This window comes from Haliotis cracherodii, unplaced genomic scaffold (assembly GCF_022045235.1).
Source record: "Haliotis cracherodii isolate W230 unplaced genomic scaffold, xgHalCrac1.p SCAF_26, whole genome shotgun sequence".
Classification (NCBI taxonomy): Eukaryota; Metazoa; Mollusca; class Gastropoda; order Lepetellida; family Haliotidae; genus Haliotis; species Haliotis cracherodii.
The window spans coordinates 4,120,043-4,245,481 of record NW_027266282.1 but is presented as its reverse complement, the minus strand read 5'-3'; the positions used below and the strand labels follow the sequence as shown (position 1 = coordinate 4,245,481).

General features: G+C 41.4%; 3 protein-coding genes across 4 annotated transcripts; 1 reads left to right on the top strand and 2 right to left on the bottom strand.

Annotated features, from left to right (window-relative positions):
* Positions 1-5,819: 5,819 nt before the first annotated feature.
* LOC139472993 (long-chain fatty acid transport protein 4-like) lies at positions 5,820-36,496 on the top strand. Its single transcript, XM_071255491.1, has 11 exons — positions 5,820-6,247; positions 17,200-17,588; positions 18,127-18,279; positions 18,734-18,803; positions 20,417-20,618; positions 21,064-21,256; positions 21,504-21,647; positions 23,341-23,478; positions 24,634-24,798; positions 25,432-25,578; positions 31,818-36,496. Exons 1-11 carry the CDS (start codon positions 6,009-6,011, stop codon positions 31,973-31,975), a joined length of 1,998 nt encoding a protein of 665 aa, XP_071111592.1. The 5' UTR covers positions 5,820-6,008; the 3' UTR covers positions 31,976-36,496.
* A 1,366-nt stretch (positions 36,497-37,862) lies between these two features.
* Positions 37,863-38,837, bottom strand: LOC139472972 (uncharacterized). The gene has a single exon (XM_071255461.1). The coding sequence runs from the start codon at positions 38,835-38,837 to the stop codon at positions 37,863-37,865; it is 975 nt and encodes a 324-aa protein (XP_071111562.1).
* Positions 38,838-53,205: 14,368 nt separating this feature from the next.
* LOC139473034 (Golgi-associated plant pathogenesis-related protein 1-like) lies at positions 53,206-120,429 on the bottom strand. Of its 2 annotated transcripts, none has more exons than XM_071255549.1 (4): positions 119,898-120,429; positions 67,352-67,513; positions 57,110-57,232; positions 53,206-55,461 (listed from the first exon to the last, which is right to left on the bottom strand). In XM_071255549.1, the coding sequence occupies exons 1-4, from the start codon at positions 119,908-119,910 to the stop codon at positions 55,295-55,297; spliced, it is 465 nt and encodes a 154-aa protein (XP_071111650.1). In that variant the 5' UTR covers positions 119,911-120,429; the 3' UTR covers positions 53,206-55,294. The 2 variants fall into 2 exon arrangements, with proteins under 2 accessions (XP_071111650.1, XP_071111649.1); XM_071255548.1 differs by lacking the exon at positions 119,898-120,429 and adding an exon at positions 96,948-97,160.
* Between the last annotated feature and the right edge of the window lie 5,010 nt (positions 120,430-125,439).

Below are 125,439 nucleotides of genomic sequence, written 5' to 3'. Positions count from 1 at the left end.
CCTTCACTGTTTCATTGAACTAGGCACCAGGAAGAGGTCTTGAGACTCTACCTGTCGTACATTGCTCATTGGAATCATATTCAGCATGGTACATTGAGGATTTCCATTTGCTGAACTGATGCCACTAACCTATTTCCAGGCAGACCATGCTGCATCAGTCTAGGTAAATTAGGCTGGACCTGGACTTTGGTGAAATGAGTAATTTTCACTATGACCTCATAAGTTGCAGCAGTATCATGAGGGGTACCCATGGTTTTTATCCATCCTGGGTTAGGTTTTGTACCACGAGTCTGAGACACATAAAACCACATGTACCCCTTGTGATACTGCTACAGCAAATATATCTTACTGACATGTTATAATCTGACATTATCATCTTCCTGAAACGAGGAAGTTAACTGACTTTATATTGTCCTGTTTACCCCCTTGCCTAACTAGGCTGGAATCATGGAGTTATGGAGGGGTACATGGGGCTTTATGTGTGGTGAGTGGTATAAAACCTAACCAGGGATGCATAGACCACATGTACCCCCCATGATACTGCTACAAGGAATTTATCTTACCGACATGTTTTAATATGACACTGTAAAAGAATTAAAACAAATTCAAAATTGATCGTAAACAGGTGTTCGACCGAGCTGAGGTCAGCTTGTGTTATATCACGTGACTTTCATTGACTCGGGGAAAAAAAACATGTTTTTTTGCTTCAAAGCAGGATATAAGGGATTTATTGGCCTTTCAGAAATCCATGTGTGACCTGTCTTCTTCGTGGCGGGGTATAAGAGATTTATTCCACCTCTCAGAAATCATGTGCAGCTTGTACTCATCATGGCAAGGTATAAGGGATGTATTGTCCCGCTTAGCTATTTTCCCTCCCAGGCAGGATACATAGTATTTTATAAAGGTCACATGAACCAATCAGATCTCATCATTCTGACACGGATGTATAATAATGGGTTATCAATAACTGCTAGATAGATACAATTGCTGGGACCAGCAAGTAGCTTGAGCCTGGTCTCCATTCTGCCAATATCAAAATAACATCTGGTTCACCCTGATAGTTTGTATTTATTGAATTTTCCACTAAATCTGTAGGTCTGTAATTTGTCAGTAAGATCTGGGTAGTCCTATTGTGAAATTGTTCCACGCACTCAGAGACCATATAATAGATGGTCTCTGACGCACTGTATGCAGCTGTTATGAAGTAATATGATCTGTTTTGTTTTGGATACCTTTATATTTTTTTCTGGTAACTTTTGTCATAAAAAGAAGAATTTTAATCATAAACCTCATGTCAATATACAAATCCATTATTTATTTATTTTAATTTTGGAAATAAACTGGTACTGTTTAATGGAAAATAGAAAATGGAAAATTGCTTACTCAGGTAATTACTTATTAATATAAATATATATACAAATGATCAATATTTATAATTGGAATCATAAACCATTATATTAAGTGTCATATTTAATAAAAGCTCTGTTGTAATACTTTTACTTCAAGGGTTTATTAAGTTTGACATTTTTAAAAAGTGTTTTTTATTATTTTATTTTATTGGTATAAGAGTACAAAAAAATTGAATGAAGAACTCAACTGCAATAATTATTACCATGGTTATTCAATAATTCTGACAACTGACAACAAAAATGTATACATCCTTAAAGTTTTGTGTTCTTGTTTGAGTTAAATTGTCCAAAAATCACTAGCGTTTCTACATCATGATGGCCAGTAGTTAACTCCCCTGATTCAGTTTAAGATCTGACATTGTGTGCATGCTCTATATTTAATCTGGTACTAGGCCAGATAAACATGTCTGGGTCAAGCTGAATGTGTACATTATCTGATAAAACACCTACAGCGTCATCATTTATTCCGATCTGCAATGTGTAATGCAGTTTATTCATCCATGGGCTAGCCATAGTGAGCTGAGTATTTGGGTAATCATGGGTTATGAGGTCACGTATCAATCATGATGCTTGTACTGGAGTCATGATACCATGTATATAGAGAAACTGATGATCGTGGGTTCGAAAGCCTAGTTTGCCCTCATTACGTTTCTAGGTTTGTCAGCACCATACTCATGATTGCGGGTTTCACCAAAATTGTAAACGTCTAACACCTGCATCACTTTGGGCTTTGCTCCTGCAATAAGCTGACACGCCGTGGTATAACTGGAATATTGTTAAAAGCGGCGCTAAACCAAACTCACTCACTCACTAATGTCAAACATGTGATAAACTGCAATATTCATATACAATATGTATCAAACAAAAGTATTTGTTTTTGAGCATATACAATGAGAAATAAAATATGTATCGAATGTAGACATTTTCTAGATTTACTGAACTAGTAAATTTCACAATGCAGTGCTGTTTTATCAGTGACATCGTAATTCGGTCAGTCTCATTTAAACCAGATCTGTTACTCCTGTATGATAACTCTACATGTGAAGACCTGACACCACCTCCTCTGTAGTCAGATCTTCATGTAGTGAAATAACTGATTTTAACGGGATTGTGATCATGTTGTCAGACAAAATGTCAGACCTGAAGGGCTTAAAGGTTATGTCAGGCCAATGTGTCTTAGTCAGATACCTAGATGGATCAGTCAATGAATAAGATGGCTACATATGGCCAGACTTACTGTTCTTTATCAGGAGATAGTGTTGCTGAATATACATAAACTGTGATGGTTCTATGTGTTTTAGCGTATCTGTGATAAATTTGCTGTGATTTTTTTATTGTTTTGTATACACTGAAGTTTGTTGGAATGGATATTTATATAACCAGCATTATTTATTTAAGCTTGTTTCATAGCTTAATTTTGTAAATACCTTACTTTGAATTAAAATAAGTGGTATTGCAATGTTGTCTTGTTTTGAATGAAAGAAATGATCATTTGAATGAGGTCTTGCAAGAACCAGCACCTCAAATTGGTCTAGGGCATGGATGGCCCAGAGACTATGGCAGCACAAGTTGCTATGCAGAGTTGCATCCCTTCGCCATGTCAGAATCTGCTGGTCGTGCGTTTGACTCTGTGATTTACTCCTATTAGGACACTTGGTCAGCAGAACATCTACAATCTGTGTCCCTCATCTTCAATCATCCAGCATATCATATCTCCATTCCATTATGATAAATACCCAGACCCACTCACCCCCAAATCTTAATTTTGAGTCCAGTTTGAATGACCATGACATGACACAAACAATAGTCATCCAATCAAATTACATGATACAGGTTACAGGAACTCTGTATCAGGAAAGTGAAAATATCACTCATACTCAACACATTGACATTTAGAACTCAAATACAACTTGGAATGCCTGGTAGCATACAGACTTCCCGCCTGGCTTAATACTCAAGAAGTCTTCTGAGTGTAGTAAAACTATATATTTGAAATATATCAAGGGATCTTGACGGAGGCTACTATTTTGAATGTAGATCTACGCCGAACTCTTGTTAAAAGAGTCATTTTATTGGTTGTTGAGGTCAAGCTCTTCAGTGACTGAAATTCTAAGCCAGGTTCGTGACACAGGAGATGGATGTGATGACAAAGTGACCATATACTGATGGTCTCTGTATGATATCCCTTCCACAACGAAGTACTGGTGGTGAATAGGTCCAGGGTAGGTACTGGCATAGCAGAATGGAATGGAAACAATAAGACCCTGGATCATCGAGGATGGTGTCACTTTGGACTACCTAGACCTGTGGTTAGTCACATGATAATATTGTTTAATGGCAAACATTATCTAGACCTCAATGGTTACATAAGTGACAAATGGTCACATTTCTTTGTGACAGTGCACACATTCCTTCTGACTTTATATGTTTGCATAAAGATAAAACTTAAGTCAACTTCAGTGTATGCATGACCAGATCGGTTTATACATGTATCTAAACACGTTTTGACAGGAGTAGTTTCCCCATCGGACATTTTGCAGCTATCTCTTGAGATCAACAGCAAGTACCCGGGTAGGGTCGGTAAATGGGGGGGGGGGGGGGGGGTTGGGTATCTTGGTAGAAAATATGGACTCGTCCCACCCAAACCTAGGGTTACCTGATCCCTTATCTATTTATCCTTTCTTATCAGCTGTTCTGTCATTAATCGTAATAAGAATAGCATTTTATCCTCTCATTTAATAATATACATCCACAAAATAAAAAAATAAAAATACTAAAATTCCTATATTTAAGGTAATTCAGACTTGAGTTGAATTCCTTTTGTAATATATTCTCTAGGGTCTGGACTTTCATTACCATGATCACTGTTTGTTTAAAACCGCACTCAGCAATATACCAGCTATATGTCAACGATCTGTGAATAATCAAGTCTGGACCAGACAATCCAGTGAATGACATCATGTGCATCAATTTACGCAATTGGGATGACTTGCATCAACCAAGTCAGCGAGCCTGACCACCCGATCGCGTTTGTGGCCTCTTACGACAAGCATAGTCCCCTTTTACGGCAAGCGTGGGTTGCTGAAGACCTATTCTAACCAGGATCTTCACGGGTCTGGACAATTTGAACACAGAACAGTTATGCAACGCTGAAGATGTATGTACCAAAAGACAAGTATATTATTGATCATGCGATACACCGATATTACGATGCATCGCGATACTTGACCCACGACACGATATACGATAACCGTGGGCCCATTTATCGATACGCCACGATGCGGAATGCTAATAAAGTAATTTCAAGTACAGTGTTTCCTCGCTATTGTGCCCTTCAATAAAACGCTAACGCAGTAACGCATGGATCCCAAAACTTACTTGCATTTTAAATAAGCTCAGGTTTTACACTGGCAGATGTTTTTCCCCATCTCAAAAAACATTATCAGCTGCAATACTGTATGTGTTGATATAAACTGTTGATAATGTAGGTTACTCCCTGTGACATCAAAGCTTTGGAGCCTAACATGTCCTCCTGTCTATAGTGCCCTAATTGTTACAGTAGCATATCAAAACTGAAATGTAGAACGTTCACGCACTCACGCACTCACGCACGCACACGCACACATTTTGTGTTGGAATCAAACAGCTACAAGGGCTCTAGGGTAGTTAAAACTTTAAAAAATTAACAAAAGAAATGTGAAAATACATATTTACCTCCTGTAATTTTTCCGGACTCGTAGATCACCAGCAACCGATTCTGGTCGTAAATGGTGCCTTAACAGGGTAAGCCAGGTGAACTGGCTGAACGTGTGTCGTACTATGACTGCGTGGATCTTTTCTCACAGTATCAATCAGTATCAAAGTATCTGGTCCAGACTCCATTATTCACAGGTTGCCATAAGAAAGCTGGAATATTGTTGAGAGCGGAGTTTAAATTTCTGATTCTTTTAAGAGTGAGGTTATATAAGAAAGAAAAAATATTATAAAAAGGCTGAAGTCAATTAAGTCAAAGAAAGGCGGTACCATATTTTTCATCACACATGCATGCATGTGAATTTGTATGTTTTAAATTCTTACTTTTTCTTTTAATGAGCAACAGATATATTTCAATTGAATAATCTCATGGAAATGATCACACAATATATTGTCTCCGACAAAACAATATAGATCTATCCTTTGTTTACAATTTAATAATTAATTTTAATTAACCAAATAAGCCTAGGTTTCAAATGTGTTTTGAGTAGCTACGTGTGCTGAAATATATAGTATATCTGTAAACACTTGTAATCTGTTGTGATCAAACAAGCCGTCTAACTGTCACAAGCAGACGATAAATTTCGCGCACCTGCTGATTGGAGTTACCCCCCCCTTTGCTTAGATACGCTTTGATCCACTTCCGGAAAAAACAAACTTGTCCCAGATGCGATTTCTTACTAGCGCTTGATTATAAACATTGTCAGGCTATTGTTTCAACAAGGAAGCTGAATCAACCATGCCGGGTCACGCATGATAATCACGGAAGTCTGAACGCAAATCACGATCGACCTTGTGCTTGCACACGTGTGTCGACTTGGGCAACTTTGGACTTTGGATAGCTTGATGCAGGCGTCACGCTCGGCAGAGTTCTCGTTTGCTCGGAAGCTCAGTTCGGTTGTTCGTGGTCTTACAGGCAGCATGTTGCGGAAATTGGCAGCGTTCCTTGCGCTAGGTGTAACATTGTCTTGTTACGTCGGGTTTAGCTGCTGCATGACCACTGTCATCGTGTTTTCAGTTTATTTATTGACAGGGGGACATAGATTTGCTTTGGTGGTATGCAAGACCATTCGTCGAGATCTGAAGTAAGTTGAAAACTTTTCTCTCATTATAATTTATATCCACATAGATCTGCTTCTTGTAAAGAAAACTAGCACGTTGTTACTTTTGTCTTTTTGCATGGGCTGTACTTGACCTATTCAGAGTATATATAATTGTCTCTTTGAATTCATAAGTTTGAAATATTTTGCTCAATATTTCCATAGCCTATGAAGTATAGCAAAGACGTATATAGATTGTATACATCTTTGATTATAGCCAATAAAATATTGAGCAAAATATTTAATAATTGTATAGGCCTGCATCATTTTGAAACTTAGCCCTACTCCCTGTTATCAAAGTATGTTAAGTCAACTATTTTGTGTCATATTACAGCGGTAGAAACAAACATTTTTAGTCCACTGGTCCTTATTATGATAGCATATAGCAAGAGGTGTAAAAATGGCAAATTTTGACTAGTCCTTATCATGCCTTAACTAGTGGGCACTTTGGCAAGGACTACAGGACTAGTGCCAATTTCTAACACTGCATTATAGGCTTACTCTTTTATATAACCAAAACTGAATTCATATTAAGAACAATATTAGACATAGATCTAGTTAAAATTGATGATATCAGTTAATATGACATTGAGTTAAAATTTAACTTCACATTGGCAATATTTATGCCATATGGCATGTGTGGGGACAGGTCAAAATAAGACATCATCTATTGAGCTTATTAAGTGAATTTCAACATATTCAGTGTCATTTTCTTTCAGTATGAAAGAATGTTTTGTATGCCATTAGGTAAAAAAATACAAAGTTGAATGAAAGGATTAAAGTTCGCAAAAACAGGCAAATATTACGAATATAGAATGAATGTTACAAATAACGGTCATTGTTTACATACAAATAATGAATTCAAAATACAAAACGATACCAATGAACAACTTGCAAATGAAAGATGTCATATGTTTGGTCTCTTTAAAAGACAGATGTCTAAACAGATTTCCTGTCTCATGTTTCAATAACAAGACACACCTAAGCATACTAAAGTGAACATGTATGTTCAATGGATATGATGTATTAATTAACTAATAATTGGTATCAATTTGTAAGCATGGAAAGTATCTGGGTCTTTGATTTCAGTTCATAAGTTAGGTGTGCAGACCTGCATCTGATATCCTGCTGAGATACGTAATTACACATGTGGCCCTGCACGGCAGCACAGTTCAGTATTACCAACCTGGGGTTAGGGTTGAAACAATACATCAGTGCATGTTCAGTTTTCAAGCGAGGATACAATACACAATACAAGATGATACACTTGTTAAAATACATATTCCAGTGATATGAAACTGGAGTCTGTAAATATTTGAGTCTGGATCAGACAATCCAGTGATGGACAGAATGAGCATCGATCCACGCAATTGGGATACGGACCAGACAATCCCATGATTGACATCAATCTAAGCAACGGGGTTGCCATGACATGCATCAACCAAGTCGGCGAGTCTGACCACCTGATCGCGCTAGTCATGTCTTATGACAAGCATAGTCGCCTTTTATGGAAAGCATGGGTTGCTGAAGACCTATTCTACCTGGAATCTTAACTGGTAACCATGATCCCTCGGAACTACTGACCTATCTGTGAGAGAAGTATCCCTTCATCACTTCCTTCCAATAATATTCCTTTTATCAAAAGTGAACTCTAAATGAGTACCATATTCATTACCGATTTCTCCCAGTGTTGTTTTGCTGAGGTGGCATTTTAGCTATAACCATACTTGTTACAATACTATTGTGATACTGATATTGCAATAACAGATTAACTTTCCCTTCAGATAAGTTTGACCTCGGCCACTTCATCATGTTCACACCAAAAGACGATTAAAGATGGTATTTGTTGTTACCCTGCCTGGTGCTCGACATTAGCCGAGTCAGTATTCTTTGTCTGAATGGGGTATTCATGTTATCTCAGTGGGCTATCTCTGTAAAATCAGCATTAGTCCGGATTACACACACACACATGTGCATGCACATCGCTATATAAGTTCAGTAGTCTTGGACGCGACATTAAACCCCATTTCACCGCACCTCATGCTCCAATGAACTCGCACAAAGTGCATCAAAGTCAGTTCTTATAATTTATTAATTTCCTGTTTGGTACCTTAAGAGTGTATGCACAATTTCATTTGTTAAATGAGACCTCACATTTACACTGACAGCCATATACAAACCAACTGTATCACAGAAAGAAATATGTTGTCAAAACAAGAAATGGAATCAGCGTAACCTACATCACATGTATATACCGTCCCTGCCCAAAACTTTTGCAGTGTTAGAAATTGGCTCTAGTTTTGTAGGCTGGAAGTCCCAGACTCGATCATAGCACCACTCCGTGTCCGAAATAACCGCCTGCCTGCTTGTGCCTGGCAACTTTTCTGTCAGGCTGCATGAAATTTTTCTCCACCTGTCTGGCAGATAATTTAAAGACTACACACGTATTCAGTTTTATTCAGATTTTTTATAGTCATTATCTGGACTGTCTGTCTGTCAGTATTTCATTTCCAGAGCATAACTTGAAAACTTTCATAACTTGAAAACTGTGAAAGATTTTCATCCAAACTTGGTACATGTATATGAGTCATTTTCAAAATTTGTGAGATTTTTGGTGCCTCTGAATTTAAAAAAACAAATATTTCTTTTCCTTGATTTTGGTTCATTAATACCAAAACAACATGTTTTAGAGTTAAGGTAGAGAGTTTGCAATCTTAATGAATCCTAATATTGCTTTTGTAGACTTTTAAAAACGAAATATGGAAATTACAAGTCACTACTGTTACATGTTGTAAAGTAAGGATTTTTTTAAAAATTGTTATTTGAACTGGGCTTTTTAGTGATAATATCATTTTCTGTGAAGAGTTGTACACAGAAAAGTCAAAAGAAACCAAATTGAAGAAAATATTAAAAAAAATATGGTAAGCTTTGGTTTGTCAATTTACATTTTGATAAAATTTTAAGTTATGACACAAGTCTTCTTGTACTAAAACATTGTTTGTTCTGGCAGATTTCTTTCAGAACATACAGTTACATGCTTATTTATTAGATAATAACAGATAAAACAAAAAACAAAAGGACAATAATAATTATTTTCTATAATTTAGGCCAATAACAGTAGTGACATTACATGTAACAGTAGTGACAAGCATAACAGTAGTGACTTTTTGCTGAAAGAGGAGATTTTATATGACTTCCACTTTGAATGAAAAAACCTGTCTCACTGGTTAACATGTCGGTTTTAAGACGAAAAACATTTTCAAAACAAATGTTGTTGTAGAAGAATGTTGAGAATTTGGTAACTCACAAAAAAAGCACATTAACATTATTGACATGGGACTTTCCATCTTCCCCCTTCATCCAGAGCTGAAGATATCTCTTGAACATCCTGCTTCGTGGATTTGTTGGGATTCACTGGTGTCATAGGTGTTTCCAAACTGTCCATAGGTGAAGATGTCTCTTGAACATCCTGCATCATTGATTTGTTGTGATTCACTGGTGTCATAGGTGATCCCAAACTGTCCAGAGGTGAAGATGTCTCTTGAACATCCTGCATCATGGATTTGTTGGGATTCACTGGTGTCATAGGTGTCTCCAAACTGTCCAGAAGTGAAGATGTCTCTTGAACATCCTGCATCATGGATTTGTTGGGATTCACTGGTGTCATAGGTGTTTCCAAATTGTCTCTAATCACTTGTGTCATAGGTGCAAAACTGTCCAGAGATGAATATGCTTCTGGAGTGCCATCTCTCCTTTTGCCTGTTATGCCTTTGGTGTTCCACTGCATTCATACCCATCTTTGATTCTTTGCACTGAAAAAGCCAAATATATGATTGAAAACATAACATTTAAAGAAAATTTCACAACCCTAGTCACTACAGTTGCAAAAACATGTGTTAGATGAATGGAGAAACTATGTTGACAATTACATCAAAGCCACCAGTCTTCTGAAATATTACAAGGAAAACATAAACAATATTCAAAGACTTCAACCGGAATAAATTGGGTTTCAAGATACCTTATCACTAATCTTACAGTAATCTATGTCACTACTGAAAACATAAACCTATTTGTAACCAGTTGGTCAAAACCCTTATAACCTTTGTCACTACTGTTACAGAACCACTTAACTAATGATATTGGAGAAAATATGTCTACAAATATTTCAGTTCAAGTCAATTTTATAAAACTTAAAGAGGTATGTTTTAAACACATATTAAAATTAAGAAACACTAAGTTACAACATATTCTTTCAAATTGTAAAATCCCTAGTCACTACTGTTACAATTCAGTGTCACCACTGTTACAACATATGCACTTCAAGTAAAACTGTTGGTAATTCAATGAAATCGGTATCAGTTTTTGTGAAACAGTTTTTAATGAGAAATGCACTTTGAAAGTAATTCTCTGCAATTGTAAAACTTAATCTCCAAAACCATTTTCATACAACATTAAATCAGTTGTCACTACTGTTACATTTTGTGTCCCCACTGTTACAAAGCAACTAAAACAGCTATGTCAATCAGTTCAAGCAAATCTGTGAAGCAATGTCAAGCTTACATATATTATTGTTTCAAAACAGCTATGAAAATTAGCTAACACTTTTATCAATGCACTTTTGTCAAAATTTGTTACAATCGCTAAAACTCTAGTCAATACTGTTACAATTAAGTGTCCCTACTGTTACAAGTATTTAAAATACTCATTACTATTGCAATGTTGCACAGTAACAGGAAGTAGTTTAAGCAGTCAGCTAGGGGGACGCCATTTATTTGAACTATTTAATTCTGATAACAGTAGTGACATGTAACCTTGTGACAAGCATAAAAATGGAAATAAGTCCTATATTTTTCATTCAAAAATATTTAAATAATTTGTTATACTTAATCTAAGAACATCTTTAAAGATATATGCAAAAATGTCTGACAAAAACTAATTTTGGATTAAAAATTGAATATCATGAAGTTGGGCCATCATGATTGTGACAAGTTAAAATGGGCAAAATTTGACCCTTCAAAGTCATTTTTTGGAGCTTAACTATAATTTATAGCTATTTTGTTTATTGTAGTATGTGCAGACATATATAAGATACAAATTAAGATTAAAACACATTTTTAGAATAACATAATTAATGAGATACTAACATATAACAATAAATCTTACAAATTTTGGAAATGACTCATATACCACAGAGCATTTGAGTTTTTACTCTAGGGTTTCGATTTTAATTGGGTTATTACATTTTTCATTGGGTAACTAATATGTTTTCACTCATCTTTTCATCGCTCTATTGGGTTTTTCCTAAGATTAGTGAACATTTTAAGATTTAGAAAAATTGAAGTAATGTTTTAGATGTATATAACTGTTCTAAATATATAAGCCTGACTTGGAAAGTAATTAACTCGTAATTGTGCTTCGGAAATTAGCTCCTTTGTACACATGCTGAAAAAGCTTCATTGGGTATTTACTCATGCTGTTTTTATACATTTGAGTTTTTCATTTAATGCATGCGTTTCTGTACGCAAGTTGATTGACAGTAATTGGGTTTTGAATATTTTTGGGGGTGTTTCAGGCAAATACACTGCTTATCTGTAGCTCTGTAACAAGGGGCTGAAGTGGTGCCTTTTGCTATTGTGGGGCGCTGGGTAGATTTGTCATCTTCTGATGACACTTGTTATTCTCTAGTACATGTAGTTGTTTGCATTATTTCAACCAAATCAAGGCATGATTTGTCTCATTTGTTTTGTGATTTTTATCCCCCACCACAAAGTGGAAGGGCGATATAGGAATGGGTGATGTCCGCCTGTCCATCCGTCACGTCACGTTTCTGGAGCAGAACTAAAAAAACCATAAAAGATATCTTAACCTTACTTGGCACATACATAGGTCTAGTGGTGAACTGGTGCCTTTTGATAGATTGTGATATTTTTCAAGTTGCCATGGCAACGACTTTGAGACTGAAAATGGTGGTAGTGCTCATGTCCGGAGCAGATCTTGAAAACCGTACAATATTTCTCGCTTTGCACACAACCAGACATGTCATATTGGCGGGGTATATTTTATACTTGTTCCATATGTATAATATCTGAATGTGGGCAGGTAACTTTGAAGATGGGCAGCCAACATTTATGGCTCACCTGTCCCTTCTATGTCCCTCCTATTGAACAATCAGATTCCATCTCTCATATCACTGGCATTTGCTTTAAAAACATGGCAGTACCCAGCCTAGACGATCTGATCAATAATCAAGATCTATATAGTAATAAAAAAAAGGTCTTACCTTGCAAAGGCCATCAAATCACTTGAGCACCTTGGTGAAAAACATGAAAAATATCTGTCGAGGCTCAGTTGGCCAAACACGTATTTTGCAAATCCTGCATTCAACTGAATTCTGTTGTTTACGAACCGGATGTCTATGCATAGGACTCTGAAATTAAAGTCTAGTTCGGCAAGGGTGGAAAATTGACTTTTTTGAGTCAGTTGACTCACTTGACTCGGGAAGATGATACCGGATAAGTTTTACTGTCCCGAATTTACTGATAATCCGAACCACTGTCTAAACCAGATTAAACTTACGGTCCCACGCCTGTCCAGTTTGGACAGGTTTCACTCGATGTACATCATGTATATATTTGAGGAATTTGAAAGTGAAACATATTACGTTTTTTATATTAAATAATTAATGTAGTATATTGATGCCGAGTTTGCAATAGATCATGTCGAGGTTCAGTTGGCCAAACACGTATTTTGCAAATCCTGCAGTCAACTGAATTCTGTTGTTTACGAACCGGATGTCTATGCATAGGACTCTGAAATTAAAGTCTAGTTCGGCAAGGGTGGAAAATTGACTTTTTTGAGTCAGTTGACTCACTTGACTCGGGAAGATGATACCGGATAAGTTTTACTGTCCCGAATTTACTGATAATCCGAACCACTGTCTAAACCAGATTAAACTTACGGTCCCACGCCTGTCCAGTTTGGACAGGTTTCACTCGATGTACATCATGTATATATTTGAGGAATTTGAAAGTGAAACATATTACGTTTTTTATATTAAATAATTAATGTAGTATATTGATGCCGAGTTTGCAATAGATCATGGCAGTGGTATGAGATGTGGAATAACAACTATGCATGGTACCATCACCTTCCTTGCCCTCTACCGCAGGTCAGTGGGGGTCACTGGGTGGTCACTGGTCAGTGTATTTAGGCATGGAGTTGTTGTGTAACATCATAATATAGCCTGCAGAGACCCGGGGGGGGGGGGGAGGGGCTGGATTAGTGAAATCTTACCGTGACCTTGACAGAATGTAAGTCACAGCAGGGCTTGCTCCAGCTCAAGTACCTGGTGTGTTCTTAATGTTTGAGCCCTGTTTTTGTCAGTGCTGAAGCAAGTTTATTATCCCCCACAATAATAATAGGAGGGGGGGTACCCGGGTATATGGAATGGGTGCCACTGTTTGTATGTCTGTCACGTTTCATTTCCAGAGCATAACTCAGAAACTTTTTAATATTTTATTTTGAAACATTGCATATGTATCAAACACATGCTGAACTGGTGCCTTTTTCTGTTACCTTGGCAACAAGTTGGACCTAACCCAAATACAGGTTACTTTCATTACCAGGGCGTAACTTAAGAACCAGTTGGGAAGCAGTGTTCATTCCTAGATCATATATCCATAATTTTATTTATATTAATGATAGCGCTGTTTTCTTTTTAATCAGTCTAATTCTAAATAATTTTGAATAGACTTTGTGCACTGGCGATTAGATGCCTTCCTCTAAGAGTGTGGATTGGAAGTAGCCAATGCATTTCAAGTCCACGGAAGGACTATATACAGCTCCAGGAACGGTACCAGACCACTAACACTACAGATGACCGACCACGTAGTGGAAGGCCTAGGGTCACCACCCGACGTCAGGATTGTCAGATTGTGCGACAGCATCTTCATGATCGCTTTGTTACTGCTGCGGAAACTGCTCGACAGACCATGGAGACACACCAGCGACACATAGTATGGACACCATGTGTCGTCGATTGACGAGCAGACACCTCCATTGTCACAGGCCACACCGAGGACCCATTCTGACGCCTGGACCGTCTTCAGTGGGCAACACAACACCAGCACTGGCACCACCAGTAGTGGAGAAGAGTTCTCTTCTCAGATGAGAGTCGTTACTGTATCTCAACAGCAGATGGCAGAGAGAGATGCTTGTGTTGTTGAGAGAGACTCGTGGGGTGGTCCGAGCATCATGGTGTGGGGTGGAATTGGTCTTGCACAGAGGGTCGGCCCTGTGGTCTTCCAGAACATCGGTCCAGGGAGAGGCAATGGTGTCACAGCAGCTCGGTACATTGATAAAGTCTTGAGACCACACACCATACCTCATTTGCTACATCTCCGCAATCACGAGTTTCAGCATCATAATGCCTGTGCCCACACCGCGAGAGCAATAAGAGACTGCCTCCAGCAGAATGGCATCAGAACCATGCAGTGGATTGCCCCCAGCCCCGATTTAAATCCCATTGAGCACATGTGGGACGAGATTCAAAGACGTCTGAATGACGTCCGACCAAGGCCGACAACTGCAGCTGAACTGCATCAGGCGTTCCTCAGAGTGTGGGCTCAAGTGCCTATGGCCTTCATCAACCGCCTCTTTCCATTCCATGTATTGACGTTGCACGGCAGTCATCAATGCACATAGCGGACACACGAGATACTGACTTGTGATGCCATTTTCTCAGGGACTAGTGTTGTGTTTCACTTTAAGAACATTCGACACTTTAATTTTAACCTTGATGATCAGTTTTGCCAAGTTTCATCTTTTTAATATGTCTCAAAGTATGTTTACAGTGTTTGGACAAATAAGGTTTCTAATATATCTATCCATGGTGATGTTTCATTTGCAGTATATGTCAAATAATTTATGTTGTTATTCTTTCACTGAATATCATAAATAATACATCAACTGCTGACTTGTTACTGTAATCGTGAATAAATATTCGTATTCGTTACCCTATATTCATGACATCAGTCGTATTCACCTCATAGTGTATTCGTTGCACCCCTAGATAGGACTCCATCCAAAAAAGTACTAAAATTTTTACAAATTGCATATGTTTTAAAGAACTTGTTGGGATATTATCTGTTGAATTAAACTCTGTAGTTAGACATAAATAAGAAGTAAAATAGGATGCCTCATGTACAGGATGGTTCCATCTATATGACATTAAGTCACCTCCTCCATATAACAAGCATAGGTTGGTGTTCCATTTTCAGATTAAGAATTTGATGATAAGAGCTGTTATGTATGGACTGTAGATCACCTAAAACTGTTAATCCAGATTTTTTATCCAACATGAATGTATTTAACTGCTTCCAGTTTTGAAAAGCTGGATATGTTTCAGTCATAACCATGGTAACCAGGCTGCATTGGTATGAATCTAGTTCCCGGACATTGTGATATAATCAGATTAAGGGGAGTAATATTTGCAGTCTTGCATGATATATTTACATGTTGAGAGTGTAACAGGTTTACAGAATAACAACCAATCTATAACCTGGATAAGAAATAACAGATTTACTGCATCCAGCTGAGTTAATGGTGTAATATGTAAGCCTTCTGTAAGGGGACTTACACTTTTCATTCATGGAGACCAACGTCATGAGATGGTAACAATTATATAACATGTTAAATGTTTGTTTCTATGCCATCTGTAGTATCAGGAAAATGACAAAATTACGAAGGCTTGCGCCAACAATTTTGGGAAATTGACTGCAATGCAATTGTTTGGGATATTTCTTAGAGCAAAGAGTTTTTGTCAAGCAATAAACTCAAACATGGTTGATGCTGTTTCTGTTTATCATGTTTATGACTGACTGATATTTGTTCTAATACTAGAAACCATGGTAACAGTTTAGCTGTTTTAGCAAGAGTAAGTTTAAGTGTTGACCTTTGTTGCTGATGCTGTCCCATGCAGTGATCATTGAAGCCATCAGCAACATCCAACATCCCACATGCCATGTTGCCATATGCCACTATTCTGCCAATTACCATGTTTTCTGATATGTCATGACGATCAGTGTGAAATCTGATAAGATGTATGTGCAGCCTGTGCAATGATGTATGTGCAGTGTGTTGTCATGTATTAACTGTTTTTCTCACCTGACTGAAAGTCAAATGAGCTTATGTCATGGCAGGATGTCTGTCCATTGCTAACATCTTTTACATCTTCTCTGAAACTACAAGGCCTGTCAGCCTATGCAGCTAAAACGGTGTTAATGATGCCAGCCTGGGGCTCCATAAACAGGTCTGACAGAGCATCAAGCCAACTTGAAACATGGCTGCTACGTCAGCCATATTTAGAAACCCATTAACTGCTATTATGGACATGATGGGGCCAAACATTTTCTTCCATTTTTTGCAATATTATGAACTTGAACCTTGCTTGAACCATTAAACATGTTAAACAACAAACAAGCAAACTATCTCCTGATTATATTATGCTTGAAATTTGGCTGAGTTTGGTGTGATATCTCAAACCCTATGCTCCTTGCGGCTAAAGTCATTAAGAGATAGCCAGAGGCCATGGAGAGCAGAGTTAGGTTCTCCTGCCTATCTGCCAAACTATGAATCTTACAGAGTCTTGAGTTGAAGAAGTTGTTCCTTCATAACACTACAGTACCTAACCATATGAGAAGCTGGTCAATTTTATGGGCTCACATGAAAGGTGAAGAGAATCACAACATTTATTTTCACATAAAGCTAATGAAATAAAAGTAATTGTTTTGCTGGCATAGACATCCGTGCATCACTTTAGATCCTGCATGTCAGTCATTTTCATTGCCAATCCAAGAAATATTGATCAAATTTCCCACAATTCTGTTTTTCACAATGTGGTTTTCATGCATTCAGATGGAGCTTTCCTTATATTTCAGAGGCCTGTTTGTGCTCATGAAGTTAACCTTAGGTGTGAGGTATTATCTCAGGAAGAATGCAACTGTTCCAGCTCTATTCCAAAACAATGTCAAGAAGCATCCCAACAAAGCTTGTTTCATTTATGAAGACAAAACTTGGACGTTCGAGGATGTGGAAAAATATTCCAATTCAGTGGCAAACTTTTTCCACGAGGCAGGATACCGAAAAGGAGATGTTGTGTCAATCTTCATGGAAAGCCGTCCTGAGTATGTCTGTTTCTGGCTGGGCCTATCAAAGATTGGCGTTGTTGGCGCGCTCATAAACTTCAATCAAAGAGACAAGGCTTTTGCCCACAGTTTGAATGTGTCACAGTCCAAAGGACTGATATTTGGAGGGGAACTATCACAAGGTAAGGGGCTGATGATGCTGTTAACATGAAATTGGAAGATGAAGCAGGCTCGATTTAAGGAACTCTAAATCTACAAATGAGTGAGAAAAGCATTTGGAGTAGCATATTTGACTTCTGTATATTGAAAAGAAATGGGCAGTTCCAAATGGAAAAGAAGAAAAACAGTGCCATGGTTTAGATATTTGCTATTGTTTCAGTCACATCCTATCAATGACATCAGAATTAAATGTGGTTTCATTTCCGTCAAGTAAAACTGCCTGTACAATGCTTCCCTTGCTAGCAAGTTTGAGAATGAACACAAATAGGTTTTAGAAAGCTGACATCTCATTGGCTCATGAACCCAGGCATCTTTCATTTTGATTGGGTGGTCAAAGTTTTATCAGGGTTCGCCTGACACGACCTCAAATTGGAGGGGTCATCTGTTCTTGACAGAGAGTATTTGAGATCTGATTTTCTGAGTTAAATGTTAGGTATGTGATTTTGTGGACATATCTCATGATGAGGTCTCTGCTGTAGGTGTGTCTTTGTTTCATTGCAGCGGTGAAGGATGTACTCCCACTGCTGGAGAATAACCTGTCTTTGTACAGCAGCGGTAGCCTAGCAACAAATGACATCACACCCATCAACCTTGATCAGATGCTTCAGAAAAGTCCAACATATCCTCCCCACTATACCCAGGGGTCTTTTAGAGGTGGGTGTTTAGTTTAGTTGTTTGGTTGTGTAACACCACACTCAGCCATATTCCAGCTGACAGCGGTCTGAAAAAAAAATCATGCCTGGACCAGACAATCCAGTGATTGACAAGATGAGCATCGATCTAAGCAATTGGGATACGATGACATGCATCAACCAAGTCAGCGAGCCTGACCACCCAATCGAGTAAGCCGCCTCTTACGACAAGCATAATCGCTTTTACGGCAAGCATGGGTTGCTTAAGACCTATTCTACCCCGGATCTTCGTGGGTCGATTGTTTGTAGTAGGATGGGTGGGAATGAAAGAGAGATGATTAAATTGGATTTATCATGGCCAAAGCCGAGTGCCAATAAGGACCCTACAGGGACCACATGGTATTTTTTCGTAAACGATAAGTACCTCGAGGTAAGCAAGTGATTTGTGTTAACAGAGTTTCACTGTACATTTTCAGATAAGTTATTCTACGTGTACACCTCCGGAACCACCGGCCTACCAAAGGCTGCCATCGTCACCCACACCAGGTGAGCTGCACTTTACCATCATGTCACAACTGTCCAGTAGGGACCTTCTTTATCCTTGCATTTCATTCATGGGAAAGGGAGTATGTCCCACTCGTCTAAGGCACAGAGATTCATTGTTTAGAGTTGCCAGAATCAGATGATTGTGGGTTTGAATTCAAGGCTTGCTTTGATTATAAATCTTGGTTTGTCAGCACAGTATCCATGCTTGTGGGTAAACGTCTCATGTGTACATCACTAGGGGCTTTCCTCCCACATTAAACTGACATGCCCCAATACACCGCACTCACTCATCATCATGCGTGGAGAAATGTCCGACCAATGGGTAAAATGCCACTTTCAATATGGCTGTGATGGTTTGCTAGCCTAAACTTTGTTTACAGGCCACCATGGTATAGTCAGAATATTGCTGACTGTAGTGTCAAACAACATTCATTCACCTGGATTTAAGATCAATTCATATTTTGGGGGGCATTCACTATTGGTCAGGAAATCACTATTGCGATAACTATTGATATTGAAGGAAATTATTGCGATAACTATTGATATTGCAAGCAACTATTGCAATAAATATCGATAGTTTTCAGTGTATCATTTTAGATGGATTTTAGAGTTGAATTAAACCTTGGAACTGAGGTTTCCTTTGAATGTGATAATCATAACAACAAATAAAAAGTAAAGTTTGAGATCTGACTGATTTGTTTTTTCTTTACCCTAATAATTTAAGAAAAAGAAACTTCAACATTACCATGTGTCAATTACTACCACTCATGATCAAAAGAAAAACAAATTTGAACAGCATTGCATGTATTTTATTGATATGGTAAATACAATCGAAACTATTGATATTCCTAACTGAAATTGATACTATTGATCGGAAACTGATTTAACAATTGATTTATTGACTTTAAGTGCTTACCACTAGCAATATATCAATATTTCCATTTATCGTGACACCCCTAGCATTCATTGTTTGTCATTTACAATGTTCTGGGGATTTTTTCAATTAATGTAACTATGCAGAAGAAAATGCCATTTGTCTCAAGTTGCTTTACGTCGCTTCTAGCAATATTCCATCATTGTATGCAGCATTATACAATATCCACTCAGCAACGCACCCAAACAGTAATGGTATATTATCTGATAGAACATGTGGATTTAATTCTGAAGTCCATCCAGAAGCCACACTCATCAGTGTTGGCAGAGGCACACCTCCAGGCATCACACTTCTCCATTTCTGGTGGACCGCCTTCGTGGTCTAGTGGTAGAGCGTCCGCACTGAGAGCGGAAGGTCGGGGGTTTGATCTCCGTCCTCGTCACACCAAAAGATGTTAAATGATTGTACTTGTTACCCAGCCTAGCACTCGCATTAAGGGGCTAAAACAAGGACTGGTCAGCTCAGAGTCAGTATACTGTGTCTGAGTGGGGTATTCATGTTTATCTGCGGCATGGTATCTCAGTGGGCTAGCACTATAAAACCAGCATTGGTCTGGACTAGAATAAGCAGCCACACACACACACACACGCACATCGCTATATAAGTGCTGTAATCTTGGACGCGACGTTAAACCCCATCTCACCTCACATCAGGTCACCTCGGGTCACTTCCATTTCAGGTTTTACTACATGTCCACCGCCATCCGCCATTTCTTCAGCATCAGCTCCAGTGATGTACTTTATGATACACTGCCCCTGTACCACACGGCAGGGGGAATTCTGGGAATTGGACAGGCGTTTATAGGTGGCGTTACTGTTGTCATACGCAGGAAGTTCTCTGCCAGTCAGTTCTGGAGTGACTGCACCAAATACAACTGTACAGTAAGTTCTTTCTGTCTCAGAACTGGTCACATGTAATAATGCAGGGGGATCTAGTCATCATCTGGTCTGTCTGTCCAACCGTCTGTATTTCGTTTAAGTTGAAAGAGCATAACTTACAAAACGTGAAAGATTTTTCGTCTAAACTTGGTACATGTGTTAACCAGGGGCTGGCGTGGTGCCTTTTGCTTTTATGGGGGCGTTTTTTGGAACAAACAATCAGGAATATTAATGATAACTCATTGTTTAAAGATATAAACAATTACTACATATCTATTCTTTGTGGTGGAATTTCAATGGCTGTGTGTAAATGTTATATTGGAAATGTAAAAAGTGCTAACTGAAAACTGAACCACCCTGGTTAGACAAACCAACGACTTGTAGATACTTTTGGGTCAGTGATAAACTTCAGTAAGCAAGTGTTGAGATGAATGATCTTTTGTTTCAGATTGCTCAGTATATTGGTGAAATCTGTCGCTACTTGCTTCTCCAACCATTCCGTCCAGAGGAGACTCAGCACCGAGTTCGTCTGATGTATGGCAATGGACTCCGACCTCAGATATGGGATGACTTTCAGAAGAGGTTTGGGGTCAAGGTTATGGGGGAGTTTTATGGCGCCACAGAGGGCAACTGTAATATAGGTGAGACTCAAAGTGTTATCAAAGACAGTATCTGATGGGGAGCATGTCAGTAGTTTTGTCCTGAACATTTGTGTACAAAATTACATTTGAGTCTATTCTTTATAGAAGCCAGCTTTGTGGTTTAAAGTGGCATAAAACGTTTTATATCACTTTCTGTGTCATGCAAATGGTAGATACATTACTATCCTCTTGTTAGGGAGAGAATGATGGTGGCCTTCTTTCTGAAATGTCCTTATGTTTATTTCAGTCAATTTTGAAAACAAAGTTGGAGCTGTTGGCTTCACAACCCGCATTGCCCCTTTCTTGTACCCAGTAACTCTGATCCGCGTAGATGAGGACAGCGGGGAGCCGTTGAGGGACAGACATGGGATGTGTGTACATGCCCAGCCAGGTGAGTCTGTCTGACACAGGATGTATAAACATGCCCAGCCAGGTGAGTCTGTCTGACACGGAATGCTTGTACATGCTCAGCCAGGTGAGTCCATCTGACACAGGATGTGTGTACATGCTCAGCCAGGTGAGTCTGTCTGACACAGGATGTAGAATCATGCTTGGCCAGGTGAGTCTGTCTGACACAGGATGTGTGTACATGCCCACCTAGGTGAGTCTGTCTGACACGGGATGTGTGTACATGCCCACCTAGGTGAGTCTGTCTGACTCGGGATGTGTGTACATGCTCAGCCAGGTGAGTCTGTCTGACTCGGGATGTGTGTACATGCTCAGCCAGGTGAGTCTGTCTGACTCGGGATGTGTGTACATGCCCAGCCAGGTGAGTCTGTCCGACACAGGATGTGTGTACATGCTCAGCCAGGTGAGTCTGTCCGACACAGGATGTGTGTACATGCCCAGCCAGGTGAGTCTGTCTGACACAGGATGTGTGTACATGCTCAGCCAGGTGAGTCTGTCTGACACAGGATGTGTGTACATGCTCAGCCAGGTGAGTCTGTCTGACACAGGATGTGTGTACATGCTCAGCCAGGTGAGTCTGTCTGACACAGGATGTGTGTACATGCTCAGCCAGGTGAGTCTGTCTGACATGGGATGTGTGTACATGCTCGGCCAGGTGAGTCTGTCTGACACAGGATGTGTATACATGCCCAGCCAGGTGAGTCTGACTGACACGGGATGTGTATACATGCTCAGCCAGGTGAGTCTGTCTGACACAGGATGTGTATACATGCTCAGCCAGGTGAATCTGACTGACACAGGATGTGTGTACATGCTCAGCCAGGTGAGTCTGTCTGACACAGGATGTGTATACATGCTCAGCCAGGTGAGTTCATCTGACGCAGGATGTGTGTACATGCTCAGCCAGGTGAGTCTGTCTGACACAGGATGTGTGTACATGCTCAGCCAGGTGAGTCTGTCTGACACGGGATGTGTGTACATGCTCAGCCAGGTGAGTCTGTCTGACACAGGATGTGTATACATGCTCAGCCAGGTGAGTCTGTCCGACACAGGATGTGTGTACATGCTCAGCCAGGTGAGTCTGACTGACACAGGATGTGTGTACATGCTCAGCCAGGTGAGTCTGTCTGACACGGAATGCTTGTACATGCTCAGCCAGGTGAGTCCATCTGACACAGGATGTGTGTACATGCTCAGCCAGGTGAGTCTGTCTGACACAGGATGTAGAATCATGCTTGGCCAGGTGAGTCTGTCTGACACAGGATGTGTGTACATGCCCACCTAGGTGAGTCTGTCTGACACGGGATGTGTGTACATGCCCACCTAGGTGAGTCTGTCTGACTCGGGATGTGTGTACATGCTCAGCCAGGTGAGTCTGTCCGACACAGGATGTGTGTACATGCTCAGCCAGGTGAGTCTGTCTGACACAGGATGTTTGTACATGCCCAGCCAGGTGAGTCTGACTGACACAGGATGTGTGTACATGCTCAGCCAGGTGAGTCTGTCTGACACGGAATGCGTATACATGCTCAGCCAGGTGAGTCTGTCTGACACAGGATGCGTATACATGCTCAGCCAGGTGAGTCTGTCTGACATGGGATGTGTGTACATGCTCGGCCAGGTGAGTCCGACAAGGATGTTCAGCATGTGGATACATTTTTTTGTTTTTGTTTCAGGTGAGACTGGAGAGTTGGTGGGGAAGATCGTAAAGGGCAACCCGCTGCGAGAGTTTGACGGCTACGTCAACAAGAAGGCATCTGAGAAGAAGATTGTCGAGAACGTGTTTAGGAAGGGAGACACAGCATTCCTTACTGGTCAGTAGTCTGGCTGTGGAATCATAGTTATTACAAGATGAAGTTCCATAAAATCACTTGAACAAATGAACTCAACAAGTAGCACACAAAGTTTATGCTGTTAACAGTAGTTATCAGTACATGTGTACGAAAATATTATTTCAGTTTCATATCCAATATGAATCTGAAACTAAAAATATTCAATTCTGCATATTCTGTTATGCAGTTTCATGTAATCTGATCTTCTTGCTAATTGTCATGCAAGTTTTTTGCTATCTCAGACCTTGTTGTAACCAGTCCTTTGCTATCTCAGACCTTGTTGTAACCAGTCCCTTGCTATCTCAGACCTTGTTGTAACCAGTCCCTTGCTATCTCAGACCTTGTTGTAACCAGTCCCTTGCTATTACAGACCTTGTTGTAACCAGTCCCTTGCTATTACAGACCTTGTTGTAACCAGTCCCTTGCTATCTTAGACCTTGTTGTAACCAGTCCCTTGCTATCTTAGACCGTGTTGTAACCAGTCCCTTGCTATCTCAGACCTTGTTGTAAGCAGTCCCTTGCTATCTCAGACCTTGTTGTAACCAGTCTCTTGCTATTACAGACCTTGCTATCTCAGACCTTGATGTAGCCAGTCCCTTGCTATTACAGACCTTGTTGTAGCCAGTCCCTTGCTATTACAGACCTTGCTATCTCAGACCTTGATGTAGCCAGTCCCTTGCTATTACAGACCTTGTTGTAACCGGTCTTTGCTATCGTAGACCTTGTTGTAACCAGTCCCTTGCTATAACAGACCTTGTTGTAACCGGTCCTTTGCTATCTAAGACCTTGATATAACCAGTCCCTTGCTATCTCAGATCTTGTTGTAACCAGTCCCTTGCTATTACAGACCTTGTTGTAACCAGTCCCTTGCTATTACAGACCTTGTTGTAACCAGTCCCTTGCTATTACAGACCTTGTTGTAACCAGTTTCTTGTAATCTCAGATTTTGTAACCAGACTTTCTCAGATCTTGTTATAGCTAGCTACTTTCTCTGTCAGACTACTGCATGTGACATGACCCTAGATACAATGCTTGCACATTATTGAACCATTCTCTATCAGGAAATACATGAAATATGTCCTACTCATCAACGCTGTGGTTGAGGTCAGTTTTACATACAGACTTTCTTGTTTGCAGGAGATGTGTTGATGATGGATGATTTGGGATACATGTATTTCCGTGACCGAACAGGAGACACGTTCAGATGGAAAGGAGAGAATGTGTCCACATCAGAAGTAGAAGGCACCATCAGCAACGTCCTTAAACTGCAGGACGCCGTCGCTTACGGTGTGGAAGTCCCAGGTACTGTCCTCGCCGGATCAGGTATACTCCTTGTCAGTTGATGAAACAGAGGTGGAATTCATATTTCTATTTTGGTGTCTCTGCCATGATGTACCTGGAAAAAGTGCTTATTGTAGACGAAAACCTTACTCATCTCACTCCAATACTTTTGTATTACCTTGGGTTTCATTCTTTACATAATTGAGTTATATCTTTACACTGCCATTACTAACGAGGGAAGGCGTCATGACCAAGCACACCAGTGACTGAAACTATGAACAACAATCCACCTCATTGGTCACGGTGAGGCAAAAGGGGTACACAAAGTACGTGATCTGGACTACTAGTTGTCAGACTTCCAAGTCTTGGTGGCTGAGTGGGTTGGGTCACTGGCGATTAGGTGCCTTACTCTGAGATTGTGGGTTCCAATCCAGGATGGGACTCCACCGAAAAGGATTAGAATTTGTATTTTACTGAGAAAATGCAATCCCAAATATAACATATGATACATATGACCCCTTTCTAAAAGACATTGTCTGTTCATATCTTTGTGGTAGCTATTGAGACAAATACGAAACTGAGTATTATCACTGCTGACTCTCTCCATGATGTGCCATGGGTGACAGCCTGGTATCTGTGAGTTGTGTTGTGTAGGGTACGAAGGTCGTGCAGGAATGGCTGCCATTGTGGATGAGACGAACTCCATCGACCTGGCTGACCTGAACCAGGCCCTGCAGCGGTCCCTGCCCCCATACGCCCGGCCGGTCTTCATCCGACTGACCAAGGAGGTGGACACTACAGGTAGGCACCCCACTGAAGTAACGACACTGATGGCAGTCTCACCAAGGGGGCTTTGTATTAGGGGGTGTATATCAGCAGGGACGGAACTGGCACCAGCCCGCTAGCCAGAGGTCTTCAGTCAGCTTGTCTGATGTTGATCCCGAAGGATGGAGGGGAGCAGGGAGACTCCAGACATGTTATCACTGGTTTAGGTTTATACTGTAGCATTGTAATATTGTTAATACAGCAATATTCCAGCTATAGCTGGGCTAGGATCAGGAGTACAGGGCTAAGGTCAGGACTACAGGGCTAAGATCAGAAGTACTGGGCTGAGGTCAGGACTACAGGGCTAAGATCAGAAGTACTGGGCTGAGGTCAGGACTACAGGGCTAAGGTCAGAAGTACTGGGCTGAGGTCAGGACTACAGGGCTAAGGTCAGGACTACAGGGCTAAGGTCAGGACTACAGGGCTAAGATCAGGACTACAGGGCTAAGATCAGGACTACAGGGCTAAGGTCAGGACTACAGGGCTAAGGTCAGGACTACAGGGCTAAGATCAGAAGTACTGGGCTGAGATCAGGACTACAGGGCTAAGGTCAGGACTACAGGGCTAAGATCAGGACTACAGGGCTAAGGTCAGGACTACAGGGCTAAGGTCAGGACTACAGGGCTAAGATCAGAAGTACTGGGCTGAGATCAGGACTACAGGGCTAAGGTCAGGACTACAGGGCTAAGATCAGAAGTACTGGGCTGAGATCAGGGCCCGGGATCATGAAACTAACTTAAGATCATATTTTGTCTTAACTCTTAAGATTTAGACTTAAGATCAAATTTTGTCTTAAATCGGGGATCACGAAGCTCAATCACTGAGAATATCTTAAGCCTAAGACAAAATTTGATCTTAAATCCTAAGACTGCCCCTGAGTAGACTTAAGACAAAATTTGTAGGAAGAAAGATGGCGGAGGCTGTTCGCCTCATACGTCGCCTAGGGGCTAAACAGGACAAAATAGCAAATCATCGGACATTTCGAGACCGATTCAACCCTCTTGATCTGTACAACGACGAAGAGCTCTTTGAGAGATATAGATTTCGTCGTCCTACCATTTTTTTCATCGTTGGTCTAACCGGTGATGAACTTGCATAGATTCTACCCAACTCCGCGTTTCCACAGTCTCCCACCTATTATTCAAGTTTTGTTATTCCTTCAGTTTTTTGCTATTTGGGCTTTTCACCTTCAGTTGCTCAGTCGCTTTGTGTCAGCCATATTGGATAGTGTTTACAAAATCACGTTATACGTACACCGGTAATGAGACGCAAATACCATCACGTATTTTTCAAAATCAGCTGCGATACCTATATCCTTGAATTCCTAATACATTTTAGAATCAAATGCCAAATGGTCTTTGTCACCAATACAAATTGTCTAGATGTAATGAAGCAAAATAAATGAGTCGTGAAAACGAACGCTGAAAAAAGTGCACTTGTTGGAAATGTAAACAAAGCCATTCGTCTATTCGTTGAGTACATTGGCTCAGCATTTTCAGAATATACACGGGAAGAGAATCGTAGGGAGAATTAGGGAATATATACATTGCAATGATTTGATATTTCCTGAACTTTAATAAGTTCCTGTCCAGTGTGACGCCATGACTGACGCAAAATCACGCACAACGACAACGGTATTTATCAGTATTTATCGGAATTTCCGTTGGTTTCAATGAAAAATATAACAACAAATAACAGTACACAGATTGTCAGAATGGGTCTGATTACTTACATGTCACATTTATGTATATACGAACCCTGAATCAACGAAAGTCCCCTTGTAAAATCCCGCGTACTGTTGACAGTCAACACGTCATTTTGTAAAAGTCGGTCACCGGTAGTGATGTCATACGTCAACATATGTTGTACATATTAGGTAATTTCTTTGAGGTGAATGAAAGTACACACGATCATTGTGTCCTAGCAGGCTATTTACAGTTTCAATTATGATGTAGATCGTGCATGTCTTGTGTACATTTTTTCACACATTCAATTTCACTTTGGATATTAATCAATGTTCAATATGATATCATAAGTAGATATAGGCCACAACATGTATGAACCTTTAATAATATCCTGTTTGTTTGAACAATGTTTACAAATGAAATTGATAAGTTTATAGTGTCGTATACGATACTTCTTTATTTTGGACAAGTGATACTAGATGAAATGTAAATGCAACTGCAACATGTATGTATTTCTAGGGAGTGTAATAGTCAATATTATAAGTTCATATAAACAGTGTCCACGAATAGCTGTATAACTAAACTGAAGATATAACTTAAAGAAAATTGATATATTTTTTTTCGTTAAAATGTATGCACACATTTCTTAAAGAATTGTCCTTGTCTTGGAATTTTTTTTATGCCGTTTGATATACAGAACAGTGATATCTAACGATTCGCCAGGTGCGCGTTGGTCACAATTAAACGACTTATGAATTATTTCTCTTGTTTTGCATTATATAATCAATGGGTTCATCCTTTATCAAATATTGTGACCACAAGATATTAAACTGTTTACTATATTTCTACACGAATTGTAAAAAGTTTTAAAATATAACCCGTGCCATGTACCCCGTTGGTGGACGATTATCCTAATACGATTATCCTGTTAATTCTATACCAAGAGAGCTTTCTTCGCATCTTTTATGGTATAATTTTTAGACAAGATGATGAGAAATAATTACATAATAATGAACAAATACATGTCCAATATTGAAAAATAATTTTGTTTGGTTTGAAATACTTTTTCAGTACTTGATTACGTAAAATTGATGCCAAACAGGTGCGTGTCTTGTCCAATTAAGATACACTGTACATTATCGAATTGTTTATCTATTCCAGACATTATTTACATGGTAAACGCAGTCTTTTTATGTTGTGTCGAAAAAGCGTCAAATTCCGTTTTAAACACATGGACTTTTTCCATATCATGAACGAAAATTAGGGGAGATATGTATCAATCAAAAAACCAGAGTCGTCTTTCTCCGAGGTTATGAAAGACAAACAAGCAGCCATGACGTCAAATAGAATTGTGTCATTTTCTTAGTAATTAATTACATTTGATGATATACTGCAAGTGATCCAGTTAGATAGGTGCAACATTAGTCAAATTACACTTGCACAATCAGGAGAATGTTGGAATCTAAGGACTAATTTATGGTTTACATAGGGCCATCCATTTCGCTATCACTCATTTTTTATGAAGTTTAATTTCATCATTTCTGATGGTTTTTTATGCCTAAACGTATACAGTTTCAATATCGATATTTGTGTTGGAATAGTTTGGTTCCTCGTGAACAAAACACCACGAAAATACACTGTCCTTACCCACAGCTAATTCTCACCAAGTGACCCTAGTTACAATAAACTAGTGCTAAGCATAGCGTAGTTATGCCCCCTTTCCTTTGAACGTGTGTAACCTCTCTGTCGCCTTTTGACGTCATAGCGGTAAATCCGTTTTCGTCATTTACGGCAGGCTATTTTTTGCATTGAATTTATGTCGTTATACATACTCATTTAGCTCCATTTGATATATATTTATGTCGTTCAAATATTAGGCAGTATTTTGTTCGCTCACAGTTTCGGTAAAGCTGCTAAATATTTTTTTTTGTCGCACAGTACTTTTATTGGTGTACGCTAAAAAGGGGAGAAATTTCCTGTTTTTCGACGCAGAATAAAGTCTCGGACAAAACTTAGCAGCGTCTTTTTATCAAACCGGTTTAATGTTTACAGTTAAATTTACACCATCAGATAGGAAATTTAATATTCTACATCACTGCGTAATTTTATAGCCAGAGGTAGATCCAGTCCCGGATGAGCGCAATTCTCGCACAACCTTCTCTTTTCCGATCTTAGGATAATGTGCGTCAGAAAAATAACCTCGGCATCCAATGATTACAGTAGTGCGATATTACGTGCGCGCGTCCCTATGGCGACGGTCTTAGACTTAGACTTAGCTAAGATTTTGCTGAGACCGTTTCAAGATCCAGTCTTAGAGCGAATCTTAGCTAAGCAAAATCTTAAAAACTTAAGACAAAATTCGTGCTTAGCAAAATTTGAGCTAAGACCACTTTCATGATCCCGGGCCCTGGACTACAGGGCTAAGGTCAGGACTACAGGGCTAAGATCAGAAGTACTGGGCTGAGATCAGGACTACAGGGCTAAGATCAGGACTACAGGGCTAAGATCAGGACTACAGGGCTAAGATCAGGAGTACAGGGCTAAGATCAGGAGTACTGGGCTAAGATCAGGACTACAGGGCTAAGATCAGGACTACAGGGCTGAGGTCAGGACTACAGGGCTAAGGTCAGGACTACAGGGCTAAGATCAGGAGTACTGGGCTGAGGTCAGGACTACAGGGCTAAGGTCAGGACTACAGGGCTAAGATCAGAAGTACTGGGCTGAGATCAGGAGTACTGGGCTTAGGTCAGGACTACAGGGCTAAGGTCAGGACTACAGGGCTAAGATCAGGAGTACAGGGCTAAGGTCAGGACTACAGGGCTAAGGTCAGGACTACAGGGCTAAGATCAGGAGTACTGGGCTGAGGTCAGGACTACAGGGCTAAGGTCAGGACTACAGGGCTAAGATCAGAAGTACTGGGCTGAGATCAGGAGTACTGGGCTTAGGTCAGGACTACAGGGCTAAGGTCAGGACTACAGGGCTAAGATCAGGACTACAGGGCTAAGGTCAGGACTACAGGGCTAGGATCAGGAGTACAGGGCTAAGGTCAGGACTACAGGGCTAAGATCAGAAGTACTGGGCTAAGATCAGGACTACAGGGCTAGGATCAGGACTACAGGGCTAGGATCAGGACTACAGGGCTAAGGTCAGGACTACAGGGCTAAGATCAGAAGTACTGGGCTAAGATCAGGACTACAGGGCTAAGGTCAGGACTACAGGGCTAAGGTCAGAAGTACTGGGCTAAGGTCAGGACTACAGGGCTAAGGTCAGGACTACAGGGCTAAGGTCAGGACTACAGGGCTAAGATCAGGACTACAGGGCTAGGATCAGAAGTACTGGGCTAAGATCAGGACTACAGGGCTAGGATCAGACGTACTGGGCTGAGATCAGGACTACAGGGCTAAGGTCAGGACTACAGGGCTAAGATCAGGACTACAGGGCTAGGATCAGACGTACTGGGCTGAGATCAGGACTACAGGGCTAAGATCAGGACTACCGGGCTAAGATCAGGGCCCCGTTCCACAAAGCAATCTGAGCGCTACGACTGTCGTAAGTCAGTGTTAAAGAATGGGAGTTACAATCACCTTAGCGCTAAGATCACTTTGTGGAACAGGGCCCAGGACTACAGGGCTAAGATCAGAAGTACTGGGCTGAGATCAGGACTACAGGGCTATGATCAGAAGTACTGGGCTAAGATCAGGACTACAGGGCTAAGATCAGAAGTACTGGGCTAAGATCAGGACTACAGGGCTAAGATCAGAAGTACTGGGCTAAGATCAGAAGTACTGGGCTAAGATCAGGGCCTACTTGCACAAAGCAATCTTAGCGCTAAGATGATTGTAACTCCCATATGTTAACATAGGCTTACAATAGTCTTAGCGCTAAGATCGCTTTGTGCAAGTGGGCCCAGGACTACAGGGCTAAGATCAGGACTACAGGGCTAAGATCAGGAGTACTGGGCTAAGATCAGGACTACAGGGCTAAGATCAGGGCCCCGTTCCACAAAGCCATCTTAGCGCTAAGGTGATCATAACTCCCATACTTTAACACTGGTTTACGACAATCATAGCGCTAAAATCGCTTTGTGGAACGGTGCCCAGGACTACAGGGCTAAGATCAGGAGTACAGGGCTAAGATCAGGAGTACTGGGCTAAGATCAGGACTACAGGGCTAAGATCAGGAGTACAGGGCTAAGATCAGGAGTACTGGGCTAAGATCAGGACCACAGGGCTAAGATCAGGAGTACAGGGCTAAGATCAGGACTACAGGGCTAAGATCAGGACTACAGGGCTAAGATCAGGACTACAGGGCTGAGATCAGGAGTACTGGGCTAAGATCAGGACTACAGGGCTAAGATCAGGAGTACAGGGCTAAGATCAGGACTACAGGGCTAAGATCAGATCAGGACTTGGCATATGTGTGCATTTCACCAAAGTTGCGAACAATCTAAGTGACCTTGGGCTTTCCTTTGTTGCCATGATTCAGCACAAGACATACAAATACATGTACAGTAACTATCTCTATATTCAGGCACCTTCAAGCTGAAGAAGACAGATCTGAGGAAGGAAGGGTACGACCCTAACGGTGTGAAGGACAGACTGTATTACATGAATGCCAAAGCTGGGATGTTTCAGCCCATTACTCAACAAGTCTACAAAGACATCTGTGATACAAAGATCCGATTCTGAGCTGTACCTCTGAGTGTTTGGTTTGGGTGAAACGTCGGACTCTCACCACGTTCCAAGTGCATTAATATTCAACCCCTCTTCATGTTTGTACTGCGCCCCAAATGAAGTATATTTTATAAACAAACTGTTCTCCAATAACTGTGGATATAGACTATATGAGAGCCTAATAATCGTTCTGTTGTTGGTTCTCCATGGGTTATATTCTGTAGTATTTATGGTGTTTATGGTATAGATAGGAGTATTTTTATATGTTTTGTTATGAGTAATATTTTTCATATTCAAGACTAAAGAGTGAAATATCATAACATGTCTTGTAATGAGAATTTGTTGACGTGTATGTTTTAGTCTGAAAGGACAGGTTATGATTTTCAACTGTTCGACGACTTGTCTATTCTCATTTTTGGACAGCCAGGGTGATGGAATGTGTAAGTGTTACCAACACGGATGATTTTCCAACTTCAAGAGATATCTAACTATGATCAAGTCAGTGACCCAAGGTGAATTGTTTACCCTATATTTGTCTACGTCTAAGTACATTATCTTTGGTCAAATTATTGTTTAATTTCAAATACAAATGATTCTTGAAAACCTCTTTTTGACTCTTCTTATTCTCACATACGCAAGTAGTGTTGTAAGTCAAAAACAAGAAAGTGTTGACAGTAAGAATGTCTGGTTACCATTCACAGCACACCCGATAAGATTTGCTCATTTTTTAATTATGAACATACTGGAAGTAAAAAACTCCCTTATCAAACCTTGTCCTTTATTTGAATCTTGTTTGCATGTTTTGGCAATTTCTCGTAATCGTTGAGTTCTCTTATCCTGTTTTCAGTCTACCTCCATTTTATGACTTAGTACTGGTAGATTTAAGAAGTGTGGAAACACATCATGTAGTCTATCAGGCCTAAGATGTATATACAGCCTGTATCAAAATCAGTTATCACAGCTACCATTCCAACAAGATATTTGTAACAATATCATCAACAATTTTATCAAATACAGGCACTTGGTTAAAGTGTGATATATTTATTTGGTTTTTCAATGCAAATATAAAGTAAACTTGTTTCTGAATATTGCCTTGCAAATGTGGAGAACAAGGTAGTGTATAAATAGAGTATTCATCATGAGTGGTTTTAAATATGGGAAATATCAAGAGAGTCTTAGTCGGTATTTGCCGAGCCTGTGGTGAGTTTAATTAATAAACGATGTTTTGTTCTTAGGCATGTAATGTTTTTGCCAGCATTTAGATGAATTGTTTTCAGGAAAATGGTATGTTTTCTCAGGGTTTTTGGTACTCAGTGAAACATTATGTTGTGATGCAGCTGTTTGTTCCGTCATGTTGAGATACTGTATTTGAAATGTATTGTAAGTCTGGTGTTCATGGAAGTTCTACTGTGTTTTCTCTATGTGCTTTCAACATTTAGACCAAATCACCATGTCATTTGTTAATTTTTCGCGTTCAAAGTTAAAAGTGTGTCTGTTGAATTTGCTGACTTAAAAATAAGCTTTAAGATGTTTTAATAAGGATGCGCACACAACCATTGTGATATTTCCATAGCTTTCACCTTGTATGCCTGGAGTTTACAGAGGGTAGAAGTTTCATTGACATTTGTGGGATCAGAACATTTCAGTGACAAATGTTTTTTGTAATGGTATTATGTTATACTCGTATGTGCCATGTTACTTTTTGAACGTGACAAGGAACAAAGTTAATCCAGTTATTTCAGTCAATATGGTTTATAGAGACATTTATGGAAGATCGTTTCTCTGTTTATGTATACATGGATATAATACCTTATTATTCAATAACCAATGACAGAATAATCGGCATAATCATACAATTATTGTACCCCTACCTTAAAGGGCGGGGGATATATAGTTATACAAAGGAATTTCGTCAGTCTGTTTGTCCTTCCTTTCGTCCTTCACAGGACGTTTTTTTTGCGTGACCTACAACTTAAAAACTACTTCATTGTACATTGACTTTTTCAAACTTGAACACTTTTTATACCTATTGGAGATGTGCAGTGCAAAGTTTGATAGTGATATGTGTATTTTCTGAAAACATGTGTTTTTCATGTTGTGAACTTAGAACATATTTTTTATTTCAACATTAGTGCTACCAATGACTTTAAAACTACTCCATGGATTCTTTTCCAATTGCGGGAACACTTTCTATACCAAAAGTTTGATTTCGAAAAGTGTATTTTTCTGAAAAAATATTGTTTTGAACTTAGAAATATGTTGGAGTTGAGGTTGGGGGTATAAGTGAGCCTCCTGCCTTGTTATATATGAAGATAGTCCTGGCCCATGGTCTGAATATGTTACGGGATTGTATACCATACGTTTCTCCATTAGCGACATATCATGTTTTCACCCCGGGCTGATATGGCTCTTCAATGCATTAGGCTAAAAAAAATAATAGTCTTGGTTGTCAGGCACCGCCCACATCGTCACACAGTTATTTCCTTTTACATGCACACTGCTTTACTGCGCATCTCATGTTATGGTCATGGCAGCAATAGGAGTTTGTATGCTTGTTTATATAGGGAGGCCCTTTCCCAGGTTGATGGTACACAACTGTTTATTTGGGAACATACTAGTTTGAGCAAGCAAAAAAACAACAACCGCCTGCCCCCACTCTAATTTCAAAAGTCATTGCCTGAGAACCAATTCTTTTATTTGTTTAAGCCTTATGAATGAAAATCAACATTAGCCCGGGTGCTGGGAAGTCATAGTTACGTCACTTCGTGCATTTTCTGCTTGGTTGATATGGGATAATAGTATTTGACATAAACATTCATTTCATGGAATTCTTGTACCGCAGTACTTCCAATTTCGGTTACATTTGGGGCTCCGCATTCTATCCATTTCTGTCACATTTTTTTCTCTCACACTTTAATCAAATTCATTTTATACCACAACACACTGTTTTGGTTCACTGTAAGGTATCTCAATGTTTTCTGATACTTTCTAGTATTTCTTGCATTTACACGGTTCAAAAATTGGATAGAACACTCTTCCTCGGTTTTGGTTGAAATGTAAAACTAACAATCTGTAAATATTGAAGCAGAGTAGACGGGTCTGTTGCATGCTGCATGGCAAATAATGCAGATGTAACTAGCTTTCAAGCATTATGCAGAATATGAAAATATTTAACAGTTAATTTCACACCATACCTTCATGTGCCGTCATAGCTGAGGTTGACAATTACACATCCTCTGATTTAACGATGTGGGTTCAAACTCTGCTGGCAACACATGTTTTTGGAATAAAATTGAAATTATTCACTCGTCAATAAATGTAAAAAATAAAAAAGACAGTTTATGGATAACAACTTCTTTAATACTGCAAAGTCGACGGTTCGGTATAGATCCTAATACCATTGTCAAGCAAGACAGTCTAATCATGATAATTGTTCAAATCTCATCGTGTACATTTCATTCATGCCAAAAGAAATCCTGTTTATCTCATTACCTTTTATTTTGGTGAATGGAAAGGACCACTCTGTCATATCTAATACATAAATCACAGTCGTATTTGACTTTCTGATGTATATATAAATATTGGACACATGGATATATTGTTATCAAAGTGACATTCTGACAGAATGACTTTCTACCACATTGACATGACGACCAACCATCCCCTCCAGAACCTTTAGGTGATGTGTTACATGTATTAACAACATGATCAGGAAATCAGAGGGTTTAATCCACTTTGAATACATTAAGCTGCTACCATGGTTACACTTGAGGGCTTTAAGAGAGTTACAATATTTCATTTTTGTCAATTGATGCAATAGTTGCATCACTGTATTGCACCCCTGGGTGCCATTGTACAAAATAACCTTAGCGGTACGACTGTTTTAAGTCAATGTTAAGATGTGGGTTGCGATCACCTTAGTTATAAAATTGCTTAGCACGACAGTACACAGGTCTTAGGATATACTCAATCAACACTCCATAATAATAATAAGATCAGGTGGTCAGACTCAGTGACTTAGTTGATTGGGTGTCATGGTACCCCAAGGGCATGGATCCTCTTAATAGCAGTGACTGGATTCTCTCCTCCAGACTTGAGTATTTACAGACCACCATCATACCCAGGGATGAGAGTCTGCCACTGATCCATGATTTTCCTTCAATTTTTGGGAAAACAAATTTGTTAAAATCTGATGGCTTCCCCCATACACACCCTTAAATTATGTACCACGCTCCATTGCAAAGATGTTTAGGCTGGAAAGGAAAATATCTATTCTCATCCCTGTATCGCTGGAATATTGCTGAGTGCAGTCTCAAACAACAAACACATTGATGATAACTTTGGCATCTTCAACAAGTGTACACAGTATGTATAAGCATGTTGTTTGATTTGGGTTGGTTTTGAGTTATTATTTTGCTCACCCTCAAGACAGAGGTGATGTTTATGGTGTGAAAAAGTGCCAGTATGTTGTGTGACTGTATTTATTCAGAAATGATGAATTTATAATCTCTATCAGATGTAGTTCTGTACATTTGTAAATAGAAGGAAATCTATCATTTGCTATGTAATAAATCTGTCTTTATATCTGGGGTGTTTCTTATATCTTTATAACACGGTAAATCTGGAAACTTTTGCACGATTAAATTATTACCAGTGGGTAACAATATCCTATGGATGACTTTTAGGGCCATTTGCTTTTGCTTTTTTTTCTTGAAATTTCTAGATACTAAGCTGAAATTCAAGATACATAGTTGAAATTTGAAGATATATGTTGAAATTTCAACTTAGTATCTTGAATTTCAATAAAAAAATGGAAATGAGATTGCCAAAGATGAAAGTTGCTTTTTTATTTTCTATGAGTAGGAAGCAGTGGGATGAAAAGTTGGCTTAGCTTCAGTGTTTTTAACTACAGATGGATGTAAGGAAGAAAAGATCTGGATGTCAACTTTTGTTATGAGGAACACAACGTTTCGGAGTATATGCTTACTCCTTCAGGTGAATGAATGCTATGAGGCAGAGAGTATATATATGTACATGTAAGGACAAGCTAATAATTACTTAGCTCTGATTACTTAAGTGTTGGCTTCCATTGTCTATTGCTTATCACCTATCAGCGCCAATCATCTGTTGGCTTCCTTTGTTAGCTTGTACCCTTGTTGTTTTCCACCTATTGTTATCTTATTAATTTTGTTGTCCTTACATGTACATATATATGCTCTCTGCCTCATGGCATTCATTCACCTGAAGGAGTAAGCATATACTCCGAAACGTTGTGTTCCTCATAATAAAGAAGTTGACATCCATATATTCTCTTCCTTACGTGAAATACTTCTAAATGCCTTTTAAAGACCTGATACAGATGGATGTGTTGTTGTAGGTGACAAGTAAGGTTGGAGTAGCTGTTTAACTGATAGTTTCTAAAGTAACTCAGTGTTATGTAAGGACATTGAGGTGGCGTGGCAGGTTAGGGAACGTTCTTGACTATTGTCACAATGGGTAATAAGGGAACCAGTCTGTTTCAAGGGCTCTTACATCCACCCACCAAGTACTCCTTGTAGAATATTATTGGACTGTTTATACCCCCAAGTTACGAAACCACACCTGCCTATTTCGACTGTTAATGCCGTTTGTTTCGCAATCAGCAAATGAAGCTTCTGGCCATGGGGCAGTTAGTAGGTAAGACAGGTCAGATACACTTTGTTATAGCTGACTGAAACGGACAACTAGTTATATATGATAAATATACGTAAAAACCTAAAATGAAATTAAAACAAATATATACAAAAACTACAACTAGTTATATATGATAAATATACGTAAAAACCTAAAATGAAATTAAAACAAATATATACAAAAACTACATCGGCCACATACTTCCCTCCATCGAAAAATGACGTCCACATCACTTTACCTTGCCAGTGACAAGATCCAAGATGGCATCAGAAAGTCGGTGCTGCTGTTCTCGGAACAATCCGTCAGCTTGAAGTGAGCTGAGATAGTTGGCTCGCGTACGCCAGTCCCGATCTGCAACTGCAGAGAGAGCAAACTCTCCACTCTTCATCCATTTCGGCTGTGTCCGGGTCCTAGTAGACTGCCGTGGAACGGGAGTGGTTATCTCTGGAGTTGGCTGTTGCTCTCTTTCTTCGTTGTCATTGTCATCGTCATGATCTGTCCCAGTAGCACCATCTTCTTCACGAATCTGCTCAACATGCTGAACAGCATCCTCAGTTGGCTCTTCCTCCCCCTCTGCAATAGAAGTTCCATCTCCTTCAGATACAGTCTCTGATGGTTCCTCTTCAGTTGGCCCATCCACTGGTGTATCAGTGGACACTGAAGCTTGTGGAGGGTGGGCATAATCAACAACAGTATCCTCATCCGATGAATCATCGTCGTTGTTTTCTGTTGTCCTAGCAACTGGTGCTACTGGCAGTGTCCTCTGTCGTTTTGGTTTGGGTATTGGCACACCAAGGCTAGGCATAGAACCAACTGGCAGCAGGAGGTTACGATGCAAAATCCTCTTCCGCCCCTCACCATTTTCCTTACCAACTTCAAAGATTGGTATGGATGGGTTGGGTCGGCGTAGCACGACATAAACATCTTCCTCCCACTTGTCAGCTAACTTATGCCTACCTTCAAAGGCAACGATCTTCACTAAGACCCGGTCTCCTGGCTCTAACATGGCTGCTCTGGCTCTGTGATCATAGTCAATCTTCTGCTTGGATTGTGATTTCATTGCTGCTGTAGTAGCTAGCTCATAGGCTTGTCTGAGGCGATCTTTCAATGACTTGGTGTACTCGGTGGTGGACTTGGTACCTTGTGTCTCTATGTCCAAGCCAAAAGCTAAATCCACAGGTAGTCTAGGGTGTCTCCCGAACATCAAATAGAATGGCGCTGTTGATGTTGATTCGTGGCGGGTACAGTTGTAGGCATGGACGAGTGGTCCAACATGAGCCTTCCAATTCTTCTTCCTGTCCTGATCAAGAGTGCCAAGCATGTCGCATAGGGTACGATTAAATCGCTCACACATCCCATTGCCCATTGGATGGTAAGGTGTTGTGCAGGACTTGTCGATGTTCAATAACTGGCATAACTCTTGCATTATCTTGCTGGTGAAGTTTGCTCCCTGATCCGAGTGAATTCTCTTTGGTAGACCGTAATGAACTATGAAGTTCGAAAAGAAAGTCTCAGCTGTTGTCTTAGCAGTCATGTTCTTGGTTGGGTATGCTTGTGCATAACGAGTAAAGTGATCAGTCACAACCAAAACATGTTCTACTCCTCCTTTTGATGGTTCTAAGGTAAGAAAATCCATGCAAACAAGTTCCAGAGGTTCTGTTGTCTCAATACTTATCAATGGGGCTCTGATGTTGGTTGGTGTTTTTCTCTTCAAACGTCTCTCGCAATTATGCAGGTGAGTTTCAACATCACGAGACATTCCTGGCCAGTAGAATTTATCTCTCAATAGTGACATTGTCCTGTCTCTGCCAGGATGTCCAACGTTGTCATGTAAACTCCTCATAGCCGCAGTGCGACATCTAGATGGAAGAACCAACTGTTCGTGATCAGCTCCATTGACATTGGTGACTCTGTATAAAACTCCTCTTTTGAGCTTGAACTGTTTGTAGCTTTTAAGCAGAGTAGTCATCTCTTGGTCCCGTAGAAACTGAGTTCTGTCTGGTCTTGTCCCATTCCGCAAGTGGTCTATGATCTCCACAAGTAATTGGTCTTTAGCTTGTGTGTGTCTCCAATCCCTGGCATTCTGGTCACATCTGTCACCCGTCAAATCCAGATCTTCATGATCAACAACATCAGCGGATAGACACAAACTTTCCACTAAGTTGGTGATATGTACAGAGTTACAAATGGCTTCAACAGAATCCCTGGAAATCTGTTCCATTTCATCTGTGTTCTTCTCTGGTAGACAGAGCATCAGCATCAGTATTGGCTTTTCCAGGTCAATACTTGAGGCTAAAGTTATAACTGGATAGAGACGCTAGCCATCGATGTCCAGTTGCATCCAGTCGAGCACTTGTTAACACATAGGTCAAAGGGTTGTCGGTGACGACCAAAAAGTCATGTCCATACAAGTAGTCGTGGAACTTCAGGCACAAGAATTCAAGCTTGTGTGCTGAGTAGTTTCTCTCAGATCGGCTTAGTCCTCTACTTGCATAGGCAATGACCCGTGACTTCCCTTCCTGATGTTGATACAGCACTGCACCCAATCCATGACCACTGGCATCTGTGTGTAGTTCAAATGGCTTTGAGTAGTCAGCGTATCCAAGTACTGGTGGGGTGGAGAGACGATTCTTCAGTTCAGTGAAGGCATTCTCCTGATCTTCATCCCATATCCAGTTGACATCTGTGGGTGGTCGTCGTGGTTTCTTTGAAGCAGACTTGGGCATCAGTTCTGATAAAGGTTTCGCTATCTTGGAAAAATCCTTAATAAACTTCCGGTAGTAGCCGGCAAGCCCAAGAAATTTTCTGACTTCTTCTGGTGTGGAAGGTCTAGGCCAGCTCTTGACTTTGTCAAGTTTCTCTGGATCAGCTTCAATTCCCTGTTCAGAGACGATATATCCAACATATCTGACTTTCCTCTTGAAGAACTTACACTTCTTAGCTGCAAGTTTTAAGCCACATTCCTGAAGTCTCCGAAACACAAGCTGTAGTCTCTCAACATGCTCTTCATAGGTTCTGGAAAATATTATCAGGTCATCAAGATATATGAGACATATATTAAGATGTAGACCTTCCAGGCACTGCTCCATAAGGCGTTGATATGTCGCTGGCGCATTTGAGAGTCCAAATGGCATCCGATTATATTCAAAAAATCCAAGAGGTCCTACAGTGAAAGCTGTTCACGATAATCTATACAGATCCTCAGCTGTCCATTGCCTTTGCGAACTAAGACTACATTAGACGCCCAAGGACTGTGAGACTTCCTGATGATTCCAGCTGACAAAAGAATTTGTAGATGGTTCCGGACTTCATCATACATGGATGGTGGTATTCTTCTGTGTCGCTGTTTGAATGGAGTGTCATCAACTAAATCAATCCTGTGATGCACCATGCTACTGTGTCCAATATCCTCATCATGCTTGGAGAATATGTCAGCAAAACGCATAATGACATCAAGTCCTTGTCCTAACTGCTGTCTAGTCAGATCTGTCTTGTCAATCTCCACTTGATCCATTAGATCCTCTGGTTCAACAGGTTGACCAGTGGGAGGCTTCTGTATAGTCACAGGCTGTACTTCACACAACAATGCTCTAAGAGGAATGACAACTGTTCGCATTGTTATGTTGGAGATGTGAACATCAACTGTATCTCGCCTTGAGCTGTCATAAGTGATGAGGGTAGGGGCAATGTCAAGGTCATCTGGTAATGAAGCATGTGCTGTTGGCTGTAACAGAGCACACACTGCTGGGGATGTCATTCCCTCGGTAACCCGTCCTTTAATCTTTATGTTGCTGTTAGGAGGGATGATCAAACTCTTGTCCTCTGTACTCTTTACCAAGCCAAGACAACTTCCATTCCTTATAAGTTCCTTATCACGCAACACTATGGTCCTGTAAGCCAGATACCAAGGAGTGTGTAAGGCGGCTTTCTGGAGAAACCTTTGTCCATGGAGGGTCCTGCAGTCCTCAAGCAAACAGCTCAACACATTAGTTCCAAGAAGGGCTGGAACTCTTGAATTGTATCTTGTATCAGGGACTACCAGTAATAAACAAGATACAGGATCCTCGTCATTGACTCCTCCTGTAATGGACACACCTACTCTCACATATCCAAGATAAGGAAGTTGTTTTCTCCAGCACACTCTATGTCTAAGATACCACAGAGAGGTTCAATAGGAATAGTATGCAAATGTTCCCTGTAAAAAGATTCAGAAATAATTGAAACAGTGGCCCCAGTGTCGAGCAAAGCATTGGCAGGCACACCTTCAATTTCTATGTTGACCTCATTTGCATGACCTATTAACTCATCCGGTACCTTACTTGATGTGGGGTGTCTAAATGAGCCTAGGGGTGACCCCTTCCCATAGGCCTGTCCAAGTTTAAAGGATGCCTTAAGTGGTCCAGTCGAACACGGCAGCCTATAGCAATATGTCCAGGACATCCACATCTGAAGCATGTAGGAGGCTCTCTAAGGCTGGAGTCCTGTCCATGTCTTCGGTATCCTTGTGGCATAGAAGGAGGTACAGGTGCAGGCTGTGGTGGTAGAGGGTGTTGACGTAAAGGCACTTGTTGAGATGGGTATGGTTTCTGGGTAGAGTATCCTGGCTGATTGAAACCACCTGATGTCTGAGTGTCATAAGGACCAGTCTGTTTACTCCCCTTCCAAGAGTTCCAAGATCCTTGAGCACTGGGAGAACGGTATTGCTGGAACACCTGTGCTGAATGTTGATGATGTTCCTTCAACTCTGCTAACTCTGTCTTGATCTCTTTCATCATGGCCTGCAAGTCTAACACTTCCCTCCTCGTAGCAGGTGCAGAAGTTTCAGAGGCAGAAGCCATCTTCACAGTTGCAGACTTCTTGTTCTTCAGCACATCTGACTTTCCACGGTCCAGGTCAAACCCGATCTCCCTCAAGCACAAACGGAGCTCATCAAAATGAGTGATGACATCATATTTGTGGGCAGCTAAACTCTTCAAAGCAGGCTTAAGTCCATCCCACATCTTGCTCCTCAACATATCGTCCTGTTCACTCAAGCTGAGTGGACGCTGTGAAGAAATCTGATAAATGAGATTCTCCAGTCGGCAACCCCATGCAGAGACGTCTTCATTCTCCCCTTGAATGGCACCGTAGAACTCTGACATAAGAGTCTCTCGCCTCCTGAGTGTCCCAAAAGCAGACCTAATATTTGCCAGAAGTTCATCAATATGAGCTTTGTGACCAAGCTTCATGGCAATCAAAGCAGCTTCACCCTTCAATGACTTCCGGATAGCCTGCAAAATAATATCAGGTGTATGTGTTCCCGACTGTAGGATACAATCAACCTCGTATCTCCATAGGTCATATGGAGTATCCTTGCCTGATTCGCCGCTAAAGAAAGGTAATTTAGGGAAATGATGGTAAGTTGCGACAGGAGGCTGTGGTATACCAGTCCCTGACATGGTATTAGGCTTGAATTCAGTCTGTGCAGCCGCTCCAGACTCTAACACAAGTGGACCTTCCTGTTGTGCGACACCTGAAATCCAAGTCTTAAGGTCCTCAGGGGTGTCAACCTTAGGAGACATCCCCATCTTGGCAAAGACTGTAAGTAGGCTCTTCAATTCTTCCTCTTCGAGTTCCATGGTTGAAGAAAGAAATCAGTGAGAATGCTCCGGGAAGACCATGAGTATATCATATACACAAAAACAAATGAATGGATCGTATGAAAGAAGACAAGTCAAATGTGTAAACTGTCAAATCGTGTGAAAGAGAACACAAGTCTGATGTGTAAACCGTCAAACGAACAAAACGGTATATACTACAGTCACATGATGACTTATGTAGTTATGACCACGTGATGTAACTAAATTTGGCAATGTGTATCAGATAGGTAATGCCAAAAAAAAAAGAAGAAAAACTACATGAAGTGAAGAAAAAAAGAAGAAGAAGAAAATACCCAAAAGAAGATATAGCTAGGACGAGATAAATGCAGTTGTTATTATGGGTAATAACAATACACGTGGAAAGAAAACGGTTGCAGTTGGATAACTGACAAGTGAGACTTACTTACCAAATAGGACTAATTCATGTTGGCTAAATGTAGAAACAAAACAGAAATACAAGACAACACAATACGACATAGGTATAGGGAATGTGTTAGTAACAGTGCAGTAAAGTAGTGCTCACTGAGTCTGTCGTCAGGCTGTCAGAACATGAACACTTACATGATTACATTTTAATAAATACCTATTTATGCTTTATTATTTAAAGATTTATTTAACAGAAAAAATGAAAGCAATAAATCACACGCTCATACTCACATAATGATAACTTGGAACTCACTAAACTAATGCAGTATTACAATACTCAGGGTATGTACTTACAGTGATCCACAAACAGCAATGAACACATGAACTAAGAAAACTAAAATAACTAAGAGTAACTAAGAGTAACTAAAGAGTAACTAAGAGTAACTAAAGAGTGACTGACTTGGTTTCAACGCCGTTATTAACAGTATTCAAGTTATATCACAGCGTATCAGCTTAATAAGGGGGGAATAAGTGATGCAGGTCTTAGACGGTTACCACATTGGTGAAACCCAATGACACAGGGACATGGTGCTGACAAACCTAGAAACATAGAAGGGGTAATCCGGATTCAAAACGCTAAGGATAACTAATGGTGATCACCAAGGAATAAGATAAAATAAATAATTGTCAAAGACTACATGATAGCTAATATATCTGGCCAGAAAATATAAAAATATGCAATAACAATACACAACTACTAAAGCTAAATTACACAAGAGTTGAAGAAGTGGGTACCAACATGGCTGGAGCAAAATATATTACAACTACATGTATGACGAAAGCAAGAAAATATTTACACTCAAGGCCTAATATATTGAAAGTATAACAGAGAGAACAATGTACATGTCCTACATGACTGATATCAAATCAGTAACACAGCTTATCATTAGCTTTAAATGCTGTGTTAATATAGCAATAGATCTTTGACAAAAATCAAACAAGTCAAAGATGAAAAATTACATCATATAGATATGAGTAATATATAATTAATCAGAATTTATAAACCTTCAAATGTCTTTAGAATTCAGTTTATGTAGAAAAACTGTCACAGTATGCGATACAGCATATGACACATGGTCATGACTGAACATCAAGCCATTACACAAGTAACTCCCAAATACCGTAGAGCACATGATGAGTGGACGAACTGACAGACCCGGTCCCTCCAAGAATGAATGGGTGCACATCCCACATAGTGGCTCACACAAGCATCCTTCTGCAAGATCCTCACTGGGGGCTCCATTTTGTAGCAGTTTAGTGTATGTCTTTTTAGAGCGAACAAACACATACTACGGGGTTGAGGTCTTTATTGCGATGCGTTGAGTGTGATAAGGATCTATATATCATACACCCTGAAACACATAATTACACAATAAATACTAAGTTAAACATTATCATTAATGCTAGATACATAGCATAGGCTTATTACAAGTAAATATTTACATATATCAGTCATCCATTAAACATAAGATAGACTTAACCTTAAACGATTAGTAATATACATGATCAACAATACCGACATTCAAGGGAGATAACGCCTTGACTCTCTTTTGACTATAATATATACACATAACGCTTACACATTCTGCATCAACATATACAATACTTTAAGACAGAAATTAATGACATGATCTTACATTAAATGTGGTCATCACAATTAGATTACATTGTAAGTCTTAGACAAATATAAATAACACAATGCATACCCTGTGAGTGATACAAGGGTGTGGATCCAACTGCCACACGTATGGCAACACCATAGATTATCTGAATAAACAATACATAGACTAAAACACTATTTAACATTAAATAAATTGAACAAAGTAATACACACGTTTCATTGATAAAGTATGGGTGTTTAGCTTATCTTAAGCAGATTTAAATATTTAGACATAATCAACATTTAGGTTACATTAAATACATTTAGTTTACTTCATATAACACTTTAAACATACTGTATTATTTAAATACAACATGGGATAGAGATTATAACCATTTAACTCACCTGATTTAATATTGTCTCTTTACACTTTGCTGGTCTGAGCAGTTCTGTCAGTTTATGTGCTGAGAGAGTATGCAGTGTAATCAAAGCATGCAGTTTAACAATAGGTGTTAGCTTGGCCAATCAGCAAATGAAGCTTCTGGCCATGGGGCAGTTAGTAGGTAAGACAGGTCAGATACACTTTGTTATAGCTGACTGAAACGGACAACTAGTTATATATGATAAATATACGTAAAAACCTAAAATGAAATTAAAACAAATATATACAAAAACTACATCGGCCACATTAATAACAGGAAACAAGCATGAGTCCAACGTTTTATCTGTGGTACCCTCACAATCTATTTAGATTTAAACGCAGATACTCACTCTTGGAGGTTTTCTGTCATTTACATTCGGACATGGTTATCAACGTTACCAAATACGACAAACAACAAAAAGAAGAATTAGGAACAGTATACACTTATATCTTTGTATATGGCTGTAATTCCCTTATATATCTTATCCTTTCTTCGTCTTTACCTCTTTGTATAATCGTAATACGTCTGAAAATATTCTCGGGTCTGACGTCCAACCCTTCGTTCACATTTGACCGCAATTCGTACTTCTTAATTGGACCTTTTAGCATTTCATCTGCATTCATGGAGCCATTTGTACATAATATTCCCCACCCCTTCTTCCCGAGGCAAGGGAGTTATGCTGGAATTCCCGAGTTTGGGCTGCACTAACATCTATGCATAGTCCAAACAACATCGTGTAACAAAATCAACATCTGGTTCGTAAACAGATTTCGACCGATTGGAGGATTTGCAAAGCATATGTACCGTCAACTTGGCACCAACAGATTGATATTATCCAAATCTTTTCATGTTTCGGTCAAGATACTCATGTGATTTGATTCACTTCGCGAAGTAAGACCCGTTTTATCACAATATAGAATTTCATCAGATCGTCTTGATTCGGCTCCACCATTTTGTCTGAAGCAAATGCAAGTTATATGAGAGGTGGAATCTGATTGGTCAATAGGAGGGTCATAACTCATATCATACCCAATGGGAGTTACCATCGAGCCCAGAAATTCCAGCCTAATTCGGCATGGGTGGAAACCAGACTTTTACAGTCAGTTAACTTTGCCCCGGGAAGATGGTTACTGAACACAGGTGGAGGCCTTTGGGTGACACATCTGTTAACGCTGAAATTCTTTCAAGACAAACAGTGGCTCTGAAGACTCTGGATGCCTCTTTAAAGTATGACTATTGTGTTTAAAGTTAATACAGGATTTGCCTAACATTTGTGTTTTATAAAGAAGATATTCAGCCGTCAAGAACATATTGTCTAGGACATGACAGATCCGGATGTAAACATGCCAAACCTGAACGGACGTACTTCCGACTTTGGTTTGGCTGTACTTCATGATCAGCATCCGGGTGATGTCGGCAAACAGCGTCGTTGTATTCCTCGTCGTGAGGACTTGAAGTATTCAATCCCCACGATGGCTGTTTGTGACTTCATATAATTTCTCATATTAGTGTTTACGCGCCCTCTTGCTTATTCTGAGACCATGAAGACTTTGTCCTTCTGCATACACTTTTATGTTGGGCCAGATTTGTTTGTTTGTTTTTTGTTTAACGCCGCACGCAGCAATATTCCAGCTATATGACGGCGGTCTGTAAATAATCGAGCCTGGAACAGACAATCCAGTGATTGAGATCATGAGCATCGATCCACGCAATTGTGATACGATGACATGCATCAACCAAGTCAGCGAGCCTGACCACCTGATCCCGTTCGTCGCTTCTGTTTGTGTGCTCTCGTTGAGTACGTTTGGAGTTATCGTGTTTTGTTACTGGAGTATCATCGCCAAAGTTTATCGTCGCCTACCGGAGTCTCTCGGTACAGAGTTTGTCCAAACCCTGACTTGTATTGATATCCCCCGACGGCACTGTTGCCTCCTGGTGTCTTCTGTGGATCTTGTGTGTCTTAAGGCCGCACTCATCAATAGTCCAGCTATATGACTTGCATCAAACAAGTCAGCGAGTCTGACCACCCGACCCCTTAAGTCGCCTCTTACGACAAGCAGTCACCTTTTGGGACAAGCATGAGTTGCTGAAGAGCTATTCTAACCCGGATCTTCACGGGTCGACCTTGAGGTGGCACAAGAACATACATCAGTGGTTTATTCACATTTGGTGTTGTGGTGTTTACTAACAGTAATCATGTGTTAATTTATACTGCCCCCTACCGGTCGTTTCGTGAAGCTATGACCTCTCTTCTGCACGCCTACTACGGATAGAACCGCAGGACGGAGATGTTAAATGTTTTTCCTTTGTGAGATTAAACGTCTCACGGTGACGTCCAAATTTTCTTCCCGTTTGACGTTATTTCTTGAGTTGATGTACATGAACATTGAGATGGTGTGCGGACCACCCGGTCCATGAAGCCACCTGACACGGCGAGCATAGGTTGCTGGGGACCTTTTCTAACCAGGAATGACCACGGGGAGACAGATACGTGAATGTTAAGATCATCGAGGGATTGTAGGCCATTTAACGAGGGTATCCGGCACATGAATATTTCGATTAACTTAAAATAGTGAGTGAATCGAGTGAGTTCACGTTATTGAACCTTTAGCCAGCGATGTTCAAGCTGTAAAACGCTTTTAAAGAGCCCATGTTTCTCGTAAGAGGCGACTAACGGGATCGGGTGGTAAGGCTTGCTGACTGGGTTGATGCATGTCATCGTATCCCGATTGCGTAGATCGATGCTCATGATGTTAATAACCGAATTGTCTATCCAGTCTCAATTATTTACAGACTGCCTTCACAAAGCTGGAATATTGCTGAGTGCGGCGTTAAACAACACACATAACAATTTTTGCGTCATGTTAGAGATTTTACGAACGCTTTAGTAACAATAAAGAATGTGGTAAAACGAAGCAATATTCTTGTTATGTCACGACGACCTGTATGTAGTTGACTGGGCCAGGCAAACCAGCGGTTGATATTATGAGCACCTATCAACCAAGTCATCGAGACTAACCACCCGATCCGTCATAGTCACCTTGAACGACAAGTATAACGTTCCCGGGACTGGTGGGGACCAATTCTATCCCGGAAAACCTCTACTTAGTGAAAAAGAATAAGGAGTATTTGTTTCAAAGTTGCTTTATCAAAACTAAGCTGACGTTCTACTGTTCTTGTTTTTAATGAATATAAGCATGACCATTCATTTGTGCGAATTTAGCAATTACAGGAAGCGCTCGTTAATCTCCAACAATCATTCAGTCAGAGAAATATCCATTTTCCTTGAGACTATCATCAATCTCATGAAAATCAGATCTTAGTTCTCGCAACCGCTAAACAAAGATCTGAAGACATCCCATTAGGTGTCACGTCAGAACGACCTTTCATCCGACCAATCAGAGCGTCGCTTACCAAATTATGAAAGTGACAGTCGGAATGTGATTTTTAATCATGCAACCTCGAAAACGTTAACACGAGTTATTCCGAACGATATTTACGGATTTAACGACTGAATCCATACAATCTAGACCATGTAGTAGCCATGCCAGAATTTTCTTTTGTTCAGGTCTCAAATTTGTAATCGAGAGTTTGTCAAAATATGTTTCGAAGCGTATTCGTTAAGCACGAGAAAGCTGCCTTCTGATTGGTCATTCCATTGTTCGGTCAAAGTTCGCGCAAGGTCGGTCTGACGTGACCCGTAATGGGATATCCTCAGATCTTTGTTCAGCAGTAGCGAGAACTAAAATCTGATTTTAATGAGATTGGACCATCATCGAGTTTTGATGACGTGGTTACAATCCGGCTGATGTTCGAGAGTCTGTATTGAACAGTGTGTGCAGTGTGTTATCGCTAGCAAAATGCATATTTCACTCCTACTCTCTTCGGGGAAGCAGATTTCTGTAAAACACCACATTTGATCGTTTTGATGAGGTTTCACCATGCAACGGCAAAGTGAAAATGACAGATGGCGAGCCATGGGAATTCTGGAATCCAGTACCTCGCAGCGTGATGTCGCAAGTCATTTCAACAACGAGAGGAACGCCACATGCCATTTATGGCGACGTGATTAACCACCACCACCACGTCAGGTGCCTTCCCCGTATTGGCCGCCTCCCGGGAACCACTCATCGGCAAGACATATGCATTAGACCTACGCATCTTCAACACAGGTTCCAGACAGCAACTCTCTCATCCGACCCGTGAAAGATCCGGGTTAGAATAGGTCTCCAGCAACCCATGCTTGTCGTAACAGGCGACTATGCTTGTCGTGAGAGGCGACTAACGGGTTCGGATGGTCAGGCTCGGTGACTTTGTTGATGCATGGCATCGTTTCCGAATTGCGTAGACCGATGCTCAGGACGTCCATGATTGTCTCGTCCAGACGTGATTATTTACAGACCCCCGTCATATAGCAGGAATATTGCGGAGCGTGGCGTTAAACAACAAACAAACAAACAAAAACAAACAAACAAACATATAGATTGGAACTACGCATCTTCAACACAGGTTCCAGACAGCAAATCACAGTCCGTACCATACCGGGCAACAGAGACGTATCTGCGGGAACAGTCCTGGTGATGTCTACGCATCTAGGGCATCCGTGCGAGGCGTCCAGCCATAAGGCTAATCCTGACGGCAGAACGTCAACGTCTCCATCCCCAGTGATGCAGACAACACCTACGGTAGACAGCACGTCAGGGGGGAAGGATCATCTCAACTGACGAGTTGTATTACAGCAGGACACGTGTTTACAGGCGTCGAGATTCTTGAAGGCGATCGCTCTGGATAGAGTGGCGTTATGATTAGGAATGGAATAACCGCTCCAGGAAGGTTCAAATGATTGTGATTGATGGGAATTTAATTTACCAGGATGAGATTTTGCAAACGACAATTTTACCGTTTTTGCAAAAGCCCTGGAATAACATTGCAGCACAATAACGCCACAATAATGTTGGAGCTGTGCAGCAGTATCTGAACAATGTTACTGTGTTACCCTGGCCTGCAAAATGTCCTGTCATCAATCGAACATACCTAGCATGGAACTCGCAGGAACTATCTTACCATTCCTTAGATGTGGGAGTGGAGGATGTCAGACACAAGGTGGATACACACCCTACTGCCGGTGTGGTGTTTGTTTGTTTGACGCCGCACTCAGCAAAGTTCCAGCCATATGACGGCAGTCTGTATATAATCGTGTCTGACAATCCAGTGATTGATCACTAGCATCCATCTACGCAATTAGGGTGACATGCATCAACCAAGTCAACGAGCCTGACTACCCAATCCCGTTAGTCGCCTCTTACAACAAGCAGTCACCTTTTACAGCAAACACTTGCTGAAGAGCTGGGGGCACGGGTGGCCCAGTCGTCTAAGGCGCCGCGATTCGCTGTGCAGAGTTGCGTCCCTTGGGCACGCCAGACACCTATGATTGTGGGTTCGAATCCTGGTTCGCCCCAATTATGTTTCTAGGTTTGTCAGCACCATACCCGTGCTCGTGGGTTTCACCGAAGCGGTAAACGTCTGAGACCTGCATCACTTCGGGCTTTCCTCCCACATTAAGCTGACACGCCGCGATATAACCGGAATAATGTTAAAAGCGGCGTTAAAACCAACTCACTCACTGCTGAAGAGCTATTCTAACCCGGATCTTCACGGGTCATCCTTTAGGTGGGGCAAGAACATATATCAGTGGTTTGTTCACATTTGATGTTGCGGTGTCTACTTATAGTTGGCATGTGTTAATTAATACTGCCCCCTACCAGCCGTTTCGTGAAGCTCTGGCCTCTCTTCTGCCACGACTAATGTGCGGATGGAACCTTTTACGGAACAGTCGCCTTTTACGGCAAACATGGGTTAACGTTGCTGAAGATACAGGTCCCCGTGTAGCTCCCTCTATGGACTGCTGCTTGTTATCCTACCTTCAGACGTTGTTCTCTAATTTCAACCACGTCAGTAAATACATGTTCCTTCCCCGAATCTTTTTGGGTCGCAATAGCCTTTGCATTTCAATACATTTGGAGTTACTTGATTTAGTGGCGTGTAAGTGAGTATGGTTTTAAGCCGCTTTTAGCAATATTCCGACAATATCACGTCAGGGGACACCAGAAATAGGATTCACACATTGTACCCATGTTAGGCACCGAACCCGGTTCGTTGGCATGACGAGGAACCGCTTGAACAACTAGGCTACCCCACAGACCCTAGCGGCGTGTGTATATGCATATATGTATTTCATGTATACGAATCTTTTCATGTTTTTAATCAGGTTATTTGATGCACTTCGCGAAGTATGACCCGTTTTATTACAATATAGATTTTGATTATCGATAGGATGGTCTTGACTGGGCGCGGCCAATTGGTTTGAAGCAAATGCAAGTGATATCAGAGGTGGAATCCGATTCGGCTTGTCCCGGAATGACACGAGTTGGTCACGAATGAGAAGGACCATAACGAGTAACGGTTACGGAAAGGGGCGAGGGGTGGCGAATGGGTAAGAGCCACTGGTGACGCTACGATCAAGCCCAGAAATTCCTGCCTAGTTCGGCAAGGGTGGAAGCTGGACTTGAACATGGGAATACGTTCGATGATTTTCGTTTTGTTTTGTTTGTTGTTTAACGCCGCACTCAGCATTATTCCAGCTATTTGACGTCAGTCTGTAAATAATAGTGTCTGAACCAGACAATCCAGTAATTGACATCATGAGCATCAATCAACGCATTTGGAACACGATGACGTTCTTCAACCATGTCAGCGAGCATGACCACCCGAACCCGCTGGTCTTACAACAGGCATAGTCGCCGTTTACGGCAAGAATGGGTTGCTGAAGACCCATTCTCCCCCGGATCTTCACGGGTCTACGTTAGATGAAGACAAGGCATGTTAAATAAGGAATGTTTAATGGATAGTAAACACATGATCACAGACAAAACTAGAGAAACTCAAGGAAGGGAGGTAACTCTATTAACACTCTTCCCAGTCCATATTAGATGCGCAGTCGTGACCTATTATGGAACATACAAACGTATTTCAAACTTAATAAATATACATCGTTCTTGTCATTCGACTAATATGATAAAGAGAAGTTTCAAAGTGTATGGTCGTTTTGAGGCAGTGAATCGACTGCCTATGCGAAAATGAGAACCAGCGGAATCGGTGTAAGTGTTCTAAATTAAAACTCTAACCTTCAAAGATACGTTTCATTCACACCGGTCTCAGATCATCCTCGATGATCCGGGATAGTCACCAAGGTTTCGTTTAGGAAGTGACAACATCTAAATATCTCTTATTACAAAACCTAGCGTCAAAACGAAGCTATGTGAGCGAATTGCTCAAGGTAACGTAATAGAATGAATATATAATATCCGGGATAATGGAGGGTGCAAGTAGATATGATTTTTATTAATTGGGAATCTGATCTGCATTCTTTTTTTAAGATACAGTTAGTACGAAACATACTTTCAATAGACTTAGGTTGCGCTTAACAGCTTTTTGCCCTATTTAACAAATAAAGTAGAACTTCTTTAATCCGGACGATTGTCTTTATACACCATCTGAATATATCCGAATATATATAAAATATAATATAGTTCCATTCTCTTTCGCAACAATTTGCACGCGAAGTGTTTTTTGGAGAAATTGTCCAGCTGAACGAGATTCTTCACATTTTAGTAAACAACCGTAAGTCAAATGTAAGACACGCCATGTTACACTTAGATACTTAAAGGTCCACGACGAAAAAGCATAGGCATTGCATATGTTGTGAAAAATACAATTAAAAGTTTAAAATACCTTTCACGTCTAAAATAAGACCCCACCTGTCACAAAACGTCAAATTGACCGTTGTCTCGCCCCGCATGTGGCTGCATGTGCAGCAAGCACGCGTTAGCTTAAATCGCAGGTGTCGTGTCAGTTAGGTGTAATTGACACGCGCATTTTCGGCACGCACGTTGCACTATTACTTCAAGTGCATGCACACGTTAAATGACTGAAATGGTCATGAATCGACATTTCTCTCTTATATTCATCAGCAAGGAAATACTCATGATAATGTGTTATGAACAAGATGAGGGTCAATTTCACATTTGCTTAAATTTGATAAAAATAATTCGCAAAACCGACATGGACGGCTTTTAACTCGTTCCAGTTGAATTAGTGCAGACATTTTGTGCTGGTGAACAAACTTGATGCAGATTATGCAAGTCTCTCTCTCTTGCGCGCGATGTCTCGCTATGTCATTTAAAAGAGTTATTCCATTTCTAGTTAGTGAGTGAGTAAGTTGGGTTTAACGCCGATTTTAACAGTATTCCAGTTATATCACGGCGTGTCAGCTTAATGTGGGAGGAAAGCTCGAAGTGATGCAGGTCTCAGACGTTTACCACTTCGGTGAAACCCACGAGCGCGGGTATGGTGCTGACAAACCTAGAAACATAATCGGGCCGAACCCGGATTATATTCCATTTCTAACTCATTCCTTTCATTCAAGTATATTTCACTTTAAAATTGTCTGGGTTATACCCATGAATGCTGTCTGTTGCCAACCGGTCGGACTGTATGTCCCTATACACTTGTGTTCCTGTTCTAAAATCATTATGTCCTTATCTATAAATCCAAACCAGGTCGTTCTCAAGAAACCTATTTGTCGACCTGAGTTTCAAATCTTAACAAGCGAACACACGACTCAAAACAGGAATTCAGTATCGCGGTGACCTTGTCAGTGAATACCTTGTCAAATCTCACCCCCTGACGTCTTACTGGTAACCATTCGACCTGGACTACTTCAAGGTCAAGGTCAAGGTCACCTGCAAAACCGAAAATCGAAAACAGGTATAGGGACATCGAGTTTATGTCCTTAAACCAGTCCTTCAGTAAAGAGTCCAGAGTTGTTCCGGATTACCGTCTAACTTGAATAAAAAGATCTGGAGTAAAATATTCACAGTTTGCCTTTTTGTCAATGTTTATCAACCCTAGCCAAGTCAAAATCAAAATGACCAATTGCACAAATACATATGACTAAGCTGTGTACGATGCGAAATTAAGAAATAAATTAAAATATGATTATTCACAATAACAAAGAAATTAGTAATTCTAGTTTGCATTCCAATGGCACTTGGGCGTCCTTGACAAGGATAGTGCCATCAAAATACTTTCACTGACCCACTCAATATCCTTCTCTCTGATTGAGAGGAACAGCCATTCATTAATGTATAACAAATCGGTTCGCAGAAAATTGCCGTCCCAATTTCCCGTTTTACGGTATTAGCTATCCGTTGCTATGGTAACACACTCCCATGATGCCCATATCCGGTGTGACCAACCACGACCGGTAAGACAGGCTTTTGTGCCGCCATTTTGTTCACAACACTTTGTAAATCTGTCGGCTAGCTACAAGGCAGAAGTGGAGAGCGTTTGGATCTTAACAGCGTGATGAGAATGGTTGACTCGAATTCCACAAAAGTCTTCATCGTGTCAGAGACGGACGCCACAGTTAAACGTCCACATCAGCGATTCTGTCACTTGAAAGACCAGCCTTTCGTCCCCATTAATTGCCGCTATTTCTCCAGCCTAATCGCTGTCATTGTGGCGGAAGTACATTTTTGCGAAATTCTCCTGGCATATTGTTATTCCCCGCTGGTCGGTACTGGGTCACCACGACATATCGATCTTGACCTTTCACCTTGGATATTCCTACGCCAATTTCTGAAGTGGACCTCCAAATCATTTGGGTGAAATTCATTGCACCTGTGGAGGAAAGTAGATGCAATTATTTTCTCTCCAAGGAAGAACTCTTCCACACAAATATTATATTTCATACAATGATACATCACAAATTTATTATTTGGTCTCTGGTTATAATTCATATTTAGCTGGTCCATCTGGAAACTGTTTCATTTCCGACAGCTCAAACACTGATGAATGGCCCAAGCCGTAGTGTCACTAAAAAGCGTACTCACAGAATTCCGATCCGGTTTTAAATAATGACCGCGGCAAACATATTGAAATGCCATTTTTACCAATTACTGTAGAATATCGAATTTGATGTGCAACCAGTATGTTACGAACGGAATCATTCATAATACTTTTTTTATTTATACTGCATTTTCGACATCTGCTCTCAAACCTGTAGCATTATTTAGCTGAAAAACGTTTGTTTTATTATCCTAGTAGTGTACTTTCCAAGGTGAAACACATGGTATGGGGTAGCCTATCTATCGTTCTCTCGTCAAGCCGAAGACTATGGTTCGATTCCCTACATGGGTACATTACATGACGCTTCTGGAGTCCTTCCGCCGTCATTTGGTTGTTGCTACGAGCGGCATAAAACACGACTCACCCACTGCAGCCCGTCGTCTAGTTTGACCATGCTTTCTGAAGCTCTATGTGGCTTTGTTATGAGAACGTGCAAATATATTGTTGGAGTTAACCAAAATGTTTCGACATCTGCTCTCAAACCTGTAGCATTATTTAGCTGAAAAACGTTTTTGTTTTTTTATCCTAGCAGTGTTCTTTCCAAGGTTCGCGCACAAAATTGATCTGTCTTAACCAGCTACGCATCTATTAATGTGTAATTTATTGAAATAGTTTTTTGATTGTCTTATTACTAGGGTCCCCTCATATTTCTGTTGCTTATCTTGTTTTCCATTGTACAGCATTCAAACTGTATGTTATATTCCAGGAAACGGGGCGGTGGGGTAGCCTAGAGGTTAAAGCGTTCGCTCGTCACGCCAAAGACCCGGGTTCGATTCCTCATATGGGTACAATGTGTGAAGCCCATTTCTGTTGTCCGCCGTCGTGATATTGCTGGAATATTGCTAAAAGCGGCGTAAAACCGTTCTCACTTACTCACTATTCCAGGAAACTTAAGAAACTTGTGAGTTATATTCTCATATGTCACACTTATTCACTGCCCAATACAGTGAGTTATTGAATTAGCTTTGACGCAGCTTTGAACAGCATTTTATTATATCAAGGTTAAATGTAGGAGGCAACTCGAAGGGAAACCTTGTACGTTTACCCGAGAGCACGGGTGTGGTGCTGACAAACCTAGAAACATAATCAGGGCGAACGAGGATTCGAACCCACGATCATAGGTTCCTGGTGTGTCCAAAGGACGCAACTCTGCGTAGCAAATTGACTTCACACATGCACCAATGCGGGCAATCGAACCCAGGCCTTAGGCGTGTCGGGCGAATGTTCTAAGCCACTCCCCCCTTCCCGATAGAACATGCAAATGATGTTTGCACTTGTTCCTTGAGATCCCACGGCGAGTAGTTTTGATAAGCCGGTTCACATGATGCTTTCATACAGAATATTTGTCAGATCAACCATGGTATGGAATATGATTTAATTGTAGTTATTCCCTTGAATATGTTTAAGACAGTGTTCTCACCTTTCCGCCATCTTGGACTCGAGTAGTCATATTTAGCACACTCCTTGTACCACTGTTTGGAGACCTCTTCTCCGACGGGATCCTTGCCGTTCAGGTCCAGGAAGATGATGTTCTCTCCCACGCCTGCAACAAAGAGCACAGATACATCTCTTTATTATACCCCCATGTCAGAATGACGAGGTCTGATTGGTCCACGTGATCTTGATAAAAAACTATGTATCCCCTCCTACATTTCTGAGAGGGAGAATAAATCCCTTATACCCCGCCACGAGGTAAACAAGCTGCACATGGATTTGTCTGCGGGAAAATAAATCCTTTATATCCCGCTTCGAAGCAGAAAACCGCACGCTTTTTCAGAGAGAGAGAGAGAGAGAGAGAGAGAGAGATGAATAATATCAGTCATGGTGTCGGGGCACGATGACCCATAACCAGGTCATATTACTTGCAAACCACTCGATCCTCTCTCTAATAGGCTCTAACGAACAAGAGTGGCAGTCCGGGGCCTATTCTGCTGCAGAAATCCCATGGGTTTACAATCTTGATAACAACTTGATAAATCGTCGATCGATACCAATCCATTCGTAATGGAATAAACCTACCATTGCATAATAATGAAATACTCCCCACACGCAAAATGACATGCAAACCATTTGTACATGTCCAGATTAGCGCCTCTGGCCTTTTGACTATCGCGTGCGAGAGTCTCACAAACCTTACCTTTCTGGTGTGAGCAATGGCACCCGATCACGCATAGCATCACCAGTCTATATATACCATCGCAGACCCCGCCAATAATTACTGTATGTCCATATTCCATCGATTGAGATGCCAGTCATTTCACAAGGCTCGTGTTGATTTAGTTTTTGATGGGCCAACGTCCATTATCTACTCAGACAGCTCTTGGGGAAGTGTCTTGTAAGTCTGACCAATTTGTTAAATGAAATGTCCAAATATGGTTTGTTTCAAGCATAGGATTTCGATGTCTATGTGCGGCTTGGAACTGGTTAGAGTGAAACCATTATCAGCATCTGGAAGAAAGTTCCTTAGAACCAGAGCCAAACGTCTGAGAAGATCTGCAAAATGTATTTCTGATAGCCGAAACTTGTGTTTGTAATTAATACGTTTTTTGGTGTCAACGGTGTTCATTTTACTATATCTGTTTAGCCAGATATACATTTGATGTTACCTTGGCCGGAAGATTTATTTGAAACACATGGTAAGGGGTAGCCTATCTATCGTTCTCTCGTCAAGCCGAAGACTATGGTTCGATTCCCCACATGGGTACACTACATGACGCTTCTGGTGCCCTTCCGCCAGGTATTGCTACGAGCGGCATAAAACACGACTCACCCACTGCAGCCCGTCGTCTAGTTTGACCATGCTTTCTGAAGCTCTATGTGGCTTTGTTATGAGAACGTGCAAATATATTGTTGGAGTTAACTCCCAAACGATAATTAACGATTATTTTCTAACAGACTCAGCCAAGTCAAAATTTTGCCGCACCTTGAGCCGTTCAGTGTTAAGATGGAGCGGTACATACACTCAAGTGCATTATGCATGCATAACACTTATCGCAACCAAACTAAGTTGCTCACCCCTGAATCCCTAATACCAATGAAAGTTCTCTACAAAGTTTTGTTGTTGTTGTTGTTGTTTAACGCCGCGCTCAACAATATTCCAGCTATATGACGGATATATAAACGGCCCAATCGAGTCTGTTAGAGAAGTCGAGGGCGACTGCAAGTCCATGATATGAGTAGTCCACGGGTAGCCCAGTCGACTAAGGCGCCGCAATTCGCAGTGCAGAGTTGCGTCCCCTAGGCACTCCAGAAACCTTTGACCATGGGTTCGAATCCCGGTTCGCCCCGATTATGTTTCTTGGTTTCTCAGCACGATACCCGTCCTCTAGGGTTCCGCCAAAGTAGTAAACGTCTGAAACCTGCATCCCTTCGGGCTTTCATCCCACAGTAAGCTGACATGCTGTGATGTAACTGGAAAACTGTTAAATCGGCGTTAAAACCAACTCACTCATTTGTAACACGAGTACCCTTCTACTAGAAAACATGTACAGTCAGAATAACGAATATTACTATTGATTCGAGGAACTGTCCAGTGCCGATTTGGAAACATCCCATCGTGTCACATTCAAATAATTAAAACAGGTGAGGTGAAATGGGGTTTAACGTCGCGTCCAAGATTATTGCACTTACGACGTGCTTGCAACGTGCATGTACGTGTGTGTGTTTGTGTGGCTGCTTGTACTAGTCCGGACTGATGCCGATTTATAGTGCTAGTTCACTGAGATACTATGCCGAACATGAATACCCCACTCAGACACAGTATACTGACTTCGAGCCGACCAGTCCTTGTTTTAGCCCCTTAATGCCGAGCGCCAGACAGGGTAACAACAAGTACCATCTATTAACGTCTTTTGGTATGACGCGGTCGGGTATTGAACCCCGGACCTTCCGCTCTCCGGGCGGACGCTCTACCACTAGACCACGGAGGCGGTCTAATTAAACAGACATAAACAGTCTGCTAACTGAGAATTTACGATCCGTCTAGCAGTGTACGGTTACAGACATTACAACGTCACAGTTTCGCCGACTACAATGTCTGGACTTGGTCCACAACCAGAAACCAGACCAAAGAGAGTAGTTTCTCTGTGAGCTCAAGGAGCAGGTTGAGACGTTTGGGGCAATAGCTGTCCCACTTTAACATGTTCGTAGTAACCTTACACCTCCTTAGAACACCCAGTCTCGCCCAGCGCCGATAAACCTGGCGTCTATTTCATTTGATATATCCCATGGTGGTTGTAATTTGACCCCTCAAGACATCTCCTTTGATTCAAGGAACTTCCTTCCACGCTTTTAAGGCGCATATTTTCCACGGAAACAGGGTCCATTTCGAGAAATCTTCAAGAACAAAATAGAATATAAGTTGTTTTTCCAGGAAATTGAAAAAGAAATATAATGCACATGTTTTGATGTTCAAGGAGAATTCATTCGGAAACCCATTAAGGCCGTTGATTTGATATCCCCTTATTACCTAAAACAACTTAAACAGTTTTTCTTGGTTTTGCAAAAGTCCATAATAGCTTTCGTCACGAGAGTCATGACTATAACGCATGCAAAAAACTAATATTGATGACCACATGTACTTTTAGTTTTGAATTTATAATTCGATAATCCCTCACATAATCGAAATACAGAGTGAACCTTCAACTTTGATAAATACAAAAAACAATTGTTATGGCACGATTTTGTCTCCAGTTTCTAAAAATAGGTTCGTACCAGCCGCAAAATACAAGAAATCGCGCGACAGAATACAACTTCGTGATACCAAAGAAGAATTCCGGAATTTAATAGGATTGACAAGAATTTTGGGGAAGGATCGGGTAAAAAAGCGGATACTATTATTACAAAACGCGTCTGAAATTCAATGCCCAATTCGTATCTAAGCCAATACATCATCGCCCTTGCAGTAAGGTCACAATGACCTTGTAATGCACTACATTTTGATCGTAGCATCGAGTATCGTCCCAAAGGCCTTCTCAGACCCAGTGCATATCCACAGCTATATCAACCATGCCCACCACAATCCAATTAATCTAAAGCATTACTATCAAACATCAACCGAATGACATAAAATATGACGACCATCAAAAGCTAATGTATGTCTTTTGTGCATGACTTTGATTGTAGCTGAGATATTTGCACTGAATCCCTTTCTCAACAGCCATGTAAACAAAGAGTTCGGCCTATCAATAAGCCCGTGTTTGTCTATGTACTCTGTAATTATCGATGTCTATGACTGATGAAAGGAACAACGTTCACAATCCATCATTATTACTTTATTGTTAAGGGGTGTAGTGTCCTGATAGCTGTTCTGTTGAAGCGAGACGCTCTTCTGTTGTAGCGAGACGTTCTCCTCTTGTTGCGAATTGTTGTTCTGTTGTAGCGTGACGTCCTTCTGTTGAAGCGACATGTTGTTCTGTTGTAGCGAGACGATGTTCTGTAGTGTAGTGCCTGGTGTGTAGTGCCTGGTATGCAGTGCCTGGTGTGTAGTATCTGGTGTGTAGTATCTGGTGTGTAGTGCCTGGTGTGTAGCTCCTGGGGTGTAGTGCCTGGTGTGTAGTATCTGGTGTGTAGTGTCTGGTGTGTAGTATCTGGTGTGTAGTGCCTGGTGTGTAGTATCTGGTGTGTAGTGTCTGGTGTGTAGTGCCTGGTGTGTAGTGTCTGGTGTGTAGTGTCTGGTGTGTAGTGCCTGGTGTGTAGTGTCTGGTGTGTAGTGCCTTGTGTGTAGTTCCTGGTGTGTAGTGCCTGGTGTGTAGTGCCTGGTGTGTAGTGTCTGGTGTGTAGTGCCTGGTGTGTAGTGCCTGGTGTGCAGTGCCTTGTGTGTAGTGCCTGGTGTGTAGTGCCTGGTGTGTACTGTCTGGTGTGTAGTCCCTGGTGTGTAGTGTCTGGTGTGTAGTGCCTTGTGTGTAGTGCCTTGTGTGTAGTTCCTGATGTGTAGTGTCTGGTGTGTAGTCCCTGATGTGTAGCGCCTGGTGTGTAGCGTCTGGTGTGTAGTGCCTGGTGTGTAGTGCCTTGTGTGTAGTGCCTTGTGTGTAGTGTCTGGTGTGTAGAGCCCGGTGTGTAGTGTCTGGTGTGTAGTGCCTTGTGTGTAGTGCCTGGTGTCTGGTGTGTGGTGTCTGGTGTGTAGTGTCTTGTGTGTAGTGTCTGGTTTTTAGTGTCGGGCGTTTCAGTGTATTGGGCCTGGTGTGTGGTCCCTGGTGTGTAGTGTCTGGTGTGTAGTCTCTGGTGTGTAGTGTCTGGTGTATAGTGCCTGGTGTGTGGTTCCTGGTGTGTAGTGCCTGGTGTGTAGTGTCTGGTGTGTAGCGCCTGGTGTGTAGTGCCTGGTGTGTAGTGCCTGGTGTGCAGTGCCTTGTGTGTAGTGCCTGGTGTGTAGTGCCTGGTGTGTACTGTCTGGTGTGTAGTCCCTGGTGTGTAGTGTCTGGTGTGTAGTGCCTTGTGTGTAGTGCCTTGTGTGTAGTTCCTGATGTGTAGTGTCTGGTGTGTAGTCCCTGATGTGTAGCGCCTGGTGTGTAGCGTCTGGTGTGTAGTACCTGGTGTGTAGTGCCTTGTGTGTAGTGCCTTGTGTGTAGTGTCTGGTGTGTAGTGTCTGGTGTGTAGTGCCTTGTGTGTAGTGCCTGGTGTCTGGTGTGTGGTGTCTGGTGTGTAGTGTCTTGTGTGTAGTGTCTGGTTTTTAGTGTCGGGCGTTTCAGTGTATAGGGCCTGGTGTGTGGTCCCTGGTGTGTAGTGTCTGGTGTGTAGTCTCTGGTGTGTAGTGTCTGGTGTATAGTGCCTGGTGTGTGGTTCCTGGTGTGTAGTGTCTGGTGTGTAGTGCCTGGTGTGTAGTGCCTGGTGTGTACTGTCTGGTGTGTAGTCCCTGGTGTGTAGTGTCTGGTGTGTAGTGCCTTGTGTGTAGTGCCTTGTGTGTAGTTCCTGATGTGTAGTGTCTGGTGTGTAGTCCCTGGTGTGTAGTGCCTGATGTGTAGCGTCTGGTGTGTAGTGCCTTGTGTGTAGTGCCTGGGTTGTAGTGCCTTGTGTGTAGTGTCTGGTGTGTAGAGCCCGGTGTGTAGTATCTGGTGTGTAGTGCCTTGTGTGTAGTGCCTGGTGTGTCTTGTGCGTAGTGTCTGGTTTGTAGTGTCGGGCGTTTCAGTGTATAGTGCCTGGTGTGTGGTCCCTGGTGTGTAGTGTCTGGTATGTAGTCTCTGGTGTGTAGTGCCTGTTGTGTAGTTCCTGGTGTGTAGTGTCTGGTGTGTAGTGCCTGGTGTGTAGTGCCTGGTGTGTAGTGCCTGGTGTGTAGTCTCTGGTGTGTAGTGTCTGGTGTATAGTGCCTGGTGCGTAGTTTCTGATGTGTAGTGCCTGGTGTGCAGTGTCCTTTGTGTAGTGTCTGATGTGTACTATCTGGGTTGTAGTGCCTTGTGTGTATTCCTGGTGTGTAGTGTCCTGTGTGTAGTGCCTTGTGTGTAGTGTCCTGTGTGTAGTGTCTGGTGTATAGTGCCTGGTGTGTAGTGGCTAGTGTAATTATCGATGTCTATGACTGATGAAAGGAACAACGTTCACAATCCATCATTATTACTTTATTGTTAAGGGGTGTAGTGTCCTGATAGCTGTTCTGTTGAAGCGAGACGCTCTTCTGTTGTAGCGAGACGTTCTCCTCTTGTTGCGAATTGTTGTTCTGTTGTAGCGTGACGTCCTTCTGTTGAAGCGACATGTTGTTCTGTTGTAGCGAGACGATGTTCTGTAGTGTAGTGCCTGGTGTGTAGTGCCTGGTATGCAGTGCCTGGTGTGTAGTATCTGGTGTGTAGTGCCTGGTGTGTAGTGTCCTGTGTGTAGTGTCTGGTTTGTAGTGTCTGGTGTGTAATGTCCGGATTGTAGTGTCTGATTGTAATATCTAGTGTGTAGTGTCTGATTGAAATACCTAGTGTGTAGTGTCTGATTGTAATATCTAGTGTGTAGTGTCTGATTGTAATATCTAGTGTGTAGTGTCTGAAGTGAAATGTCTGGAGGCTTCCAAATTCAAAAGAACATGAAACTGTAGTGTCTGGTGAGTAGTGTCTGGTGTGTAGTGTCTACATGAAACAGCAGTTAATGCAAATGTTTTATATTGAAGGTAAATAACTTAAGTCGCCTCTGTCGCATGTCGAGATCTATAACAGTTACAGTGGTGAACGTGGCGTAAACTCAAAACACCAACAAACCACAACCCATTCTACAATCATATTAACATTGCATCATAATTGTCAAAATCTGGACTTTGATCCTCAGATATGCACAAGGGGAATATGAACCGAACCGCGTTTGAAATATTCACCAGGATGGTTGCCAATGCAGACGCCATTTTGAATGTAGCTGACATCGCACGGTCAGCGACAAAACATTGACTAATGCCTATACTTGAAGTATATCTATTTATTACACATGCGGGATCTGAAAGTCCCGAGATATGATGACACCAACGTCATGTCCATGTATTTTTGTACGTTGTCAACAAATATTTCGCAATGCAAAAGGTGAAGACTCGAATCTCGTGTACATCTATTTATAACCCAGCGCGTTCACTCTTCAAAGTTAAACTAGGGTTTGTTTTGCGTCAGCTTAAATCAGCATGCCCCGAGGTATTGATTATTTTTCCAAAGGTCTTCATGTACGGGGATATATTTTTCCAGATGTAGATTCATCCAATGTTTCGATCTCAAGTAAAATGCCACGAATATTCTCATTACGTTCAATGTGCCGTATGGAAATTTAAAAATACAATCAATCAAATGTCCCACGTCGGTGCAACGGTGATGCGAGGTGAATCGGGTTGGCATGAGACTGTTTAAGGAACAAGTACTAAGGTTTATTGGATCTGGTTCTTGATGAATCTTGTAGGAGAAAACTCAGCACGAAAACCTCGTTTCTCTCTCCTGTCTGTCACGACCCCGCTTTGATTATCGCAGTTTAGTGGGTTTGACTGATAGATGGGATGTGTGTTAGATGAACTGATGCGTCAGGGATGCGTATGTCTGATTAGGTATTGCGTCAGGGATGCGAATGAATGAATGAATGAATGAATGTAAGGTGAGGTGATGCGTCAGGGATGCGTATGTCAGTTGATTTGTCAACCTAGATCAAACTAAACAATGGCATCGGAAAGACGCTTAAAGTTCGGCCGAGTGTTCAGGCGTGAGTTACAGCCTAATGTAAGAGTGACAGCCTTATGTAAGAGTGACAGCCTTATGTAAGAGTGACAGCCTTATGTAAGAGTGAGTGCCTTATGTAAGAGTAAGTGCCTAACGTAAGAGTAAGTGTCCAACGTAGGAGTGGGTGCCTTACGTATGATTGAGTGTCTTGAGAAAGAGTAAGTGTCCAACTTAAGAGTGGGTGTCTTTCGTAAGAATTAGTGCTTAAAATAAGAGTGGATGTCTAACGTAAGAGTAAATGTCTTGAGTAAGAGTCAGTGTCTAATGTAAAAGTGGGTATCTTACGGAAGCGTGGGTGTCTTAGATAAGAGTAATCGTCCAACTTGAGAGTGGGCGCCTTGCGTATGAATGAGTGCCTAATGTAAGAGTAAGTGTCTTACGTAAGAATGGGTGCCTAAAGTAAGAGTGCGTGTCTAACGTAAGAGTAAGTGTCTAGCTTAAGAGTGGGTGCCTAATATAAGACTGGGTGTCTAATGAAAGATCGAGTGCCTAACGTAAGAGTGGATGTCTAACGTAAGAGAAAGTGTCCAACTTAAAAGTAAGTGTCGTACGTCAGATTGAGTGTCTTACGTAAGAATGGGTGCCTAAAGTAAGAGTGGATGTCTAACGTAAGAGAAAGTGTCCAACTTAAAAGTAAGTGTCGTACGTCAGATTGAGTGTCTTACGTAAGAATTAGTGCTTAAAATAAGAGTGGATGTCTAACGTAATAGTAAGTGTCTAGCTTAAGAGTGGGTGCCTAATATGAGACTGGGTGTCTAATGAAAGATCGAGTGTCTAACGTAAGAGTGGGCGCCTAACGTAAGAATGAGTGCCTGAAGTAAGAGTAAGTGACGAACTTAAGAGGAGTTGTCTTACGTAAGAGTAGGTACTAAGACGATTAATGAGTGCCAGTCTCATACAGATCAGATCTTAGTGCCACACGAAGATCAAAGGAAATCCTATAACAGAAAGATCTTTCATCCGAGCAATCAGAGCATCGCTATCCAGATTGCGAAGTGAATTCCAGATGTGTTTTTTAATCATGCAACCTCGAAAAGGTGAACATGCGGCATTCCGAGCGACAGTTACTGGCTGTTATGGGATAGACATTTAAAATGGAAGAGACTTTCCCAGCCGGTGGGAAGTACTGCCATACACTATCGGTCATCCATTAGACATTCCAGAATTGTCTTCAGTTTTCAAGTTTTGAATCAGGAAATTTGTGAAAATATTTTTCAAACCATAACCTGAAAAGGATACCAAGATATCAGAATGAACGTAGGTTAACGCGGTGTAAAACCATCACCTTGATGAAGACAATATGTAAATTACGATAACTTTTCGAAAAGCTTCTATGTCATAAGTAAACTATTGTTATCCCAGTTCAAGGTCGTCTGGATAGATTTGACAAGTGGAGTGGCCCTGCTCACTAGCTTATCTTTGATGTGGTTAATTTGATTCATTTAGGAGATAAACCTACTGTGTTTTGAAATTTGATGTAGTTCCACTGTAGAGTAGATAAATCTTATTTTAATTTGGAACCGAGCGATTTAGCCATATGAAACATGTTGTCACGAATATAGTTTCTTCAAACATGCTTTATAATGTTTTATTTTACTGTCATTATCGGTTGTTTCAATGAGGAAATAGCCTCTTCCGATTCTGGTCGCCACAGAATATCCCAAACAGTTTCATAAACATTTCATTTGTATGGAAAAGATATGCTACCGTTAAATCTTGTAATGACAACAACGTAGCAGTCAGGGTTGCGGCCGAGAACACCAAAAACATCCGATATCAAACTACTGTATTTCCTCTATTAGACGCTAGGCCGTCTATTAATTTCGCAAGAGCCCTTGACTCGGCGTGTATTAGAGACCTGGCATGTATTTGAGACCCAGCGTGTAATAGAGGAAATATAGATACGTTTTACAGTTCAAGTGGGGGTGATCCATCAGCAGCCATTTTCTATGAATCGATATGTAGGCTATCGATGTATTCATACGCATGTTTTTTGTGTGAAAAGGCTAAATATATTTGAAAGGGATCCCCGTAGTAAAAGGGAAACCTCTTTTTAACCAATCAGAATCAAGCATTCATCAATGTCATGGTAGAATTTTTGATACCCACCCGGCTCGGTTCGCCTCGAACAGTAAAGGAGCAGTGATATAACTTCAGTTTAACCCTGATCGTGATGTATAAATAGTTCGTAAAACACAACGGATGTTTCAGGTCAGTCAGTGCTTAATTGATATTAGGTATACGCTTTCATGAAGACACAAGTAAACGGCAACAATTTTGAACAGAGATATAAGGTCCAGGGCTCCGTTCTACAAAGCGATCGTAGCGTTTAGACGGTCGTAAATCCAATACTTTAAGCTCTATGATCGCTTTGTTGAACGGAGCCCTGGACTGATCCCATGTTGCGTTGATATAGTCACGTGAACGAAAAGTTCCAATATGGATTCCCGGCAGTTCTGGCTGATGCTCTATTGGACTGATCTGAGTCGGGTTTACAGTTACTCTACCTGATGTTTCACTGTACTGAAGATACCCTCTCTCTGACAAACTGTTGGCCCACTCCTGCGATTCTTTACACAATTCATCCGAGGGAGATAATTCTGGACTTCCGTGGCACACCCGGAACGAGTTATGTCCCTTTATCATTTCCTGTTTGAAGAGACTGAAATCTGCAAAGGAGAAAAAAACGTATGTATAAATATTACCACTTCATCAAATCTAGTCGTATTCTCTAACGACGCCATTTCACACTGGTTATTCAAATAATACTCAAGTCTGACAAGACAAGTCCCCACATAATAGTAATAATGTATTCTGACAAGACAAATCTCCACAGAATAGTAATAATGTATTCTGACAAGGCAAGTCCCCACAGAATAGTAACAATATATCTGTTTAGTTTGGTATAAGGTAGATTCTGGGGCACGAATGGCCCAGTTGTCTAAGGTTGAGATTGGCTCTGCAGAGTTGTATCCCCTTATCACCAGAAACCTATGATCGTGGGGTCGAATTCCGGTTCGCCCCGATTTTGTTTCCAGGTTTATTAGCACCATAACCGTCCTCGTGGCAAACGTCTGAGACCTGCACCGAACTCACTCACCATCTCAGTTACTGACCTGACATGAATATTTCAGGGCTATTTTCACAACTGTTACGAACGGAAAACTTAGAAATTACATGTAATTTATTAATAACAACATTTTTTGGTCAATCCTATAATGAAAAAGGAAATATATTCATGGGCCCTTGATGCAAAACTGAAATGGTGGCTGAAATGAAACAAAGAAGAAATGGTTATCGCTGGTGATGTATTTGATACGGGTATCATAGTTGTAGTCTGGACCTTACGGTTGCAGTATTTTTGCGACTGTTTTCAAAACGTTTGCAATTTTTTTTGTCACATCCAATAGTATACTTTCTTTTACAGGGCAATTTAGTTTGTAAGCGTAATGGAGTAGACAACTTTTCCTCTTCAAACAACTGTCAAAGGCAATGGCTACAGAATATAGTCATGCATTTATTTATTATTTCTGTATCCATATCCAAGACGTGAAAATTTGTTACTATCTAAAAACTAAACATAAGACCAAGTTTTAATAAGGGCATTATCAGCAAAAACACCAGTGCGGTTGAAGGTTTTAAAGAGTGAGTGAGTGAGGGAGTATGGTTTTACGCCGCTTTTAGCAATATTCCAGCAATATCACGGCGAAATGGGCTTCACACATTGTACCCATGTCGGGAATCGAACCCGTGTCTTCGGCGTGACGAGAGAACGCTTTAACCACTAGGCTACCCCAACGCTCCAGTTTTTAAAGAAACAAGGACTGATTTGAATTGCTGAATCATAGGAATATGCTAAATAAACACATATAAACATGTGCTTCTTTCCAATGAGAAACATAACAACACTGACCGCATGTTTAGTCTGCTCCCTTCTAGGAAATAATGTACCGGAACTAGCTACATACACTGAAAAATTGCGGAAACTCTCAACACCTTGCTGACGTTGTACGTCATTGACGGTATTTTTAAATGCCTAACCGCTTCTCCCTTCGGTTCAAAGCACTTTCATATCTCTTATTCTGGCCAGGTGATTCTATGGTAGTAACATCTGCACACACGACTAATTTCAAAGAATGACGTTTCTATCTTCTACAAGAACATTTGATCAGCTGACCAACATTTTCTTCAAGGCTCAGGCCGGCCAAACAGGCGTCACTAAAATGGCTGTTTTGCGTTTACAAAGTGTTTCACTGGTGTTCTTGTGGATAATTAGCTGAGAACATAATTATAGTAAACAGCATGTCTTCCATGAAAAAGATATTAACGTTTCTCCCCGGAGGATATACATCTACACAGCCGAGAAGAAGCGAGTTTCCATGTTTGTCGTTGTGAGTTGCGAGGGTCATGGTCACTAACGGAGTGAACGGGATTTTACGAGATGAATAGACGTGTACACCACGAGACTGAAGGTGAAGGGGTGAACATTAGCGTTCAACGCGTAAAATGCCATACACCCCGCTATTGACACACAAAACACATCTGCCATTACGAGTGGAAACAATACAAAGAATTGTCATTTGCTTGTAACAATATCTATCAGATTATTCTAATGACTGGCAGTATGCTAACAAGCAAGTGACGTCACGTCAAACGTTACGTCACATACGAGGTAAGGTGACCACAGATGAACACGATTGTGTAGCCTATGGTTTGTTTCGCAGGTTCCAATAGGTTGAAATAAGTGACATTCATATTTCATGCGATATGGAGCTGTGATTCGAACCGAGTGCGAAATCTTCAATAAGGACCACGATCACTCCTTGTCTATATGTATATAGAGGGATTTGATTTTTTTCCATACGAACATGTTATACTATACTCGCTTTCATCGAGTTCCTGTGCTTGATACCGGTGTAAGGATGTACATCGAAACGTTGCTAAATGCATAAACCAGAAGTTGATTTCCATAAAGTTGTATGTTTTCTTTTGAAAGAATAGGATGTTCTTTAACTTCATTTGAGTGGAATAGTTGTTTTCGTTGTCCGCAAGTACAGGAGTGACAGTAAAACCGCGGGTATTCAATACGGAACAGTGACTATGTTTCAAGTCCATAATTAAAACAGCGCGAAACTCTTGTTGCACATTTCGGCAAACAGCGTCATAGCTTTCGGCTGAACAGCGCGCAGTGGCTCGCGTTTTCCTACCCACGGGTAGACTTGAAAGAGAACCTCCAAACCTGACCATTGACCCGTCTGAATGTGAATAAGCGGAACAGGCCCACAGGCCAAGGTATGCTGTAAATCTAGCTTCTTCTTCAGAACGCTCCCGGTAGACTGACATTGGGCCCAGAAATAAAGTTATTTTATCTAAAAGCATATATCTACAAAATATTAATTTTTTTTATCCAAATGGAATCCAGAACCATCTTTATATTTTTCAGCCTTGAGCTGAGGCAATCCAGACTTGCAAAACATTCTAAATTTGAGTTGGTCTTTTAAAAATGTATTCTCTAGAGTCTGGGAGACCGTCGGAGGGGTCTCGTTCTGTCACAGACGGAAGATGTGAACGAGAACCCCCTCACCTGAGCGGAACAGTCCAAGACTGATAGGTATGCTGTATACCCGATCGAGAGGAGCTGGAACTCCAGTAACAATAACTTACACCATGGGAATATGTACAGTGTGGGTGATGTCATTAAATACACCAGCACATCGCCGTGCATGCTAGCGACGACGCCAGTGTCAAACTGACATCACATTGTAACAACCACGTGAGTGTATAGTGCACGTGCGCCATGTGCACGTTCATGTCAACCCCTGAAACTAAATGAACTCTACCAAGTCACGGAGATCCCCTTTTTGTCAAACTTGTCACTTCCTCGCTGTTCAAACACGCTTGTATCCACAATGTGTTTGGAACGATGTACATCCACACAGTTTACATGAACTTGATGTAGACGTGGCCAGTGCACATTATAGCCTGTCCGTTGACGTGCACGGAGTAATTTGGGAAGTTGACATAAGAAGAGTGACATAGAAAACCTCCTTGGATACCATTTGGTCATCCAGCTTAAACCCCTAGTCTGCCTCGCAGTATTACAACAGAAGAATCTTCAAAACCCAAAACCCTAATGGGTCTTTGCCTGTCTCATTGTCTCTCAACCGTATTATTCCCCTTCCGCCTAGCTTTACTATAATGCTAGAGTCTACATAAAGCAAGTCTAGATTTTCCACAGGAATCTTCCATCTCACTATGGCTCCTTTTCAATTTAACAGGAGTTGTTTGTTTCTGTCAAAATTATATATTTTCAAAGACTAAGCTTCAGTCTGTCTCTTCCCCTGCAGTACCTGACTGTATGCAAAACGCTTCGTGTTGTCAATATTGATTTTCTTGATGTAACCTTATGAGATGAAAAGATATGTACTTCTTACGCGTGTGCACAATAGGTATTTACTTAATGTACAGAAACACACATATGCTTTTACAAGCGACAACCAGTTACTATAGCGATCTCGTCAGACTGTTCTTGTTATCGACGTGTTTGCGACATGCAGAGCTATATGAAACTATCAGCGGCAGATATCGAACGAAATATGTGAATTATTTTTGAAAGAAATATACTACAAAAAAAAGTTCAAGAGCACCCGATTTTTTCATATGACAACAGTTAATCTGTCCTTGCCGGTGTGTATTGCAAAACACAGCCTTCCAATTATAGGTGTTCCTTTACTTGTTTTAAGTAGTATATTACACCCTGATGTAACCCTCGGGATAGCGACGGGTCGTATATATCGTTCCTTGTGGGTTCGTGATGTCAAAGAATAAACGCAACACATATTTTTCAAAGAAATCCCAATAGCATTTGGGTGGTTCGACAACACCCGGGTTCGATTAAAAAAATGGGTACAATGTTCTTCCTGTCAACCGTCATATTGCTGTAATATTACCTAATTCGGCGCAAATTCCAACTCACTACACAATCGTATTTGCTCAACCACGAACGTTTTAAACGTTAGGGACGCTTCATACCACTGGTCCTTCTTTTCTGGTAGCCTTATCACATAATCAGTTGTACAGAGTTGCTTCTCTTTCGCGTACCAGGATCCTGTGTATTTGAACCAATGTACCTTGGTTTGTAAGCATGACATGATATTTGAAACTGTTCGAAGCGACGTAAAACCAAACTCGTTCACTTCGAACAGGAGGCTGAGTTGGGATAGAGTCAGTTATAATTATCACTTTTGACGCTCATTGAGACAAGTGAATTGTTTAACTAAGAGCAATTTACCACAATCAAGGACCCGTAAAGATCCGGGGTAGAATAGGTCTTCAGCTACCCATGCTTGCCGTAAAAGGCGTCCATGCTTGTCGAAAGAGGCGACTAACGGGATTGGGTGGTCAGGCTTGGTTGATTCATGTCATCGTATCCCAATTGCGTGGATCGATGCTCATGATGTCAATCGATGGATTATCTGGTCCAGACACGATTATTTACAGACCGCCGTCACAAACCTGGAATATTGCTGAGTGCGGCGTTAAGCAACAAACAAACAAACCACAATCAAGGAAAGGGCGGCGAAGCGTGACATTTATGGGTCAATGTGTTCGAAGCAGCAACTTGCTGTTAGGTAATGCTATTAAAACACACCAATTAAAAGAGATGTCAGAAGACTATTTCTCTGTTATGTCCAGCAGCTTCACTCGCGAAGAGTTCACGCCAAATCCTTGATAAGATCATTTAGTTTGACAGCTACGATGGCCCCTCAGTTTCAGGCCTGGTTGTTATACACTGGTTATCTAGCACGAAATAGGATCGATGAATCGAGTCGCACAGCAATACAGATGCCCTCATTTCAAATTTATTGAAATTGATCACTCGTGTAATCGTTTTCACATATTTCATGAATTGTAAATGTGAAAGCAATCATTTCTTCCAAAAAGGTGAAATACACTTTGTTTGTGTTAGTTCTCGGCTGAAAGGATGAGTGTTCATCTGTTGATGATAGAATGGTAACTTAAACATCTGGTCCCGTTCCTAAAAGCGATATTCGCGATGAAACGATCGTAAACCCTGTGCTTTAACACTGACATCCGACAGTCGCGGCGCTTAGTTCGCTGTGCGAGGACCACTTCCGTGGTCTAGTGGACACAGCGTCTTACCCTAGCGCGGAAGGTCGGTGGTTCTATCCACGGCCGCGTCATGCCAAGACATTAAAAGATTGCACTTGTTGTTACCCTGCCTGGGGCTCGGAATAAAGGGGAGTAAAACAAGGACTTGTGATCGCAGTCAGTAAACTGTGTCCGAGTTGGTTTTATCATATGTTTGTTTTACAATTGAAAATATCTCAAGTCAGCGGCGAACATATATCTCCAAAATGAACTGTAACTGTAAAATATTTTTTAAAATTATAATTTGATTTAAATCTTTTAAAAATGTAATAAAACAACATTCGCATAATACACAACTGCTGATGGGTACCTTAGACATCTTATCTTTGAAAGTCAATAGATTTGCTTTTTTTCGGCACAAATTTACATGTGGTTGCAATTGCATTTCTTATCCCAGTCTTTTTACAGATGTTGCACGAATGAGGGAAGGTTAAACAGAAAATCCAAATTTTAAACCGTTCTTTCAATTTTCAATTGCATAAAAAACAAATTCGGTATACTTTATTCGCCATTAAGTTTAGCTGGAAAATGGATTGGGCGTTACAAAATCATAAAATTAGACTTCATGCTAAACATGGCAGTCCCTGGATGAAAGAAATAAAGAACTGTATTGCAACCTCAAAGTCAAACAGTGACTGGGTCGCTCTTGAAGCCACGGTAACCACATTCCACTTGTATCACACACGTGAAGATTTGGGTTAGAATAAGAGGCGACGATTGGGATCAGGTGGTCAGGCTCGCTGACTTGGTTGATGCATGTCAGCCTCAGAAAACCTGGTAGTGGTTTGTGGTTATGAATATCGGAAGTTCACTAATACTTGTTTTAGTAAATTCAATTACCGTTTGTTGTCAGTGCTAGCGCAGTCACCCATCTTTCCGAGGCAAGGGACCATGCACGTGCTCGTGGGTGTCACCGAAGTGGTAAACCTCTGAGACCTGCATCACTTCGGGCTTTCCTTCCTCATTAAGCTGATTAGACGTGATATGACTGGAATACTGTTAAAAGCGGCGTTAAACCCAACTCACTCACTCCGAGGCAAGGGTGTTAACTGGACTACAAAAGTTAGTTAACTCTCTTGCCTCGGGAAGACGGCAGTCACCGTCAACTATATTTTCAAAACAACGGTTGTATACAAGTATCTTTTGATTAAATCAGGATATAAACGTCTAAATTAGTAACTACACGTATATATAAGACCAATGATAATTAATCAGTTAACGCAAGAACATTGGCATCCGCAAGCGTGTAGAGGCGGAAGCCTGTTTTCAGTAAGCCGACAAGTTATCCCGTTTCCTCCATTCACAACCGAGTCAAGACGGTTACGGAAAGGGGCGAGGTTTGCCGAATGGCATCGTTAGTGGCATCGTTAGTGAAACGACCGTTCCGCGAAGTCAACACTGACTTCTTGAAACCGAAATTAATGAATCTACGATGTTTTTGAACCCGTTAATTCCTTAAAGCACAAAAACACCTCTGCATGTTATGTAGCGTTATGAACTAACGTTATCACCGCTTTCCTTAAAATCGCATAAATCACGCGAGGAAGATCGTAGTCACTTAATTATCCTCCGCCGGGCCAGTTGATTGAACTGATGCAATAAACAAACCGCTAGTGACGAGCTCGCGGGGGGTCCTATCATCCCTCATGTAATTATCTGATAACGGGAGACGTATCTTTCATTCGCCCAACCCTACAGGATGAGCTTGGCGCTGAGCGTGCAAAGGGCAGGCTTCTCATACGCACTTTGATTGGCTATATTCTCCGAGGACGGTTGAGAAACAAACACAATCATCATACCAGAAACGAGTACACCCAGACGCTCGTACGTTGAAGTAGAGACGACATATGGACTGTTTGTGGCCCCTAGTGGTAATAAACAATGAGTTGATTCATTTCTGAATCTTATGGCTGATCTTGGTGATATTCATTAGCGTTCTGTCAAAAGGGTCTCTCGGTATGATTGAATTAACAATATTATCCAGAAACTAATCCGATTATTGGGAGGAATGACGTCATAATCACTCGGTTATTTATGTATGTTATCCGTCCGGTTAGGATACATACAACTAGAATATTGCTGAAAGCGGCGTTAAACAACAAACAAACAAACCATGTAAGAGCCAGGACTCGACTGCACCAACCAGCCTTTCAAGACAGTTCAAGCCAAACCTCACCGACCGCCTCCGTGGTCTAGTGGTAGAGCGTCCGCCCGAAAGAAGCGAAAGGTCCGGGTTCGATCCCCGGCCGCGTCATACCAAAAGACATCAAAAGATGATACTTGTTGTTACCCTGTCTTACGCTCGGCAAGACGGGGCCTAAACAAGGACTTGGGCGGCTCGGAGTCGGTATACTGTGTCCGAGTGAGGTATTCACATTATTGCTTGGAATCTCAGTGGTCTAGCACAATAAAATCAGCATTAGTCCGGACTGGTGCAAGCAGCCCCCCACCCTACACACACACGCGTGCACGCACATCGCTATACATGTGCAATAATCTTGGACGCGACGTCCAACCCCATTTCACCTCACCAAGCCTCACCAATACGACTAGCTTTTCAGGACTTCCGACAATTCCGCTCGGACATTCCAGGCCACAACCAACCGATTATCCGTTCGGCACAACCGCATCTATCCTTTACGCTGAATAAGGGTTTTTCGAACCGGGACCACCAAACTCCTAACTATACACGAGCGATGTCATGATCGCTTCAAAAGGAGCTTCAATAACACACACATAGAGCCACTCTTTACCTCGAACTCGTTTAAATCGAAGTGTAGTTTAAGCCCACGTAACGTTTTGATCAAGAGAGAAACATTACCGTCCTTCGACGTAGATCAGGATTCCGGTTGTCTCGAATAACAGATATTCAACATCTTCGAGAAATTCGAGTTAACGATATTTCGACATATCAATTAATGTTTTCTCGGTGATTCATTTGAAGCTATTATTCGAGTCACTTCCATTCCCGGAATTCTCTACTGACGTGTGTAAAGTCGATTGATGTTACAAGTAGGCTATTCCTAACCATCTTTACTGCATAACCTGGCTTGACTTTTAACAGCTCGATGCTTTTCCTTTAACGCTACGCTGAGCATCACTTTAAGCAAATCAGTACGTTTTCCCGTTACTGTGAAAATAGATTTTGTGACCCAATCAAGCTAATGTCATCGCTGGGCCGAGATTGGAGTATGTCTGTGATGTCTGTATCAATAATAGATGCAATAAACAACACTATTGATAATCGATGTCCGACACATGTGTATGTAGATTTCACTGAAATGGACAAGACTAGTCAGACGGCTTCATGCTGCGCTAGGCGTGACTGTGATGAAATATACTCGCCTCCAACGTGGTAAATAGCTGTCACGATTTGTCTAAAAGAGGAATCGTGATAGATGCGGATATGTAATTATTGTTGGCGGTATCGTGTTAAGTTGAGTGTGTGAGTTTGGTTGAACGCCATTTTGAAAAATATTTCAGTTGTATCACGGCGTGTGACCTTCGTAAAGCCCGAAGTGATGCAGGCCGTAGACTTAAACGACTTTGGCGAAACAACAAGCACAGGTTTGTTGTTTAACGCCGCACACAGCAATATTCCACCTATATGACGGCGGTCTGTAAATTATCAAGTCTGGACCAGACAATCAAGTGATTGAAATCATGAGCATCGATCCACGCAATTGGGATACGAAAACAAGTCAGCGGGCCTGATCACCCGATCCCGTTAGTCGCCTCTTACAAGCATGGGATGCTTAAGACCTATTCTAACCCGAATTCCCCCGGATGTTTTAGGACGTATGTCAATTTAGTTACAGGTTGTCCAAATAATAAGTTTTTAGGGCAACAAAGATACAATGTAACAGTTGCACAGATAACACGAATAATAATAACGTCAATATCTAGGCTGGTGATATCTAGCCAGCACGTAAAGCAATATTCATGTATTGACCGTCGACCAACCTATGCCAGTACATCGTCATCATGGAGTATTGATGCGTCAACATCTGTCACGCGCAAGGGGCGACCTCGGATCAACACAAGGCTCGTTCAATAATGCATACACAACCATATTCATGTTACCGCACCTCCAGACGTCAAATAACTGGGTCATATCCACGACGTGTCCAAAATAAGATAATGCTACATAAGTATCATAATCACGCGCGGATATTCGTTCGTGGAATTTCATGAATGATTGCTATTCATGTTATTCCCGAATAATCTCAAAATAATTTATTTATTAATGTATTATATTGATAAATATGTCATTATAAATTCATCAGGCATTATTGCGAAGGTTTGTTTAAAAAAACACGCATATAAAATGTTTTTAATTTGTAGATTTGAAGGAGAAAAAATGATATATCTTCAATAGTCGAGAAATTGAATAAAATGTATTGTAGGGGAATATTTACAATTTAATATATAATATATTTATGATCAGAGTGTGAATTTTTCAACGGTGCCCATAAAACATCTGCAATCTCGAATGTACCGTTTAGCTCGAATATAACGTCATGCAAACGGTAATCACAGCACTGAAGCTTCCACATATGCATTGGCCCAGTGGTAATCTTATTGACTGATCGTACAGGCCGTGTTCGATTCCCCAAGTGGACACAGTTATTATGTCATGAACAAAACGCGGACTACGATAAATCCAACTCATCGAACAAACCAATAATGCTGAGATAACGAGATCACATATCGAGACAGCTATGGCCTATCTCGTGTATTCGAGCGAGGGAACTGAGTTTGAAACAATTTAAAAAAAGCCTTGATTCGATTAGAATTTCTCCTATTTGATTATGCAGCCGATGCATTGACAGATGAAACCCTTAACCCATCTGACAATCCTTCAATAAAACCAGTTATACGACTTACCCACCAGATCTCAACTAAGACATTTTCTTCAGATAAAAAAAAAGACAATTCTAAGTAAGTTAGGGAGACTGCCAATGCTCTACTTACATGCGTTTAAATTGGGACGCTCCATGTCGCCTATACTCGTCCTCAAACGAGGCACATGCTCTCAGAGTAGAAATAATTCGATTTGGAATTCTAAACAGTTGTTCTACTTCAAAAGAGAAAATCGATACTAGCATCAAATAGTCTTTGTGACGAAGTCACGCTGACGTATAAATTCCTTCGAGCCAAGAAGAAAATTCTAATTTCGGACTTTCAATGACGATAGGCGGACGTTTTGTTTGAACCAGAAGCCATGCTTCTGGAAGTTATGAGGTATTTGAAAATAAGCATTTGCTGTAAACGATGGTGTTTTTGTATAACATAGGACTTTGTTTCGACTTTAAATTTTAGGGGCTCACAAGAGGTTGCAAGTCAATGAAGAGTTATTTCACAAATACTTTTTAGAGCTATTCAATGTTTATTGCAATATATGTTTTTTGTGTTTTACGGTTCCGCTCTAACGACTTCCAGCGCGATTGATTTTTCATAATTTTTATTGAGCGGTTTAAATGAAAATGTCCATATGTTTCACTAACGATTGATTTACCTACCAACTTTCGATATCACTCTTTCTCTCGCCATAATGTGATTAACGACATTCTTAACAATACATCAGGTCATCAAATCACAATGTGTGGGGAGAATTGTCGCTGTAGGTGGTGCCCATCTTCTTTTTGCATCCACATTACGTGCCAACCTGTACCCATCTTCCCGTGGCAAGGTGTCCACTAGCCTATCAAAGTCTGCATCCTTGCCATTTCATGCCAACTTTCCTTACCTCGGCCGTGGACCATCGCATGTAGAACACGAGTTGTGTCCCTTGTGATGAAAACGCGATATCCAATCAGATCGCTGTTCTTATTTCAAATGAATTCATAAAGATGACTACCGTAGCACACGATCTGGTCGATCAGATAACGAAAGGTTTTGAGATTTCATCGCTGACAGACAAACAGAATGACAGATTACCCAGTAGAGATACTTATTACTGCCGCATTTCCCCCTTACATTAACATAGGCATGCAGTTTAGTGATATTACACAACCCGTGAAGATCCGGGTTAGAATGGGTCTTCAGCAACCCATGCTTGTCGCGTAAGAGGCGAATAAAGGGATCGGGTGGTCAGGTTCGTTGACTTTGTTGATGCATGTCATCCTATCCCAACTGCGAGGATCGATGTTAATGTTATCAATGACTGGATTGTCTGGTCCAGAGCCGTTTATTTACAGACCGTCGTCATGTAGCTGGTACATTGCTGTGTGCAGCGTTTAAAACAAACAAACAAAACTGAGACAAACGCTGACTGTTACTGCGATAAGCGTTCAGTCCTTTGAGTGAAAACCTCCAATGATTTTGCACTCAAATATATGAAAGTACTCGAGAGAGTTCATTGACAACTTTGAACCACTTTAAAAATATTTGTCTTAATTGCTTAATTGTTTGAATAATTTCACCGCAAATCGACAGAGTGAAATGTTCGGAACACGGATGTTTATTTTGTAGAACGTTCTCTGAAGATGGACTGTCGATGTGTGCGATAGTCCACACTTGTTTTAACACAAAAAGGAAGGATTGGAAAGGCAAAGGTGTAAGCTAGACTAGATATAGGCTGGTGGACAAGCTTGCCGCTGGAACATGACTGTACCTTTATCATGTCTATAATTGGGTAGTATAACAACAGCAACGTTATAACATCAATCATCATCATCATCATCATCATCATTATTATTATTATTATTATAGATTTGTCGTCCCCCTCCACCCAAAAGGCATCGGCAGCAGCTCTTAGCACACGTCAAACAAATGATCTCTTTATGGCCGTTGTCGTGTTTGTCTATTTCTTCAGCTGACCAATCATCATATTTAGGATCTCAGTCAAAGAGCTACACTTCCTGATAGTTAGGCCACATGTTGTTTTCTTGTTTTATCGTCTAGCGATCAAAATAATCAGATTTCTATTTAGATGTTAGCATGCTAGATTCGGATCCGTTGTCAGCATTTTTTCGTTTTATTTATTTTTCCGAAGTTGCACTTTTTGATGTAACCCGCTGTGATGACCAAAAATACCTTTCGTGACTTTGCAATGTTGTGCAGAGAAGGGACCTTCTTGTACAACTGTGAATTTAGGTTGGAGGGAAATAGAAACAGCAAATAATAACTAAAATTTGACCTTCCCATTATATTTTAAGTGAGGAGAAACAATATTTTATGTTTTGTTCAAAGTCAGAAAACGGCTTGATTGCTTGCCATCTCTTGGTGAGGCAGCGTACTATATGTCCATTGTATTATGATAAAACACCATGGACTCGTTGCCGTACGTTTGTTTCGGATGTGACCTTGCCCTGTCTTTCTTTTTCATCAATTACATTACAATTAGAACTCATCTCACGCGACCCGTGAAGATCCGGGGTAGAATAGGTCTTCAGCAACCCAAGCTTGCCGTAACTGGCGACTATGCTTGTCGTATGAAGCGACTAACGGGATCGGGTGGTCAGGCTCGCTGACTTGGTTGATGCATGTCATCGATCCCAATTGCGTGGATCGATGCTCATGATATTTATCACTGGATTGTCTGGTCCACACTCGATCATATACAAACCGCCGTCAAATAGCTGGAATATTGCTGAGTGCGGCGTTAAACAACAAACCAAATCATCTCACGCATTAGTGTAGTTCGATTGGACGCTATTTTCATCACCGTCTCATTCGAATCACACCCAGAACGAGGTTTTCGTAGAGACGGGGTCAACGGTACTGATCATAATAAAAAGGAGGTATAATTCTGTTCAGAATCGAGGATGGGGGTCGATACGTTTGTCTCAGTTGTGTTTAATGCCCAAGCTAACTCTGGTCAAAGGATTATATTCACTACAGATACAATGGTGAATAGGTGAGTGAGTGAGTTGGATTTGACGCCTCGTTTGACAATATTCCAGTTTCACACATTGTACCCTTGCGGGCATCGAACTCGGGTCTTCAGCGCGATGAGCTGTAACCAGCAGGCTCCGCCACCGCCGAACCACCTCACCGCCTCCAACCATCATCGGTGGCAACATACTAGTGACGTCAACCCTTTAAATCTACTCGACCGAGACAACGCTCTAATCAGGTAAACAAACTGAAATTTACAAATTAAAATCAAACCCTGTAAACTACATTCTCGAAACCACGCCATCTTCAAGTTGACACGGGGCGGTCGGGTAACCTAGTGGTTAAAGCGTTCGCTCGTCACGCCGAAGACCCGGGTTCGATTCCCGACATGGGTACAATGTGTGAAGCCCATTTCTGGTGTCCCCCGCCGTGAAATTGCTGGAATATTGCTAAAAGCGGCGTAAAACCATACTCACTCACTCACTCAAGTTGACAAACTGCACTATAGCAGTGTACAATTTTAAATCACACGTACACCACTGAAACATACATGCAGAGGAACCACACGACTGAAATCTTCCAACTGAGAAACCGCAGAATAAAAATCTTCAAACTGTGAGATTCCACTCTATTGAAAATGGAAAATTGTCATACTTCTCAGTTGGATTGTACAAATTAAGGGACACAAATTAATTATGACCTAAGGCTATGAATTCAATTCCTTTCAAAGCAAGCCTTAATTTTATTGCCATTGGTGATTCTGGGACTTCACTATTCTACACAGGACTTCAAGACACTACCCCCGACCCGGCAGGTTCTGCTATGTTAAGTCCCGCACACCGAAACAGTGACACGCGCGTCTTTCCTCCATGAAGACACGCGCGCCTTAAAGTTTCCAATCATACACACATTCATTATGAAATTGCCCGTCGCTCAGGGATAATTTTTTAGATTATTCTACAAAATTAAATTGTCAAGCTTCGTCGACGAGGTAAACATGAGTTTGGCTGAAATCAATTCTTTGCGACCATTGCTGTTTTTTTATAATACCCTGAGATACAATTTTGCCAAAATTGCCTGCTTGTCCGATCTGATTGTATGGCGGGTATCTCCAGAAATGGGCTTTTAGTCCATTTGCTGATTTGCCAGAAAACTGCACACTTTAAGTTTAAGATCATTTAAGGTTCGAATGGGCGATATTAAAGCATACATATATTTGTCGCCTTCATTAAAATCACTAGCAGAATGCTCATTTTTACACGACCCTCATTACTCCAGGAACATGTTTGTTACCATGAACCTTTTGGTTACTACTTTTCTGGATTGTTTGATTCAGTGGATACAGGGCATTCGTCACCACTCGCCACTTTCCGTAACCTGCAAGAAAACTCGTCCCCCTATCGATGAATGTTATATGCGAAAATACGACAAACCAATCAGAATGCGCGTATGATTTCAAGATCTTCGTCAAAGAATCCCTCAGAAATAATTTTTGATTTTACATATGTCTTGCATCTAAAAATATACCAAAGACACAGTTAAATGTGTTCACTCAAACTGTATAATTCCGCACGTGCCGATGTGCTTTAAATTGCATCTTAAATATATATAATATATGGGGGAAATGTGTGAACCATTGCGCAACGAGTTGACAATTGTTTTAGGTATGCCCGTTTGCGCTAAGACGAAACCCGGTCGCAAAAATGGCCACGAGAGGGGCACGAGTCGCTATTCGGCTTGTCCCGGAACAATACGAGTTGGTCACGAATGGATATAGGGGTCGCCATTCGCCCCTTTCCGTCCCCCTATCGACCAATGTGATGTGAGAAGACACGAACTAACAGGTCAGAATGTACTTTGGTCAAAGAATCCCTCACTATGTTTTGTTTTAACTTATAAGGTATAGATTTTATCTGAAAAATAACGATTTTGATAAACCGTGTTAATATAACGAAACTGTCAATGTAAACTTACAAAGCAAAGACAGATGTGGTACACCAAGTTGGCCAGCCTGGTTCCGTGTGTATGCTGCGCTGGCGTTCAGTTTAGCGCCAGCGCAGCATACCCAGGGAACCAGGCTGCAAGTTGGCTGTCTCTTTCGCTTTGCCCTTTTTAGCGTAGACAGAACCAAGTTAATAACATGGCGACGGAGGGGCACGAATTGCCTTTTGGTTTGTCCCGGAATGACGCGAATGGTTACGAATGAGGATCGTATGGACGAGAGATAGATTCACGTTGGTACATGTAGTTTTTGGATATCAAGCATGAATCATTACAGATGTGCATTGCCATGACACGAAGCAGTGGGGATGATGTTAATACTTTGGGTCATTTATTGAGATTAACGCGTCCTTGGATTACAAACTTTATTAGGAACTTGTTTACCGCTATAACTGCGCTTTAATGGCAACCACGTGTCTATTCTCAGAACACCAAGATATTCCAAAAACAAAACGAAATAGGTCTTCAGCAACCCATGCTTGCCGAATAAGGCGACTAACGGGATCGGGGGGTCAGGCTCGCTGACTTGGTTGACACATATCATCGATCCCTATTGCATGGATCGATGCTCATGATGTCAGTCACTGGATTGTCTGGTCCAGACTCGATTATTTACAGACCGCCATCATATAACTTGTTTGATAGGCATTACTTAGAAGTTGACGGATGACAAAGCTAGGACAGTCATGCTTGACAACGGTATAAGGATCTATACCGAAGTGGCGCCTTCTCAGTTTTTAATGAAGTTGTTATCCATAAATTGTGTCTACTTTGTCACCGTCATATAGCTGGAATATTGCTGAGTGCGGCATTAAACAACAAACAAACAAACAAGAATTCACAATTGTATCAAAATTTAAAAAACCCATTCCTTTAAAACACCGAAGCCTTTCATGATTTGCAAAATTACCACCCATAAACACATTTGCTGGAAGTAAGAACCGGTTACATTGCAAAATGCAACTTAAGAATGGAAAATAACCGGGACAGAATTTCTTTTCGTGAAATCTTTTTTAAAAAATCAGAGTTGCTCGGTGATGATAAACAAGAACATATTATTGTGTGGCCTAAACAAAAGTACAATCATTAATAACAAGCGTAAGACGTGACTAGCAAATACACCCACGACAGAAGACATTCAGGTGTTATGATTGCAGAAGCCATGTCAACAAAGTCAATGACACCCTACATTTCATGTCGATATCAGATTTCGCATGTCAACAGCAGCGTAAAATTAGCATTTCCCCACAGTAAATAACACGGCGTTGACAGGTGGTCTCGTGTCCCGCCATGTATTTAATATTTACTGGCGTTAATACAACTGTGAGTTCCGCTGAATGTATCGAGTACCTTATAAGGGATTTATTGTTGATATCCGTAACGAGATCAGACTTGTGTGATTTAGCAACAATGGTTCTATTGATCGAGAGGAAGCATTTAGCCGCTTGACTACTCACGCTAATCTAGACAAGTGATCAGTTCCAAGGGCTTAGGATCTGATAGGAGTGAGTTACAGAGTGAGTGAGTGAGTGAGTTGGGTTTCACGCTGCCTTGTACAGTACTTCAGTCATATAACAACGCGTCAGCAAGTCATGTCTACCTTCTTGGTAAAACACACAAGAACGGGTATATGGTGTTGACAAAGACAGAAACGGAATCACGGCGAATGTGTGATTCTAACCAACGATCATAGGATTCTGCTACGACTAAGGGAAGTAACTCTGCAAAGCGAGAGAGTCACCTGGCTAACTATTTCTTAAATGTCATGAATAAAACGAAAATGGATGCCTCGAAATTAATATAAAATAAATCAGCAGATTTCAGACAATTCGTATTTACACAACTGTCAGAAAGTGAGGGAGTGAATTTGGTTTAACGCCGCTTTAACAGTATTCCAGTTATATCGCGGCGTGTCAGTTTGACGTAGGAGGAAAGCACGAAGATGCAGGCCTCAGACGTTCATCATATTGGTGAAATCCACGCGCATAGGTGCTGACAAACCTAGAAACAAAATCGGGGCGAACCGGGAGTCGAAAACACAATCATGAGTTTCTGGTGTCCCCAAGGGACGAAACTCTGCACAGCAAATTGCTTTCCCTTCGATGACAGGGCCCCCAGTGCCCCCAGAAAGTGAGTGAATGCTAGAGGCAGCAAAAGTAGACCGTTATTACGGTGCTACCCAGTGCGAATATGCAAGGTGCGAACATATTTTATTATATTTGGGGTTAAAAACGAATATAAACTTGATAAATGTGTAACATTACCTCCTAAATAGGTAACATTTACTGAAATTCACTTAAATGTGAACGAAATAAATTTGTATACGTCGAACAGGCAGTTTATCATTCTTAAATTTGTAGCAAGTGGACTCATCAGTTGTCTTCGATGAGAGGGCACAACTCTTGAGTAACTAGCAACTCCTTTAAGTCAATGATAAAATACAGTAACATGTTTACATATCTTGTCAAGTTAAAAAAAAGTTTTTTTAAAGAAAGACTTTTTTATCCAAACAATCTGTTTCGTATGATGTACGTAACGCATTCGTTTTAAGGATGATGGGTCCTAAGATTCGTCGTTCGTTGCAGAGCATACATGATTCAGTGAAACGTTGTTAAGTAAAATATTTCTGCATATCTCAAAGATATATTTATACTAAGTTTTGATTGGCTGCCTTGCTCTTTGCTTGTGATTGGTTGCTGAACAAACATATGGTTACCTACTGGGGGCTAGATTTAATCGCATTAATGTTATGATTCGTTTGAAGTTTACAGTTTTTGAAATTTCACTGAACTATTGCAGTTTAGTTTGACCTAGAAATACATCAACTGTTGTAATATTCTTTTAGAACTATTTAGTGTGCGCATTAAACTTTATGTCAATGTTTAACTCATTTGCTTCCATGATGTATTACTCCGCAAACGTGATGTCCTAAACCGTTTATTTCTCATAAACAAAAACTTGGTTTAAATGTTGGATAATAAATAGGATCTCACCCTCGTATCTTTTGATATGAGATATATAATCACTCGTCGATAAAAGTTATAAATGTTCTAGCGAAGCCTCTTACTTTTATGACGTTATATTGACTCTAGACAATATGTTTGCTATCAAAAGACACTCAGGGGAGATCCTCCAGTTATTGTTTATGACGATGAAGCTTAATGGTATCAGAACTATGGTCAAATATCGATATTCCGCTAGTATTCGATGGTCTTCAGGAATCCGAGTTGACCATTCTTTATTAGTCCGTGAACACTTGAAAGCTCTGCTCTTATCCGTCACCGATTGATTGAGCGTGTGGGTACGTGTGCTTGCTAACCACCAGTTTATGTTAACTAGTCTCCGATAGCGGGAGTATGTGTTCACGCTATCAACCCCCAGTTTGTGGTAACCAGACCCGAACTGTATACGCATGTGTTCACGCTATCAACCCCCAGTTTGTGTAACACGACCCGAACTGTATGTGTTCACGCTATCAACCCCAGTTTGTGGTAACCAGACCCGCTTTCTCTTCAGTTAATCCTAATAATACAAGATATAGTGTCTAACGGTACGGCTGTTGCCGTTACAAGCCTTGAGTGTGAGTTTGGCCAGCTGTGCACACAGATCTATTGGAACACTAATCGCTCTTGTCCAGATGTCCACGTTCACGCACACATTGCATCAAAGACAGCCGCCTAACAAAATCGCTGTCAGAATTGATATTCACATATTTTCTGCATAAATACAGACAAAGACAAATATCTATTTTTTTTTAACAAACTATGATTAAGAAATAAACCAAATGTCATTACATTTTAAACACAAATCGCTGAGCTGAGTGTGTCCCTATCAGATAGCTACGCCATAATTCACAAAGAACAATGAAGAACGAAGCCTGGTTCTTTCAACGATAAAACATTGTTCTATCATGACGGCTTTTCTGGAGATTCGAACATGCGTTCGCAACTTGATAACGTCGTAAATTGGACATTATTTTTAAGAGGGATGAGTCAAGTGAGTTGTTCCCCATAGATGTAGCTGGGCAACGTAGATAAACGCAAAAGCCGAAAGATTGCATCCAAAAGTGGGAGAGATAGGACAACCGGTATTGAGAGAAAAGGTGCAGATAATCCACGTAAAAATTGTGAGAATATGCGGGAAAGCCTAAATTTAACCGCCCTTTTCATAAAATGGACTTGTCCGACATTGCCGAGGTCGGATTGTATTCAGGTAGTCATCATTATCTAAATACTGGTAAATATTTTTATAGTTTGTCCATTTTATTAACATCCTTAAAGAGGCTGTACAAAATATTGTATAAGAAATAAAAGACTCCTGGTCGTTGTTTATCGTACAATAAAACACGGAAGGGAGAATAAACCACTTGATGCTGCGTCCCTCATGGTTTATTCTCCCTGTCGTGTTTTATTGTACGATAAACAACCTCCGCTCTTCGTTTATTTCTTGAATAAATGGCTTTTCAATGTGGCTGTCGCGGCGGGCAAAAATGAATCAGTTTTACGTCTTAAAAAACAACCATACTTTATTCAGATGATGCCCATCCATACGCTTTGTTTCCTATTAATCCAATTCAAACATGAGTGAGCGAGTAAGTGAGTGAGTATGGTTTTACGCCACTTTTAGCAATATTCCAGCAATATCACGGCGGGGGACACCAGAAATGGGCTTCACACATTGTACCCATGTCGGGAATCGAACCCGGGTCTTCGGCGTGACGATCGAACGCTCTTACCACTAGGCTACCCGACCGCCCCCAAACATGAGTGAGTGGGGGTGAGTTGGGGTTGATGTCGTTTACAAAAGTCGCAGAGTCGACTTGTGGTATGACCACCCACTGTGTACCACGAACACGTGTATTCAGTTAACGAATCTGGAATTCGAACTCATGATTAGCGGATCCTGGCGCAACTAAGGGACTTAACACCAGCATTGTATACCACTCGTCCATCCGTGCCCTATAATTCAAATGTAACTAGACAATATATCAACTTTAGATTAAAATCGTCTCCCACTGCAAGTGGCCCAGCTCTTATACACAGCCTTACTAATCCGTACCCCTGACTAAACCGACCTAAAGTTTCGATTCCATACACATCATTCCAGTTACGTAGGTCAATGCTCATGATGTCAATCACTGGATTGTCTGGTCCAGACTCGATTATTTACAGACCCCGTCATACAACTGGAATATTGCTGCGGGCGACTTTAAAACAACAAACAAACAAACATTGACAACTTTCATTGTATATGAACATGATAATACATAGAAATGCGTGTAATTACTGTATATGATTTAACTTCATTCATTAATTGATTACCACACTGCCAAAACACTCAAAGTCGACAGTAAAATTTTAATCTAACAAAGTACGTATTTCTATTAGTAACATCGACCGCAACGTAATCCCCGTGCTGTGTAACAGGTGTTTATGACGCAGCGCCATGGCGAGTGTATACGATGTCTATTGCTCCATTGACAATTGGATGCTTGTTGTTAAGAACACCAATGAAACATACAATAATATGATATATCACAATATCATAACAGTCAGCAGGACGGACAATATATAATAATAGGCGTTCTGTATCCAGCTCCACAAAAATATCATAACACGTCACGTCACATTGAACACCCAAGTTGGTTTTCCTCGAGGAGGAACGGGTGTGTATGGAATCATGTAAGGGATATTCTCGCGATCTCGCATTCTCCTGTTTTGGGCATATTTAGGTCGTTTCCAAAGGTCGAGAATGCAAGATCGCGAGAATATCCCTTACAGGATTCCATAGGTGTGTGGCGGGGTGGCACGTTTGTAATGGTGGTTTTACAATTTGGGAAGCCCATTCACCTATGCTGGAATATTGTTAATACATTGAGTAAAACTCATATTCCCGAGGCAAGGGAGTTAACTGACATAAAAGTCCAGTGTCCACCACTTCGCGAAGTAAGACAAGTTTCATCACAACATAATTTTGTATTATCGATTAGATCGTCGACTTTAATAGTCAGTTAACTCCCTTGCCTCGGGAAGATGAGTTAATATCAACTCACTTCTCAACTCAACTTCAGATAAAGTCCGATAAAGACATTTATGTTAAGAAAATACTACAGCTACAATACTATCTCTAATTGCAGCATCTTGTTCGTACATGGAGTATAGCGCGGTACAAATACACTCTATTATTATTAATATTATTATTACTATTATTATTATTATCATTATTATTATTATATTATTATTATTGCTGTCGTCTTTGAGAAGGTGATACGGTGCAGCAGAGGCGTATGTGCAATATACATGCACAAGCTTTTGTCTATTTCATATGTACGTAAGAGATATGCGACAGGGTTTAAAATATGCAAACACTTTACATTCAGTCGTAAACAATGGTGTGCAGTTCAGATACATGCACAGGTTGGATCTCCATATTGTACACCTCGACTGATGGACCACCCTGCTTCATTACAAACATCACACACGTAGCATCATCGTGCGCGAATAAACACAATCTCATCTACAGATGTTGCTGTATACAGGATTGTAGCCGTCGACACGATGATGATGCTGGTGGGGTTCATGAAGAAGATGATGATGATGATGATGATGATGATGATGATGGTGATGATGATGATGATGATGGTAGTAATCAGGCCGCCCACGGAACATCTGAGTCACTGTACTGATGCTGACGGTTTTAATAGTGGTGTCATTGACAACATCTGAGCGCCGTGATGATTCTGATAATGACGCTGCTAATGATGCTAATGGTAGTGATGGTGACATTGACAATATCTAAGACCGACGCCGGTGTCGAAGGAAATAAAGCACAGTCCTATATAGACAGCGCTATATCCACACATATCCACATGGCCTAACAATAAACCTTTGACTCTAAATCTTCATCGAAAATGAAATCCTCACTCTGACTTGTAGACGAATCTGGCTTATTGCATCAATGGACGGAGATCACCCCAGCGTGCACGGTCAACGCGATCTGGGTCACTCTGACCCAGCCCGGGGTGTACAAATGCCGTATTGAATCGAATCGATACGCGGTCGTATAAAAGCAAATAGTCGGCGTCCAATAACGCACGGGGCTGTCTTATCAAAGAAGAACGAGTGGCAATTTATGAGAATTTGATTTTTGTTGAAAATGTTTACGATAACTAGCAGTAAAACGCACTCAAAGACGAAATGCCGCGTGCGGCGATCCATTCAGAACAAGGTTCCTCAAGGGACTGAGGTTGAATATATGTAAAATCGTTTCCACACTGAAGTGTTGACACTGAACTCGAGCTTACAGGAACTGAGTATGAATAGGCTCTAAGCTTTAAGGTGTTTTTTCCGATCACTGAGCAGTGTGATTGTTGTTGGCTGAGAATATTTGGTAAGTACACAAGGACAACTTGCTTACATAATTATGTCAAAAGCCTTCAAGAGAGGGCGTGCCGAAAGAATAAAGAAATGAAATGCCCACATCTAGTCTGTCTCACAGTCCCTGGGCCAGATTATTCCCCCTGACCAGACCTTTCTGTAATCCCTAAAAGAAGCAAGTCTACATTTTCCTCAGATTCAGGTTCTGTATCTCCCATCTCACTGGGGCTCCTTTTCAGTTTTAATGGGTTTTTTGTTTCTATCAAAATTACATATTTTCAGAGTCTAAGCGTATGTCTAACCCACATATATCAACCTGATAACAAAAGTGGCCCTGTACGCCGCAATTCGCTGTGAAGAGTTGCGTCCCTTTAAGGTGTCAGGAATCTACACGTAAGAACGTGGGTTTGAATCCCAGTTTCGCCCTGATGATGTTTATACGTGTGTTACCACAATATTCCTGTTCTCTGATTTCACAAAAGTGGTTAGCGTCTCAGACCTGCATCACTTTGCATTCCTCCTGCATCAAACCAACACGCCGAGGTAAAAGGGAATACATTCAAATCGGCGTTAAACCAACTCACTCACTCACTCACTCACTCACTCACTCACTAACCCTGGATGATTCGTGGTCAGAATATGACCAAGTACCCTTTTGGTGTTTTAAGAAGATCGGGGGATTTCGATGAATAACCTAGAAGATTGTATGGTCATCGTTACCCGGTCACGTGGATCGGTGTTCATAATATCAACCACTGGTTTGTCTGCCCTAGAATATTTATAGGCTGGAGCTCGGCAAGAATACACCAAACATCCAAAATTATTTTTTTCAAATTACTGATTATATATCGTCTGATTTCGGCTGCCAAACGAAAAATGTTCAAAAGACATTTTCATCTCAAGATTGTTTTTATCCATGTCGGACTTTGCAAGTACCAGATTAATATATGACATTTATTCTACTTTAAGCGTAACCTTCCCAGTGCCCCGGCCCACGAAGCATAGCTGTGTTGGCCATGCTATGTTAAAGTATGGGAGTTACGGTCGTCAACGTCAACGTCAACGTCAACGAGCGCTAACATCGCTTTGTGGGATGAGGCCCATATGGTACTGCTTAAGATAGGCTAAAGGACACGTGGTATTTTCAAGTCTGCAATTTCCGGCAAGTCTTGAGAATCTTCGATATTATTTCTCAAATAAACAGTGAGTGAGTGAGTTAGGTTTAACGCCGCTTTTAACAGTATTCCAGTTATATCACGGCGTGTCAGCTTAATGTGGGAGGAAAGCCCGAAGTGATGCAGGTCTCAGACGTTTACCACTTCGGTGAAACCCACGAGCACGGATATGTTGCTGACAAACCTAGAAACATAATCGGGGCTAACCGGGATTCGAACACACAATCATAGGTTTCTGGCGTGCCCAAGGGACGCAACTCTGCACAGCGAAGTGCAGCACCCTAGACGACTGGGCCACCCATGCCCCCTACAAATAGACAGAACTGGATACATTTACTCCAAAGATATTTTCAAGCAGGATTTAATGATAGACAGTCTAGACAAACGTTAGACCGTAGGGACAAAAACCGCTGTAATAACATGTTCACAGAAATAGCTCACGTTCCTACAGTTGTGGATACTCTAAGTTCGTGATTCTGTCGGTTACTATTGGCCCCGTTTAATTCTGTTTCAGTTGTCACAATTAAAAGACAACAAGCTGTATTTAATTTAAATACAGTCAAACACCGTTGTGTCGAAGTTGAATGGACCTTCACAAATACTCCGATTTATCCGAGGTTCGACACAATCGAAAATGCTAAATGAATAAAGAATACTCAGAAACTAAGCTTTTACTTCGAGATAACCATTAGTTTGACACATCAAAGTTCGACACATCAAAGTTCGACACATCGGTGTTTGTGCAGTGTTCAAACGTCAGACGAGGGGCAGGATCTCCCTGTCGAATGTTAACATGACCAAGAGAGTTAGATGGATTTCTTTGGCTGCGTAAAAACATAATGTGAGTATGCTTTTAAGCACTTTTAGCAGTATTCCAGCAATATCACGGGAGAAATGAGCTTCACGAGTTGTACCCATATGAGGATTCGAAACAGGGTCTTCGTCGAGACGAGCAAACGCTTTAAACATTTATAATATATTCTAATTCATATGAATGGGGTCCATATATGTTTTTCAAAATGTGGATGGGGTGGGGATGAGGTTCGGGATTGGGGTGAGGTTGGGGGTGGGGGTAGGTGTATTGGTAGGGGTAGGTCAATAGACTGGTATATACTAGTCAACCCACCCTTTTCTCCCATTTTTCTTAAATATTAAATATTAAAAAAAATATTTAACATCAATTACACCGGATATGAGGTTCGTTATTTTGGGTCTCTCGGTAAGCAAGTCTTTTAAACCAAATAACCTTCATTATACTAAATACAATTTCTCATTCTATTTTTCCGAACACCACTCTGGGTGCTAAGCCTCCATTTTGCACCGTGCTTCAAGGCCACGACTCGACGCGGAGTTTAACTTTGAGTTGGATTTGAATTGAAATTAAATTTGAAGGGACCTTAGCCAAATCTAGTGGCGTCTGCTCTCAGTCAAAGCAATTTCCTCCCGAAAACATCAATATTGTGCTGGACGACAAGTTCGTTTTACTTAAATATCGATCTGTAAATTTCTACAATTGCATTATGGCTCGATTGAAAACCAAATTGTTATATTGTGTCCATTGCTTTTCCCACTGTGTGAAGAAAATGAATATAGAAACCATACAATGATTTGTATAAGGATTGGTGTGATGACGCTTTGATGTGAAACGTTTGTTTGTTGTTTAACGTCACACTCAGTAATATTCCAGCTATATGACGACAATCTGTAAGTAATCAAATCTGGAACAGACAATCCAGTGATTGACATCATGAACATCGATCCATGCAGTTGGGATGGATGACATGCACCAACCAAGTCAGCCAGCCTGGCTCTTATCACAAGATCTTTTTGTCATCGATCCCAATTATGTAGATCGATGCTCGTGATGTCAATCACTGGAATGTCTGGTCCAGAGTCGATTATTCACAGTCCGCCGTCATAGAGTTGGAATGTGTTGAGTGCGTCGTTAAACAACAAACAAACAAACAAAACAAGCATGGGTTAAGAAGACCATTTCTAACCCGGATCTTCACAGGTCTGACGTAAAATGCAAAACTTAAAGCATCCTTTCGTGTATTTCAGATGAAGCAAGACAGTTTGATTGTGATTTGCGTTACTGGTTGATGACGACTCTTGATCTAATAGCATCAAGTGCCCTGAATCTAAACCTTAACTGTTTTAAAATCAATATGGAAAGCTGTTCGGATTCAGCATCTGAAGAGTTGGAAAATGGATGATTTAAGACTCAATATTAATCTTATTTTGGAATGAAAAAACAAATATTTTGAAATTTTAAGACAATGTTTAGAGCTATTAATTTCTAAAATGTACAAAAGAGACTAAATAAATTTTATTAGAAGATTTATTGTTAAGTTTTGTGAATTTGTTCACTAAAAGAGAATTGAGTGTAGTAAAGATAATGTGAACCATATTTATGCATAATTATGCAACTCATGCTTGCCGCAAAAGGCGATTTTGCTTGTCGTAAGAGGCGACTAATGTGGTCAGGTTTGGTGACTTGATGATGCATTTACATGATGTTAATCACTGGATTGACTGGTGAAGACTCGATTATTTACAGACCACCATCATATAGCTGGAATATTACTAAGAATGGCATTAACAACAAATATAGAAATCAGAATAATCGAACATAATTGGTAATGTTGGGTCTGTTTGACTGCACCACAAGGACAATTAAATCTTTCGATTTTATGGGCAACAGTTTACTTTGAATGACTTTCAACGTGATTTATATATTGAACAAAATACATTGTGATATTATGTTAGCTTGAAGAAGTCATTGGGCGCTTTGAAAAGAATATTTAATTTAATATTGTGTGCCAGGAAAAGACATGCAAAATGAATTATAGTTACAACGATTTGCACGTGCAAGATTTGCGTATGTGACACGCATGCCTGACAAATTGTTCTGTTAGGCTTATGGACAGAACGCACGATTTGCACATGCACTATATGCGTATAAGACACGAATGCCATGGCAATTTGTCCAATGAGGTCAACGCACACAAAGCACGATTTTCACGTGCAATATATGCGTATGTGACACGCATGCCTGACAAATTGTTCTGCTAGGCTTATGGACAGAACGCACGATTTGCACATGCAATATATGCGTATAAGACACGCATGCCATGGCAATTTGTCCAATGAGGTCAACGTACACAACGCACGATTTGCACTTGCAATATGTGCGTATGAGACACGCATGCCTGACAAATTGTTCTGTTAGGCTTATGCACACAACACATGATTTGTATTTTTTCGATGTCTGACGCAGCAATATCCAAATATATCCCAGCTTGCAAATTCTCTGACAACTCGCAATGCCGTATGTGATTTTGCAATTAGGGAATACCCTATATCATTTTTTTCATTTTGCTATAAAAATGAAATATGTTCTACGTACCTGCCTGTTTCTAAAAGGTGTACTTTTTACGTAGACCAAAAATATTTTTCAAAAGACGGTAACATACATGAATAGTACAACTATCACAAAACCTGTTGAATAATTATTTCAAAACTGTTTGTAATAACTGAAAACAGTAACGACTTGGTGATATCTCTTTGCGGACCGCTAACATTTACTCCACAAACTGCTTTCAACGGCCTACTGTTAGTGTCAATAACCCAACTCCATTAAGTTATATAAATATAAAAAGTTGTAAATGGATAAATGAATGTCTCGCCAGCCCTTTTCTCAGCACCATGGCAACGAAATAACTTTTCAACAAAGCTAAACGATTATTGATATTAGATAACGGCAACAGGGAAAACTGCGTGTTTCATATATATCACTGAGGAAACAGAAAGGCGTTGTGTTACACAGTGGACGGACTGAGTGATACCTCGTCTCACGCTCGGATCGGTTCGAAACCTTTGCGTAAATTTGATAAAACATATCGATTATGTACTCATGTAAGTGTTTTCCTGATGAACACTAGATTAATTACTTTTTGAACACAAACCTGTCACCAGACATTTGAAAATAATGAGATAGGATGATATATAGTTGAACTAAAACCATCAATTCTACCGTTTTCTGAAAACAAAGGCGCACAATCGATACATCCATGACACCTACCTAAATTTGATTCTTTGCTGTTATCTGACTGGACTGGGGGTGAATGATTTGGTTAAACGCCGCTATTTACAATAATCCTTCTTATCGCAACGGGGCGGTGGGGTAGCTTAGTGGTTAAAGTGTTCGCTCGTCACGCCGAAGATCAGAGTTCGATTCCCGACATGGATACAATGTGTGAAGCCCACTTCTGGTGTCCCCCACCTTGATATTACTGGAATATAGCCCAAAGCGGCGTAAAACCATACTCACTCACTAGCCAAGTATGGGAGGAAAGTCAACACTTTGAAGTGTAGCAGGTCGTAGACGTTTATAAATATGGGGGATGCTCTCAGATCTTTCTTTAGCAGTAGCGAGAACTAAGATCTGATTTAAATGAGATTGGTGCATCCAATTTTTCAAACTGACCATTATTTTTTTACTATAAAGTTACTATAGAAGCTTATGGGAAAACATCTGATTGTGTGTGGATGGTGGACGTGTGTGTGTGTGTATGTGTGTGCGTGCGTGCGTGCGTGCGTGCGTGCGTGTGCGTGCGTGTGTGTGTGTGTGTGTGTGTGTGTGCGCGGACCTTTGCCCGTTTTACAGTGCTAGTCCACAGACATACCACATGCATTTTAACATGGACATCCCACTCAGACACACTACTGACATCTTTTGGTATAACGCGACCGGGGATCGAACTACAGCCCGTCCGCTCACTTGGCTCACGCGCTATCTACTAGTCCACGGGATGAACACTTTTCATAGTGGAAATGAAGAAATCCATGCATGCTGGTCGCGCTTGTGTAGCTTCGCACTCTATGTCATGGTATGTTTCTGTGCTTCTGTGTCCTCGCTGTCACCCGCGATCGATCAATCAATCAATGATTGATGCATCGATATAATCATGTTAAAAACAACAGCTGACGGTGGAGGAGGCACTCAAACTCACGTGAGTGAGTATGAATTTACGCCACTTTTAGTAATATTCTAGCAGTATCACGGCGATCACAAAATATCGAATCCGAATCCGGGTCTTCGGCGCGCCGAGCTAACGCTTAAAGCAATAGGCTAACCCCCCCCCCCCCCCCCCCCCCCCCCCCCCACACACACACACACACACACACTCCCCAATCCACACACATGCACACACACACACCATCACTCAGCGATTACATTCGGCCTTGGAATAAATACATTTATACACATATAGCGTTTAACATCATGAACATGCAGTGACACACAGTGCATGATCGCTCGTCAATCCGATCCATGTCAAATTTAAGCAGGCCATGTATGGCGTTGTTATCATATTGTAACAGCAAACCACTCACGGGACACCAAATTCGTTCAGCTCTGTAAACAAATCTGTAACTGTCTCGGCAATAAATCGATAAATTCCACGTGTTTCACGATGATGAAATCCAGCTCACATCACCCGTGTACATTTCAACAACTGCAATAAACATCTCACCTTTATCATTGCGGCCACGCCCACCCATCCACGCCACTCCCGGGATATAACTCCAAAGGCTGCTGACGATGTTCATCATTTCACCTTGATATAAATCCTCTGTGAGCAATATCTGTTTGATATTGTGTGTATCTACGGTACGTAATTGTGGTCAGAATAGATTACCATGTATTGTAGCCCCAGCATGCTATCAATTCGTTACACTCTCTTCCATCGACCATCCTCTTTTGTCAAGGAAATTCCAGAATCATGACATGTCTGTCTTTTACGCAATGACCCGTATGTTAACCACAGCAACTGTAACAGCTGTCTCTAAATGAAAGATCAATTATGTTGACTGCAATCGCAATTTGTCACAGCAACTTTCTTTTTAGCCGAAGGCGAGTGAAACGGCAAGTTCCTCCAACACAGTGTAACAGTATGCGCCATATGTAGTTATTTGATTAATATTCTGAAATTAATTATGTAGTTTAGAAAGCGTTAATGTCCCACGTGTGCATTGCCACGTGGTAAGTGAAGCATGACATGATATCGATTACCTGGCTCATTGAAATAGCACAATTTAGCGAAATACAAATCGATATATAATCGGAATAATAGCGTTAATATAGATTTAGTATGTGTAACAACGCGTTTTAATGAAAAGTTTTGGGAATAATAATTATTGAAATTAACGAAGCAGGTCTTTTTTACCGTGAAATGTTTAGGGTCGAATTAATAAAAAAGACATAGCGTATTACGTTCAAAACGGAAACTTGAACACACACGGTGTGGGTGAGTGAACACGGTTTCAAATATGGCTCCATATATTTCCTTCATACAATGCCAGCCAAATATGGGGTGGTCGGGTAGCCTAGTGGTTAAAACGTTCGATCGTCACGCCGAAGACCCGGGTTCGATTCCCGACATGGGTACAATGTGTGAAGCCCATTTCTGGTGTCCCCCGCCGTGATATTGCTGGAATATTGCTAAAAGCGGCGTGAAACCATACTCACTCACCAGCCAAGTATGGGAGGAAAGTCAACACTTTGAAGTGTAGCAGGTCGTAGAGGTTTATAAATATGGTGCTTACAGACCAAAAATCATCCGATGTTCGAATCCACGATCAGCAGATCCTGGCACGGGTAAGGGGTGCATCTATGCACAGAGAATTCCTATTCATGGGGCCATTTGCTACACCAACCATTAAATGTAACAAACAATATTTAACTTTGCTACGAACCATAGACATGTGTCTAGTTTTATCAGACATGACGCAGAGAGTTTGATTTAAGAGTCAATTCGCGTCACCTTGTAGGAATCATATGTCAGGGTTCTCCATAATTAGATCTGAATTGGTCTTTTTTATCAGTACGTGTTGATCTGCATTCGATAATATCATTAACTTGGTAACTAATATAATTACTGTTAGTTACTTAGTGCTCGTTGTTTGCCTGTGGACAAGACTACCCAGGCACGGTGAGACATTAATCAGGTCCTCGGCGGCGATATTCGTGTATTCGGGTCAACGTAATGAATCAGATGTCTACATCAATATGTCGACTTCCTGGCACAATGCTGAATCAAGCCAATGGCGGCGCCTACTCACGCAATCCTATAAACAATCACGGCTAGGTGGCACAGGCTCATTCTTCATTCAGTCAGTTCTTTCATGCCATGTGAGTTATCTCTAGGCATATATTTTCGCGATTTCTGATATGAACATCATTTCGACATTTTCAAGCATTCAGTAAAATGTGAAACTAAACTGTTATCTTCAGTAAAATGTGAAAGTAAACTGTCACTTTCACTAAAATGTGAAACCAAGGCCGCCATCTTCAGTAAAACGTGAAACCAAGGCCGCCATCTTCAGTAAAACGTGAAACCAAGGCCGCCATCTTCAGTAAAACGTGAACCAAAGGCCGCCATCTTCAGTAAAACGTGAACCAAAGGCCGACATCTTCAGTAAAACGTGAACCAAAGGCCGACATCTTCAGTAAAACGTGAAACCAAGGCCGCCATCTTCAGTAAAACGTGAAACAAAGGCCGCCATCTTCAGTAAAACGTGAAACCAAGGCCGCCATCTTCAGTAAAACGTGAAACAAAGGCCGACATCTTCAGTAAAACGTGAAACAAAGGCCGACATCTTCAGTAAAACGTGAAACAAAGGCCGCCATCTTCAGTAAAACGTGAAACAAAGGCCACCATCTTCAGTAAAACGTGAAACAAAGACCGACATCTTCAGTAAAACGTGAAAAAAAGGCCGCCATCTTCAGTAAAACGTGAAACAAAGGCCGCCATCTTCAGTAAAACCTGAAACAAAGGCCGACATCTTCAGTAAAACGTGAAACAAAGGCCGCCATCTTCAGTAAAATGTGAAACAAAAGCCGCCATCTTCAGTAAAACGTGAAACAAAGGCCGCCATCTTCAGTAAAACGTGAAACAAAGGCCGCCATCTTCAGTAAAACGTGAAACAAAGGCCGCCATCTTCAGTAAAACGTGAAACAAAGGCCGCCATCTTCAGTAAAATGTGAAACAAGGGCCGCCATCTTCAGTAAAACGTGAAACCAAGGCCGCCATCTTCAGTAAAACGTGAAACAAAGGCCGACATCTTCAGTAAAACGTGAAACAAAGGCCGACATCTTCAGTAAAACGTGAAACAAAGGCCGCCATCTTCAGTAAAACGTGAAACAAAGGCCACCATCTTCAGTAAAACGTGAAACAAAGACCGACATCTTCAGTAAAACGTGAAAAAAAGGCCGACATCTTCAGTAAAACGTGAAACAAAGGCCGCCATCTTCAGTAAAACCTGAAACAAAGGCCGACATCTTCAGTAAAACGTGAAACAAAGGCCGCCATCTTCAGTAAAATGTGAAACAAAAGCCGCCATCTTCAGTAAAACGTGAAACAAAGGCCGCCATCTTCAGTAAAACGTGAAACAAAGGCCGCCATCTTCAGTAAAACGTGAAACAAAGGCCGCCATCTTCAGTAAAACGTGAAACAAAGGCCGCCATCTTCAGTAAAACGTGAAACAAAGGCCGCCATCTTCAGTAAAACGTGAAACAAAGGCCGCCATCTTCAGTAAAACGTGAAACAAAGGCCGCCATCTTCAGTAAAACGTGAAACAAAGGCCGCCATCTTCAGTAAAATGTGAAACAAGGGCCGCCATCTTCAGTAAAACGTGAAACAAAGGCCGCCATCTTCAGTAAAACGTGAAACAAAGGCCGCCATCTTCAGTAAAACGTGAAACAAAGGCCGCCATCTTCAGTAAAACGTGAAACAAAGGCCGCCATCTTCAGTAAAATGTGAAACAAGGGCCGCCATCTTCAGTAAAACGTGAAACAAAGGCCGCCATCTTCAGTAAAACGTGAAACAAAGGCCGCCATCTTCAGTAAAACGTGAAACAAAGGCCGCCATCTTCAGTAAAACGTGAAACAAAGGCCGCCATCTTCAGTAAAACGTGAAACAAAGGCCGCCATCTTCAGTAAAACGTGAAAAAAACCCCGTCATCTTCAGAAAAACGTGAAACAAGGGCCGTCATCTTCAGTAAAACGTGAAACCAAGTGCGCCATCTTCATTAAAATGAAGACAAAGCTGTCCCGCTCAGTAAGTGTGTAGCTATTTCTTGGTATCTCAGGCCGTGATGTTGCGGGAATTATGCTGAAAGGTGTATAACACTAAACTCATTCGCTGGCAGGGAGGGAAGCTACGTACGTTCGTAACGGTAAACCGACCTTGGGACACCGGGCCAAGATCTATCTGCACCGTAAGTAACCGACACCACCACAATCACCGATGATGCATGTCCACGACGTCACGAATCTACAGAAATAATTCTGTTACCAGTTCAACGACTTCCGTATAAGCATCTTCCCATCTTCCCGAGGCAAGGGAGTTAACTGACTTTAAAAGTACAGTTTTCACATTGCCGAACTAGGCTGGAATTATGGAGTTATATTTTGGCTAGATTAAGGAGCACACACAGTCCAATCAAATCGCGTTACGAAATCGACATCCGGTTCGTAAACTTCCGTGCAGATTTCGGTCATTTGCAGGATTTGCAAAGCACCTGATTTGATGCTCTTCGCGAAGTAAGACCCGTTTTATTGCAATAAAGATGTTGATTTTTTATCAGATCGTCTTCTCTTGGCGCCGCCATTTTGTTTGAAACAAATAAAGCGATATATGGAATCTGATTGGTCAAAAGAAGGGACATAGAAGGGGCATAACTCGTAATAGCCACTGATGGCGCTACGATCGAGTCTAGAAATTACAGTCAGTTAACTCCCTTACCTCGGGGACATGGTGCCGTATAAGAAAAGAAATCACAAAATTAAAGACACAAATTCATAAATCATTATGGTTGAAGTAAGCCAAACAGCAAAGGTTTTTAAACAGTTATTAACAGTACGAACCCCCATTGGGCGCCATTCTTGCTGCTCAGTCGGTATCGTATTCATGTGTCGGCCTGCCCCGAACGGACATAATAAGACTATTTATATTGACCTACTTGCATCTGTGTACAGATATTGACTGAGCATTTATAATGCATGAGCGTCACAGTCGCCGTTATTGTTGTTGAAGAGAACTTGACGGAGCATTCTCTTTCTGAACAACGAAGATTATTCTTTGTGGATTGAACAACCTTTTGAAAGTTGGAATTTCACATACTTTTTGTTTGTGTTTTAATTGATCGAGTTCGTTGCCATAACTACAAAATAACAGTTTAAAAAAAATCAGTGGTTATCATTGTAAGAAAAGAATCACTGTTTTATGATGAAAAAACCCTTTAAAGCCTACATTCTCAGCAAACCCTCGTTGGTGTATTGTAATAACATTGTGAGGTGGATGTTGACTTAGTGACCCATCCTGTTTCACCATAATGGTGTTATATAACAAGAAATAAATTAAAACATAATATTGCAAAATCAAAGATAATGCATAACGCGACACGTGAAGATCCGGGGGTAGGTCTTCAGCAACCCATGCTTGCCGAAAAAGGCGACTATGCTTGTCGTAAGAGGCGACTAAAGGGATCGGGTGGTCAGACTCGCTGACTTGGATGATGCATGTCATCGTATCGCAATCGTGGATCGATGCTCATGATGTCAATCACTGGATTGTCTGGTCCAGACTCGAAAATTTACAGACCCCCATCATAGAGCGGGAATATTGCTGAGTGCGGCGTTAAACAACAAACAAACAAACTGTACCAAGGCAAAAAGTAATACAATTGTCGAAACAGTTTACTTGCATTGGTAGTTTATCGTTCTAATTTGGCCACTCGGCTTGAAAATATTAAACTATTCTCTTCCAAAATAATCAACCCTCATGAGGTAAGACCCGTTTTATCACAATATAGATCTTGATTATCGATCACATCGTTTGACTGGGCGCCGCCATTTTGTTTGAAGCAAGGGATATGAGAGGTGGAATCTGATTGGTCAATAGGCGGGACATAGAAGGGACATAACTCGTATAGCTATTAGTGGCGCTACAATCGAGTCCGGAAATTTCAGTCTTTTCGGCAAGGATGGAAACTGGACTCCCTTGCCTCGAGAAGAATTACAGTCACGTGACACATTCTTTGACTGTAAGAATATATAAACAGGTTGGCTCATAATATTTTCTGGATACCTCAAATAAAAGATCGGGACCATCGAACATCATATTGCGTTCAAACATTCTCTCTTTCTGCTGTTTCGCCATTGATTCAATGCATTCACCAGCGCCTATACTGAATGCATATATTTAATAAAATTAATAATGCTCTGACATGTAAATAAAACATAAAGATCCGATGGGGTGCGGGTGATCAAGGCGTCTAACACGTGCAATTCACTGTGCAGAGTTGCGTCCCTTAGACGTGCCAGAATCCTATGATTGTGGGTTCAAATCCCAGTTTCTCCTTCATTATGTTTCTAGGTTTGTCAACACCATGTCCGTGCTCGTGGATTTCACAAAAGTTGTAAACTTTTAAGACCCGCGTCACTTCGGGGATTCCTCCCACATAAAGCAGACCCCCTTGATATAACCGAAATGCTGCTCACAGAGGAATAGAAAAAAATCACTAACTTTCCAACAGAAATAAAAATATCTGGAATAATTACAATCGCATTATTGTGTTGCTAAATAGATAATTCAAGACGCAAACACAACAACTCATTACTCAACCTTAGATCTGTTTTAAGTCTGTCAAATGATTTAGATAATCAAATAAACTTCTAAAAAATGTGCACGTTAGGAAATCAAGCGAACGTGCGTGCCAGGCAAGATAAACGATACTAAAAGCCAGTTATCTCATTTCATTGTAGTTTGAAGGCCCATTACGAACGGACGCTTTGAACTTGCGTTAAACAGACTCAGACATGTTTGAATAATTCATCCTATTGTGTCGAAAGGTACATGAGATACAAACATGGACGGCAGGCTCTCGGGAGATAGGCAGTCAGATATATCTGTCCGACATTACTCAACAAAGCCTTCCGGCGACTTAGCTCTTGATGCATTCCTAAAACACTTTATTCATGCTTCGTGAGCATTTCTCGGAATCTGTCAAGTGTTATATATATAAATGTTTACTCAAACAGATAATCCCTTTCTAAAAAAGTTCTCCATTGATGAAACATTTCCCATGTGATCGATGGGCATAAATGCTCGATTCCAAAAGGAAAGTTACTTTAGGCGAGATACTGTTTTGACAGGAGCCAGGGCGGGTTAAGTGACGATATAATTTGAATACTTTGGACGAGTTAGTATTAAAGTGGTGTCTAAAAACTTTTCTCGTTTTTCAGTTGATTTTTATGAAAAAGGAGGAGATGCAAGTTATAAATTTTATCTTTTAAACTGAAAACAAATGAATGAACGAACGTGAATAACCCAATTTGTTAAAAAACTGGCGAACTAGTTGAGATAGATTGAGTGTGTGCTGCGCGTGCATTCCGTGAAATGCTAGTATGTGACATTGGCTGTAGCCGAGTGCCTTTGGTTTGGCGGCGCTTTTAACAGTACGTCAGTCATAACATGGCGTGTCCGCTTCAAGTGGAGTAAGCCTGACGTGATGCATGTCTGAGAGACTTACCACTGCGGTGAAGTCTACGAGCATTGTGCTGGCAAACATAGAAACAATCTGTGCGAAAAGGGAATCCATTCATAGGTTCCTGGAACGACTAAGGGGTGCAACTCTGCACACCGAATTTCAGCGCCTTATTCGCCTTATGTTCCAATCGTTTTCTGTCCGGCTTCATCGTTCAAACACGTTCTATAGAGGTAAGGGGTACAGTTGGTCAAGTAGTCAAGTCAGTGAGTTCTATATCTGTGCTGTGCCCTTTCACAATAATCTACCTAGTTGATTCTGGTTAGTGATTATTGTATCGTTATATGCCGATTTCAACAATATCCCTGGTACAACGGCGAAGGACAAAATGACAAGCGATGCCATTACTCGCAGTGCAGAGTTGCGTCTCTTTGCTTTTCAGGATCTACTGTCCGTTCGAATAATGTATTCATTTTGATGATGACGATTGGTTAATCAGCTGTTAGTTGTTGTAGTTGGTTTACGCATTGATAGGATATATGCTACTCAAAAGAGTTAATTCTGGAATGACAGATAAACTATAGTAATATGAAAGAATTGGACGATCCTTACCTTTTGTGGGCAGTATACATTGAAACAAGGTTTACGGCAGTGTTAATCTCACTATAGTCAATCATGCTGCCAAATATCCCTCTAATATCCTGTTGGTAAATTCATACGACTATCGGAAACACATTATATTCAGTGTGACAATAACATTAACAAACTTTGGTCATGGGACACCAGTTGGATCACTCCAGCACCCGCGTGTCTCATGCAAAGGTTCACAATGACAGCCCGTGGCAACTAGGATATGCTGGATGGTCTCTATCACGAAGGTGGCTGTGACAAAACCATACATAATTCATATCATCTAAGATCAAAGATAGCTTTCATCATCCCAGGGCATACAGACGCGGAGATGAAGCTGTTGGAAAGGCGAGGTACAGTCATATATCACCAAGTCGAGTTCTTCTGGAAACTATCAGAATTCCAGATGAGAAGACTCGTATAATTCTCTGTGTCTGTGAGTGTGTGTGTGTGTGTGTGTGTGTGTGTGTGTGTGTGTGTGTGTGTGTGTGTGTGTGTGTGTGTGTGTGTGTGTGTGTGTGTGCGTGTGTCTGGTGTGTGTTGTGTGTGCGCTCGTGCGTGCGTGCGTGTGTGTCTGGTGTATGCGTGCGTGCGTGCGTGCGTGTGTTGTGCGCGTGTGTGTTGTATGTGTGTGTGCGTGCGTATTTGTTGTGTATGTGCGTGCGTGTTTGTGTGTGTAAGTAAGGTGGGCGGGGTGGGGTGGGGCTGAAGTTATTGCTTATAAGAAAGAAGCTATTGACGACGAATTCCACAATCTATTTAAAAGTAACGCCCTTTGTAAACTCTAGATTTATATGTATTAAATCCAGTTATTTATAATGGCCCGACCTGTTTAAATACGAGCATCTCTTGTGCATGAGAAATGTTTCCTTGATAAAAAACACCCTGGTTCAATGTATTGCAGTTGTACACCGTACTATTGGAACTAGTTATGATACCTCCATGTCAGAATGATGACATCTGATTGGTCCACGTGATCATAATAAAATACTCTGTATCAGGCTTTGGGGGAAAATAAATTTCTCTGTGGGAGAATAAACCCCTTATATCCCGCCACGAGCAACTCAGGCTGCACGTAGATTTCTTAGAGGCAGAAATACAACCTTACTCTCCGCCTTTTCCAATTCAATGAAAGTCACGTGACATAGCACAAATTAACCTCAGCTCAACCGAACAGATGTTTTCTATCAATTTTGAATTTGTTTTAATGCTTTAACAATGTCATATTAAAATATGTCGGTAAGATAAATTCGTTGTAGCAGGGTACATGGGGTTGTTAGATTTTATACCACTCGCTTCCGGCTCTCGGAAAAAACCTAACGCCTAGGGGTTTTTTTTCTGTGGAATAAAACCTAACGCGGTACGCATAAAACCCTTCCGTCTTGTGGAATAAAACCTAACGCAGTACGCATAAAACCCCATGTACCCTGAGTGATCCTTCTCCAGCTTATAATGTAATACATAAGCGCCATAGTGATCATGCTATATATTGTTTTGTAAAGTTCGCCGTCGGTGGTGATTTGAGAATAAAAGAACGGAGGCCTAATAAGTAAGAAGAAGAAGAAGTGCATTTATAATACTCCAAATTCCATTCACCAAAAGGATGCTCACAGAGCTACGCCATTATTACTCCGGTCAATGCATCAGTGTGCATCAATGCATCGATTTTCTTTCTCAGCTCCCCAATGATGGAAATACGGGTACCCCCTGTATATTTGTATACAAGATAATGTGTGTTTGAGCGGTAGGTTTAATGTAGCATTTAACAGTATTTCTGTTACATGCCTTTACCACTTTGGTTAAACCCAAGCTCAATGCTAGTGCGCTGACAATCAACGTTTGTCATAATCGTAATTTGGGGTTACAACGGACGGTCAGCGGATCCTGTCAGATAATAATAATAAAAGGTCATTTATGTAGTGGTATTACGTTTCACGCCACACAAAGGCATGCTCGGAGCGGTACGCTATCATTACCCCGGACATTGGATCAGTGAGCACTCGATTTTCTGACTGTAAAAGTCCAGTTTCCTCCCTTTCTGACTAGGATAGAATTTCGGGACTCGATCGAAGCGCCACCAGTGGCTATTACGAGTTATGTCCCTTCGGTGGCCCTCCTATTGACCAATCAGATTCCACCTCTCATATCACTTGTAATGGCGGCGCCCATTCAAGACGATCTAATCGATGTTTAAGATCTGTATTGTGATAAAACGGGTCTTACTTCACGATCAAATCATGCGAGCACCTTGATTAAAAACATGACACGATTTGGAAGATATCTGTTGACGTCGATTTGGCGGTACACGTGCTTTGCAAATCTTGCAATCGACCGAGATATGCACGATTAATAGTAACGCGATTTTGATTGGACTAGGCATAGACTCGTTAGTCCAGCCAAAATATTATTCCATAATTCCAGCCTAGTTCAGCAAGGGTGGAGACTGGACTTTTATAGTCAGTTAACTCCCTTGCCTCTGAAAGATGTGGCACATCTGGTGCAAGTCAAAATTCGGAATAGCATCGGACATCATTCTTGTCACTGATGCGTCAAATTTTGCAATGTCCTCCACATGTCTACCATAAAGCCTTTTGGAAGATTTACTGAGGCCATTAGGTCACCACTTACGACAAACATAGGATGCTGGGGACCAGGGTCGAACCCGGAGTCCAGTATGCATCCACAAACAGTTCAAAACATACAGCAGTACTCAGTTCTTATTTAGCCTGTATATCGAGCACTGTTCAAGCGAGAACCAGTCTGATGCTAGAACCAGACTGGACCAATGCGCCACGTTGTAAGGGAGAATTAACGCACTAAGAATGGGGTTTGAGAGAGAAATTCAATAACGTAATCTAATTCATCAGCTGCTGTGTTTTTATTGTTCTTATGTTGCACGGAGTGATAAAATGTGTTTTAACCAGCCTTGGAAGAAAAGTTAAGAGGCGTGTATATTGCATTAAACCCCTTAAAATCCCAATAGAGGACAAATCTGTCAAGTATTCGCGGAATATGTCAAATTTATGATCGCAGACAGTTTCCAAAAGGAGATTTGTATGTATGGTAGCTGAGCGATAGGCCAACAGGAAAAAACTACTATCGATTTTTGGACCACTTTTCGAAATACCCGAAAGAAACGATTCAGTGAATTCTCAGAATGTTTAACTGCAAATTTATATTTGTCAGGCACAGTGTAATCATACTGGTGTAAGAAAAACTACAATTTGGGTTATTTTCGATAATTTGTTTCAGAAAATGAAGTTGATATCATCACGAACAGACAACATCCCTATAATGTAGGAATTCTCAAATAAAAGAATTTCATAAAAAAACATTTTAAAAATTGTTAAATCAATGTTTTCTAATATAATTACTTTTACGTTTTCTAACACTGCTCGTCTCGGACTGTTTTACTGTTAACAATTAACTGTTGACAATAAATTAAGGCAGGGAGAGAAGATTAATCTTTTCATAGTCTTTCTTCTGTCACATATCTCGGCCTCACATCTGACTATCTCTCGCCAAATATGCGATGATGCAAATATGTATACAGGAGATATTTGTGTTTTCTTGTCAAGTAACCCGCTTATATCCTTGTATGACCTGACAAAGTGGATATTTTCATCAGGGGCGCAGCAAATGTTTGACATGAAAACTGCCGTAACATAAAGGTGATATAAAAACTCCGTTACACATGTGAGATATAAAACCTAATAACACAAGGGTGATATAAAACCCCAGGAACACAAGCGTGATTTAAAAACTCAGTAACACAAGTGTGATATAAAAACTACGTAACACAAGCGTGATATAAAAACACAGTAACACAAGCGTGATATAAAAACTTAGTAACACAAGCGCGTAAAACATGTGAGATATAAAAACTCCGTTACACATGTGAGATATAAAACGTCAATAACACAAGCGTGATATAAAAACCCAGTAACACAAGTGTGATATAAAAACTCAGTAACACAAGCGTGATATAAAAACTCAGTAACACAAGTGTGATATAAAAACTCAGTAACACAAGAGTGATATAAAAACCCAGGAACACAAGCGTGATAAGCGTAGCATTATCATATGTACCCTCCTTGTAACATTATCACATATACCCTCCTTGTAACATTATCATATGTACCCTCCTTGTAACATTATCACATATACCCTCCTTGTAACATAATCCTATGTACCCTCCTTGTAACATTATCATATGTACCCTCCTTGTAACATTATCACATATACCCTCCTTGTAACATAATCCTATGTACCCTCCTTGTAACATTATCATATGTACCCTCCTTGTAACATTATCATATGTACCCTCCTTGTAACATTATCACATATACCCTCCTTGTAACACTATCATATGTACCCTCCTTGTAACATAATCCTATGTACCCTCCTTGTAACATTATCATATGTACCCTCCTTGTAACATTATCACATATACCCTCCTTGTAACATTATCATATGTACCCTCCTTGTAACATTATCACATATACCCTCCTTGTAACACTATCATATGTACCCTCCTTGTAACATAATCCTATGTACCCTCCTTGTAACATTATCACATATACCCTCCTTGTAACATTATCATATGTACCCTCCTTGTAACATTATCACATATACCCTCCTTGTAACACTATCATATGTACCCTCCTTGTAACATTATCATATGTACCCTCCTTGTAACATTATCACATATACCCTGCATCATTGTTTATCTTGTAACAATGTTCTTTACAATCATCATGTATGAATGTTCTATGGATCCACGTTGTAACATTGTTCTGTGCATCCATTGTGAGATATTGTTCTAAGTATCTAACGTGTAACACTGTCTATATATCAATGTTCACCGTGTAACCATCATGTAACATTGTTCTATTCATAACTCAGAAAGAAAGAAACCTTCACAACTCCATCGAGAACATTTCATCTTTGACATTTGACAAAATCCCGGAGGTAAGTGTATCACAGTTTAAAGAGTATTATCATGTCCCCCACTGATATTACCGCTTCCTTTTCTGTTTCCACAGCATTGTATCTCGCATGACCTACATAGACGCCCTTAACATGAATCGCCAATACTGACGTCTTCATCTGAGACCAGCCTTCCGTTGTGTTGTCTCTGTAGTGTACAGAGCACACACTATAAAGGAATGCCCTGGTTGCACTTAACATAGCTTGCATCAGATCTCAAGGCATATTCTTAGGTGTGCTGACATGAAGTTTGGTGGAATTGGGGAGAGCCTGGAAGTGCGCTATGAAGAAATACCATATACAGTGTTCTCGTCTCTTTACTTGGAAGAAGAGCTGGTATAAAAGTAGGTTGCATCTAAACGCGCTGGTGTTTGTTCGTTTTTGTGTTTGTTTAACGCCGCACTCAGCAACATCCCAGCTATATGACGGCGGTCTGGACTAGAAAATCCAGTGATTGACATCATGAGCATTGACCTAGCGCAATTGGGATACGATGACGTGCATCAACCACTCGATCCCATTAGTCGCCTCTTAGCCAAGCATGGGTTACTGAAGACCAGTTCTAACCCGGATCGTCACTGGAAAAAGGTGCTAGTGAAAATCAGGGCTGACGTAGAGTGCGTTGATGGGAAATTAAGGTCAGACATTGTATGAACGTAGTCGTAAGCCGTCCGACGTTCATCCAGCCTGGTACTGCAGTCAGCTACAAAGGCGAACAGCAGTCGGTGTCACGGTACTGCAGTCTGCTACAAAGGCGAACAGCAGTCTGTGTCACGGTACTGCAGTCAGCTACAAAGGCGAATAAGGGTCTGTGTCACGGTACTGCAGTCAGCTACAAAGGCGAATAAGGGTCTGTGTCACGGTACTGCAGTCAGCTACAAAGGCGAACAGCAGTCTGTGTCACGGTACTGCAGTCAGCTACAAAGGCGAATAAGGGTCTGCCTCACGGTACTGCAGTCGGCTGCAAAGGCGAATAGGGGTCTGTGTCACGGTACTACAGTCAGCTACAAAGGCGAATAGGGGTCTGTGTCATGATACTGCAGTCAGCTACAAAGGCGAATAGCAGTCGGTGTCATGGTACTGCAGTCAGCTACAAAGGCGAACAGCAGTCTGTGTCACGGTACTGCATTCAGCTACAAAGGCGAATAGCAGTCTGTGTCACGGTACTGCAGTCAGCTACAAAGGCGAATAGGGGTCTGTGTCATGGTACTGCAGTCAGCTACAAAGGCGAACAGCAGTCTGTGTCACGGTATTGCAGTTAGCTACAAAGGCAAACAGCAGTCTGTGTCACGGTACTGCAGTCAGCTACAAAGGCGAATAGGGGTCTGTGTCACGGTACTACAGTCAGCTACAAAGGCGAACAGCAGTCGGTGTCACGGTACTACAGTCAGCTACAAAGGCAAACAGCAGTCTGTGTCACGGTACTGCAGTCAGCTACAAAGGCGAATAGGGGTCTGTGTCACGGTACTACAGTCAGCTACAAAGGCGAACAGCAGTCGGTGTCACGGTACTACAGCCAGCTACAAAGGCGAACAGCAGTCTGTGTCACGGTACTGCAGCCAGCTACAAAGGCGAACAGCAGTCGGTGTCACGGTACTACAGTCAGCACCAAAGGCGAACAGCAGTCTGTGTCACGGTACTGCATTCAGCTACAAAGGCGAATAGGGGTCTGTGTCATGGTACTGCAGTCAGCTCCAAAGGCGAACAGCAGTCTGCGTTACTGTACTACATTCAGCTACAAAGACAAACAGCAGTCTGTGTCATGGTACTGCAGTCAGCTACAAAAGGCGAATAGGGGTCTGTGTCACGGTACTGCAGTCAGCTACAAAGGCGAATAGGGGTCTGTGTCACGGTACTACAGTCAGCTACAAAGGCAAACAGCAGTCTGTGTCACGGTACTGCAGTCAGGTACAAAGGCGAATAGGGGTCTGTGTCATGGTACTGCAGTCAGCTCCAAAGGCGAACAGCAGTCTGCGTTACTGTACTACATTCAGCTACAAAGACAAACAGCAGTCTGTGTCATGGTACTGCAGTCAGCTACAAAAGGCGAATAGGGGTCTGTGTCACGGTACTGCAGTCAGCTACAAAGGCGAATAGGGGTCTGTGTCACGGTACTACAGTCAGCTACAAAGGCAAACAGCAGTCTGTGTCACGGTACTGCAGTCAGGTACAAAGGCGAATAGGGGTCTGTGTCATGGTACTGCAGTCAGCTCCAAAGGCGAACAGCAGTCTGTGTCACGGTACTGCAGTCAGCTACAAAGGCGAATAGGGGTCTGTGTCACGGTACTGCAGTCAGCTACAAAGGCAAACAGCAGTCTGTGTCACGGTACTGCAGTCAGCTACAAAGGCAAACAGCAGTCTGTGTCACGGTACTGCAGTCAGCTACAAAGGCGAATAGGGGTCTGTGTCATGGTATTGCAGTCAGCTCCAAAGGCAAACAGCAGTCTGTGTCACGGTACTGCAGTCAGGTACAAAGGCGAACATCAGTCTGTGTCACGGTACTGCAGTCAGCTACAAAGGCGAATAGGGGTCTGTGTCATGGTACTACAGTCAGCTACAAAGGCAAACAGCAGTCTGTGTCACGGTACTGCAGTCAGCTACAAAGGCGAATAGGGGTCTGTGTCACGGTACTGCAGTCAGCTACAAAGGCAAACAGAAGTCTGTGTCACGGTACTGCAGTCAGCTACAAAGGCAAACAGCAGTCTGTGTCACGGTACTGCAGTCAGCTACAAAGGCGAATAGGGGTCTGTGTCATGGTATTGCAGTCAGCTACAAAGGCGAATAGGGGTCTGTGTCATGGTATTGCAGTCAGCTACAAAGGCAAACAGCAGTCTGTGTCACGGTACTGCAGTCAGGTACAAAGGCGAACATCAGTCTGTGTCACGGTACTGCAGTCAGCTACAAAGGCGAATAGCAGTCTGTGTCACGGTACTGCAGTCAGCTACAAAGGCGAATAGCAGTCTGTGTCACGGTACTACAGTCAGCTACAAAGGCGAATAGCGGTCTGCGTCACGGTACTGCAGTCAGCTACAAAGGCGAACAGCAGTCTGTGTCACGGTACTGCAGTCAGCTACAAAGGCGAATAGCAGTCTGTGTCACGGTACTGCAGTCAGCTACAAAGGCGAATAGCAGTCTGTGTCACGGTACTATAGTCAGCTACAAAGGCGAATAGCGGTCTGCGTCACGGTACTGCATTCAGCTACAAAGGCGAATAGCAGTCTGCGTGACGGTACTGCAGTCAGCTACAAAGGCGAATAGGGGTCTGTGTCACGGTACTGCAGTCAGCTACAAAGGCGAGTAGTGGTCTGTGTCACGGTATTGCAGTCAGCTACAAAGGCGAATAGCAGTCTGTGTCACGGTACTGCAGTCAGCTACAAAGGCGAACAGCAGTCTGTGTCACGGTACTGCAGTCAGCTACAAAGGCGAATAGGAGTCTGTGTCACGGTACTGCAGTCAGCTACAAAGGCGAATAGGGGTCTGTGTCATGGTACTGCAGTCAGCTCCAAAGGCGAATAGCAGTCTGCGTAACGGTACTGCAGTCAGCTCCAAAGGCGAATAGCGGTCTGCGTCACGGTACTACAGTCAGCACCAAAGGCGAATAGGGGTCTGTGTCATGATAGTGATCTTGAAGATTACCTACAATGATGAGGACCCACATGTCACAGTAACACTATCACAGCAGTTGCTGATAACATCCGCCCCATCATGTTACTCCTATACAACTGGGATCAGTTATCCGAGACACCTCACTGGAGCTCACAACACACCTAAATACTAATCAAGGCGATAACTGATGTCTTCTTTAAGGCCCTATATCCTGGTGTTTCTCCTCCCCATACCCAGGTGATGCAGATAGAGAGGTCAGTCGGACAATAGTGAAAAATGGGGGAAATGTGTCTTTGGTTGAGAATAGAACCGATTAATTGTCTTTTATTTAAAATAGATCACAAATGTCAAAATTGATCGTCATATGCTATATTTTCGGAGAACTATGGTTGTGGGGTTTACCGTACTGGTATTGCAAAATTTAAATAAGAACAAAAACTTTCCTTCTTTAAACATGTTAAGGACAAAATACAGCTAGAAATTGTATTGATCAAACAATGGATTCATTCATTTCTATCGTGAGCGGAATTCTAGCGGCCGAATGAGTGTATTAAGGTTTTTTAAGATTTTTGTGCGGGACAGCAATGAGACCTATGGGAAATAATAAACAAACAAAAAAACTCACATAGCCTAAAAGCTATTTCTCTTACCCCCTAGCACACCTTAGAGACACACCAAACATCAATTAGCTTTTATCCGTCTGGCTCTCCCCCTACCCTCCGGCCTGCATAGCCAGTTTGCGTTAACCACCCCCCTAAAGGTCATCTCCGATGTACGCCTTTTAAGACTATAATCCTTTTCTTATTTCCCCATCACTGAACAGACCGGCAGAAGTCCACCTTATCGCTGTTACTCCTTACACAAAGGACAAAGGCGAGAAACGTTGCTTGTCTGGACAATATCAGACGGTGCCAAGCATGCATGGTTTCCGAAATGACCTAATCGAATCAACTTGACCCCTCTACAAACCGTTCTTCCAGCTTCCATTAGTAATAACTGTGATGTCTTCAAAGGAATTAATGCTGTATGCTAAATATGACAAGTGACTAGGGGAATAACATGAACAGATTATTGATTACGTGTCAAATTTGATAAGAAATTGTTTTGAGATATGTGCAAATTGCAGTAAATGTCATACCGGAGGAAAGCTGAAAAACGTTCAATATAATGCTAGTAGTTTAACAGTAATCCATGTCATACATCCTCTCATGCTTGTCATTCTGTGAGACATTGATATATTCTCTTACATGACAGTGGATTGTTTAGAATAAATAAATAAAGTAAAACATATATATATCTTATAACACGTGACCTTTATTGCGTGCGTGACACCGGAGAGCGTCCCCGAGTACAGCGTTACACAATTTATTGTTTGTTTGTTTGTATGTTCGTTGTTTAACGCCACACGCAGCAATATTTCAGTTATATGTCGGCGGTCGGTAAATAGTCGAGTCTGGACAAGACAATCAAGTGATTGACATCATGAGTATCGATCCACGCAATTGGGATACGATGACATGCATCAACCAAGTCAGCGAGCCTGACCACCTGATCCCGTTAGTCGCCTCTTACGATAAGCATAATCAGGGGTAATCTTGGATTCAACATTATGATCATCGGATTCTGGCAAGACTAAGGGACGCAACTCTGCATCAGTGTCCTTTTGTTGTTTACACTGGAGTGAAGTTTAGAACAATTTTGTTTGCATCAATTCGGTTGCAGATATAGATCGGCGCAAATTGGCATGACGTTTTATATAAGGGCTTAGTGGCAACCTACAAAAAGAGACATTAGCGCCAAGACTGTGGTCACTCCCAAAGTGACCATATCGGTAAGACTGTCGTCACTCTCAAATATATGTAAGCGCTAAGACTGCCGTCACTTCAATTTTAACATACAACTATTTTTAACCAAACTAGCCTTAATCCTAAAATAGTTTTGTACAAATTGGCCCAAGGCACCGTTCGACAAAGCGATATTAGCGCTACGATATTACTGTGGGGCTACGATCGTTTTAGGTTTTAGCGATAACTTATGCAATGAGCCCCGGCGACGATATCACGGTCATGTGGAGTATGCAGTTGGAAGCTACGCGGCCATGCAGTGACATAACTCTCAACTAGTCAACACAATCAATTCAGTAACACACATGCATTATTGATCCTATAACGCATTTATATTACACAGGAGGGGTTCGCACAGTATCTTCAGTTCATCTAATCATGACGTTGTTGCCACTGGCGACATATACAGGCGGGTTAATTTTCATTCTCAACTCCCTGGGGATCACTCTCTGGCATACAATTGAAGTGAATTCAACTTTCTTTTTACATTTTTTATTCCCCTCCCCTTTAATTCCCGCATGGGGGTATGGTTGGTAAAGAAATTCCGCAATTCGATGTTCAGAGTTACCTCCCTTAGCCGCACCAGGATTAGCTGTATTGATTGAATCACCGATTCTCCGTAATCATTGTTATGGTCCGTCAGTATCATACCCGTGCTCGTGATGAACGTCCTGGACTGGATATGCATCGCGTGCTTCGATCTTTCCTCAAGCCCACACGCTTTGATCCAACAGAAATACAACCGAACCTCGTTGTGTCGATCTTGGCTCCAAAGCTGACAGTGTGGTATTCCAAGAAATGCTTTGTCTACACGAATAAAACATGCTGACTTCTTTTGTAAACGAATCCGTATTCGTAGTTGATAATATCATTCCATCTTTTTAAGCCTTTCCAAAATGGCGATCTGTTTAAAGCTGCTGCGGCGTGATATTGAATTGTTTGTGAGTACAAAAATATATTACATGATGCAGTTCAGTAGTTTCGACGCCTGGCTTCAGGAACGTCGTCCACACAGATTGCCTCGCTCAATATTGCCAATGAAATGCTCACTGCGTCGAGTGGAATTCGTGTTCTGCAGCTAATTTGGCGGAAGCGTTGACCGATGACCACTTCTCGACAGCTTAGACTATTAATAGTCTACCTATATGGAACTTCATCTAAAGGGCCTAGGACTTTATTAATAATGATTATTTGTTCTGATAAAAATAAGAGTGAGTGAATTGGTTTTAGCCCCGCTTTGAACAGTACAGTAAACTACGGTTATAACGAACACCCTTATAACGAACTGACGGATTTAACGAACTTACTTTTTTGGTCCCGACTATGATGTTTATATGCTTATAACGAACTACGGTTATAACGAACTAAAATTAGTAGTCCCTTTAAGTTCGTTATAACCGTAGTTTGCTGTATTCCAGTTATATCACGGCGTGTCAGCTTAATGTGGGAGGAAAGCCTGAAGTGATGCAGGTCTTGGACGTTTACCACTTTGGTGAAACTCATGAGCATGGGTATGGTGCTTTCAAACCTAGAAACAAAAAAAGTCGGGGCGAATCGGAATTCGAACGTGTCCAAGGGAAGCAACTCTGCACAGAGAGTTGAGGCTCCTTGGACGACTGGGCAAGTCGTTCCCCCTGGAAAAAGGTAAATTGCCATAGGTTTAATATTTTAAAAAATTGGACATGCTTGTGTGACTGTTTTGATTTTCATGTATTCGGGTTCTTCGGGGCCTTGCTTTCGGCTGTTTCCGTAAGGATGTGGCTGCTTTCGGCCATTCGCCACCACTCGCCCCATTTCCGTAACCAGCATGAAGACTCGTCCCCCTATCGATGAATGTTATGTGCGAAAATACGACAAACCAAGCGGAATGCGCGTATGATTTCAAATTCTTCGTCAAAGAATCCCTCAGAAATAATTTTTGATTTTACATATGTCTTGCATCTAAAAATATACCCCAGATATAGTTAGATGTGTTCAATTATACTGTATAATTCCGCATGTCCAGATGTGCTTTAAATTGCATCTGGAATATATATAATATATGGGGAAATATATGTGAACCATTACGCAACGAGTTGACAATTGTTTTAGGTCTGTCCGTTTGCGCTAAGACGGATCCCGGTCGCAAAAATGGCAATGAGACGGGCACGAGTCGCTATTCGGCTTGTCCCGGAATAACACGAGTTGGTCACGAATGGCTTTCGGCAACTTGCTTACATATACGCGAGCACGTGCAAGTGTTCCCAAAATCCGTTAAGATGCATTTTACAGACTAAAGAAGATTATAAATGAAACGAGCGTGAAAAGTATAGTCTAAACCTCCGCCGCAAAGGAGACCGAGAGGTTTACTCCGCTCTAATGGAGACCGAGAGCTTTACTCCGCCCTAAAGGAGACCGATATTAGTTGACTCACATTCGACATTTACATGTTGTTAACTCACATTCAACATTCACATGTTGTTGACTCTCATTCCACATTCAAATGTTGACTCACATTCGACATTCCCATGTTGGTTGACTCACATTCGACATTCACATGTTGACTCACATTCGACATTTACATGTTGGTTGACTCTCATTCCACATTCACGTGTTGACTCACATTCGACATTTACATGTTGGTTGACTCACATTCGACATTCCCATGTTGGTTGACTGACATTCGACATTCCCATGTTGACTCATATTCGGCATTCACATGTTGTGAACACACATTCGACATTCACATGTTGGTTGACTCACATTCGACATTCACATGTTGTTGACTCACATTCGACATTCACGTGTTGGTTGACTCACATTCGACATTCACATGTTGGTTTACTCACATTCGACATTGACATGTTGACTCATATTCGACATTCACAAGTTGTGGACTCACATTCGACATTCACATGTTGGTTGACTCACATTCGACATTCACATGTTGGTGGACTCACATTCGGGATGAACATGACTGTTAACAGAAACTATAGATACGTGGGTGAAAGTAGTTTTCCATTTTGATGAATCCGACGGGGTATGGGGATGACAATCCAAGGAGCATACACGGGAAGGTTCTGGAATTCGAACCTGTAACCAGTGCATCTTGGCAATGCTAAGGGACGCAACACTGCTCAGCAAACGCCTGCGACCAGTAGGCAAACAACGTGTGCTACAGATATCCCGGAATTTATATCCCTTTGGAGCGTCTAAAATGCCTGGGCAAAAGAAGATATCCACTTAAACATTGCGTTTAACCTGAACGCATCTTCCCGAGACAAGAGCATCCACTAGCCTTTTTATCAAAGTTTTGTTTCCACCCTTGCCACATCAAGCCCACTTTCCTGTGCTAAATATGATTGGACTATCGCACATATCGATAGTCCAATCAGAGAACATTTCACAACATCTACATCACGACTGGAACACCTTCGCATGAAAGTGATTTGCCGCTGTCTGTCTTTGCTGACACGAATTTTTCATCTAATACTCCCCAAGGAGTTCATATGTTTTTGTGTCAGGGATGAAATCGCGAATGTTTTCGTTATCTGATCGACTAGGTCGTCGTCTATGGTAGTCGCCATCTTTGTGAAGCTATACGAGATAAGAACAGCGATCTTGTTGCATATCGCGTTTTCATTACAAGGGGCACAACTCGTGATTTACGCGAGGTGGCGCCAGGGTCGAGTCAAGAAAAATAGCCTTGATGTGGCAAGGGTAGAAACTAGGCTTTGATATAAGCTGGTGGACACGCCTGCCTCGGGAAGATGATGAAAACGTCACTAGGGTGAAACAGTCTCTCAAACACTGCAAACGTCAGGTCCAAAACACAACTATGATATCAAATACATCCCCATTGAATGACCGTTTCTCCCTTGATTCAGATTTAGCCACTATCAAACATGGGGTATTCTTTCATCTGCTCGGCAGTATATTTCCAGACATCACTGGGATAACTGCTCGAGTGCAATATACTGAACCAAAAAAAAGGTTAGGGGTCATGAATATTTTTGTGGATGGTTTCACTACCAAAACATATCTCCAAATATAGTCATGATCACTAACTTAGTTTCTTCAGTATACATAATACGATTTGAGTTTAGACAAAATTACAGTTACGCAACGTAGGATTAGATTGACTTGTGTAAAACTTGCTGGGGCTATTTCCAAAGCGCACTACCCCTTTAACTGGTCTTGGATCGTTAACATTGCTGTATCAAGGACGGCGGAATCAAAACCATTTTCCTCAATGATTTAAATCTGACTTTTCAAATACCGAATTGAATATTATCTTTCCTTAGTATGTAACCATTAAATTTATTAATACCGTCGCCCGAGACTAGTCACAGCGAGAAGATATTCAGTATAAATGGGTTTATTAAAATTGAAATGGAACGCTTAATTAATACATAAGGCAGTTGTGTGCCTATTGGTAACCGATTTTGATACGTCCTTTGTAAGTTACATCATGACAGTACATATTGATGCAGTACACTGATAGTATACAGTTTACTAACACCACAGTTGTCGAGGCTTAATAATGTTTGATAGTACCGCCAGTATATAACAATACTTTACACAGCAGGGGCAAGACACTTTTATTGTAATAACGACCAGCTCTATGTAGGTTTAGATGTGCAATGACCGATAGGCACATCAAGGTCGTTTGATGAATAATGGCCATATGTATTTTAACAGAAACGTTGCAATGTAAACAAATAAAAAATCAAGCCATGGCGATGAGATAACGGTCCTTCGCATCCTGTATATCGCAATGGCGGCCAGGAACGTCAAGGTCGTTGGTGGAGAACTAAATCTTATATCGTAAGGAGTAAGGACTTATCCAAACGACAGTCAGATGCCTGGGGTCTTCTCTGTACTTACCTCGTTCAGCCATGTGTCTCCCGCCAAACACCAAACACGGCAGACGATAGTTCCCTCAGCAGACGACAACTCCAGCACACAAGTACAGCCTAATTCCAACCCGTGTTCATCTCGTGTAATCCGCAAATTATTAATCCATGTCTGTTACGTCGACAAATCGGGATATTGTACGTTGTTACCCAGCTTTGACACCTCTCCACTGAAATTTTCGTCTTCCAGCACTGTCGTCTGCTTCCACTAAATGGATGCAAAAGTCCCAAAGCGTTTAACGACGGATCGATCGCGAGGATATTTCCAAGCAGCAGTAGGATACACGTAGTTGTAGCTGATCTCACTCAGGCGGTTCCTCGCTCAAGGTTGGCTATATCGCAATAATTGAGTTCTGCTGCCAAACTCCTCACATCATAATCTGAATTAGAGGGGGCATCCCTTACCTGTCTAAATGTCATCAGATATGGCCTCCAGACATCAGACCAAGGGGTCCAAGTAGCATCATAATTATCATATCTATTACGTGGTGATCTCAATTATTATGTTTGAGGGGGTCACAGCTGCCTTGTGTGTTTTATCTGGTAAAACAGTAAACAGTTGAGGTCATCTCTAGATAACGACAACAGCACAGACGGTGCCACGCACGCGACATATGCTCGCTTACTTTACGCCACTGTCGCTTAACACACGATCAGGGCGTATCCCTTACATTGTATACATGTTCACATGTGTTTCCTTAGTTTTACGTTTACACTGTATGGTAATATTCAATATTTGCTTGATATTACTGCAGTGGAACAGTTTTCATCTTGAGTGTCAAATTAATTACAACTGCATGGGATATTTTTGTGCGAATATGTGCTCAATCTTGGTTTGGAAAAAAGGTGCAAGAGTCCACTGCTTTTGGGTATGTTATTGATAATTTTCAAAACTTTATCCATAAACCATTAGTTCTCTCATTTAATGAAAATATTAAAGTGAATTCATGAAGGCCTGGCAAATTCACAGCCACGTTGTAATAAATAATACTTCTTTAGTCTATTATCTGCTGCGAGATGTCCGACTTATAGAGGGAATTCCCATGCTATATTGTGTGTCCCAAGTAAGGAATCAGGCTGGGACATAAGTACCCGACTGATATACCCGACTCATCTACCCGACTGACACCTGACTGATGTGTGCTGCCGAAGCAGCCAGGTAAGGTGCACTTGAGAAGTGGTCGGTTGTACGAGGTAGGTGTCTGGGTGAGGTTGGTGTCTGGGTGAGGTTGGTGTCTGGGGTGAGGCAGGTGTCTGGGATGAGGCAGGTGTCTGGGGTGAGGTTGGGGGTCTGGGTGAGGTTGGTGTCTGGGGTGAGGTTGGTGTCTGGGGTGCGGCAGGTGTCTCGATGAGGTTGATATCTGTGGTGAGGTTGGTATCTGGGGTGCGGCAGGTGTCTCGTTGAGGTTGGTGCCTGGGGTGAGGTTGGTGTCTGGGGTGAAGCAGAAAAAAAACAGAAAAATAGCCTTGATGTGGTAAGGGTAGAAACTAGGCTTTGATATAAGCTGGTGGACACGCCTGCCTCGGGAAGATGATGAAAACGTTACTAGGGTGAAACAGTCTCTCAAACACTGCAAACGTCAGGTCCAAAACACAACTATGATATCAAATACATCCCCATTGAATGACCGTTTCTCCCTTGATTCAGATTTAGCCACTATCAAACATGGGGTATTCTTTCATCTGCTCGGCAGTATATTTCCAGACATCACTGGGATAACTGCTCGAGTGCAATATACTGAACCAAAAAAAGGTTAGGGGTCATGAATATTTTTGTGGATGGTTTCACTACCAAAACATATCTCCAAATATAGTCATGATTCCTAACTTAGTTTCTTCAGTATACATAATACGATTTGAGTTTAGACAAAATTACAGTCACGCAACGTAGGGTTAGATTGACTTGTGTAAAACTTGCTGGGGCTATTTCCCAAGCGCACTACCCCTTTAACTGGTCTTGGATCGTTAACATTGCTGTATCAAGGACGGCGGAATCAAAACCATTTTCCTTGGTTTAAATGTGACTTTTCAAATACCGAATTGAATATTATCTTTCCTTAGTATGTAACCACTAAATTTATTAATACCGTCGCCCGAGACTAGTCACTAGAAGCAGGTGTCTGGGGTGTGGTTAGTGCCTGGGGTGAGGCAGGTGTCTGGGTCGAGGCAGGTGTCTGGATCGAGGTAGGTGTATGGGTGAGGTTGGTGTCTGGGGCGAGGTAGGTGTATTGGTGAGGTTGGTGTCTGGGGTGACGCAGGTGTCTGGGTGAGGCAGGTGCATGGGTGAGGTTGTCTGGGGCGAGGTAGGTGTCTGGGTGAGGCAGGTGCATGGGTGAGGTTGTTGTCTGGGGCGAGGTAGGTGTATTGGTGAGGTTGGTGTCTGGGTCGAGGTAGGTGTATGGGTGAGGTTGGTGTCTGGGGTGACGCAGGTGTCTGGGGCGAGGTAGGTGTATTGGTGAGGTTGGTGTCTGGGGCGAGGTAGGTGTATGGGTGAGGCAGGTGCATGGGTGAGGTTGGTGTCTGGGTTTAGGTAGGTGTATTGGTGAGGTTGGTGTCTGGGGCGAGGTAGGTGTATGGGTGAGGTTGGTGTCGGGGGTGACGCAGGTGTCTGGGAGAGGTTGGTGCCTGGGTGAGATCGATGTATGGGGTGACGCAGAGCTGAGTGAAGTCTCGTGTGCCTTTCTAGGTACGTAGCTAGGTGAGGTAAATGTCTATGTGAGGAGAGGTAGGTGTCTTAGGTGAGGTGGGTAGGGCAAGGTAGGTATCTTAGTGAGGTAAATACCTAAAATGAGGTAGGTATCTTAGTGAGGTAAATACCTAAGGTGAGGTAGGTATTTAGTGAGGTAAATACCTAAGGTGAGGTAGGTATTTTAGTGAGGTTAATACCTAAGGTGAGGTAGGTATTTTAGTGAGGTTAATACCTAAGGTGAGGTAGGTATTTTAGTAAGGTAAATACCTAAGGTGAGGTAGGTATCTTAGTGAGGTAAAACCCTAAGGTGAGGTAAGTATTTTGGTGAGGTAAATACTTAAGGTGAGATCAGCGAGCCTGACCACCTGATCCCGTTAGTCGCCTCATACGACAAGCATAGTCGCCTTTTACAGCAAGCATGGATTGCTGAAGACCTATTCTACCCCGGATCTTCACGGGTCCGGTGAAGCAGGTGGTTGAAATAGGTTCATAGCTGAGTGAGTAGGCTTATTGGGCGAGGTGAGTATCTTGGTAAGGTGGGTACGTAGCTCCGTGAGGTAGATGTCTACGCCAGGAAGGTGTCAGGGAGGTAGTTGGGTGAGGTAGGAGTCAGGACAGGGTATGTAGCTGAGTGAGAAAGGCGTTTGGGTGAGGTAGGTGTCTGGGTGAGGTAAGGTGCTTTAGAGGATAAACAATGTTCATAAATATATACCAGCATAGACCCATAGATTTGTGAGACCCGCCTAGCAGATTGGGTTCCAGTCGAAGAAAGATTAATTTTCGACAGATGGGGCTAAATATCTTGTTTACAACCGACGTTACTCTCCTCTGAGAAAAGCAAGAGTGTTATAGGTTATTAGCAATGCCAGACAACACCCAATATGGACCTTACTGCAGGCTTCAATAGTCAAAGCTGGTATTTTGTCCGGCAGTCACGACAGGCAGCCATTACTGTACGCTAGGGAAATGAAGAGCTGCATATCAATCGGAACACACCGAGGTGTGTGGGAATTCCACGAAAACTTACGAGAAATGCCGATCGGCATGTCCACTAATCCCACCAGACATCTAAGAGATTTATCACTACTAATACAACTCTAAGACAAGGAAATGACAAGAAATTGAATTAAAATGGCACGGAAATTGACGCGGCAACGGCTGCATAAGGTGAGCGACGAAACGGACGAATGTGGGAAAGCGAACCAGGGTCTTAAATAAGACAAAGCCCTTTCCATAATCATAAAAAGTCTCTGCTAAAATCACACTCCATTGTGAAAGTCCGACTATATCATGAGCATGTGTTTATGAATCACTATCAAAAAGTGATGATACCAGGTGTTTGCGAGAAGGTGAGGGTATCCTACCCCACCTTGTGACCCAGCTGTTGGGGCCTTCCTTTTCAAAGACTACCCTTACATAAAGTCATTGTTTCAGCTTGAGACAAGGCATATTAGTTACAGCGTCGTTACCGTAGATCCCATCTAAAGTGCCACAATGTTCAATTGCCTGAACTAACATTAACGACATAACAAGAGTGACTTGGGACAATTAAGTCCCTTGCGAGAGTTTCCAATGTCAGAATATCGTGCACAGAAATACAACTTGTCAACAAATTGATAACAAATTCTCCAACAATTAAACATTAAAACTTGATAGCGCGATAAAACGCGTTTCAAACACTCCTTCGGACAAATGTTGTCTAAAGCTCCAGCGCAATGTAACAAACAAGGTATTAGTGGGAGCGATGTTCACAAAGACCAATGGTTGGATACTGCTAAAGTTTCGCATTCAGTTGATACAATAAGGCGACACACAAGCTTGGATTTTGCTGCATGGTTCTGTCGGGTATTCCCATGTCTGATTGGATGTAGATGTGTTGATATGTGACTATATCGGCTACCTCTGGTGTCTCACATGGTGTCTGGGTAAGGTTGGTGTCTGAGTGAGGTTGGTGTCTGAGTGAGGTTGGTGTCTGTGTGAGGTTGATGTCTGAGTGAGGTTATCTGGTGGGGTTGGTGTCTGGGTAAGATATGTGTCTGTTTGAGGTTGGTGTCTGAGTGAGGGTGTCTGAGTGAGGTTGTCTGGTGAGGTTGGTGTCTGAGTGAGGTTGATGTCAGAGTGAGGTTAGTGTCTGAGTGAGGTACGTGTCTGAGATAGGATGTGTCTGGGTGAGGTCTGTGTCCTAATGAGGTTGGTGTCTGGGTGACTTTTTGTTAGTAATTTCCTGTAAATTTATAAGTATACTGTTTGGCGTCATAATGATAAACCTTGAAAATACACATTAACCTTGTGAGGAGTTTTTTTAATCAGTTACGTTTTTATCTACTATTTCCGGAACCAGACTCCATGTGGTTTTATTGTTTATCTCACCATCAGTGCCTAACCCAATCACAATGTAATTTATACATTAAGGGCGAAACATATATATTTGTAGTATCAAATCTAATTTCTATGACAAAAGCATATGTTAAAGGCATTGTCCCACCAACGTTAAATGAACATCATTGGGTCCTGTCATATGACAGCACAAGAGAACAATTTAGATACGACATCACCCAACATCCCCTTAACCTCAGTGGTCAAGTTTACAAGAAATAAAACCAACTCTCCCAATCAACCAGCAAGTGAACGCGTCAAGGCAATCAGCTCGAAGACTAACTCCTGCACCGAGGCACCACGTAACAACAGCGTTTCCCCAGCGCCATCCGACCGAATTGGATACCAGTCTTTTATGTCCCCCTTGGGACCAATTAACGAGGCAATCTTGGCCTCAGTGCCTCATCTGAATGCTCGTATCGTTGCAAAGGATACGTTGAAAGGCGTC

Excerpts from the sequence above, each read along its gene's own strand:
- LOC139472972 (XM_071255461.1), bottom strand. The coding sequence starts at position 38,837 with ATGTTCGGGAGACACCCTAGACTACCTGTGGATTTAGCTTTTGGCTTG.
- LOC139473034 (XM_071255548.1), bottom strand. The coding sequence starts at position 97,026 with ATGATGAACATCGTCAGCAGCCTTTGGAGTTATATCCCGGGAGTGGCG. Across the intron at positions 67,514-96,947 it reads GCGTGGCCGCAATGATAAAG|ATTTCAGTCTCTTCAAACAG; the intron begins GTGAGATGTTTA and ends TCTCCTTTGCAG. Across the intron at positions 57,233-67,351 it reads TCAGTACAGTGAAACATCAG|GCGTGGGAGAGAACATCATC; the intron begins GTAGAGTAACTG and ends TCTTTGTTGCAG.
- LOC139472993 (XM_071255491.1), top strand. The coding sequence starts at position 6,009 with ATGCAGGCGTCACGCTCGGCAGAGTTCTCGTTTGCTCGGAAGCTCAGT. Across the intron at positions 18,280-18,733 it reads TACCCAGGGGTCTTTTAGAG|ATAAGTTATTCTACGTGTAC; the intron begins GTGGGTGTTTAG and ends GTACATTTTCAG. Across the intron at positions 23,479-24,633 it reads AGACACAGCATTCCTTACTG|GAGATGTGTTGATGATGGAT; the intron begins GTCAGTAGTCTG and ends TCTTGTTTGCAG.